Here is a 144,179-nt window from a genome sequence, read left to right as displayed (position 1 = left end):
TAATGGACAGCTCTTGCCTGTGGCTGGCGATGTATATCATTCAGCTGGACAAGCTCATCAACTCCCAACAGTTCCTTGCAGGGTTTCATAGACAGACCAGTGAGTCTGACTTTTTATTGAAGACTTTTGAAAGACAAGTTATTCCCATGAAACCTTTTCTCTTTCTTTCTGTACATTAATTTTGTTATTTCCTTTTTTAGTTTAGCTTTTGTCATAATTCATGTACATTTTCTAAATCAACACTTTGTATATGCACACAATAAAATGTGTTTAATTTAAAAATATTAATATTAATATTTAAAAAACATTAATACAAGACAACATTTTATAATGCCACCAAATCAACAAAATATTAAAATCCAACTCATCTCGTAGCCTCTTTTTGTTTTGGTTGTTCAGCATAGTCATTAACTGTAGTTGGAGATCCTGCCAGAATAAAATATCACCAAATACTTTCCTTCAGAGTATAAAAACCTATACAGTGTGGTGCTGATGTTTTAGAGTTTTCTACCATTGTAAATATTTGTCCACTTTCTCTAGACAATGTTCCACAGAAACCACAATTTGATGAGGGATTTCTCCATGGTTTTTCACACAAGTGCGGGAGATTTTATGCTTGTGATGCGTTGTAACTGACGGCAAAGTTTATGTGTCTGGATAGAGCGGAATTAATGCAGGATATTGAGCACTGGACATACGTATCTAACATATTTAACTTACCTGGTTAAACAGGTATCCCCGGCTATGGCACAGATTTGAGTCATGTCCTGTAAACCTTTGCTACACGTCTTCTCCCTCTCGCTGTCTCCATGTCCTGTCCACCTACTGTCAATAAAGACCACTAGTCACAAAATATTAAAAAAATGAAAGGACAAAAAGAACACTGTTTAAACCAATGTTTACAGAAATTCATGGAGTAGTTTTTCAGCAATCATGGAAATATTTGTAGTTTAAAAATGTTTTACAAAAATTAGTCGTGTTCATGAAAACTACTTGACATTTACTGATTATGGTCTGCTATTTTCACAAATGCCTGATACCTTTAATACACATGTTTTAAACATTGTAAATATTTAGAAATACAAATGTTTATCTTAGCTGATGGGAATTTGGTTGGGAATTTAATTCAAGAGCAGCAGGTGAAAGATCACATGCCAGATCAAACAGAATTTGCTTCCATTAGTGGCCCTCCAACTTTGAATAACCTGCAGTTAAGGAAGTGATCATGCCATACATTTTTTTGCTTAAAATGTGTTAAAACCAATACATCCCCTGGAAACCACAATGCACAGCAATATAACACATACAATGACAAGTATAAACTTACCTTAGGAGTATGCTATTTAACCCTGCAGAAGTATATGTGTCACTCCTGATAAATAGGTATTTTTCCCTCCAACTGTTTATACATTTTCACTTTATAGTTTGAATGACGATATGTCACTGACTTCAGAAGTTACCTTTCCAGGTCCATGCCATGCTGATCCCTGTCATATCTGTAACCAATAAGACATGAAATAAAGTAGATTAAATCCTTTTGCATTGCACCAGTTAGCTCTTGGTAACTGGTGCAGTTAGCAAGACTGCACCAGTAAAATGACCTGTATCGCTGCATTTAAATAAATATTTCTCACCATCTCTCTCTTTAACATGCACATCCACAGGTAAACACACAGGTTGGGTAAACTCCTTTACAGCTCCACATTTGGTGGTTTCTTGATGGGGATTTTGCTCATTAACGTGCACCGGGAGTGTGCAGTGGTCTGCGAGTGAGTCACATTCATGAAGACACATACTCTTTTAAGTAAATCTGAATTTTACACAGCGTGAAGTAGATTTTTGTAAGGGGGTGATTTATGTGTAACTCTACTCACAGATATATTACTAAAGATTTCATGAATGACACCAAGTGTTTGATACATATACATATATATATATATATATATATATATATATATATATTTTGCTTACCTGCTTAAGGTTGTCCATTGTGTCTGATGATGACGTTCCGTCTCTATTTCTTGTGAGTCCTCATGTGGCTGTGTAGTCCAATTCGTGATCCACACTGCTTGCCATAGTCAGAACAGGTGAAGACGGTGGGCGTGGGCGTGGCACTGGCTTCGTGTCTCTTTTGACGCTTCCTGGTCCGTCCGTCACCTCGGTCCTCCTCAAGCTTGTGAACTCCTTGTTGGAGGAGCTGCCGCCAGATGGGGCGTTGAGCTGCAGGGTCCTCCAGCTGGGTTGGGTTCAGGTCGCATTTCTTCATGGCAGTCTTTATTTGGTCTTTATAGTGCTTTTTCGGGCCTCCTGCCAAGCGACGGCCAAGGTGGCCATAGAGCACTTTGCGCGGCAGGCGCTCTTCTGGCATCCTGATTACGTGGCCTAGCCAGCGGAGTTGGTGCTGGGTGACTGTGGACTCCACACTGGTGCAGTTGGTTTTGCAGAGTATGTCAGTGTGCAGCACTCTGTCCTTCCAGGATATCCCCAGGATGCATTGTAGGCACTTGATGTGAAAGGCCTCAAGCATCCTGAGGTGGCGGCTATATAGTGTCCACGCCTTGCAACTGTAGAGGAGGGTCGTCATGACGACAGCCAGATAAACCGCGACCTTGGTGTGGAGTTTGAGGTCTTTGTTTTGAAAGACCCTTCTCCTGAGTCTGCCAAATGATGCTGATGCCTGTTTTATCCGGTTTTGGATCTCTCTGTCAATGGTGCAATTGTCAGAGAGAAAGCCGACCAGGTATTTGAAAGTGTCCACTGTTTCAAGTGGCTTGTTGGAGATGGTGAAGGTTGGTGGATGGGATGGGGGAGTAGATGCCCACTGTCATATTACTTCAGTCTTTGCTACGTTGACAGAAAGGCCCATACCAGTCATCCATAGGCACTTGCGACAGGATACGAATAGCGGGGCGTACTTGTACTCGAAGTCTGGTCATGATAAGTCGGTGGTCAGTCCAACACTCAGCTTCTCTCACTGCACAAGTCAGTAAGACGTCTTTTATGTCCTGGCGTCTTATGATATATATATATATATATATATATATATATATATATATATATATATATATATATATATATATATATATATATATATATATATATATATATATATATATATATATATATATATATATTAGTGCTGGCCAACGATTAAAATTTTACATCTTAATTAATCCATGATTTCTGTAATTAACTATGCGATTAATCGCGATTAATTGCATAATAATTGCAAATTTATTCACACATTTTGTGCTGTTCTAAATTACCTCAAGGTATTTTTTATGTTTTTAATACTGTTGACAACATGAGAAATATGCTGCTTTATGCCAAAGTTTATTCTACTTTCCACAAAAAAAGCTTTTGACCTGAATGTAACATTCCTTCATAAATAAAAACACAATGTAGTCCCCAACTTTACACTTGTAAAGACTAACTTAAGATTCCTTGTTTTTTTAAGCAGCTCAATGTAAAACAATGAACCATATGCATAATAAACATATGGAGGAAAATAAAAGGCTGAAAAATATCCCCTTCTCCTAAGCGGGATCAAAACAGGGGGATACAAAAACTAAATTACAAACAAATGTAGTGCACATGTAACAGCAGGGAGTGTAACTCAATCTATAAAGTGCAGTCGTTTCCTCACCTGGATCCTCAGTGCTCAGCCATAAACTTGTGCGGATCGCAGTGTGCGTGCGCCTGTTTGTGCGCGTGTGTGTGTGCGGGGGGGCATTATTGAGTTTTATGTTTTATGTAAAGCGCTTTGCGTTGCATTTTTTATTTTGTAAGAAAAGCGCTTTACAAATAAAGTTTGATTTGACTCGTCCTTTTTTGCAAGCTGCTACAGCATTGTCTGCTTTTGACGAGAGGGGGGGGCGGAGCAGAGCGGAGCAGAGCGGAGCGGCGCGCTGCGCTCTTTGCCGGCAAATGTTATTTGAGACTCGACGTACTTGGATGGTAATTCATTTCAAATGGACATGCAAATAACTTCAGTCTTGTCCAGCGAACCATCTGCATCTTTTTGAAAGTGAACTAACCGTTCAAAAGTCCCTTTTAATTCTCCATCTTTCAATCCACCATACTTTTCCTCCAGCTACGGGTGCCGCCGAGCGGCAGAAATTATATCATGCCTTTTTTTTTTAATCGCGCGTTAAAAAAATTGTCGGCGTTAAGAAGATGTGAAGTTAACGCGTCGTTAACGCGTTAACTTGGACAGCCCTAATATATATATATATATATATATATATATATATATATTTATATATGTGTATACAGTGTTTGTGAAATTGCACCAGTAACTGTTTCACTGTTTATAGACAATTACTGCATATTATAGCTGAATGAACATATAGGAGATGCAAATATCATGGTCTCGGCTCGCTTCCATTCCAGACCTGGAGCGGTGCGTTTTTTTTATTTGGAGTGAGAACATTATCCACACAGCAACTGATACAACTCCATTCATGTGTATGTGCTCCGCGGCGCAAGGAGAAGAGTCGGTGCAGAGGCTCCGCCCCCTTCTCTCCTATTGGACACAAATTTCTCTCTTCTTCCTTCTCTTTCTTCTCCCTTCTCTCCTATTGGACGTGCCGAGGAGTCGTCACAGCGCAGCACGGTGAATTTAAGAAATGTTCAATTCGGGTTGATTGACAGAGGAGGTTCCGGATCCAATCAAATAGGTACCGGATCTTGTACCGGCAGGATCCGGCACAAATTAAGCCCTGCATACATATATATACATACATATATATACACACACGGACAATGGTTTATGAGGCTTTTTGATAAGTGTTTTTGCATCCTATCCTCGCTTCCAATTCGTCACATCTGACCCACCTACTTTGAATAACTCAGGTAATACTCAGGTATTTGAAGCAACAGTTTTAAATGTCTAGTATACCCCACTAGCCTCATTTTTTCCACATGTGGTATTTTACACCCAGTGACACTACTATAAGGGGACACCTGTGTCAAACATTTGGTCAAAGCTTTCTTAGACTGAACACGAGGAACCCAGTGGTTCAAAGGGCTCCTGTGCATGTGTCAATATGTGGCATGCTTGGAGTGAGAAAAGTACTGGTTTTAATGTTGATATCAGTGACATATGTATTCTAAATGGATCCTTTCAAATCAATTTGAATTTAGCTGTGCAAAGAAGAATACAAGTAGGTATAAAGAGTGTGAGGCAAACCTCTTGCCAGTACACATAACTGCTTACACTTAATGGAAAATTCAGCGCTACACTCACTTATTGTATCTTGCAGCATGCCTCAGGAAATATAAGAGATAATTAAAGCTGCAAGCAGCGATGAACGGGCCCTCGCACTCACCACCACGGGCCACCGCTCCCCATAAGCATATCAGAAATGACACCACCCACAACTTCCTATGTCAAACCATTGAAAAGTAATAGCAGAAAAAAGGGACAACCAATCAGAAGAAGGGGCGGGGCTAATTAAGGCCAAAGAAGCTGAAGGACTCATTACAGAGTCCCATGACACCGCCCACGACTCTCTATGTCAAACCATTCAAAAGTTATAGCAGAAAAAAGGGACAACCAATCAGAAGAAGAGGCGGGGCTAATTCTGGCCAATGAAGGTCAAGGACTCCATACAGAATCTGATGACACCACCGACGACTCTTTATGTCAAACCATTCAAAAGTTATGGAAGATAGATAGTATTCTAGGGGGGCGCTGTTGAGCCGTTAGGCCACGCCCATTAATGCAAACCATGAAATATCAAATTTATCGCCAAGCCTGGCTTGCATGCAAAATTTGGTGACTTTTGGAGAAGTATCAAATATGGACCAATCACATGAAGGGGGGGCGCGCCTTTTGGCGTCTAGCGTCGCCACGGTAACACTTTTGAAAGAGAAAAGTAATGCGTGGTGTCGCAGGATGTAGACGCACATTTTGATGTATAACAAACCTGGGGGCACGTTACGGTTCGGGCTGAATTAACTGCCGAAGGAATGGCATAAATTTCGCCAAAATGACACAATTTATTCAAAATGGCCGACTTCCTGTTGGGTTTCGGCCATGGCGCTAAGAGACTTTTCTTTAAGTTGTGCCATGATACAGGTGTGTACCGATTTTCATGCATGTACGTCAAACCGTATTGTGGGGCTTGAGGCACAAAGTTTTCCGGGGGGCGCTGTTGAGCCATTTTGCCACGCCCATTAATACAAACCATGAAATATCAAATTTATCACCAGGCCTGGCTTGCATGCCAAATTTGGTGACTTTTGGGGAACTATCAAATATGGACACTTGTTGGCGTCTAGCGTCGCCACGGTAACACTTTTGAAAGAGAAAAGTAATGCGTGTAGTCGCAGGATGGAGACGCACATTTTGATGTATAACACATCTGGGTTCACGATACGGTTCGGGCTGAATTAATTCTCAAATGAATGGCATATATTGCTCCAAAATTACGCAATTAATTCAGAATGTTCAAAATGGCCGACTTCCTGTTGGGTTTCGGCCATGGTGCCAAGAGACTTTTCTTTTAGTTGCGACATGATACAGGTGTGTACCGATTTTCGTTCATGTACGTCACACCGTATTATAGGGCTTGAGGCACAAAGTTTTTTCTGTCTGAACCAACCAGATGAAGGGTGGCCGCGCTTTTTGGCGTCTAGCGTCGCCACGGTAACGCTTTTGAAAGAGAAAAGTAATGCGTGTAGTCGCAGGATGGAGACGCACATTTTGATGTATAACACACTTGGGGGCACGTTACGGTTCGGGCTGTATTAATTTTCGAAGGAATGGCATAAATTTCGCCAAAATGACACAACTAATTCAAAATGGCCGACTTCCTGTTCGGTTTCGAGCATGACGCCAAGAGACTTTTCTTTCAGGTGCGCCATGATACAGGTGTGTACCGATTTTCGTGCGTGTACGACATACCGCATTCTGGGGCTTGAGGCACAAAGTTTTCTAGGGGGCGCTGTTGAGCCATTTTGCCACGCCCATTAATGCAAACCATTAAATATCACATTTTTCGCCAGGCCTGACTTGCATGCAAAATTTGGTGACTTTTTGGGCACGTTTAGGGGGGCAAAAAGGCCCTCCTTTCGTCAGAAGAAAGAAAGAAAGAAAGAAAGAAAGAAAAATTCCTACAGATACAATAGGGCCTTCGCACTGAAGGTGCTCGGGCCCTAATAATATTGAAATTTGCATTTTCACAGGGTTCATTTTTGGAACATTTTTACAAAATGTGAAGTATGCAGTGCACATGTCAAAATAGCAATAAATCGCTCACCATAGTCACATTAAAGTGAGCAGAGCCGGTTGCCCTCCTACTGGAAGGTCCAGAGATTGATCGTCATCCCTGCCAGGTTCTGAAGAGTCTTTGTCTCAAACCTCAAACCCCACATTGTCCAATTTTGCAAAAACAACCAGTTAGTAATAGTTGAGAATTCAGTGCTGTCATAGTATTGTTTCCCAGATTGGATAAATGGGAGGATTGTGACAGGAATGGTGTTCAGTATGTCAAATCAACATGTGAAACACTTTGATCTGCTGTGGTGACCCCTAATAGGGAAAATCCTAAAGACGTTACTCATCACATTTACTCAAGAGTCAGAGCACAAGTTGCTTTAGTTAAATTACTTCCTGGAATTGTGAAACTAAATTTATCTCAGCACACCTCCCATGAGTGTAGTCAGTACGAGGGACAATGAAAACAAAAAATGTTGACTAAAAGTCTTTGCTTCAAAGCAGATAAGACATTAAATGACAACGAATGATTAAGAGTTCCAAGATGTATAGGTGCAGTAAATATGGCAACAATTATTTTCTTTCTTTCCAGCTTATACTCTTCAGCCTTTTGTTTATTTTTCTGTCTTTTCTCTCTTTTTTTTAACCTCAGGTTTAAAACAGTGTAAAAAAAAGCATAAAATAAAAAAAACATCATTGTCATTATTATCATAACACCACTTGGGGTCTAAGGTCATTTTGCTTTTCTTTTTTACTCCTTTCTTAATCGTTGTATTACATTAAGAATAACGTGTCTTGACAATCAATATAGACAACATATTCTCCTGGCATTTCAAACAAATTACCATGAGACATTCTCTTTTTTCTGTCCTCTGTTATGACCTTTCAAGACCTACCATTTTAGTCAGAAAATAATGGCAGGACCAACAGTAATTTACCAAAATAAATAACATTGTATAACATATTTCAATAAACCCCAGATTTTGTGCCCTGGAAGATTAAAAACATCTTGTACATTTGCAAGATGGGCAACTGTTTCCGAACCTTTCAGCTTTCTAACTTATCACTGTGCCTCTTCTCGGTCTTTTATGGTTTGAAGTAGAATGTAAATATTGGTCCAAAGTCAATAACTGTGGCAGCTGAAAAAAAAAAAGGTTAACAACTGAAGACTGGTCAAGTACCAGAGTTCTGATTAAAGTAAAATATATGTAGATGAAGTACATCTTGAGCTGTCTATCTGAAAATACACACGTAGTTGACTACTTTAACACAAATGTGTTTATTTCTTTCCTATTTTTTATCAGAATGGCTTTTCATATTGTGATTAGTAGAAATTGGTTTGTCGTAGTTGTTGTAGTTTCTTTTCCGTATTCAAAACAGTGAATGTAACAATACACTCATTCAATACAAAGATATTCAGGGGAAATGTTTAATTTCAAATAAATTGCATTGGATTATAAATATTTTAGGATAATTTATTCACACTTTGCGATTGTAAGACTCTACCCAACAAGTCCTGCTCGTAAACATTTTTATTTAATGATGTTCCTGTTTAATAGCTGCATCAGACAGTTCCTGTCTGTCTCCAAAGTAATGTAAAGAACAAGGGATAGCCTAGATGAATTCCATCCACACAGAGGCCAGAGATACAGAAAATGGATAGCAACCTGGATCCCCCAGCAGACTGGAGTAGACACAGACTAATAAGAGCATAACAGGAGAAGGGAAGGGGCCCCTGGGAACCAGAATAAAGGTTCCAGTACATTTTTAAAGAAAGTGGTCTGAAAATACAATGATGCTTGCTTTGAAATCCATCAGTAATCAGGGAAGGAATTTGTCATAAGATAGGAAACAGGATTTAAATTCCCTTGTATTGAATATTACGGGTTGTAGGTGAACATTAAGAATAGTGGGGGCAATAGAGTAGAGTTTGGCATGAAAAATGTGTGTGGAAAAATTGGAAGATATTTTTCTGCTCCTGCCTTTATTGTAGGTGCAGGGGATAAAGGATGAAAGACTCATTATTCTGTTTTTGTTATTCCTACATCTTTTAAAAATGTCTTGCATGCACATCTCAATACCAAGACAACTTTTGCAACGCTCCAAAGCTCTTGGGCCATATTTTATATTTTGAGCACAAATTGCAGTCAAATTCAGACTGATCCAAAGTTGGTGAACAGACCATTTAGGAAGGAATTATATTCTACATGTACAATCAAAAATCGCAGAGCATTTGGTTTAGGTTCTTGTTAATGGAGACTCGGCAAAGGCTTTAGTTGACACAGGCATAGTGCTGGGCGGTATGACCAAAAATTTATATCACGGTATTTTTCAAAATTATATCGGTTTCACGGTATATCACGGTATTTTTTTTTTTCATGCACAACTGGGTGTTAACCACATTTTCTAATGATTTGGAAAGGAATTGCTGCAGTAAATTGACTTAGAATGGCCTATTTTACTGTCCTGAGGACGAAATATTGTAGAAAAACATTAATGTCCACACTAGTATAAATACAGGTTTGCATGCCCTCACAAAATTATGCCGTTTACAATGAGGTGGCAGCACTTATGATTCTAATGTAGGGCTGAACGATTTTTGAAAATAATCTAATTGTGATTTTTTTCCTCAATATTGCGATTTAATATGTGATTATTTTTTTCAAGGTCCTGTTCTCATGTATTTTACAACTACACAAGCAATAAATCAGTCTGTTTCAAGTAGATTTTCACTTGAAATAAGTAGAAAAATCTGCCAGTGGAACAAGATTTTTTAGTAATAAGAATAAGAAGGTAAATCTTGTCTCACTGGCAGATTTTACTACTTATTTCAAGTGAAAATTTACTTGAAACAGGTGAAAATGGTCAAATAAGTTATTTTTCTGGTGATGACTCTAAATGTTGAAATAGCAGTAAAACCACATTCATTGATGAAATGACAAGGAAAGGGGGGGTGGCAGTTTTACAGGGGGGAGGATTTGGACCGTTTTTACTTCAGGGGGGGTGATTTGGACCGTTTTTATTTCAGGGGGGAGGGTGCCATCACATCACCCTTCATCCCCCCTCAACTCGAGTACTGCTCACAGGGAAATCAGCTCCGCATCGATTTAGCGCGGAACCATAAATCAGGCTTCACAGCGCCACTCACTGTGCGCCCGGCTCGTGCTCCTCGCCGCGCGAAGCTCCTCGCCAACTCCGCGCTCATATATTTAATACATTTATAAAGCCCATATATTTATAAAGCCTCACTTGGCCGAGCCCTAACGCTGAGGCCATGGTAGATTTAGGTTACACGCGGACACGCGGCACTGTTGACTTTTCCCTGCCAGCTCTGCTCACTGCTCACTCGCTAAACAGTCCCCTCACAAACAGTGTCCAGCGGCGCTGCGTTCCGCCGCGCGGCGCTCCCAACGTTGTGTGCGCTACTCACCGGTATTACGGTATATGAAAAATTCATATCATCACTCACTCACTCATCACTCATCTTCTCCCGCTTTATCCGTTCCCGGGTCGCGGGGGCAGCAGCCTCAGCAGGGGTGCCCAGACTCCCCTCACCCCAGACACTTCCTCCAGCTCTTCCGGGGGGAGTCCGAGGCGTTCCCAGGCCAGCCGAGAGACATAGTCTCACCAGCGTGTCCTGGGTCTTCCCCGGGGATTTTTCTCATATCATAAGAAAAATAAACACCGGTATTCGGTATGAACCGGTATACCACCCAGCACTACACAGGCAGTTCCCAAACACTGATTCAGAGAGTTCACTGTAAAAGTATGCTGTGTTTATGGTGATGTTAGGAGTTACCCCACTGCTGAAATGTTTCTCACTGTTAGTGGTCAAAATCTTTTCATCTCCATTGCTGTGGCTCCTCAGTTGCCTTATAAGGTGGAGTTAGGTCATGACCTCCCAATTTTGTGTGACCTGGTCCCGGTTAAGCATTGTAACATTGTCACATGAGAGAATGGCACTCCCTTTTGCTGTTGCAGAGTTAAGAGACTGATGTGGAGAACAGATCAGAGAAGAGGCACTTGTCAAAGCAGGAGAAACGCAGGCAGAAAGTAAGAGTGGGAGTTGGTGACATGCAGGCAGAAGAGTGGCCACAGCCAGAGAGGACAATGGAGCTAGACATACCCACAAACATTGTGGAGCTTCATAGAGTCACAGGGCATAAGGAGTTTCAAGGAGGAGGAGAGATATATGGTGAAGGAGGACATTCTGTATCAGGTAAAAGGAGAGAGTGAGAGGTTAGGCGTACCAACATCCCTGAGACAGAAAGTGATGATGTTGGCTCATTCTATTCCATGGTCAGGGCACCTAGGGAAGGAAAAAAGGCAAGGCAAGGCAAGTTTATTTATATAGCACAATTCAACACAAGGTAATTCAAAGTGCTTTATATTGACATTAAAAGCAGCAAGACATAATTAGACAGTAAATAACAAATAAGATTGAATAACATTATGAATAAGATGATAAGAAAAGAAGTAAAATAATAAAAAGCACAAGCTGTTAAAAATAAGGGCAGTAGAGTCCAGCAGGTAAGTATTTAATTTAGGAGTACGCTTGAGTAAACAGTAATGTTTTTAGTCCTGATTTGAAGGAGCTAACAGTTGGAGCAGACCTCAGGTCTACAGGAAATTTGTTCCACCGGTGAGGAGCAAAATAACTGAACGCTGCCTCACCTTGCTTGGTTCTGGTTCTTGGGACACAGAACCATTTAGTGCTTTGTAGACCATCAGTAAGATTTTAAACTCTATCCTTTGACTCACTGGAAGCCAGTGTAGTGATTTCATGACCGGTGTGATATGGTCCAGTTTCCTGGTGTTTGTAAGGACTCTGGCTAAAACTCCGGCTAGGATTGATAGCCGCTTTAGTTGGCCCAACATGTATGTTGACGTTACAAAATATGTCCGCACATGCCCGGAATGCCAGCTTACTTCAAGAAAAGCGGTCCCCCGGGCACATTTACATACTCTACCTATCAACACACCATTTTCACGCATTGGGATGGATATAGTGGGTACATTGGAGAGGAGTAAGAGGGGATATCATTATATTTTGGTCCTCTGTGACTATGCCACTAGATATCCTGAGGCTTTTCCACTCAAGAACATTAGAGCAAGACAGGTGTCCAACTCTTTGGTACAGTTTTTTTCACGCGTGGGAGTACCAAATGAGATAGTGACCAGGGCACTCATTTTCTATCCTTGCTGTTAAAGCAAGTGTATAGTCTCCTAGGCATTAAAGGCTTAAAGACCATGCCTTATCACCTTCAGACAGATGGTCTGATGGAGCGGTTTAACCAGACACTGAAGACCATGCTCTGCCGCTTCATCTCAGTCTGGGAAAGATTGGGATGAATGGTTGCCATATCTCCTGTTTGCATACTGGGAAGTGCCACAACCTTCGATGGGCTTCTACCCATTTGAACTTTGCCAAGTGAGAGGGCCACTGGACTTATTGAAGGAATTGTGGGAGGGGCCCAAAGACAACAAGCAGTGCATGGCATTGTATGTCATTCAGATGCGAGAGAGGCTGGAGCAAATGTCGGCACTGGCACACCAGAATATGGAGTCTACCCAGAAAAACAGAAAACGTGTTATGACAAGAAAGCTAGGGAAAGGACATTCCTGCCAGGCCAAAAGGTGTTACTTCTCCTTCCTACTGATGATGGCAAGCTCTTGACCAAGTGGCATGGTCCTTATGAGATCATCGGGAAAGTTGGAGATGTAACCTATGAGGTCTGCATGCTGGACACAGGGAAGAAAAAGCAAACTTTTCATGTCAACCTCCTGAAGGATTATCATTCCAGGGAGCAAATGGCGACGCAGTTTTTCATCCGGGATGTGAGGGAGGAATAGGAACCGGAGGAGCAGTTTTTCCCTGTCCAGTCCACCTAGAAGAAGACCAGCATGACCAAGTGAGGGAACTACTGGACCCCAACCTGTTCACAGAGGCCAGGGCGAGCGACAGCTGTGGAGCATAACATCATCCTGCCGACTGATGTAGCTCCCCTGCGCAAGAAATACCGAGTTCCGGAGAGGTTGGTCTCTGCCTTGAGAGATGAGTTGGATGTTATGCTGTTGATAGGAGTCATAGAGCCTTCGTCCAGTGATTGGTGTAGTCTGATCCTGTTAGTGCAGAAACGTGATCACACCATCAGGTTCTGTATTGACTTTCGGCAAGTTAATGCCCTCAGCAAGGTGGACCTATACCCAACGCCCCTGACTGACGATCTAGTGCAGGGATATTCAATTGGCGGCCCGCGGGCCACATGCTGCCCGCCAGGAGCTTTTATGTGGCCCCTGGTCATATTTCAAAAAAGGGGTTGTTTGTTGATTTTTTTTTTTTTTTTTTTTTTAATAATAGTGATGCATCGAATGTTCAGCCGAAAATAGCAAAAAAACAAAAAAAAATACTGTGGCGACGATAGACGCCAAAAAGCGCGCCCCCCCTTCATCTGATTGGTCCATATTTGATAGTTCCTACTTTCTGCCATAACTTTTGAATGGTTTCACATAGAGAGTCGTGGGTTGTGTCATCTGACTTGGTTTTGAGTCCTTGAACATAATTGGTGCAAATTAGCCCCGCCCCTTCATCTGATTGGTCAATATCTGATAGTTCCTATTTTCTGCCATAACTTTTGAATGATTTGACAGAGTCGTGGGTGATTAGAATCAGGTGTGTTGAAGACAGGGAAACATCTAAAACATGCAGTAGACTAGCCCTCGAGTACCGGCTTGTGTGCACCCCTGACTATTCAGAATATGCACGATCTCTAGTAAAGAGGGTTTAATGTTGGATATGTAAATCAATGCATCATAAGCATACAGGGATATATAATGTTCGGTGCCTATTGATATTGGAGTTAGAATATTATTTTGACATACACACTGGGCCGAAGGTTCTATAGAGAGATTGCAAAGAAGGGGGGAAAGTGGACAACCCTGCCTTGTCCCACAGAATATCCCAAATGCGTCAGAGGAATTTGCACCATTCTGATAAAATTTGGGCCAAATATGAATTCCTTTAAAACTCTCCATACCAATCTCCACTCTAATCGATCAAAATACGGAAGCAGCAGAGAGAACGCGGAAGCAGCAGAACGCGGAAGCAGCAGCGTTTGACAGCAGCGTTTGACAGCGTGGGAAAACGCTGAGAAATTCTCACCTCTACCGCCGAGCTTACCGGATTGCTTACCGGATACCTTCTCATCTCACCGGGCCCTTTACTGGGCCCGCGCCGGTAAGTGCCTGTACCTCAGGCTATCCTTAAAGGATACAATCTACCTCTCCTGAATCTCAACCGCTGTGGACCACACACCTTGCTGCCGGAGCTCTTTTTCTGTTCTCCCCAGCTACACAATGCCAGCCCTGCCGTGTGAGGAAAACAAACTCCTCACACGAGCAAACAAAAGAATCACCGACCTGGAGGATGATGTCAGACGACTCCACGAGGATCTGAAGAAGAAGGATTCCCTGCTCTCCAGCGTCATGGAGGTGGCGGCCGGGCAGTCCAGGAAGATCTCAGAACTGAGCGCGGCTCTCCTGGATACAGCCGTGTGGGATCCTTCCACCTGTCCACGGCCCTCCTCCTGCTCCACACCGAACCGCGAACCACCCTGGTCTGAAGTGGTGGTTCGCGGCCGCAAGAAGCACTCAGGCGGGGCCGCCTCTCCTCCTCCGCCGCTGAGCCTCTCCAACCGCTACACGGCTTTGTCACCGGATGAAAATCCGGTCCATCCGGCTGATGTCCCGTCACCTGCGGTTCCAGCTCTGCACCCGACAACAGCGCCGGCCGACACCACAGCCCCTCCACCGTCAGCTGGCGACACCCAGGAGCCTCAGCGACGCTCAACCTCATCCCGGCCGACGACCTCCTCTGCCCGGCGGGAAATCCTTAGGGAGGCCGTGCTCCGACGCTCCGGGGGCCCTCCTCGTCCGGAGCCGGCAGGAAATCCCCGTTCCTCGTCTGATGCCGCGGCCACAGCCTCACCACCTCACCCGTCTACCCGGGCACCCAGCGGGGACCCTGCATCCTCCAACCGTGAGTCCCCACAACCTTCTTCTCCTCGCCCCCTCTTCTCCCCAACCACACTGGTCGTGGGAGACTCAATATCCCGGAACATTAGGTTCTTCAACGCAGCCACGCATTGCTTCCCTGGAGCCACAGTCCCGGTGATTCTGGAGAAACTCCCCGCTCTACTACAGTCTGCTCCATCCACCATTGCTCGCGTCATTGTCCACGTGGGATCCAATGATTGCTCCAAACCGCGCTCTGAGCTTTTAAAAAAGGATTTTAATGAGCTGTTCACCTTCCTTAAAAACTGTGGGAAGTCCATTTTTATCAGCGGCCCCCTTCCAACGCTGTCTCGGGGAGCAATGCGCTTCAGCAGGCTGCTCTATCTGAGCTCTTGGCTACAGAACACCTGCAGAGCCCTTAACATTGGTTTTATCGACAATTTTAATCTTTTCTGGAATCGTCCCTCGTTTTATAGGCCCGACGGACTTCACCCAAACAGACTAGGGGGCCGCGTGTTGGCTGCAAACATTCAGCATGCGGTTCTGTCGGCTCCACGGGAGTGACTATTTTCTGGCCACACCCACACTCCCAGCTCGGGCCCGGAGTCTTCTTCTCCACCTGTGGAGCCAGCCGCTCACAGCACTGCCCCCCTCTCCAGCTTCCCCCACAGGTCACAGTCACCACTGCCACCCCCACCAGATAATTCCTCCATAAAACCAGCTACATCTGGCGCCACCAACACACCCGATCCTCAACCAATTCATCCCCTGGTCACCACCCGTTTTCCCCGTCAGATCCACAGACCCACTGGTTTTAACAGAGACAATCTTGTTTTTATCAACCCGGTACGTTGTGGTCGTGAGCGCACGTTCAACACAGACATTAACTTGGCTGTGTTGAACGTGCGCTCTCTTTTAAACAAAACCTTTATTTTAAATGATCTTATTGTACATCATAAACTTGATGGTATTCTTTTAACAGAGACATGGCTTAGCACGGACGCTGCATTTTCCCTCATCCAGGCTTCTCCACCAAATTTTAATTTTTTATTTACTACACGGGGTGTTAGAAAGGGAGGCGGCACAGCTTCAATTTTTAAAAACATATTAGCTACAAAGGAGGTCTCTTTTAACAACCACTCCTCATTTGAACACCTTGCCTTTGTTTTTAGCAGTCCTCCTATTCTTTGTTTAACTGTTTATAGACCACCCCATCACTCCACTGTTTTTATCAGTGAATTTTCAGAGCTTTTATCAGTCATACATACCACTTACAACAGAATTTTAATAACTGGTGATTTTAATCTACACATTGACAATACCTCCGACCCACTGTCGAGAGAATTTTTAAACCTTTTAAACTGCATGTATTTTACCCAACATGTCACACAGCCGACTCACAACAGAGGACACACCCTGGACCTGGTCATAACCTATGGCCTGTCCACCGGTGTGTCCTCTGTTGTCGACCTGGCTGTGTCTGACCATTACTGCGTGTTTTTTAACATCACCAGTCTTAATCATCAGGAAGCCTCGATGAGAACGGTGAGGAAACGCTACCTAACTTCTGAAGTGGCTGCAAATTTTATTGAGATTTTAGAGAGCACTCCTGCTGATGTTTTACCTGCATCATGTGATTTTATTGTTGATAATTTTAACAGGAAACTGGAATCTACGCTGAACTCAGTTGCTCCACTTTTAACAAAAACCATAAAAACTAAGGCTACACCCCCATGGAGAACTGAGGAAGTCAAAAAATCAAAAAGAAAATGCAGGAGTGCTGAGAGAAGGTGGAGAAAAAGTAAACTTACAATACATTATCAAATATTTCGTGAACAACTCAAATCCTACAATAAAACCGTCAGACAGGCAAGGATAGCTCATTTCTCAAAACTCATTACAGACAATAAAAACAATCCTCGATTTCTTTTCTCCACCTTCGATCTTTTAACAAATGTACATTTTAAGAATTCCTCACAACCACCAACAGACAATCTTTGTGAGGATTTTGCAGACCACTTTGGAAGTAAAATTGACAACATTAGGTCCAGTCTTTTACCACATCAAAATGTCATTTTTAACACATCTGGACAGTTGCTTTTATCCGAGGAAACACTGGAGAGTTTTGCCCTGGTTGATGCGAGGACCCTTGGTCGAGTTTTCTCCCAGGTAAACCCAACAACCTGCCTTTTAGATCCTATTCCCACATCACTTTTAAAGACATTTTATGAATTCTTTGAGGAACATATTTTAAATATAGTAAATTACTCTCTTCAGACGGGTGTCTTCCCTGCCGCCTTTAAAATGGCGGTGGTGAAGCCCCTTCTGAAGAAGAGCAATTTAGATCACAGCATTTTTAATAACTACAGACCTGTATCCAACTTACCCTTTTTAAGTAAGATTTTAGAAAAGCTGGTTTTTAACCAAGTAAATTATTTTTTAATAAGAAACAATATTTCAGAGAAATTTCAGTCTGGCTTTAGGATGAACCACAGCACCGAGACAGCCCTTTTAAAGATTTTAAATGACATCAGGTGCAATTTAGATAACCGCAAACTGACAGTCTTGGTTCTACTGGATCTTAGTGCCGCCTTCGATACAGTAGACCATCACATTTTATTAAACAGACTGAAGCACCTGGTGGGCCTCTCTGGTACTGTTTTTAACTGGTTCCGCTCCTATCTCACAGATCGATCTTTCTTTGTAAGTTTGGATACATGTTCCTCCAGAATGCATGAAATTAAGTGTGGGGTCCCCCAAGGGTCAATTTTAGGTCCGCTTCTTTTTAACCTTTACATGCTTCCCTTGGGGGACGTCATCAGGAGACACGGCATCAGCTTCCACAGCTACGCTGACGACACACAGCTGTACATCGCTGTGTCTCCTGATGACACAGGGCCACTTGATGCCATTTTTAACTGTATTTTAGATATTAAGTCATGGATGGCAGATAATTTCCTACAGCTCAACCAGGACAAAACAGAAGTTTTAGTTATTGGTCCTGAAGGCCAGAGAGAGAAACTTTTACCAAAACTACAAGATTTTAAACCTTCGAAATGTGTAAAGAACCTGGGTGTTATTTTTGACTCTGAGCTCACTTTTATTCCACACATAAAGAATATTACGAAGATAGGTTTTTACCATCTTAAGAATATAGCCAGAGTCCGCCCGTTTCTCTCTCAGGCCAGCACGGAGGTGCTGATGCATGCTTTTATCTCATGTCGTTTAGATTATTGTAATGCCCTGCTCTCTGGTCTTCCTAAAAAGAGTATTAAGAACCTACAACTATTACAGAATTCAGCCGCTCGCGTGCTGACGAGGACCAGAGGGCGGGAGCACATTACACCTGTTTTAAAATCGCTGCATTGGCTCCCCGTCCGCTTCAGGATTGATTTTAAGGTTCTTTTACTGGTTTTTAAATGTCTTAACGGTCTTGGGCCATCTTATTTATCTGATCTGCTTTTACCGTATCAACCCTCACGGACCCTGAGGTCCTCTGGCACCGGCCTTTTAACCATTCCCCGAACCGCGACCAAAACCCACGGTGAGGCTGCATTCAGCCATTATGGCCCTTATTTATGGAACAGCCTGCCAGAGAACCTCAGGACCGCAGAGAACGTTGATACTTTTAAAAGGAGGCTCAAGACACACCTTTTTAGCTTGGCTTTTATCTGATCACCTTTAATCCATTTGAGTGACTTTGTATTTTATGTTATTTATTATTCATCTTAAGTTTTGTATAGATTTTTCTAAAATTTTACACTTTTTAGGCATTTTTTACTTTCTTTTAATCTTTTAGTTTTTAGCTCCAGTGTTTCCTCAGGGGGGTCGTCCACACTGGGAGGTGTGCCTGCTCTGCCCATGGGGGTGTCGTCATGGGGATCCCTCAGGCCTGGGTAGCTGGGGGAGGGACTCCACCTTCTGTGTGGGGTCTGTCCTGGTCTGTCCAGGTTGGGGGGGTCTCTGTGGCGATGCTCCTTGTGGTCGTGGCCGGTGGAGCCTCTCGGTGTGGACGGCCACCCATAGGTAGTGTTTTCCTCACCTGGATCGTTAGTGCTAAGCCATGTCACCAGTCCACTTATTGTGTGTGTGTGTGTGGGCGTGTGAGTGTATGCACATGTGTATGAGTGTGAGTGAGGGTGTGTGTATGCGTGGGGGGTGGGGTCGTATGGGATGTTTTAAATTGTACTTTTGATTGTTATTTTATCTCTGTATGTAAAGCACCATGAGTTGCACTTACACTGCATGAGTTGGTGCTATATAAATAAATAAAGTTTAAGTTTAAGTTTAAAAGCATTTTGTGCATCTAGGAAAAAAAGTCCATTAGGCGTGTCTTTTCTATATGCACGATACGAAGAAGCCACCTATATTGTCAGATGCTAGGCATCCTTTCATAAACCATGTTTGATCCAAGTGGATCAATTTATTAATCACTTTCTCAAAATGCAAGGCTAGCATATATTTTTAGATCTGCGTTAATTAATTAGATGGGACTGTAATTAGCACAATCCAAGTGGTCTTTGCCTGATTTTGGCAACACAGTTATGAGTGCAGTATTAAGGTCCTTAAGGAGGCTACCAGTGCCTAGTGCAAAGGTAAGGTAAGTGCACCATGTCATAATGGACCCAACAATTTCCAAAAAATCAAATATAGCTCTACTGGGAGCCCATCAATACCTGGAGAATGGCCTTTATTAGTAAGTTTTAAGGTAATTAGGAACTCCTCCAATTGGAGAGTCTAACTTTTCAATGTCATCAGGGGAAATATTTTGGAAGAAAGAGTCCAGTTGGGGGCAACACAGTGGCTAAGTGGTTAGCACTGTCGCCTCAAGGCAAGGACGTTCCTGGTAGAACTACCCGGCAGGAGTCTTTCTGTGTAAAGTATGCATGTTCTCCTTGTGCTTGCGTGGGTCCCCTTCAGGTAATCCGGCTTCCTCCCACAGTCCAAAAACATTCATACTAGATTAATTAATGATTCTAAATCGCACGTAGGTGTGAGTGTGCATGTCTGTCTGTATATGTGGCCCTGCGATAGACTGGTGACCTGTCCAGGGTGTACCCCTGCTTCTTGCCTATAATGAGCTGGGATAGGCTCCAGCAAACCCCAGGGACCCTGCACAGGATAAAGCGGGTATAGAAAATGGGTGGATGGATGGAGTCATGTTGGTTTGGAGTAGGAAAACATTCAGAGGTGTATAAGTTAGTGAAAAAGTTTTAAAGGTCTGGTGTAGTTGTCACTATTCCTGCATGAGGGTCACGAACAGTAGAAATGGTCATGTTTGACTTCAAGAGCCTGCTTGGCTTGCTACTGAATAGTATTTGCACTTAGTTATATGCATTAAGTATTCAACTCTCTGCTTAACCAGGGGCCTCATTTATAAAGCTTGCGTGCGCACAAAACAGGGCTTGAAAGATGTGCACGTCACCTTCTACGCAAAGGTTGGAATTCAAAAAAAAAAAAACTAAAGGGAAAATGTGCGTATCTTTACCCACACTTTGATCCTAGTGCACAAACATTTTGAAGATATGGGGAACTGGCGACGCAGGCAGTGAGGTGGTGAAAGTAAGCCAGATTCATGTCATACTTTTAATGTCATCACATATCAGACTTATAGATCCATGTACACTCAAGCCGGCAGCGTTATAGATCTATGTGTTCCGTAAGTGAGCCATTACGCAGGTATTTGTAGTAGGTACTACGTTCATATATCATACTTCCATCTTAAAATGGTATGTAGTAGTGAATAGCACCAGAATGATTATTTATCGTGACAAGGTGTGTAACAATCAGTCCAATTGCTGAGTAAGAATATAAATTGCGTGGTGACAGCCGTGCGTAATGCTGCACAATGGATGCGCTGCACTGCTTGAAGATCACGTAAATGGCAGGATCAGGATGGGGAGAGTATTTAGGGACCATGAAGATTTCCTGGCCCATGATGATGACTGGCTAATAAGCCAATTTCGATTCCCTAGAGCAGTGCTCTTGGATCTATGTGCTGAACTGGGTCCAGTGTTAGACAGACTGACCCGCCGGAATCGCGCCATCCCGGTGCACATACAGCTGCTGACCACTCTTGGTTTTTTGTTCATCCTACGGGTAGGACGATTCGCGGAGGTAGGACAACTCGGCAGAACACCGGCATCGGAAAGTGACTCGGCTGCTCAGCATGGCCAGAGAGCTGCGGGCTCGTGCCCGTCGCAGCGCTAATCAGTTCTCCCGGTCTCAGCGCGATCAGGCTCGGATGAAGCCCGACACACTGAGTCCTGACAACTGATTAATGTAATAACTTAAATAAAGTACAATCAAACTAAGTTTTGCCCCCGCTATATTTTTAAATACGCACACTTGTATGCTTGTGTGTGTGTGTGTTGTGCAGGGTGTTGGCCTTATCTCAGCCACAGATCTGTCCTTGGCACTCACAGTGTTTACAGCAGCAACAACGTGCTGCCACTCACTTGCTTTCTTTTTATTAGTGATGCCACTACTGTGACCACCAAATAATGTTGTTTTCCTGGCCTCCATCTCATCCACGAGCACCTCGATCTCAGTCTCCGCGAAATTTCGCTTTCTGGTCCTCCCTGCCATGATTTTTGAGTGTAAAACACCATTGATCGGCAGGCTCATTTATATGCAAATACAGTTATCAAGTACTTTGCATTGCCCATTCATGGTATGAAGTGGGCGTGTAGAGGGCGGGATATGAGGCGAATTCACGTGCGCAACCTTCCAGGTGAACTGTGATTTATAAAGCGAACATTGTGTGCAGATGTGCGTGCACACGATTTTATAAATCTGGATTTTTTTGTGCTCACGCCATTTTCGGCTTTTGAGCGCACGTACACTTTTAGTATGAATCCTACGCACTCTTTTATAAATGAGGCCCCAGATCATTTAGTTCTGACTGTTTAAGTTTATGATTGACATTTTGTTGTTTCAGATTAGTTAGAATTAAGGTCCTGTTCAAGGACATGGCAGATGATTCCAATCGCTTAATCTGTTTTTCTTTCAATTTTTTAAGATAAGTACAAAAACAGATGGCATTAAACCTTTGACTCCAGCCAATACAAACATAGGATTAGTAAAACTGTTAATATTATCCATCCATCCATCCATTTTCCGTGCTTATCCAGAACCGGGTCGCGGGGGCAGCAGTCTCAACAGAGATGCCCAGACGTCCTTCACCCCAGACACTTCCTCCAGCTCTTCCGGGGGAGTCCGAGACGTTCCCAGGCCAGCCAAGAGACATAGTCTCTCCAGCGTGTCTTGGGGTCTCCCCTCCGGAGGGACATGCCTGGAACACCTCCCTAGGGAGGCGTCCAGGAGGCATCCGAGACAGATGGCCAAGCCACCTCAGCTGACTCCTCTCAATGTAAAGGAGCAGTGGCTCGACTCCGAGCTCCTCCCGGGTGACCGAACTCCTCACCCTATCTCTAAGGGAGCGTCCAGCCACCCTGCGGAGGAAACTCCTCTCGGCCGCTTGTATCCGCAATCTTATCCTTTCGGTCACTACCCAAAGTTAATGACCATAGGTGAGGGTAGGTGCGTAGATTGACCGGTAAATCGAGAGCTTCGCCTTTCGACTCAGTTCCTTCTTCACCACGACGGTCCGATACACCGACCGCATAACTGCGGACGCTGCACCGATCCGTCTGTCAATCTCAAGCTCCATTGTTCCCTCACTCGTGAACAAGACCCCAAGATACTTAAACTCCTCCACCTGAAGCAGGACTTCTCCACCCACCCGGAGAAGGCACGCCACACTTTCCTGGTGGAGAATCCGGTTTTGGAGGTGCTGATTCTCATCCCTGCCGCGTCACACTCGGCCTCAAACCGCCCCAGCACATGCTGAAGGTCCCGGTCCGATGAAGCCAACAGGACAACATCATCCGCAAAAAGCAGAGATGAAATCCTGTGGTTCCCAAACCGGATCCCCTCCGGCCCCTGACTACGCCTAGAAATCCTCTCCATAAAAATTATGAACAGGACCGGTGACAAAAGGCATCCCTGCCAGAGTCCAACATGCACTGGGAACAAGTCTGACCTACTGCCGGTAATGCGAACCAGACTCCTGCTCTGATCATACAGAGACCGGACAGCCCTTAATAGAGGGCCCCGGACTCCATACTCACTGAGCGCCCCCCACAGAATGGCACGAGGGACACGGTCAAATGCCTTCTCCAGATCCACAAAGCACATGTAGACTGGTTGGGCAAGTTTCCATGAACCCTCGAGCACCCTGCGGAGGGTATAAAGCTGGTCCAGTGTTCCACGGCCGGGCAAAAACCGCATTGTTCCTCCTGAATCCGAGGCTCAACTATCGGCCGTATTCTCCTCTCCTCGTATTCTCCTCTCCAGTACCCTGGCGTCCCCCTATAGTTGGAACACACTCTACCACCCTTTTTAAAAAGAGGGACCACCACCCCGGTTTGCCACTCCAGCGACACTGTCCCCTTCCTCCATGCAATGTCGCAGAGGCGTGTCAACCAAGACAGCCTTACGACATCCAGAGACTTGAGGTACTCGGGGTGAATCTCATCCACCCCCGGTGCCCTGCCACCGAGGAGCTTACGAACCACCTCAGTGACCTTGGCTTGGGTGATGGATGAGCACGTCCCCGTCCACACTCTCTGCATTCTCAATGGAAGGCATGTCAGTCGGATTGAGGAGATCCTTGAAGTATTCCTTCCACCGTCCGACGATGTCCCCAGTCGAGGTCAACAGCTCCCCACCCGCACCGTAAACGGTGCCGGCAGAGTACTGCTTCCCCCTTCTGAGGCGCCGAACGGTCCGGCAGAATTTCCTTGAGGCCGACCGAAAGTCTTCTTCCATTGCCTCACCGAACTCCTCCCAGACCCGAGTTTTTGCCTCCAGGACTGCCCGAGCCGCGGCTTGCTTGGCCTACCAGTACTCATCTACTGCGTCAGGAGTCCCACAGGCTAACATAGCCCGGTAGGACTCCTTCTTCAGTCTGACAGCATCCTTTACTTCCGGTGTCCACCACCGGGTTCTAGGATTGCCGCCACGACAGGCACCGGAGACCTTGCGTCCACAACTTCGAGCCGCTATGTCGACAATGGAGGCAGAGAACATGGTTCACTCGGACTCTATGTCCCCCGCCTCCCCCGGGATCTGAGAGAAGTTCTCTCGGAGTTGAGAGTTGAAGACGTCCCTGACAGAGGGCTCAGCCAGACGTTCCCAACAGACCCTCACAATCCGTTTGGGTCTGCCCGGTCTGTCCAACTTCCTCCTCCGCCAGCGCATCCAACTCACCACCAGGTGGTGATCAGTTGACAGCTCAGCCCCTCTCTTCACCCGAGTGTCCAAGACATGCGGCCAAAGGTCAGATGAAACAACAACAAAGTCGATCATTGACCTCCGGCCTAGGGTGTCCTGGTGCCACGTGCACTGATGGACACCCTTATGTTTAAACATGGTGTTCGTTATGGACAAACTGTGACTAGCACAGAAGTCCAACAACAAAACACCGCTCGGGTTCAGATCGGGGAGGCCGTTCCTCCCAATCACGCCTCTCCAGGTATCACTGTCATTGCCCACGTGAGCGTTGAAGTCCCCCAGTAGAACAATGGAGTCCCCAGCTGGAGCACTATCCAGTACTCCTCCCAGGGACCCCAAGAAGGCCGGGTACTCCGCACTGCTGCTCGGCCCGTAGGCACAAACAACAGTGAGAGACCGTTTCCCGACCCGAAGGCGCAGGGAAGCGACCCTCTCGTTCACCGGGGTGAACTCCAACACATGGCGACTGAGCTGAGGGGCTATAAACAAGCCCACACCAGCCCGCCGCCTCTCACCCTGGGCAACTCCAGAGTAGTGGAGGGTCCAACCCCTTTCAACGAGCTGGGTTCCAGAGCCCAAGCTATGTGTGGAGGTGATCCCGACTATCTCTAGCCGGTATCTCTCAACCTCACGCACAAGCTCCGGCTCCTTCCCCCCCAGCGAGGTGACATTCCATGTCCCCACTGCGAGGGTTTTGGTCCAGGGATTGGGTCGTCGAGGCACCCAGCCACGACTGCTACCCAGTCCACATTGCCCCGGCCTCCCACGGTCCTTCCTGCGGGTGGTGGGCCTACAGGAAGGCGGGCCCGCGTCGCCGTTTCGGGCTGAGCCCGGCCGGGTCCCACGGGCAAAGACCCGGCCACCAGGCGCTCGCCTATGAGCCCCAACCTCAGGCCAGGCTCAAGGCCCCGGTAACGCCGATCCGGGTGACGTAACTGTCCTTGATCTTCTGTTCACCATGATTAGCCTATGAACCGCTCTTAGTCTGGCCCGTCACCTAGGACCTGTTTGCCATGGGAGACCCTACCAGAGGCGTGATGCCCCCGACAACATAGCTCTTAGGATCACTCGGGCCACACAAACCCCTCCACCACAGTAAGGTGGCGGTTCAAGGAGGGCAGATAGTCTTTCTTTTAATTGGCTAGTTTTAATTTAAATTAGATTATAATGCATATCTTATGTCTCTGTTACCCGTAAGCCTACAGTAAAATCTAACAGTCATTTGTGGATAAAATATCATTTGTGCAAATGAAATATAACCATATGACCCCATAATTTCAAAATGCAGGGTTCTTTGTAATAAAAGCAGAGAGATAGAGCCATGTCTTGGCCAAGTGCAGTCTTAAGCAAATGTTCTGCTTTTGTGGATTTAAGAAAATCCGAAGTCAGCAATCCTGCTGCCTAAGTGTTTGGTTTACAGACTGAGATATACAGAAATGGTTCTGTACTTATTTTAAAGTTTGAATCAACATTCTTTTAAGATGCTTGGAAAAAAGCCGATTGGCCAAGGAATCTAATTAAAACTACTTTCTTTCTTAAGTCTCTAGCTGTGTGAGTTGTTTTTAGGTCCTGTTAATTGACTGAGTTCAACTTCAGGGTAGATGCAACTTGAAATCTATCTTGCCCTATAATGGGTTTGTCATACACTCTATAAAACTCCGGTAGACATCAACCAGTGCGCTATTACAATGCCATGTAGGGAAAAATCATTGGTTGGAAACTAAAACTGGAGGCCAAAAGATAGATGGCTATTATCTAACAGCCTTCCATTAAAAGGTTGATTGTGCTAGTGCCAGAATAGAAATGCCCCATAGCGAGCCCAATTTCACGTAATTGACGTTGTCCGATTGTTTACTAAAGTGCACATTTCCAGTGTATGTTCATCATGGCTCCAATAGGTGTTATATTTTATTTTTTGTGTGACTATCATTGATGATCTACCTATATCCACAAGCATTCCCTGAACTGGACTGTCAGCCCCCCACAAAAAGTGCTTTTTCCTTTTGGTAATGGATATCAATAATACATTTCATTTCCAGAGCAGGGAATTATCCCAATTGCGAAATTTCTGTCTCCCTGTATTTATTTTTGCTGCACATGTTACAGTCCTGGGTCCCCGGTGGATGTCCTCACTGAGCCTCTGCTTTGATGTGAATTATCACTAAGCCCCATCATATCCCCCAGTTACCCTGTCAAGACCTTTTGATGTGTCCTGTGTGCATTTCCAGATAGAATTTCTAATAAGGCATCATTATCATTTTGATTTCTTGCTGAATGAGATTAGTGACCTCTAGCAATTAGTCTTGGGTGTCTGGTTGGAAGAGGGACAATTTGCAGCAGTGATGGCTGAAGGTTCGGTGAGTTTGGAGGCGAATTTGGCTAGCATGAAGTCCAAAAGATTTTTGTAGACTGTTGTGCTTCATTTATCAACACAGAATGTAGCCTTTGTATGTGTCCCAGCCAGTTCTGGCTTTAGACCTGACTTGGCAGTGAAATGTTTTGCAAAAACATGCAATAATTGCAACTGGAAAATTAATATACAGTATTGACTGTATACACGTGCAATTGGGAAAATGGCTTCTTGACTTTTTTTTGCACAATAAGGACTTTTCCTGTAAAATAACATTGCATGATGAATGTTTCACAGACAATTCTCTAGTTTTCATTCCTAAACTAAGAAATTTGTGTCGCTGAACCAAGCCAAGTAGTTATGTAAGTTAAACATAAGCAGCAAGTGGAACGACATGTGAAAAAGAAAATAGTAGATAATTTTGTCTGCCCACTCTCCAGTCAAAGTTACCTTGATTAATATTCTAATTATGATTCAGTAAACAAAACACAGTTAAGTTTTTAAATTAATAACCCTAAAATACTATTCTCTCTATTTGTTTTATGTTTAATTATCATATACCTCAGCTGCTTTAAGTAAAGATAATTCCAAATGGATTATAAGGGTCTGTGAAGCTTTTCAGAAGCCTTAAATACAAGAAAGGAAAGACAGCTGCATGTCTGTAATTGAAGTGCTTATAACCAGGTGTGTGTAATGAGATATGGTTTCATGCTTTTGGGCTTAAATCTGCTTTTTCATCTAACTAATCCAAAGTGTGATGTACATATGATGTAATCTATTTCAAAAGGCTTTCTGTGCCAATGTGGATTTATTTCAATACCCTGAGATGACATATAGTCTTGCGCTTGTTCTTTTAATATAGGTGTTGAAAATCATTTATGATAAGCATGCTAATGATTGGCCCTGAAACCTGTAATCATAAAGATAATGGCGGCATTCTGGGTGTGTGAAGATAATAAAAGTCTATCCACAAAAGAAATGTGCTACTCTGTTAAGTAAACTTCTAATTTTAAGAGCAATTTGTAAAAGATACAGGCAGTAAGCTATTTCTTATGCTTCAGAATCAGACATCTGCCTCCAGCTCATTATAGTTAATTACACTCAGAATCCTGTGTTCTCATCTTTTCCTTTCTTTGGTGTGTTCTTGTATTATCTGCATAATTTCTACTCAGCTGTACTTAAAGTTGTGCCATGCTGTTTGAGTTCTGTGTGGCTCGTTTAGGAGGCCTGGTGCTGTGGTTTTGTCACTGTGGAGAGAGATCAAAGAGGTTACTTAATGCCGAGGTTTAGGGAAAACTAGAACACCCACTACAAACTGAGTAGTGGGCCTACTGCGGCTATCATCAGGTCAGAAATAATGAGCGTTACACACCAGCCCTTTAGAAACATAAAACTCCTCCAATGTGGACATTATGCAATGGAAATGCAAAACTATCCTCTGGGAGAGGGATATTAGGACAACTGCAGATATACGTAAGGGTAGAGTAAACTGCTGTACAACTTAGTGTGGGTGGGAGAGGACAATGGATAGTTACAGGACAACAGTCTTGATGGTACGGTGAGGGCTGCATTTCACAGAGGACATACTTTAAAGTTAACACTTGAATGGAGAAACACTTTCATTCAGACGATGTGCAAATTATTTTTCCGATCTAAACTAAATGTTTATTTTATTTCCGCTGTTAGGCGTCCCTTTGTGTGTTCTTACTATCTTTGATTTTCCGCTACTTTTGTAAACGCGTCATTGGTATACAGAGATAAACAGTTTGTGACCCACTGTGTTTAAAATCTACCCTTAGTAGTTGTAGTAGTACCCTGCAGAGTGCACACCCGCTCATCCCTCTCCATGAAATGCCCAAGGCCACAGGCTCCAGACAACCCCTGCCTTACACTCACCTTCTCCACCTCGCTTTTGAATTCTCTTTCTACTTCTTATTGTCTCTATATCCATCTTCTTTCTCTCTACATTCATTAACATCATTTGTACCTATTATGTGTCTATGTGTATAGATCTGATACTAAACAGACTGCAATATGTAATTCATATTTTCATGGTTGTTTAAAGGAGCATGAGGCAGGATTGAGGCAGGATTTATGAAAAAAATTAGTATACGCTTTAAGTTTTCTAGTAATAATGTCAGATAAAGCGTTCCAAACCAAAACCAATGAGCCCTCTAGTGCAGTGGTCCCTCACTCACTCACTCATCTTCTCCCGCTTATCCGTTACCGGGTCGCGGGGGCAGCAGCCTCAGCAGGGATGCCCAGACTTCCCTCACCCCAGACACCTCCTCCAGCTCTTCCGGGGGGAGTCCGAGGCGTTCCCAGGCCAGCCGAGAGACATAGTCTCTCCAGCGTGTCCTGGGTCTTCCCCGGGGTCTCCTCCCGGTGGGACATGCCTGGAACACCTCCCTAGGGAGGCGTCCAGGAGGCATCCGGTACAGATGCCCAAGCCACCTCAGCTGACTCCTCTCAATGTGGAGGAGTAGCGGCTCGACTCCGAGCTCCTCCCGGGTGACCGAACTCCTCACCCTATCTCTAAGGGAGCGTCCAGCCACCCTGCGGAGGAAACTCATCTCGGCCGCTTGTATCCGCGATCTTGTCCTTTCGGTCACTACCCAAAGTTCATGACCATAGGTGAGGGTAGGGGCGTAGATTGACCGGTAAATCGAGAGCTTCGCCTTTCGACTCAGCTCCCTCTTTACCACGACGGTCCAGTACATCGACCGCATTACTGCGGACGCTGCACCGATCCGCCTGTCAATCTCACGCTCCATTGTTCCCTCACTCGTGAACAAGATCCCGAGATACTTGAACTCCTCCACCTGAGGCAGGACTTCTCCACCCACCCGGAGAAGGCATGCCACCCTTTTCCGGTCGAGAACCATGGCCTCGGTCTTGGAGGTGCTGATTTTCATCCCTGCCGCGTCGCACTCGGCCGCAAACCGCCCCAGCACATGCTGGAGGTCCCGGTCTGATGAAGCCAACAGGACAACATCATCTGCAAAAAGCAGAGATGAAATCCTGAGGTTCCCAAACCGGATCCCTTCCGGCCCCTGGCTGCGCCTAGAAATCCTGTCCATAAAAATTATGAACAGGACCGGTGACAAAGGGCAGCCCTGCCGGAGTCCAACATGCACCGGGAACAAGTCTGACTTACTGCCGGCAATGCGAACCAGACTCCTGCTTCGATCATACAGAGACCGGACAGCCCTTAGTAGAGGGCCCCGGACTCCATACTCACTCAGCACCCCCCACAGAATGGCACGAGGGACACGGTCAAATGCCTTCTCCAGATCCACAAAACACATGTAGACTGGTTGGGCAAATTCCCATGAACCCTCGAGCACCCTGCGGAGGGTATAGAGCTGGTCCAGTGTTCCACGACCGGGACGAAAACCGCATTGTTCCTCCTGAATCCGAGGTTCGACTATCGGCCGTAATCTCCTCTCCAGTACCCTGGCGTAGACTTTCCCCGGGAGGCTGAGAAGTGTGATCCCCCTGTAGTTGGAACACACTCTCCGGTCCCCCTTTTTAAACAGAGGGACCACCACCCCGGTTTGCCACCCCAGCGGTACTGTCCCCTTCCTCCATGCAATGTCGCACAGGCGTGTCAGCCAAGACAGCCCTACGACATCCAGAGACTTGAGGTACTCAGGGCGAATCTCATCCACCCCCGGTGCCCGGCCACCGAGGAGCTTACGAACCACCTCGGTGACCTCGGCTTGGGTGATGGATGAGCACGCCTCCGAGCCCCAACCCTCTGCTTCCTCAGTGGAAGGCATGTCAGTCGGGTTAAGGAGATCCTCAAAGTATTCCTTCCACCGTCCGACAATGTCCCCAGTCGAGGTCAACAGCTCCCCACCAGCACCATAAATGGTGCCGGCAGAGTACTGCTTCCCCCTTCTGAGGCGCCGAACGGTCCTCCAGAATTTCCTCGAGGCCGACCGAAAGTCCTCCTCCATGGCCTCCCCGAACTCCTCCCAGACCCGAGTTTTTGCCTCCAAGACTGCCCGAGCCGCGGCCCGCTTGGCCTGCCGGTACCTATCTACTGCGTCAGGAGTCCCACCGGCCAACATAGCCCGGTAGGACTCCTTCTTCAGTCTGACGGCATCCTGTACTTCCGGTGTCCACCACCGGGTTCTAGGATTGCCGCCACGACAGGCACCGGAGACCTTGCGTCCGCAGCTTCGAGCCGCCGCGTTGACAATGGAGGCAGAGAACATGGTCCACTCGGACTCGATGTCCCCCGCCTCCCCCGGGATCCGAGAGAAGCTCTCCCGGAGGTGGGAGTTGAAGATGTCCCTGACAGAGGGCTCAGCCAGACGTTCCCAACAGACCCTCACAATCCGTTTGGGTCTGCCCGGTCTGTCCAACCTCCTCCTCCGCCAGCGCATCCAACTCACCACCAGGTGGTGATCAGTTGACAGCTCAGCCCCTCTCTTCACCCGAGTGTCCAAGACATGCGGCCGAAGGTCAGATGAAACGACAACAAAGTCGATCATTGACCTCCGGCCTAGGGTGTCCTGGTGCCACGTGCACTGATGGACACCCTTATGCCTGAACATGGTGTTCGTGATGGACAAACTGTGACTCGCACAGAAGTCCAACAACAAAACACCACTCGGGTTCAGATCGGGGAGGCCGTTCCTCCCAATCACGCCTCTCCAGGTATCACTGTCATTGCCCACGTGAGCGTTGAAGTCCCCCAGTAGAACAATGGAGTCCCCAGTTGGAGCACTATCAAGTACTCCTCCCAGGGACTCCAAGAAGGCCGGGTACTCCCCACTGCTGTTTGGCCCGTAGGCACAAACAACAGTGAGAGACCTATCCCCGACCCGAAGGCGCAGGGAAGCGACCCTCTCGTTCACCGGGGTGAACTCCAACACATGGCGGCTGAGCTGGGGGGCTATAACCAAGCCCACACCAGCCCGCCGCCTCTCACCCTGGGCAACTCCAGAGTAGTGGAGGGTCCAGCCCCCTTCAAGGAGCTGGGTTCCAGAGCCCAAGCTATGTGTGGAGGTGAGCCCGACTATCTCTAGCCGGTATCTCTCAACCTCACGCACAAGCTCCGGCTCCTTCCCCCCCAGCGAGGTGACATTCCATGTCCCCACTGTGAGGGTTGATGTCCAGGGATTGGGTCGTCGAGGCACCCCGCCACGACTGCTACCCAGCCCACAATGCACCGGCCTGCCATGGTCCTTCCTGCGGGTGGTGGGCCTACTGGAAGGCGGACCCGCGTCGCCGTTTCGGGCTGAGCCCGGCCGGGTCCCACGGGCAAAGACCCGGCCACCAGGCGCTCGCCTACGAGCCCCGACCCCAGGCCTGGCTCCAGGGCGGGGCCCCGGTGACGCCGATCCGGGCGACGTAACGGTCCTTGTTTTTCTTCTTCTCATGATAGGCTTGTGAACCGCTCTTAGTCTGGCCCGTCACCCAGGACCTGTTTGCCATGGGAGTCCCTACCAGGGGCGAAAGTGCCCCCGACAACATAGCTCCTAGGATCACTCGGGCACACAAAGTGGAGTGGTCCCCAACCCCCTAATTTCTGTAGAATCCCCTGATGATGGTTGACTCTCAAACTGATGGTTCACGATGTTTTTATTCCTTGGATGTACAATAAATACACTGCAAACACACCGTAAGAGCTATAAAGGAATAAAATAAAATAGAGTTAGTCTTTCTACATTCATATAAGTTTCATTTAACTTAAATACAGACCGACGCAGCTGCTGCTCGCTCGGTAATAACAGCTACAGGCTGATTTATGGTTCCGCGTTACACCTACGCAGGGCCTACGGCGTAGGGTGCGCAGCGACGCCGTAGGCTACGTCGTTGATTTAACGCGGAACCTTAAATCAGGCCTACCGCTGACAGCAAAACTCAATATGTACATAAATAAAGCATAACATTTGCAAAGAAAACAAATCCTTATCAGAAGGTGCTTTTTGTGTCAGTTGGGCACCACTTTAGCTTTCAAGTCACTAGTTTAGTCTTTCAGACATACTTTCTACTGCCGTTAAACTTTTACCATCAAAGTCCGAAGCTCAGGATGTTTACAATTTCTCGGCGAGACGCCTTCAAAATAAAAGCACTAAATATCGGTCTCCTTAATAAATAAAATAAAAGTCTGGCTTTAAATAACGTTAATGAGACTTAAAAACATAAAAACACATTTATAGGAATACTCATTTTAAAGGTAATTTACAATTTCCATTATTTTATTTTATTTTTTCGAAAATTATGTTTTATTATTATTCATTATTATTATTACTATAGAGAAAATATCACAGTTTTTAATTCCGATCTTGTCATTTTATTTAGTTTTTATCAACTACACCTTTAGATTGGGCCGTGAAAATATTGTCAGACATTAAACCGGTCCGCGGTACAGAAAAGGTTGGGGACCACTGCTCTAATGTATCTCTCCGTTGCCTTGAACAGGCTGTGTGCTGCAAAATGTGCTGCAATTCGGACTCCGAATTTCTCGCGCTGGGCGGCGAATGTCACGTCACATGACGCTGCATGTACGTTCTCCCCGTTCTCCTGTGCCGGCTTCGCTGTTGGCTGCAGTACCCCCGACGGCCGTCGTGGCGAAGGGTGGCGCTAGAGAGTCTCATTTCTTAAAAGGAGCCTCATGCTCCTTTAATATTGAGACTTCACTGTGAGGTAATGTATAAGTTACAAAATTCATATGTGGGCATCATAAATATATCATCCATGATCGTTAAATTTACAATACATAGCTTAGAAAAATGTTTTAATATTTTTAGCATCTATGTCTCTGCAGTACAGTTTCATCCTGATGCGAGTAAATAAATATTCTTTTGGCATGTTGTTCTATGCAGACAGAATACTGTACATTTAGAGTGTCATGGCATCTTAATGCATGCGATGCACTGACAATGAGTTTAGATAGACTTTTTTAATAAATTACCTTTGTAATTGATTAACACTAAAACAAGAAGGAAGAGCTAATCTTAATTAATTATTTTTATTGAAGGAAAAGTATGATTTTATGCTGTCACCTGAACTTCCAAGATGGGTAAAATAGCAGCATTAACAAGTGCATCCTCTGTATTAGTTGGAGTATAAGAGCCAAGCAGCTGGCAACCTTGAAGGTGGGTCTATGATCCATTTTTAGGTCACATTATTGTTTTTGTTTATTTCATTTTGTCTTTATACTTAGTGTGGGCACTTATGCTCGTGCATATCATATAATCGACAACATTTTTACAGTAACAAGATTAAAATTTTTTGATTTGCATCAAGAAACTCTTAACATTTATATGTACACAGATACACTTTGTGGGAGACACTGTCAAGTGATGTGCGAATTCCTGCAGATCTAGGTTAATCTCGTGGATCCATGGGCAGAATCCAATGTCTTGAATCCCAAACTTCCTATCCCTCCGGGATAGGAATCACAAATTGTTAACATAAGTTATAAATCAATTAGCAACTTTATATTGTTCTTGTGCTTTCAAACATACTCAAAAGCAACTGCCCTTCTGTTCACTTTTGATTTGGAAGTCATATCATAAATATATATAAAATATATATGCATCATAAATATTGCCTTGGGACAATTACCACTGTGTCGGACAAAAACCCCATTACCAAAGAAATACAGGGTCCAAGCTATTTAATCTGGTACTTCCATACTTCCCTATGTCATTCTTATAGTCATCGTGTTACTGGGATAGCAGTGTAACTGTTTTTGGCCAGCTCTGAAAGGCTACTTGTTAAATTAGTTCATAATAGTGGTTCATGTTAGAGCCAAGGCCAAGCTGAATAGTGGTCTGTCTCTGTAAAACCCCTCGCCCTTAGGCCTTACAGAACACCCTCTATGTGTGGACACCACCACACATCTGGCAGCTAGCCGAAAGACCATGGCATTAAATTATCTCTAATGAATCGTAATGTTTTAATAATTTCCTCATTCTGCATAATTACATAATTATTAAAATAGAACTAAAAAGGGGAGATATTCAACCAAATGTAAGCATTTAGAGGCTATAAAACAGCTTTCTTTGTTTATTTTCTGTTTTAATTCAGAAATTGTGCAAAGAAGATGACTTTTTAAAATTCTCTGCTTATTAAATTTGCAAGGTCAGGCACAATGAGCAAGTCTCAGAAGTGCTGAGACAGTAGATAGTCCAATTAGATGAGGTCCTTCCAGTAATAAGCTGCTCTCTCTGAGTACTAAATCACCATGCCCTTGGACTCACTGTAAAAATTAGTTAGAGCTGTCCTGACTAAACTGTTTTTTCTTCATTGTAGGAAAACAGTTTAACTAGCATTTTGTTGGGTTGGTAAGAGTTAAGCAAATTCAAATACATTGCGAATGCAGAAACATCCCTGTGTTTGTTTGTTTACGAGTTTCGGAAATTGAATGTTATCTGTGAAGATTTTTTTTGTCTTTCTTTATCTTGACATAATGTTTCTCCCATGTTCCTCACAGTTTTGCTGTCATCTTCCCTTCCCCTTTTCCCTCACTATGGTGGTAATACATTGGAAAGGAGAACCAAAGTCACACTACATTAGTTTGGTAGTGGCTGTTGCTGCAGAGAGCCATTACTCTTCCCTGACAGTATCGAAGAGAGCAGCAGAGCCGGGCTGCGGCTGGCCCTCTGCTTTCTTTCTCACCATGCGCCACTCACAGGAAATTGCCTCATACTTCAGCAGACAGGAGGTGAAACGGCAGCGAAACCCATGTATGTGTTGCTCCCTGAGCTCAGGGCTTGGGTGGGAGTGTGCCTAGGTGTCACACACAAATACCCCCTGGGGAGCAATAGAGGAACACAGGCTAGGGAAGGAGAAGCAAGACAGACGCTGCAGACACTGAATCTGCTTCAAGACAGTGATGACAACTGTTCAGCACTTGATTCCCTGTAGACAGGACCGAACATAAAGCAACTTACGGTTAACAATAGTGATCAGTCTTGGCATGGGTAAAAAAAAAAAACTTTTCCATTCGGTGCTAATACTGTCCATGGAACAGTTGGAGAGTTTTAACCAGTGTAATACCTCAGTAGTGACAGTTAGAAGCAGGTGTAATGCCATTTTAAACTGCTGAACAAAGACATTTTAGCCAAGGCATTCATGAAGTGTAGACTCAGAGTATGGAAAAAAGTCACCCCTTTTAAAATTCTAAGAGTATAAGTATAAATGAAGAAGTGAAAAATGGAAAAATTGTCCAGTTGTTGTGGCCTTGTCTTTTGGGATGGTATTGGACACTATGCTGAGTAGCTGGTTTGAAGAAATAATGACAGCCGATATTGTGCTTTAGTTCCCATCTTTGAAACAAAGTCTATGACAAAATTAACTGGGGCCTCATTTATAAAGCTTGCGTGCGCACAAAACAGGGCTTGAAAGATGTGCACGGCATCTTCTACGCAAAGGTTGGGATTTAAAAAAAAAAACCTAACGGGAAAATGTGCGTATCTTTACGCAAACTTTGATCCTAGCGCACGAACATTTTGAAGATATGGGGAACTGGCGACGCAGACGGTGAGGTGGTGAAATGAAGCCAGATTCATGTCATACTTTTAATGTCATCACATATCAGACTTATAATATAATAGCGCTGATCGTGTCCCTCTGTGTTTGAAGCACAGCGTCAGTCAGGACTCCGCCACTTCCAGGTGCGCCATGCGCTTGGATCGCTCTGGTGCTGCTGGTGCTGCAGCTGCGGTGCAGGACACGCCGGGCCGGGAACCTCCTCGTCATCCACCGCTTCCAACTGTAGAGTGACTGAGGACATAACAAATAAGTGCCGGGCCACTCTCCTCTTAGCCTCCACCTTCGGTTTCGCACCACTTCTTTTTTATTTCTGCCACAGATCTGTCCGTGGCACTCACAGCGTTTAGCGCAGCAACAACGTGCTGCCACTCACTCGGTTTCTTTTTGTTAGTGATGCCACTACTGTGACCACCAAATAATGTGGTTTTCCTGGCCTCCACCTCATCCACAACATCTCGATCTCGGTCTCCGTGAAATTTAGTGGCACGGTTGCCTGGCTCGACATATGACTCATCCATCCTGACGCACAGCAGAAACAGACTGCAGGCAGGCGCTGCGCATGCTCAGCAGGCTCATTTATATGCAAATACAGTCATCAAGTACTTTGCATTGACCATTCATGGTAGAAAGTGGGCGTGTAGAGGGCGGGATATGAGGCGAATTCACGTGCGCAACCTTCCAGGTGGACTGTGATTTATAAAGAGAACATTGCGGGCAGATGTGCGTGCACACGGTTTTATAAATCAGGAGTTTTTTGTGCGTACGCCATTTTCGGCTTTTTAGTGCACGTACACTTTTAGTATGAATCCTACGCACTCTTTTATAAATGAGGCCCATGATTAGTATTTTCAACATTGATGGAAAAAGGTGTGATAAATTCAGCAGGAGCATTTCAGCTTTTCTGCAGTTAAGGTCAATTACATTTACTCTCATAGGCGAATGATTCACTGCCTCGTGGACTATTGGACTGCTTCTTGTCCGTCACCACACTTTTAGACAGGAAAATAACCTTTTCCAATCTTTAGTGGGGGTAAAAATGTGTTGACGCCATTCCAGCTTCTCTTACATTTTACCACACTGCACCCATCATTCTGTGCAGATCTCTCATGAGGACAAGTGTTTATTGCTATTATAAAGCAGCCTTTGTTGTGATTGTGTGTGCTCGCTGTCCCTTTCTCCTTGTTTCTTCTCTGCTTTCATTTTGTGCTGGGCTGGAGGGGATTGGTGCAGCCAGCCGCCTCTGCGGCTGTGTGATTAGAATGGGAGGGAGGGAGAGTGCTTCTCAGCAGGACTCTCTGTTTTATATTCATCAAAAGAGCTGCCTTTGATTTTCTCCCTCTTTGACGTGTGACAGCATGGACTGCAGCACCACACTGCTGCTAAGGAAATTGTGCACTTACCAACCCCTCTTCCACACCACCCTAACAACCCCACCCTTTCTCCCCTTCCCTCCTTTCCTGCCAGTCGCGCCCCCTGCCTGACCATTAAAGCCTACCATTGCCCCAGCACCACCACCTCCTTTTGGTCTATCCCTCAGGCCAAAGCACCAGCTTATTAATTTCTTCATTATTATTGATATTGCTTCTCTCTGCAAATCATCAGACTTGCCAAGGTCATCTTTGCTCAGTGTGCCCTTGCTTATTTCTTGCTTCCCATTTTGACAAACAGGCTGACAAAGGGGTAAGCTTACTAGCAGACATTCTGTCATTTTGTAACAAAAAAACAAAGAGACACAATAAAGGAAAACTAAAGCCTTTACTAGGGCAGGATGGTGATTATATGATTTTGATGATGATGATGATGATGATGATGATGATGATGATGATGATGATGATGATGATAATGATGAGGGATTCATTAACTACTTTGTCGTCAGTTGTGTAATTGTTGAGAGCTTTTTTTCTTCCAAATTGCTGTTCACTGCATTGGCTGTATATATTTTCATTAATGATCCAACTACTAAGTGCCTCACGAGGTGGGTCGAGTGTGTGACCTTCAGCTCTTTCATTGTTGAAAGGAATCTAAGATTTTCCCCTGTGTTGACACAGGAGCCCTCCCTATAAGCACCCTCGACTATCACATCAGTCAATTCTTCCGGGTCTGTGATAACTCATACAGCAATCACATACACATTCACATGTACACATCCACCTCACTATTCAAACACTGTTCCATTTTCACTTTGCTGTACAGATACAAGTGCACACACGGACATGCATGCATTGTTATATTTGAACAGGACTGTTCTGTGCTTGGGAGACCAAGCTGGTTATTAAGGGTATAAATTATTTAAGAAATTTCCAACTCTGCAAATACTGGTAGGAGGAGACAAGATGCATGAGAGAGAGAGTCTGCATGTGTTTCTGTGAAGATGTGGGTCTTCGATTCTTGATGCATAAACTGAGGGCATTTGCCGCCCGATGGTGGAACTTCCCTGCATTGGGGTTACTAACAAGGTTTAGCATTTCCAGTGTTAGCCTCCAGAGAAGAGATCATGCTTGTTCAATATTTCATATCTTTCAATTGGATTGCAAAGATTGCAAACAACTACTTATAGCAGTACTGATATTAAAGTTAAAAACAGAAGAGATTGCAGAGTTAAGTAAAGTAAACCAGGTTTTTCACAATTGCTTCCTTATGTTTTAACAACCCATGCAATGCTTACCACATATGTTTTAGTATCTCATTATACAGTGAATAATAATTTTTTATTTTTTTATTTGTAAAAGTCTATGATCCACTGCATTTGTGAAGGTATGACTGCATTGCCTAATCTTGATAGACAACCCTTGAACACCCATGTCACACCTTACGTACATCTTAAAGTGTCTCTTTCTGACAAGCAGTCCTCCGTTCTTCAGTGTTAAAGTAGCACTTAAAAGCTTTTTGCTTAATAGCTGAACTCCAGAATGCCACCTAAAGTAAGAACATGTCATAGTATTAGTTAGTCACTGTGCATGAATAATAACAGGGTGTTGGGGTCACATCACCTTTCGGCATGTGTGTACATCAGCTTGATTTGGCTGTCAGCTTTGATGGAGTTTGATTGGAGTTTGATGCCGCACTCTCACCATGTGATAGCTCTCCAGAGCAGAGGACACCTAACTGTTCAAGGTGAACATTTTGTGGCCCTGTCTACATGCATGCATCTTATCACTGTCTCCCTAATGGTTCTTCACTTAGCTCTGAGGCATCTTCTCCAGCACTCAAGCCAGCGTCACCCTCTGTCACTTCAAATGTTCACTTGCCCCAGTAAACAGACATAGGCGGATCTCTCTCTCTTCTGTGCCACTTGACAGAAAGAGACTGCAAAAGCAGACGAGTAGATGAGAAGAAAAGAAATGAAGAGAAAGAGGAGTCTTAAAGTATGCAGCTCTGCACTTTGTGTCAAAAATGGCACATCTATCCTCCATGTAATCTCTGAAGCCATGGTGTGGTCTGTCAGTGTTAAGTTGATACCAAGCTTTGGGGCTCTGTCTGCAGACTCGTATATCTGAAGCCTCACTGTAGCACCTAAACCCCATAATCCTTCTCAAAAGGACAGCTAAGTATCTATGCACTCAAAATTCACTGCTCTTTTTTTCCCGAACAAAGTATTCTATCTTCTTTTCTTGTTCCTTCCATTGCCTTGTGTTGCCAGTCGACTCTTTGACCCTATAGGACCACGTGAAGGCCCCTGGGTGATTCCAGCATTTATCCCTTCTTTTACTGTGACTCGCACCATTAAGATAAAAAAGCTCTGTCTCATGATTGGCAGTCTGCCTGCTCTGGATTCCTTATGTCATGCTAAAGACCAATTAGAAGTACATATATTATAAGTTCATATATTTTAATGGTTCTTTTTAGTTGACCTTGATCATTGACCTAAATATTATTGCTATTATAGTAGTTATAACCCTGTTGTTGGATGATATTTTTGGCTAGTGAAAAATGTCCAATATTATCTCATGTCTTATTGATATATAGCCTATCTACAGCAGTGCCAAATGTCTAACACACTACATAAACCTTCCACAAAATGTTTATGTTTTTGAAACTGGGTTGACTTTTCTTCACTATCTGACATATCCACTTATCAGTATAACTATAGCAAAGGAAATCATGTCAAGAGGAAGAGGCAGAGGGTGCATCTGTTTGCTTTCATTTTAAGGGTGTATTCTGTTTTATTTATGGTGTTTGTATAATATAAAGTCTTTCTTTCTGTGTGTGCATCGCTCTCATGTCATTGGTTTATCTACGGTGAACTTCTCCATTGTCTGCACTTCCGCTGCTGAAGTCAAGAGTATTTGATAGGGCTTTTGACACAGCTGAGCCTTGGCAACTCACCTCCTTTGTTCTCCCAGGAAAGGATGCCAAATCAATGGAAGGTGGTAAATGGGAAAACGCTTTAAAGTCAATGCTTTATACCCGTTTGAGCGACAGACATATTTGTGCACTTGGCACAGTAAGACTGTTTTGCACCCACAGAGGAAAGAAGAAAAAATCTGTCTTTTAAATGTGGCGCATTATCACAAATAAGAGCAGATCTAATCTTATCTGTTACATCTACGCAGGGGAATCTGGTCTAGTTTAGCAGAACTGAGAGAATCACAAAGCATAGAAAAAAGACACTTTCAGACACTTGTTCTCACATTGCAGTGGCTTTGACAGAGCCAGCTCCAAGTAATTACTTACTAGTGGTCAGCATTTGGCCTATCTGTGTGGATTAACAGTGAGAATGCTGCCCGGGAAGGTGGTTGGCCGTGATGCTGTCACACCTGAGTGAATGGACTCTGGGCTTGACTGCAACAGCACATGGACTGTCTCTGGGGACAGGAATTAGGGGGGGAGACTAAATTCAGTTGGAGAAAAATTTCCGCTGATCCCTTTATGCGACTACAGTTCTTGACTGTGCCTTCCATACCAATACCCTCCAACAGAGATGACGCTTTTGAAATGATCCCCTGCATAATGGAGATAAACTAAAGTCACAGGTCACAGTGAGCGATAAGAGTCTGTCTCAAAATGGGTTCATACATCATCTCTCCACCTTGAAGCAGTGGATAGTTTGAAATAAGTCAAAATATGATTGCATGGAACAGAATGTGCTCGTGTGTGACTATGAGTTAATGTTTTTCTGTGAGTGCGTGCATGATTATGTGTACATTTGTTTAAATGTGTTTGTGCGAAGAGAGAGAAAGAGACAGAGCCAAGGAGTTGCTTGGGTGTGAATGTGAGTGGAGAAAATGGCTGCAGGCCTGTGTGCATCTGTTCTGGCACTGAACATGATAGTGTTTTGATTAGGACTCAGTAGTGTGCAAAGTCCAGGTCTTGTTGAGAATCTTGGCTGTCCAGCACTGCCCTCGCTTTCTCAATTTGGCAGCTGATGGGAACTCAGATGGAAGATGCATTTATGCATGGCTAGCAATACACATGACAACCTAATTTCTCTTCTCCATCTCTTACCCATTTTCCTACCTTCTCGCTTTCACAACACCTCTTCTTTATTTCTCTGCAGTCACTGCTGCCTCTTTCCTTCTGCTTTTTCATATACCTCTCACACAATTCACATAGTTCAGGATCAATGGCAACCTCTGACTTTCAGCTATATATTTTTTTCTTTGTCCATGTGATTCCATGCTGCCTTTGTGCAATGAAAGGGTTTTCATCACAGAAACTGTAGTCCAAAATACATGCATGCAAGATTATGCTTTCCCTACTCGTTTATCAGGTATATTCTCTTGTATAAAATACAATGTTCTTAATAAGTCCAAACTGTCACTGATACTATGATATTTATCAAAAGAAAAGTAAGATGTATAAGCTTAAACAATCATTATTAGACCACAATAAATTAACTGAATTATTAGCACAATTATTTAACTGTTAAATAATATTTTCACTCGTCTTTTTCAACTTCTAAGTACATTTCTGACAAATAAGTAAAAGAAAATAGATGGTAAACAGCGCAGATGACAGCAACTGAGCAATAGCAGTCATTTAAATAGCCTTTGACATTAACAATCAAAGATTCCGATTTTTTCTTCAAAAACTGAACTGATTCTCAATGAAACTTTTCAGGCTTTTCTTCCTCCATCTTACAATAATCACTATCAACCATGTTTTATGTACAGACACCTTTATGTGAATGACAAGTACCCTGGACCCTGTATAAATCATGGACACTTGGAATGTACAGACATGGAGAAGTTTGTTGGTACTCTTCTATCAAAGAAAGTATAATGGTATAATGGTCACTGAAATAACATTAAAAAAGGGAGGAAAAAAACAACTAAAGAGACTGGCCCAGGTAAATGAGTTGGTACCCCAAGAAAAGATTGAAAAGACTTTCACTATAGTGACATGGTAAACCAAAATGTGTCTCGTAATTAGCATCACAAATGTCTGCAGACTGTCAGTCTCCCAATTTAAATGTGAATTAGTATACCCTGTCCACAATTTATTACAATTCCAAGTTTTATAAATGAGGTGTCTGTGACATGTATTGGTCAAAACATTCTTTACAGCTTCTGTTTCACTGTGTATAAACTGGCCTTTTCAGATCAGCAGTATTTCTATGCCTTCAGCTTTAAATGCAAATAAGCCACTTCTCTGCTCCTCCAGGGACAAAGGAACAACACTCCCTTCCCAGTTTCCATTGAAAACTTTTGCGGAGGGGAAACATGGCTACCGGGTCGCAGCCTCTTCATTACACGGGTTAGGAGAGACTACTGAGTGTGTGTATATGTGTGTGTGTGTGTGGCACATACACACTGAGTGGGGGTGACATGCTAAGTAACGGAAAGTGGTGCAGACTGTAAAGCCAAAATAATAACCAAAACTATTATTTAGGAACCCTGAGGGCTTGTGACTATGAACAAAACATCAGTAGCTCTCACATTCACTGTTTACGACTTGGTTTAGTCTCTTCTCGTTAAGGTGTGCTGATAAAATATTCACCTAACACCATTAATGCCGACTTGAGGCAAACAACACTACTTTACAAGCACAACACATCTGCTCTTAGTCTGCTAATCGACCAAAGACATACACCTCATTAAGTTAAATATTACAAAAAACGTTTTCATCACCTGTGGATTCATCATGAACAGTTGGTACTGATCCTTCTTTTAATATGTGTTTAGTTGCCCATCCAGCGGTGAATTGCCTCGGGCTTGTGAAGCAGCTTTTAAAAGGGGAATTCTACATAATGTGTCCCCGTTATAGGGTGAAAAGTAGTTTCTCTGCCATTTTCTGTCATGGTTTACATCACACTGAACATGGACCTGAGAGTTGTCTGAGGAGACAGAAAATAAAAAAAAGATCAAACTAACAAGCATGTTAAAAGAGAAGGCTATAGGACCATCTCCAAGCAGCTTGATGTTTGTATACATTTTATTCAGGAGTTCAGGGTCTATGGGATTGTACCCAACCTGCTGTGGCCGCAAGAGAAAAATTGATGACAAATTGAAGAGACGGATAATGTGAATGGCAACAAAAGAGCACAGACCAACTTCCAAAGATAACCAAGGACAACTCCAAGGTCAAGGTACGTTGGTTTCAGATCGCACCATCTGTCACTATTTGAGCCAAAGTAGACGATTGAAGAGGACTGTACCACTAAAAGCAAACAAAAAGGGCTAGACTGGAATCTGTCAAAATGCATATTGCCAAGTCACAATGCTTGTGGGAGAAAATCCTTTGGATGGATGAGACAGACGAGACTAAACTGTAGCTTTTTGGCAAGTCTCATCTCTATGTTCACAGACTGAAGCCGAATCTAAATTCTCAGAGTTACAGAAATTGCTTGATTGCTGTGAAAAGGTTTTGCAACAAAATCCTTTTTTTCTGGGCCAATATGCTGATGATGATGATGACGACGATTACGAGTATTATTATGATTATTATTATTATTATTATTTTGTTGTTGTTGTTGAACAACCACAATCCGAAAGCAGTACTTGATTTTCATTTATCAATTAGTAAATTCCATCCATCCATCCATCCCTCTCTCCCTCCCTCCACAGAGGGGATCTGCTGAACCTATTCCAGCCCCCACAAGGTAAAAGGCAGGGGTACACCCTGGACAGGTCACCAGTTCATCGCAGGGCCACATACACCCAGACACACACACTCACATTCACTTTTAGTCCTATAAGTGTGAGTGCTTGTTAAGATTTGTAGCTGTTGAGTAAAACTTTAGCACCTCAACCACAAAGCCATTGAATGTCCTCTTCACTGTGTGCATGTGTGTGTTTGTATGTGCATACAAACAGTTCTTGGCAATAGTTGAATTAGAGCTGAAAGAATCAATAATTCACTTATGAGACAGTTCAATACTAGTCCAGTGATATGCAGTTACCCTTCAAATATATGGGCAGCACTGTATATTTCTGTCTTTGTGTGTTCATTTGCCTTGTGTACGTTTGTTCATAGTATGGCATGAGATGATGAGAAGGATCTGACTTGTGAACTCATCGTTGGTTGTTTAGACATGATGTTACAGGACAGGGCCATGTTAATGATTCCTGGCAGCAACTTACTTTAGTACTAAATGCAGATCTACCTCCCTTTGAAGGTAATAAAACTGGTTGGGATCCAAAGAAATGTTTACTGCCCTGTGATTGGCTCCTCTGCCATCCCTGGCCGTGGAGGACATTATTCCAGCTTATAGCTCTTATCACTTATTCTGGGCACTCGATCAGTGCCCCCAGCCTTCCTTTTCCTACATCCTCACAGAACTTGCAATGACTGCATTACAAGACTTTACTATGGAGGATCAATACTGACATAGTTATAAAGAAAGCAAAAATATATATTTTTTGTTTTTACATTTCCTTGTCTCTTCTTTTTACTTGACCTTATGCATTTCTGCCCCATTATGCAAATGAGGACGACTGCCCGGTCCAGGTCCTCTACTATTGGTCAATAAACCTGAAGGAGCAGGATCGGGCCAAAATTAAGACTATTGCGCAACCTGTTGCTTCTTTCATTTTTATGTGGCCTGTGACCTGAAGGTTGAGAAGAAGAATGTAAGGAGATAACCTTTAACTTGGGCTTTTCTTGAGTGAAGTTCTTGCTGTGACATTATCAGATTTTAGCAAAGAAAAGTATATATCTGGAAATGCATAACTTTTTTTTTTTCCATTTAGATCTTGTATTGAAATTCACAAATGTCAATTTCACCTGTATTTCTCCACAGTTTACATTTTGCCCCATTTTATCATGTCAAATAACACAAGATGGAGGAGATGAAACTTGGTATAGCAAAAGTGGTTTTTTATTAGTGAGTCAGAATTTGGCTGCCACGGTTTTGACTCAGGGAGACTAATTATAATCCCTGTAGAACAAGGACTTGTCTAGCTTCAACTAAACTTCGCCGTGCTTTAGAATTGCTTTTCTATTTTTAGGTGATCCAATTTGTGTCGTCTGTGGCAAACTGAGCATGTGTGCAACAGCATCTATGCAGACATGTGCATTACCAGTGCAGAAGATTTTCAGAGCTACAATTTTGTAAAGTAAAAGAAAAAGGCTTTACAACACTGCTTTAAAAGAAATATTTATTGAAATTACTTGATCACTATGGGGGATAGTAATTCTTCAAAATCATTTGAATTTGAAACTTATATTAGTAGAGGATATTGTTATTTACTGCAGTTAGTTTTATCTTTACCTGTATAGTTTATTCAGGTATATCACAAAAGTATGTTTAAGAGATTAAAATATGAGGAAGAACACTATCTACATGCATACATACAGTATAAAACTTGCTTAGAGGTGAAAAGACAAAAACAGTGTGTGGTAATGCACAACACAAGTGTGCGTATATTCCTTTTGCTGATTATAAGAGTTAATTCTAAGAAAGGGGCATTTTTTTTCTGGTGTCAATAATTGGAATATACATAGTGTATTGATTATAGTATTCAATACACTAAACTCTTATTTCTTATTATTGGAATTTGAACAAAAAGCCTGAATCGTGTGTGCATTTCTATTCATCTGCTGTTACACAATAATTTCCCAATTTGAAACAATTAATAAGGTAGATTTTTTTCTTTCCTTTCCTTATTTTTTCTTTAATTTCAACTTGATAGCCCAAAATGTGCTATCAAAGTGTTTTAATGTCCTTAAAAAAAGGGCATTAAAGACTCAATTTTGAAAAAAATCTCTTGCAAAAAACACAATTCCCAATTCAATTTGAAATGCCAAATTTGAAAATAAAAATGTATTAGCAGAAATGCTTTTTCATTTTCAAAATAAAAGCTGCATTATTGACTCTTAACTTAATAATAAATCATCCAAATTGCATTTTAATGTTCTTATTTACCACTGCTTTAACATTGCTTCTTCGTATTCATACCCGCCCTGCAAAAAGTGTAACCTATTTCAAATTGATGACAATCCCAAGTGACACTGGACCCGCCACCCTGCGTCGGTCAACGTAAAAAGGACAGGCAACGCGCTAGAACCATGCGTTAACGGTTAAACACTGGGTATCCGTCAATGTACTTGTTATCTCCACTTGAGGTAACACCTCACTCTCAACACAAAGGGGACATTCCAACCTCTTTCACAATCGTGAACATCGATTTTTGTTCAAAGGAGTCCATAGAGTCTTTCTATTAAGCTGAGTTCCAAGTGCTCCGTCACAATTTTGTTCAATGTTGGCTTTTTAGCGTTACAAAAAGGTAACATGGACATTTTGAAAAAGCTGCAAAAATTTTATCATAAGTGTTGCAGAGTGAATGTTAGATCACTGCTTGGTTAGAGGGCTTCGACACGGAACCTTTGTTGGGTGTTTTGCATACCCCGCACCGGATTAGAGGGAACAGGAGCGCCGGAGCACCGGAGCGCCGGAGCACCGGAGCGCCGGTGGCTGCGGTGCTGTGCAGGCTCTGGAGGCACGGCTACGCCGCATGGTACGGCGTAGCCTACGGCGTAGGGTACAGCGTAGGGTACGCGGCGACGCGCACCATTCTGCGTTGGTGTAACGCGGAACCATAAATCAGCCTCACGGCGATCCCTATGCCGTAGGCTCTGCGTTGGTGTAACGCAGAACCATAATTCAGCCTTCAGTGTGTGCTCTGTCTGCTGTTCTGAACTTCTCTGTTGTGCTCATTTTGCTGGGACGTCGGGGCCCTCCGCCGAGACACAACTTTTGCGGTATGCGTTCATTGTTGTGTCTAAAAATTATGCGCAGTGCCCACCCAATCAGAAACGGTACAGATATTATGTGATATTTTTTTTATATTTATAAAAAAATAAAATTATAAAAAAATAAAGGGTCCCCATAACTTTGATTGGGTGGGCACACCCCTGCCGCCCCCCCTAAAACCGGCCTCGCTTACAGGTGAATGAGACATGGGGTAGTTTTGTTGAAAATGTGCTGTCCAAAATGTCCTGGAAAACTCGACTCCTGCAAATGCATGTTCCCCAAAGTTTGTGGGGACGTGGCTTTGGACAAGCGCTGACGGGAGGGGGAGGAGGGGCTTAGAGGAGGTGCCACTTTCAAATCTTGCTAGCTCTCAAAAAATCAGGGACCCTACCTTTAACCATAAATCTTAACCAGATTTCTGGTTAAGATGTAATCATCCAACTTCTACAACAAACTAAAATCTAAATATTACCCTGGGTCAAATTGGTTCACATCATTATATTAACTATTCAGTCAACTGCATTAGTAACTTACATGTTTGATTTGATACCGTTCATGTGGTTGCTAATAGAAATACTATGAAGAACCTGTCTGAAAGATCTAGCTCTTAATCTGGTATTTCGACTGGCCCTATTATTATTCAGTCCCTTACAGTACAGTTCCAAGTTGGCAGAGCTGGCCAGTGGCCACCACAAATCATAATGCTTTCATCAAACTTTCATCCTGTTAGCAGAAGATTTATAAAATACCCACATTAGGAATGCTCCTGTCTTGATGATGGTTTTGAATGTGGGAATCAGGTGTGACACCGGTGCTAATGATAAATCTCATTAGAGGTAACTCCTGTGTGAAACTTAAAGAAAACACTATGTTTGGCAGCTATTGGCTGATTCAAACTAAAGGCTTACATGCAGTTCAACTTTAATTACCTGGAAGAACCTAGTAATAAATGAGGCGGCAGTGGAGAAGATGAAAAAAGAAGGAGGGGGAAGTTGGAATGATGAGGTGGAGGGAAAAACTGAGAGGAGCAGCAGTGCCGCAGTAAGGGGTGCATTAAGCAATTAAAGTTGGGGCGCAGCAAAATGAAGTGATGCAGTGTTTTTGCCTGTATTTGTCATAGCTATTGCAAATGATAACACAGGAACAGGAGAACAGGAGTCAACAGCTACAGTATGCCATATATCAGCATGCTGCTTTGACAGCTTTTCATGCATCACAGTCAAGTGACTATGCACAAATAAGTTCTATATAAAAAGCATCATGAATTCACTGCTGTAATATGACAAGATAATTATGTTTATCCCTAAGGTAATTAGGTCAATTTGCAGAATAAACTAGGATCAAATTTTCTTTCATGAAACCAATACTAAAAATTTCCCCCATGACTGGCATACCTACATATTTGCACAATCTGCACAGTTATGCTTAAACAATTATGCATGCATAACAGACAGTGCTCTCAATCCTCGTCTATGATTTAGTTATTGCAAGAATCCAAGGCACGTGTATTCTAAAAAAACATATTTTTTTCTCCCTCATAGCTTTGTTCAGACTGTCTGAGGGGTTAACCAGTGGGGAAATGGAAGCTAATGTTACAGAATGAAAAAACCCTTATATAAGGCAAAGATGGGAAGATGACATAGATGTAACCTTTTGTGAGGGTTCAGTTTAAAGCTACATTTCCCTCTTCCCCATTCTGTTTTTGCTTCCATCAGTCCTTCTCTCCCACCCACCCTTTACTGCAGGTCTTTCGAGTCCCCATTAATGCTAATTTATGCAGCTTGGCTGGCACAAAACTAGCACGGAGGGTCTTCTCCCTTGATTACCGGCAGTGAGAGTGGGGAGGGCTGGGAGGCTGGGGGTAAGGGTGACCTGGACAGACACCTCATTTAATTTAATACATTGGAGCATGCAGCAGCAGGGGAGTTGAGGCGAAGGAGGGAGATAATCAAGAGGCTGGCCCCTTATAAATGTGCTCTGAGATGACATGGAAGAGATTGGATTTGGAAACGAAGAGCAAAGAAGAGCAAAGCCAAGCGGAACACAGTTGATTGATTCCATTCAAGTGATCGTACCCACTGATGAGGAATGAGTTAGGTTTTTTTGTTGCTGTTTTTTTCTCGGGGAGTAGGATCTGACAAGCGTTAAAAAATAAATTAAATTCAACATTAATGTTTTTTGCATCTCTTAGTTGCCAAATCATCCTGCGATGGAGTCAAACACTCCCCAAACAACAAACAAACATGGATTAGAAATATATTTCCTTCTAGTCGTCCTAAATACATAAAGTCAAAATAAAACCACTGTACATCAAAGTACTACACATCTTTAACATTACAAGGGTCTGTGCCTTTGGTACGGTCAACCAACACATCCTCATCTCCACACTCTCAAAGCTTGGCATTTCAGGATATGTCTTTTTGTGGTTTATGTCTTACCTCACAGGAAGATCATGGCAAAGTCGAGTGTCCAGATCGCATGAGCTGGCAACAGGGGTGCCACAGTGATCGGTGCTTGGTCCTCTTCTCTTTTCACTGTACACCATCTCACTATGCGAAATCATCAGCTCTAATGGTTTCTTCCACCGCTGCTATGCTGAGGACACCCTGCTTTTCCTTTCCTTCCCACCTGGTGACACTGCCATCTCAATGCGAATATCAGTGTGTTTTTCTGATATCTCTGCATGGATGAAGTAAATCTGTCCAAAATTCAGCTTGTCGTTTGTTCACCCAGTCATTCCTTAACTCCTCAGATAAACATGCGGTTGGATTCCAACATACTTTAGCCTCCGTCTTCTGCTAGGAATCTTGGTGTCATGTTAGACAGCCAGCGGACCTTTAAGGACCATGTTGCCTCGTTTTCCCAGTCTTGCCGGGATTGCTCTTTACAACATCACAAAGATCAGACCCCAACTGACAGAACATATGGCACAGCCCTAGGTCCAGGGTCTGGTCATGTCACACATTGACTACTGTAATTCTTTATTGGTGGGCTTTCCTGCATGCTCGGTTAAAACTCTGCAGATGACCCACAATGCTGTAGCACATCTGGTCTTCAACCAGCCCAAGACAGCTCATGTCACCCTGCTGATAATCTCTCTGCACTGGCTTCCAGTTGCAGCACGCATCAAATTGTAAACTCTGCTTCTAGCTTACCAAACAATAACCCAAACAGCTCCTGCCTACTTTCAGTGCTTAATCCAGAGCTACACTCCCTACGTTCATCCAGTGAAAGACCCTGGTGCTTCCATCGCAATGTGCTGTGAAATCAGTAGCCAGACTCCTCTTTTGTTCCCCTTATGGTGGAATGACCTGCTAAACTATCTGATCCACCTTCTCTGTTCATCAGATTGACTTATAAGATCTATCATGCTCTTTGCATGACTCAGCACTGAGAAAGCTGCATGCACTTATGCCAAGATGATATAATGATGTTGAATTAAAGACCTAGTTTTGCTGAATAAAGGGACTGTTATGTTGGGTAGAAAGGGAACAAACAAAATCATCCAGCACTAGCATGGTAGCACCTGTGTCCAACTGGAGTCACAGCAGTCTGACCAGCACTTATCCAGCTGGACCCTCCTATGGGACTTGCTTGTGTTGTTAAGTCGCTTTGGATAAAAGTGAACTGCTAAATGACAGTAGTATTAGTAGTAGTAGTAGTAGTAGTAGTAGTAGTAGTAGTACTAATCGTAGCAGCAGTAGCAACAACAAAGATAAAGAACAAAATACAATTTTGAATTCTTCCTCACTAAAAATGATATAATTTATCCCAAAAAATATGTATCTACGAGTATTTAAATCTGCCTTAGCCAAAAATAAAGCAATTCAAGAAGAGTATCAATCATTTTATATGACCTATTGTTTTTATGAATTTGCAGGGCATGATATTTTAAGGTTTGACTCAATTGCAATGAATTGCTATGAATAAGATTATGTGAGGATTGCAATGAATTGGACTTAATTTGAATATAATTTGGATCAAATTGGATTATATTCAACTTTGTACATTTTGAATGCCTTTGCAAATTGCCTTAAGATGACTTTTTATGAATTGGTCCTATGCAAGAAAGGGAATTGAATTAAACATCAAAGCACTAACAAAGCTGTTATCTTGTGCTAAATTAGAAAAAAATTACAACTGAAATACATAAACAGACAATCTTGCAATGTATACTTGTACTCTTACAGTACAACCCCATTGTTAAGATTGCAACAAAACCTGAAATATTTTTGTTCTTAGTAGGCATGTTCTATTGGAGAGAACTACTGCGTATTGTAATTATCATAATTTTTGTCTCCGTCTTTTATATTCCACCACCAGCCAAAGATGGGAAACTGCCATTCAGAATATTGTATCGTACAGATGTCCCCTCGTCTGTGGCTGTGCCTGAAAGTCTAAGATTACTGGAACATCTCAGGTCCAGAATTCAGCACAAACAGCCATGTCAGTGAGTGCTTCAGGCTCAACACTGCAACTCCTTAAAGTGATACCTGAACCCCCTCCTCTAAAGATGAGCAGTCCCATCCTGAGGCTAGTGCAACTCTCAGAAGTCAGCTGACTGTTGAAACACCATTCACTCATGCGTACTGTGACGAATGCTAGGAAATCAGGTGGTTGCTATGACAGGGAGATTAGGATATCCCTCCGTCTACATGACTTAGCCCTGTCTCTGTTTCTTAATCGTTAAATGTGATTAAAGCAAACAAACGAAGCATTATTAGATTAGTCAGAAGGACACGGAGTCTTTGTTTCTGATTATCTTTTCCTCTTTAATGAAATGCTGCTTGAAATTAACATGACTTTCCATAATTTGATTAAGGATTGCTCTAAGAAACACCAGGCAGCATCATTTGCCTGCAGACAGTTTGTGATCCTTGTCAAGGCCATGAGATCAAATGTTAGAGCAAGGCAACCATTTTGGTTCTACAGCCAAGGTCATGTTACATGACTGTTGTGGGGCTTCATAAACACAACTCTCTAAGGTCTCGCCTGCAATCATCTGAGACAACAGAGACTCACAGGTTGACCATACAATATCTGGATTATAATCAATAAAGAAGTATGTAAACACAAAATCAAAACAGTGTCATAATGAAAATAATATTGCAGTAGTCACTTTCAGAGATACTCATCTAGAGCAGGGCATGTAAGGTCATTAGAAAGCTGTTGTGTGCTTGGATTAAAAGGAGTTAGTATTTGCATGAATAGCTTGTTTGTGGGTCTGTAACTGGCAACGGGTGCTGCATTGTTGTTGAAAATAATCCTGTCAGCATAATCCTCCTCTGTGAGGTTCATTAATTGCATTTAAGATAGGATGCAATCTAGCTGATTCAAGTCCTGAGTTTGAGCCCTTCTCAGCTTTTGCTGCACAAATCCCCTGTCACTTCAGATGCTAAAAGGGTTGGGTAAAGAGTGCTTTCAAATTCTTTATTTAAATATATCCTGCTTTTTCATAGCTTAACTGATGGTGTGGTTGCTTTGTGTGCTGAGTGCCACTAAATTTAACAGCTTGCCATCTTCGCGGTGCAGCTGGTGCTTGCGTTGCAGATCTGGAGGCAATTATAATTAGTTCTCATTAATAATACATGTGCCTTTCGTATCAGGAGATTATATCATTTTTACATTACAAATACAAAAAATGTAAATTTAAAAATTTCTGAAAACATCGTTTGATTATACTAGGAAAGATAACATAGTTTTGTTCATACTGGAGTGTGCTATAGCACACTCATTAAATGTACATGGAGGACCATTTGTATACTACAAAGTATAGAATCCAAAAGAAAAGTAATCAGCAATGTTTTTTCTGCATAAAAAGTTGAATTACGTTTTGTTTAGTTCATTGAATTGAACTTTTTTACCAGATGTTTTTGTCCAGATGAGAGGTTTTGTTAATCATAGAAACGTTGTCTCTGCAAAAGTCATTGAAGCATTTTGCAGTTTACCTGGCATGTCATATAAGCTGTAAAAGCTGTTTGCAACGTATCTCCTAATTTATTATTAATTGTGTTAAAACATGGTTACCTATCAGGTTGTCTTATGGCACAAAAAACACAAATTCGAAAGCATTCGAGTAGCCTAGTGTGCAACCATACTTGTTCTCACAAAGGTTTATTACCCTCTCTTTTATTTTTCCTGAATGAAACTTTAGGAGATCCATTTAGGATGCCCTCTGTGGCTTTGGCTGTCAGAGATATGGGCCCTTAAAGCCAGAAGTCACTTCCACACTTGTTTAATAGCTACTCAGAGCACCTTGGTGAGTGTGATTTTGCCCCGACTGGCTGTAAATACTAAAGAACGTGGCCGGGTTTACCTTGTGTAAGTGTTTTAAAGGGATAGCTCTTTTTTGAAGGCGAAAAGTATAACATTCATGCTTTGATGGCATGTAACTGTAAAAATGACAATTACCGTACAGAAAATGTCATAAGTGATGGAAACATCTAAAACACTCCTGCAGAGCATCTGTCTACTTTAGTCAGTATGTTTCTTATATTTTCTGACAAAATAGGCTTCAACATGATAATGGTACTCTACAAAAATACTTTGTCTATCAGTGTGTGTGCACATATACACACAGACTAAAGCTCTTTTGCAGTAGACTTCACTTTTTTGGATTTAAAAAGAAAAACGTAAGCAATTTACCAAATATGTTTGGACAGCCTGCCCAGACATTAACACTGTGGGGTAAAAAATATCTACTGCAACAATACTATGTCCCATTTTATTCAAAATATTTAATTTTACACAAGGACAGATCTTGCTAGCATACATGATGCTACATGCATCAGAAATTTAAAAGATAAAGTGTTCATGGAAACACAGAGTAAGTCCTCCATTGCTGTTTGGACCATTTCTTCTGAAGTTAGGTAAAGGTAATGGTAATGTGTTAATGTCACCTGTTTGTCTATTCCGATTGTTTCATGTCAGAAAAAATGTTCTTGGTGGAGACATCATATTTTACTTATTCTGTGAATTCAAGCCTGTGATAGCAATAGCATTATGTTTTTCAAGTAGTTTTTTTTTTTTTTTTAACAAGTCATGACTTTGTATTCTTGTAAACATATAAACTGCTTACTATGCAACAATATTATCTTGCAGGAAAAGAATAATGCAGGTCAAACCAAAATATACACTCAAGGGCTATAAAAAATTATGAGAACGGAATATAATAAAATATCTGTATTGTTTATACAAAACTGTCTAAAAAGTGTACTTGAAATGTTGTTTTTATGTGGATGGTTTAGGCCAGCTAAAGATGGTTTGGTCCTTCCAGTTTGCATTAATGTGCTCAAAAATGGTCCGCTACAGAAAATATTAAGAATGAATAGAATCATTCCTGTAAAAGGTTTTTTGAATACATTACAAACACACAGATTTAAATCTTACATTGTGTGGCATGTTTTCCAGCTCTATCTAATTTTTCTCATTCACATATCTCGCTCTTTCTTCTGATTACTTCCCTCCCCCTTTTTTCTCTGGCTGGTGGCAAGAGGGAACTTGCCATGCAGTTCACGTTGAACTCTGAGTATGTTGCTATGGTGGTTGCTAGGGATTTAGCCTAGAGTGACGTGGAAAGTCCAAATATTAAAGGTGTCCTTCTGATGCAGAGGCCATGGAAGCTGTGAGGAATGAGCAATCACCTCAGACAGACTTTTTTTTATGTGCCCTTTCATTATCATGCCTTTCTCCTTTGGAAATAGCAAAATTGATTTTCAAAATACAAGAAAGGACTACTCATAAAAGGCTGAACTTACTACAAAATGGGGAAGCACAGCCTGCACATATAATACTTGTGTATTGTTTTCTTCATTTTGGCATTTATGTGAAGACCATTGTCATTATCTTATTCATATTAAACTGCTAAGATATTCTTTACCTGGGATAGAAAAGACAAATGAGGACAAAACATAACATTTGATGTGGCTATATTATGTATCAGCAACTCTCTTCTCCTTCCTCCTTTGTTTCTTTAAAGCATGTTTGAGTTTTTATCATTATTATTATTTTAATAATGTAATTTGCAATGGTATAGGGACAGAGCCAAAAAATACAATACATATTGGAGTTAAATCAAGAGGTGGCCCTTCCGTACTTATGAACAGGTAATCACACAAGAGAGACTATGGCACATCTGGTTAAAATTTATGTTACTATGTATAACTTTAAAAAAGACAAAACATGCCATTTCTTTCAATAATTTAAGCTAAAAAATTTCTGTAGGTTCATTATTAACAGTTTCAGAACTATTACTAATTCAGTTCAGTTTATTTTTACAGCACAGAATTACGAAAAAAAAGTATTTTGGACAGAAAGTAAAAAGATTCAGTGCAGTCCAATTATATTGCATTTATATTAAATTGCTTACAATCCATTTAGAATATAATTTAAGAAAATCAAAATTCTAATAGTGTCAATTAATTAAAAGATTCATACAAATCCCTGCATTGAGTCTGTATTGAACAGAATCTGTTGAATCCAAGTAAACTTGACATTTCAAAGTGAATTGCTCTATTGGGATAATATCAAACTATAAGATGTTTCAGATAAAAAGAAGCTAAGCCCTTAAGGGCTTTATAAAAGCAAGTTTTCATTGGCTTGATCTGGGGTAGTGTAACGGGGATTTAGCTATTGGTGTCTGTCTTCATAACTCGGAATTGGCCGACAATTAAAATTTTCCAAGACTTCTATGGGTCCAAGAAAAGTCTCTGGGTAGGTACTCAGAGCTGATTGGGTATTGTGTAGACAGGAGATGACATATAGCCCTCTCACTGCTCCTTTTAGCCTTTTACACGAAAGCGCTTCCACTGTTAGTTTGAAGCTTGTGGCAAACTTAGATGATTTTTTTTGTCAACAAAGAAATCACCAGTTCAAAGCCAGGAAAACTAGTGCTACACTGGCACTAAAACATTGCAGGGGCCCATGCAAGAATGGGTTGGATCAATAGACAACAGTATACATTAGACTTTGCAATAGGAAATTATAAATGATCCAAACCTTAAGTTGTTTGAGACATTCTTGTGGTCCAAGTAACTGCCTGGTCTCATTTGGATTCACTGATAGGTATAGCTGAGCATCATCTACATAGCAACAAAATCATAAAGCATTTGAAGCATGCAGAGTAAAATGTATTGGTCCAAGCACAGAATTTTAAATAACACCAAGAATAATTCTAGTATATAAGGAAGACTTCTTGTCTACATGAAGAATTTGTAATCTGACCAATAAATATATTACTTAATTTACAGGACTGTCTCAGGAAATTAGAATATTGTGATAAAGTTCTTTATTTTCTGTAATGCAATTAAAAAAACAAAAATGTCATACATTCTGGATTCATTACAAATCAACTGAAATATTGCAAGCCATTTAGTATTTTAATATTGCTGATTATGGCTTACAGTTTAAGATTAAGATTCCCTGATTTATTCTAATTTTTTGAGATAGGATATTTTAGTTTTCTTAAACTGTAAACCATGATCAGCAATATTAAAATAATAAAAGGCTTGCAATATTTCAGCTGATTTGTAATGAATCCAGAATGTATGACATTTTAGTTTTTGTAATTGCATTACAGAAAATCACAATATTCTAATTTTCTGAGACAGTCCTGTAGGTTTAAATGGTTCATTTTTTTCTTTCTCACCTAGTTCTTGGCATGTTTTCCTCATGGTCTTGCCATCTCCTGTTGATGCAATAATTGTCACCAGAACATTGAGGTTTCCTTTTGGAGAAAAATAAAGAAAGATGATATAGAAGTGGGGTAAAACTTACAAAGGCAAAAAAAAAAAGAAAAAAAGTTTGTGAACCCCTTGCAAATATTTGGTTTTCTGTATTAATTTGCCATGATATATGATATAACGTTCATCTAAGTCTTAATGGTAAACAAAGACAGTGTGCTTAGGATAATACACAAAAATTAATGGCTTCATTTGTGTTTTATGAACACACCCATTATATTTTCCTATTGCTGGTGAAAAAAGTAAGTCAATCCACAGACTATTTTTTTATAATGTAATCTAAATGAAGACAGTCATTTTCTAACCTGGAGTTCAGTTAAGGTTATGCATTTGAAGGTGTAGTTTGGAGCTCCTTTGATTGATAAGAGACAGTCAAATGTTTTAAGTCTCCTGTCAATAAAAGTATATACTGATGTGAACTGTACCTTGCAAAAAGGAAAACTCTAATAAAAAACAGTCAAAAGTTATTGATCTGTGTAAGGGTGAAAAGGGGACAGTAGCAAATCTATCGGTGTATGGCTATTGCCCGTAAATGGAGACAATTTAGTTTGGCAGCTACTCTTTCTAGAAGTGGGCACCCAGCAAAGATGGGTCCAAAGGCACAATCCTCAATGAGGTAATGAAAAAGAATGTAGAGGCGTTTTTAGATTGGATCTTGTTAATATCACTGGATGAAGAACGCGTGTTTAACGTGTGTTGGATAATATAAAACACAATGCATGTTATTTGCCACCCTGTGCCTGAAGGCGAGTCTGGAAGCATTATCTGCGAAACATACCATAACCTGTGTGGGTGGGTAGAATGTAGTCTTGTTTTTAGCAGCCTGTTTCAATTTTTAATTTTAGTCTAGTCTTTGGGTCAGGCCATCATTTTAGTTTTTACAAGTTTTAGTCACGTTCATACTCGTTTTAGTCATGTCAAGTTTCAGTGGACTAAAAGTCTGAGCATTTTAGTCTTATTTTAGTCAGAATTGTCCATGACCATTTTAGTCTAGTTTGAGTCGAAAAAAACTGATGACGTTTTAGTCTAGTTTTAGTCAAAGATTGTATTTAGCCAAACCCATTTTACAATTTAAACAAGGTTATCTTATTATTATATTATTGTATTACCTTATAGACTCAAGAATACGTTCATTCCAGACACAGAAGACACTCTAATTTGAGTTTACAACATATTTATTTTTTCCTGTGATTTGTTGGTCGCATTTCTCCCCATCTTTTTCTTTTTCGACAACACATTTGGTTTTCTTTCCCACGTCTATGTAGCGAAAGTGTATCCAAAGATTGTCTCTTCTTTTTCTCCCAGCCCCAGAGAAGATCCCCGTGTGGCTGGCCATCGGCCCCTTTCTCTATTTACCGGTAACTTTGTTTTTAATTGATGTGAACTTAGAGCTCTGCGTTAATGGCATCAGCCTCTAAACTGCAGCTGCATTTTCTGGATCTGATTCCCTGCGGGCAGCGACTGGGATTGAGGACGTGACGTCACCCAGCAGCAGCTACTATACGAGAGGAAACAACTTAAAGGAGACCTATTATGAAAAACACGTTTTTTCTTGCTTTAACATATATAAAGTGGTCTCCCCTCAGCCTGCCAACTCAGAGAAGGAGGAAAGCAACCAAATTCTGCAGTGTCTGTACAGCCGCCCGGATGAGCCATCCAGTGTGATGTGGCTTCTATGAGCCGTTCAGATTCTGTCGTTACGTAACGACGGGAGCGATTTACATAGGTCGGCCTCTGATGCGTGAAACCACACCCACAACTAACTCTGGCCGGAATAACAACAACTCCGCCGGCCGGAGCTTCTGCCATTTTCTACGCGTCATTCAGGCAGCCAATCAGCACAGAGCCTCATTATCATAGCCTCCCCGCCCACTCAGAAGCCCACATAGATAATGAGGTTAGAGAATGGGATGATAAAAACATGGCTCAGAGGCTGAATTTCTAATTTATTTAGCAAAAAAAAAAATCAAAAGCTTGTTTTTAAGAAATTCAAGGCCTGTTTAAAATAGGTATTAGATGCCATAATAGATCTCCTTTAAAAAATGTATATTAAGGATCTTTGTTATAACATTTCGTCTGGTGTTCATTTTGATCAGCGAAAATGAAGACACATTTTAGCATAGTTTTTATTTGGTAATCTACATTTTAGTCTCGTTTTTAATCGTCTATGATATTGCATTATATATTTAATTATCGTTATCGTCACATGACCAGCATTTTCGTTGCGTCTCGTCTCGTTTTTCTCAGGTGATAGAGGTTCGTTGACGACGATATTTAGTCGTAATTTTCGTTTAGTAGAATGAGGTATTGTCCTTACATCAGCATGATTTATTCGCCCTCAGAATTGAATGACTGTAATTCTTTTTTTGTTTCCTGGCATCATGACATCACTATTATAATGGCGATTGGAAACAGAACACTTGTAGTCTTAGTCAAGTATCAATGATAGTGGTTGTTTACTTTCACTTTTTTACTTTAATTGAATGTTTGAGTTCTTCTAAGTGACTTTATGTTTGTTTGTTAGTGACTCATCAATGGAAAGCTTTATAAAATCTGCCGCAATCAATAGCTGCCTAAGCAGCAATGACCATTGCATAACTGCAGGGATCAAGGCCTGAGGAAAGAAAGACCTGTTCTGCCCTTCCTCCCACTATCTCCCACAGCTGTACCAGTCATCACACAACCTCCGGCAGGCTAGTTGGCCCACAGAAAAGAGCCTGAACCCCTGATCAATAATTTTATTCTTGTCTGCCTAATTGCTTATTGGTCAACACTGGCGCCAGACTATATGTAAGTGACGTCCCCCCCCCCCCCCCCCCCCCATTGATCGACTCTGGCTCCGCTTCCACCACTTACAGCAGAGTGCTGGGATCAAGGAGTAATTCCTCTCTTTTGCTTGTGTTCCTTCATCTGTTCAACCACATTTGCACAGGACAGATCCTGACCTGATCGGCTTCTCTTTGGTCACCTCAGAGGGATGAGACCATCCAGGGACTAAGGATGGTCTCACCAGGCCCGTCACTCTGAGACTGCTCAGGTAAATATTCAGGTTTATTGATGAACAGGTAGATTAGCTAGCTATTCCAACTGGCCCTTTGAATAAGCTCCAGGAAATTATCTATAGTTGTGTTTTGGGTTTCCTGAACAGCTTATTTTATGATCTAATGCAGAGACACTTTGAGTGTGTTAGGCAATAATTTGCAGAGTTGCCTAAGTAAATATTCTGCTGAATAAATATGAAATATGCTTCTATCAGCATCCAGATTATGGCCATACCACTAGTCATTTGAGATGGTAATTTGAATAGTATGTTTGCTTTCTTTTTCTGACAAGATATTGTGATAGTGCTGTTCAGCCTCAATTTAAATGTGTATTGATCACCGCGAGGCTCAGGATCTCAAATCAAAACAGCTGTGCAGCCCTGCATACTCGCATATGCTTTTTGTTTTTTTCGCACTATAATTTTAAGACATGTAGAAATCCTTAGACATAAATCATCCAATACATTTGTCACTTTACTCATTTGTATTTCTTCTCAGATTTCTTTTCTCTTCAGACGTGGGTTAATGTCATGATTTAAATGAAGTATTGATCAGTTTAGGAGGGGAGAACAGAGAGAGAGGGAGCGATTGTGAGGGAAAGAAAGCTAGACCAGGGTTATCGTTGTGGATCGCACACAGAAAGAGAGTGCTAACGGATGGGAGACGTTTTAAGCGATTCCGTGAAATGGATTTATGCGTAATCTTGGTTTTTAATCCAGGAATAACAGCCAGGCTCTTTTGTTTGACTCATTCCAAGAAATGGACACTAAGATGACAGCAGTGCTTTGAGCTGAACAGAAATGGAAAAACAGGTCTTCTTGTCTTGTTTTTTGTTGATTTCATGGAGACTCTGGCAGACCACATGCAGATGGTTAGACTGTTTGTCCTGGTTCCTGTCTGCGGCTCCATCTTGTCCCGTTGTGATTCCATCTACATCAATGATACTGCAGCAGCATCAGGCACACTGGACTCAATCCTACGTTCAACTGAACCAGGAGCTAAGTCTGTTTGTCTTCCGCTTTCTATTCTCCCTTCCTTTTACCCAACCTCCTTCCTCTTCCTCTCTCTCCCCCACTGTCTTTTTTGAGCTCTCTCCACCTTCACTCCTTCCTCTCTTGTGATTTGCCTCCAGAGATCTGTATTAATTAATGGTCTGTTTAATATTGTTGGCGAGCAGCCCACTTTTACATAACTTATCCCAACATTTGCTAGAAATGATCAATACATAAAGGCAAAATTTCATTCAAAATAGTCAGAGATTTTTCAGCAAAGCATCAACTTTTATATTTTGTGGTTTAGCTATCACACAAATTAGAATCCAATTGAATGCCTTTTATTGTAATTATAAAATGTACAAAGAAATTGTAGCAGGGATAACCTGTAATTTTATAATTTAAATCTAAAATTATCATCAAGTTTAAATTTGATTTTATGCTATATTGTTCTGATGTTAGTAATGAGACATTTTATTTTTTATTTACTTTCATTAACATAACCAATGGCATTTCCCTTTAAAATGTACTTTCATATTCCTTTTTAAATGTTTTACTTGACATAGAGTTACTGTTGAGCAATAATTTTGCAACAATTATTTTTAGTAGTTTGTAAGAAAATCCAAAGAATTCTTCTGAGGCATCAGATCATTTTATTTTCTTCTTTCACTGGGTAAATATTAACAATTCGTTTTAGAAAAAGTTCGGCTGCGCCCCTTTGCTAAGTTCATGACACTAAATTAGCAGATGAAGGCATTAGGCCTGCCTGTGAAGGACAGGACTCTGGGTGGATGTTGCCGGGCTGCTCAGGTGTATGGATAACCATGGTGCATTTCAGCCTCAGCTAGAGAGCAAGCGGGTTTGCTGTGCAGAGAGTGTAGTCTCTGAGTACTGGATTGATTTTTCTCCTCTCCCCGGCGCCCTGCCTCCTTTGTGGTTCAGTAGTTGGACATCCTGAAGCGAAGATCTCTCAGTCACTCCCTGACCTGGAGGAGAGCTGACTGGATACCGAGAGGACCGAGCGTGCACAGCAAAATCTGAAGCAGCTTCACACCCGCACTCAGCAGGCCCAGGAGCTCCAGAGTAAGTTATATATATGTTTACTGCTAAACCCAGGTTTTTCCAGCAGGCCTCAGACTCAGTCCTGTTGTGCTTTATGAAAAGTATTTTTAGCAGAGCAATAGTTTTCAGGAGCACATTTAAGATATTTATTTCCAAGTGTTGCTTCATATTCTGTGAATGCATTTGGATGTATGTGCTGTTAGCTTGGAAAGTGAAAGTGAAAATGGATTTTTGAAAATTAAGTCAGAGCAAAATTTGCAGAATAATGCTTGGCTTGAATATGCAATGACTTTAAATAAACTGACATGTAAAGGGACAAAAGTTGAAAAGGCAGTTAGACATTAATGCAAAGCAAGTCCACTATGAAACCAGCAGAATCAAAGCAAATGCAGTCAATGAGGAAGAGATGGGGGAAAAAAAAGGCGCAACCAATCTGAGTCCTTGACTGTGTGGATTGCTAATGATTGTCTCACCTGTTGCTAAGCCTCTGGGCAGACTGTGGCTGTGAGGCTTGCTCAGTATCAACAGTGCTGCCAAAATATTTTCATTGTGAAACTGAAGTATGTTGTAATGTTTGTGACCACTTTGGAACTATACGTTGATTAGGTTTGCCTTGTTTTATATTTTGTCTCTCATAGAGATGTATTTGCAACAAAAGATATGGATTTAATATAAGATACACATTCTGCAGTTCAGCAATAGTTTTTTTGTGCACATATTTCAAGCAAAAAAAGTAATTTATGAAACAGAGGTGAGCATTTGCAGAAAATTCTGTAACCATCAACATTTAGCTCATCTTTAAGGCACTGTACCTTATCAATAAACCCCATAGAAATATATTAGCAAAATCAGTAACAAAAATCCTTAGGACATGCCGAAACATTTGTAATCAAGCTTTATATTTGTTTTCTCTTACTTTGTAATTTCTTTCATTGTTTGAATAGTGATAGTATTGTCTGTAAAATATGCCAGCAGTCTCTTTCTGATTCTGTGCTTTTACGAACACCATGACTGTATAAGTCTTATACGACAACAACACATACAATAAAGGTTGGTACAATAAAACACAGACAACACGTTTGTTGGCACCAACACGTTATAGATTTAAAAAACTGTGTGACAGGGCAATTTTAGCCAATCTGTCGCATCCCCTCTTCTTTTAACATTAGTTAATGTATGCCCCATCTAGAAATTGAGGAGAACAGTTGCTGGATTTTAGTGGAGAAATGAAAAATACATTGTCTGGATTCTAGCTTATGTTGCTCTAAACCCTGTGTATACCCAGAGGCGATTCTAAAGTGTCTTGGGCCCTAGGCAAACATTCACAGGGGGCCCCTCCAACTAACTAATCAACCTTATATAATAAATAATCTGACACTTGTGAAAAATCTGAAAGAAAAACATTTTAAATAGTGCACATTTGTATTGTTTAAAAATAAAAATAAACATTAAAAGTGTGCAGTCTAAAAATACAATTCATAGGAAGTAGAACCACAACAATAAAAATAAACATAATTAAATGATTGAGATAACAAAATAACTTTGAAAAATATACACAGTCATACAATATACATAAAACATTTCTCAACAAAGTATAGACACTCTGAAGTCACTGCCCACTGACCTGTTGAGCACTGTCTTTACAAATGCTGCTGTCAAGCCTTCGCTTGTGCCAATTCTGTTATGAAGTCCTCAAGATCCAAAGATCTTTGCACATAGTGCTCTATTGAAATAAGTGCTAGTCCTGAAAGTTTCCCTTGGAACATAGTACCGTGATTCCCAACCCCCGGTCCCCGGACCGGTACCGGTCCGTACAGCCGTTACTACCGGGCCGTGGAATGGCTTGTGTTCCGATCATAATTAGGGCTGCAACGATTCGTCGACGTTGTCGACAAAAAAGCGATAATCAAAATTGTCACCAGACGTTTTTTTTCCCAATGGAGTGAGGCATCTCACTTCACTTCACCTCATACAATCTCTGCCCAGAGCCGCGCTGCAGGACGTCTCAGCGGAGCCTTTTTTTTTTTTCTTTTGCGCCCTCCCAGCGCAGCTGCGGGTAACAAAACTTCAAATGTTCGGGAGCATTTTAGCCTGGATACGGCGAATAAAAGAACACTTGCAAGTAGGGTTGCCACCCGTACCGTAAAATACGGAATTGTCCTTTATTTGAGAAGAAAATGTTGCGATTTGTCCCGTATTTTCATTAACGCCCCATACACACGTCTGTCACACACACACATCAACACTAAATTGATCAATAATAACACAAATTAAAGCTGCAAGCAGCGATGAACGGGCCCTCGCACTCACGGCCACCGCCCCCCATAAGCATATCAGAAATGACACCACCCACGACTTCCTATGTAAAACCATTCAAAAGTTATAGCAGAAAAAAGGGACAACCAATCAGAAGAAGGGGCGGGGCTAATTAAGGCCAAAGAAGCTCAACGACTCATTACAGAGTCCCATGACACCACCCACGACTCTCTATGTCAAAACATTCAAATGTTATAGCAGGAAATAGGGACAACCAATCAGAAGAAGGGGCGGGGCTAATTCAGGCCAATGAAGGTCAAGGACTCCATACAGAATCTGATGACACCACCCACGACTCTCTATGTCAAACCATTCCAATGTTATAGCAGAAAATCGGGACAACCAATCAGAAGAAGGGGCGGGGCTAATTAAGGCCAAAGAAGCTCAACGACTCATTACAGAGTCCCATGACACCACCCACAACTCTCTATGTCAAAACATTCAAATGTTATAGCAGGAAATAGGGACAACCAATCAGAAGAAGGGGCGGGGCTAATTTTCACCAATTATGGTCAAGGACTCTATACCGAGTCCCATGACACCACCCACGACTCTTTATGTCAAACCATTCAAAAGTTATGGCAGAGAAAAGTATTCTAGTGGGCGCTGTTGAGCCGTTAGGCCACGCCCATTAATGCAAACCATGAAATATCAAATGTATTGACAGGCCTGGCTTTTCTTTAAGTTGCAACATGATACAGGTGTGTACCGATTTTTGTTCATGTACGTCAAACCGTATTATGGGGCTTGAGGCGCAAAGTTTTTTCTGTCGAACCAATCAGATGAAGGGTGGGCGCGCTTTTTGCCATCTAGCTTCGCCACGGTAACGCTTTTGAAAGAGAAAAGTAATGCGTGGTGTCGGAAAATGGAGACGCACATTTTGATGTATAACACACCTGGGTGCACGTTACGGTTCGGGCCGTATTAACTGCCGAAGGAATGGCATAAATTAGGCCAAAATGACACGATTAATTGAAAATGGCCGACATCCTGTTCGGTTTCGGGCATGACCCCAAGAGACTTTTGTTAAAGTTGCGCCATGATACAGGTGTGTACCGATTTTCGTGCATGTACGTCAAACCGTATTGTGGGGCTTGAGGCACAAAGTTTTCAAGGGGGCGCTGTTGAGCCATTTTACCACACCCATCAATGCAAACCATTAAATATCACATTTTCCGCCATGCCTGGCTTGTGTGCAAGATTTGGTGACTTTTTGGGCCGTTTAGGGGGGCAAAAAGGACCTCCTTTCGTTAGAAGAAGCAAGCAAGCAAGCAAGCAAGCAAGCAAGCAAGCAAGAGACACACATACAGAGAAAATCATGGCGGTACAGATGAGAGGATAGTAGTTAAAATCAGATCACTCAAATGAACGACGATCATACAGTACAGCTGTATCTCATGGTCCAGAATGTATGATATTATATTAATCTATTATACCATATTATATTACATGTTGTTATATCATATTAGCGTACCCAGTAATATAGCATATTGTATTATTATATTGTATGTTGCTTTATTTCATATATTTTTGACTGTATTATATATCATAGCGATTGCATTATTATATAATTTCATTTATAACACTAATATACAATTCCTCACACACACACACTCCTTCCAAATTTTTCTTTTTTTTCCGTTATGTTTTTTGTTTTAAAGTTTGTTATGTCTGTTATTCAAATATATTAATACATTCATTAATATGCTATACTGTATTTTGTATTGTGTATATTGTGTGTGTGTGTGTGTGTGTGTGTGTGTGTGTGTGTGTGTGTGTGTGTGTGCGCATGTATATATATATATATATATATATATACATATACATATATGTGTGTGTGTATACCTGAAGTGTGACTACCTGCAGAACGTATTTTAGCATGAAAGCTTGCATATTTAACGTACATCAAGCATCCTGTATCATAGCTACATGTCTGACGTTTGTAACAAAGCAAACCGCGTGAAAATCGGTTGAAAATTAAGCAAGTTATAGTTATTTTACTTATGCAGACACCTCCTTCCACAATAGAAGTGAACGCACTAGAGTGAAAGTGATACCGATCCAAGATGGCGGCCACGCCCGACGTTCTCAGGCAGTCAATGTGGCGCCTCGACCAAGATGGCGGCCGCGCTGAACATCAGCCCCTCCCCCCGCGGGAGCTGCGCGCGCAAACCAACCATAACATTTGTAAATACATATAATATAAACTCCTAAGTATGTGTTCATGTGAGTGTGTATATATAAATATATTGAAGTGTCAGTGTGTTGTTTTTTTTCTTGGTCTACTTATCATTGAATATAAACTCCTAAGTATATATTTACAAATATTATGGAAGACAACACAGTAAGCAGGCTATTAATTAATGACATCAATAACCATTTACCCGATTTTTGTTATCTGTGACTGTGATTGTGGGAAAGTATGACGAGGGGGGACTTTTCACGGCAGGGGGGCTGAATCCGGCACAACACCGGCCCCCCGGAGCCCCCGGGTTCGGACCCCCGGGTTCGGACCTCCGGGTTCGGACCCCCGGGTTCGGACCCCCGGGTTCGGACCTCTGAGCCCGGAGTTCCTCGACGGTCCGGTCCGTATGCGGCTCCGGAGCTAAGCTAAATACTTAGCCCATGCAAAGATCATATAAATGACATAAAAAAAACCTGAACTTACCGCTGACTCCTGTCAGTTACCGGGTCCGTGCTGTGGGATCTGATCCTTTTATAACGGTTAATGTCCATGCAAAACCTCATCTTAACTCTCCCTCACTGTTCAGCAGCCACGGCTGCTAAACACTGGCTGCAGCTGGAGCGGACTGAGCTGGTGGTGGGCGTGGTTTCAGCAGCGGAGGAGATGGGGGTGGTGTGCATTTTGGTGACGTAAAGAAAATGCACAAATCTAAACGGCCTCACAGAAACCACATGACACGGGGGGACTCTGTAAGGGTGGGGGCGAGCAGACCCTGCAGATTTTCATGGGATTTCATCTTTCCTGTGTTGGCAGGGTGAACGTCAGAGATGTAGTTATAACACTGCATACTTGTGAATAATTATAAACATTTAATTAAACGTACTTTTATATGAAAATAACCAGAAACAGATAGCTATAACATGGTATTTATATACTGCTTTAATGAACATTATTTTTATAGCCTATAAGCTATAAATATTATTTTTCTATTTTAATAAAATTTCTCTCATTTCAATTAAAACAAATAGGAATATTATCGGTTTTAATGACAATTATTGTACATCACAGCTAATTGTAAAATACATTGATTCAATTCGATTATATACAGGAATTACAGGCTATGATAATAATAGAAAAGAAAGAAAAATGACTCAAACAAAAAAAAAAACAGTGAGTGAGACAAGCAAGACAGCGACAACCAATGCAAGTGGGATGTCAACAGTGTATACATATTTCAAAACACAGACAACAACTTCTGAGCAAGTGGTTTGTTGAGCAGATATTGGAATTAATCTCAGATATTTGCATGAGGTCACTCTCACTCTCAACTAAATAAATAAATATATATAAATACAACAACACACCCCTCTCCTCTTAAAATAAATTCAAATAAACAATCAAACTTATTTCCTTATACAATTTATACAAAAACCATATGTCTTTGTAAAAGAGCATAATACAAAGTCTTTCAGAATAAATGTACGTATTTTTAACGTGTGACAGCATCCTGTATCATAACTACATCTCTGCCGTTTGTAACAAACCAAACTGTGTGGAAATCGGGTAAAGAGTCTGAGAGTTATGAATGATTGTAGTCCGGGAGAAACCTTGCTCAGTAGAAATGATGCACTAAGACGCAAATAATGCCCTGTCCAAGATGGCGGCCGCATCGATCGGCGCCCGGTCCAAGATGGCGACCGCGCCCCACCCATGGATGTATTATAGAAACGGCCCCACCCTCCCCTCCCCCGAAGAGCTGCGCGCGCATTCCAAACTGCACTCATCCCCCCACCTTCCCCCCGCGGGAGCTCAACCCCTCCCCTCCCCTCCCAGTGCTGCTGCAGTCTTCTCAGCTGCAGTCCTGCTGCATCTGACTGAGACACAGTCTGATCACACATAAATATTCATTTAAAATCACGTCTAATGATTAGGTTTATCAAAATCACAGGACATTTTCAAAATACAGTAAACAATATACTTATGAAGTCCCATATGTCTACGACATTTATTGACAAAGACATAGCTTTTTACGTTATTAGTTCATTTTTTGAATTTTTAGAGTGACCAAGTTTTTCAAAAACAATATGTTACAGTGTATGATTTTTTACTCCTGTTGTAAGCTATCTGAAACTGTCATTTGATTTTCCATACACAAAATCTTTGATTTTTAATTAATATTTTTCCAGAAATACAGAGTGACATAAAAATGCCAATTCCTTTCAAGAAATAACCACGATACGCGACACAGTCAACAAGGAACCTACTGCCAATCAAATGTGTCAATTTCATTAAGATTGGATAAACCAAACAGCAACTAAAGCACATAATTTGATGAAAAATGTATACCTGACCAAAAGGTGGCGCTATGGAGTTCATCCAACATTGTCATATCCACTTGTTCAGAATGCAAGCCCGATTAAATGTATTGAATTTGGGTTCATTCTGACCAATTATGTTTAAGTTACAACAACTTTTATGTTCATGGCGAGACCTCGAAATTTGACAACCTCTGACAGCGACGCCCTTTGACACAAACTTACAGTTTTCTCTGTCAGTCATCATCAATGCCTTACCTATTATCTCACCAACTTTGAGATCAAGAAACTGATCTCGTTTGGAGCACAGATGCAAACTAGAAGACATGACAATTCCTGGTGCCAACAGGTGGCGCTACAACCGATCCTGAATATTCCACCATAGATGTCTTCAGGCTCAACCTACAATCATGCACATACGTTTTCGACCACATCAAATCATGTATTGCTGAATTACAGCCAATTGATGTTTGATGGCGAAGCTTAAAAATGACCTCAAACTTCGCCGGATCACTACGGTCACGCCCTCTGGCAGAAACTTAAAAGCTTCGCAATTTAGCGTCGGCCATGTGTCTAGATTGTACAAACCAAGTTGTGAGCCAATTCGATAAAATCTCTAGGAGGAGTTCGTTAAAGTACGAGGCCTAGAAATGATCAGAATTCATGAAAAATGACATTTTCTGTTCAAAATGCCGGACTTCCTGTGTAACTTAGAGCATGGGTCCAAAAGACTTTTTTGTAGCTCTTTGTCTAATATAATACACACATAAAGGTCATTGCTGTAAGTCAAACCATATTGTGGGGCTCGTCAAAAAACATAAAATAGGTGGCGCTATAGAGCCCATTCTTGTGGACCCATGCCTGTCGCCCATAAAATACGTAATTTTACGCGACTCTGGAAGCGTGTGCAAAATTTGGTGAGTTTTGGAGCATTTTAAGGCCTCCAAAAAGGCAATTTATTTACGGCGAGAATAATAATAATAATAATAATAATAATAATAATAAACATCACAGATACAATAGGGTCCTCGCACTTTCAGTGCTCGGGCCCTAATAAAACACAGGAAACATTAAGGCCAGCAAAATCTTTGTGGCGGACCTGCTGCGTCTGTGCCCAGATCTTTCTATGTGCCAGACAGCGCTGCGGGGAGGAATCGGGCTTCACTTCCAGGTAGGGGTTGGGAATTGGAATTAAAAGTTCCGTATTGAACCAATACGGACATATATTATGCCAGGCCCGGTTCTACGAGGGTGCATAAGCAAGCATTGCACCCTCAGTTTGTGTTTGCGTGCTCAGTTGAAAAGACGAAAAGAAAAAGAAAAGAAAAAATCGTGCGACGCGCACTGTACGTTCAGGTCTCCGCGTATCCTACCCCGTAAACTCTGCGTCGGTGCAACGCGGAACCATAAATCAGCCAGCGTCCGTCACTCATCTCCGTGCAGCAGTTACCTGCAGCAGCAAGACGCTGCTCTGATTATGGCTCACAGTTTATGAAAGCCCCAAATAAAAAAATAATTAGAGAATATTTTATGAAATCAATAAACAATTCCATCATCAAAATTATAACATAGGTTCAAAATATCATGCTTTGCATGTAATAAGACTAGGTAATATATTAGTTTCACCTTTTAAGTTGAATTATTGAAATAAATTTAACTTTTACACCAAATTCTAGTTGAATTATTGAAATAGATTAACTTTTACACCATATTCTAGTTGAATTATTGAAATAAGTTAACTTTTACACCATATTCTAGTTGAATTATTGAAATAAGTTAACTTTTACACCATATTCTAGTTGAATTATTGAAATAAGTTAACTTTTACACCATATTCTTCACCTGAAGCATTTTTTTGTCATATAATTTCCTCCAAAACTTGTATAAATCGAAATGTGTTTCTTTGAGTGGCAGCCCTGTCATGGCTTGGCGGACAATAAGTTCTGGTACCCGACTGGACTGAACAGCGCCATGCACAGGTGCTGTATGCAGGTTAGGTTCAGTCAGCTGCAGAGATGAGCGGACCTCAGCAAACCTCCATGAGCCGTTTCTTTACTGGTTGTTCGAGTAAAAGAAATGGTGATGAACAAGTGGAAAATCCTACCAAAAAGAAAAGCAAAAGCTTTAATCGCAAGTACGACATTATGTATATAAAATATGGATTTGTTGCAATTGGCGATTTGGAGGCGCCAAACCCACTATGTATTTTATGTGGAGAAACGCTCGCCAACGAAGCAATGAAGCCATCCAAGCTTCAAAGACACTTAAATACAAAACATCCTTCTCTCAAAGACAAACCAGTGGATTTTTTCGAAAGGAAAAAACGTGAGTTAGATTTGCAGAAGCAAGTTTTAAAGGCCACAACATCAGCTAACGTCGCTGCAACGAGGGCTTCATATCTCGTTGCTCACCGGATTGCAAAAGCTAAAAAGCCCTTTACAATTGGAGAGGAGCTAATACTGCCCGCTGCAAAAGACATCTGCCTCGAACTTTTGGGGGAAAAAGCAGCTGGCAAAGTGTCGCAGCGGTCTGGCAATTGAAATAGGCTGTTATTTTCGTAAAATGAGTCGCCACCTGTTGGTGGATAAATATATGCACCTGAAACCATTGTAAAGTTAGTAAAACAATGATAGCCTGCATTTTAAAATGCATAGTTTTTTTCTAAAATGTTTATTAAAATTTACATAAATTGTCAACCGGTCCCTGAGCTTTTTGTTTATACTTCTGCTGGTCCTCGGCACAAAAAAGGTTGGGAACCCCTGACATAGTAGACCTGAGGTTGGTTTTGATGAGTTTAAAAGCTGAGAGGCTTCTCTCCCGAGAGGTAGCAGTGACTGGGAGAGTTACCAGCAGAGGAAGGGCAATGCTGTGGTTATAACTTAGCATTCTTAGCTTGACAGTTAAGTTTAACTGGACACAGCTTTGATTAGATTGCAGAGGAACGAGTTTTGTCCAAGATAGCTGTTTCATTTTAAGCCTGCTAGCTGAGTAAACAAGTTGATTGCAGGTGTCTTTACTGTGACACTCAACATTAGCAGGACACACTGAGCTGCTCTGAGCTAAATTAGCTTATGTATTATCTGCACTACTTACCACTTTCTTGATGCCTTTTTTGCACCAGTTTTTTTTCTCTTTCGTTTCCCATTACCAGATGGATGGCTTCTCTTCATTTTGATAGACCCTCTCACCAGGTTTGTTTACATAAGACAGGATTGCTGAGAGAGGGAGAGGTAGAGGCGGGGCCAATTTAGGGAGTTCCCCGTCGACCGACCACTGTCATTGCAAATTCTTCTTACTGTCACAGTTCTGTTGTGATTCAAATTTGGTCGGCCCTTGGGTGCATTACTGCCCATCCCATAGGCCGTAATGCACTGATAACAAGCCATATGGTCCCCTCTAGCCTTTATCCTGAAGGATTTCCCGTCCATGGTTTAAAAAAAAATAAATTAATCTTAAATTTTTATTTGACTGACCACAGCAAAGTTTTACACCTTTGCATCTCTCAATTTTAAGTTTTTTTTTTAGAGTATTTAGGGATCATCTTCACACGTGGCTTATTCTTTGCATGAAAGACTTTTAACCTGAATTTGTGGATGGACTGGTGAACTGTCATCTTACGTATTCTTAAATTGTTGAACAAGTTTTTTGGATGTTTTAAAACTTTTATTGTATTTTATCACCTTTTTGTTTTCATTTTTATTGTGTTCTAAAGGCATATGGTCAACTTTTGTTGTTTTTAAACATGTGTAAATAAACCTTGACCTTCAGTAAATCACACAACTATTGCTTTTAAATGTGGGTAAACTTTAGTTACAAAGGCTGGAGTGGAGGTGCACTGTTCAGCAGTAGAGGCCAGTGTCTTTAAATGAGACTGAAGTTAAATGTATGCTTCAGCAAGAGACTGATGTAAATCTTATGGCATCAGTTGTCTCAGTTGGTACGATAATTTCACTGTGGAACACAAATGTAAAGCATAAAAGGCTACATTTTAAAAGCTCTGCCAGTCCGTGTGAATATTTGGTTTGAAAGTTGTACTCAACCTTCATTACCATTTTATATGTACATATTTTTCTGTGCTGAAGTAATTTTTTTTAAAGAGATTATTGTAAATATGAATAATATTTTATTTATAGGTGCCATTCAAGGGTACTCAAGGTCACCATACAAGGAGACACAGCAACAATCACACAGGGCAATGCAACATAAAACAGTAAAACAATAAGAGAATAACAAAAAGAAAACTACAAAGAATAAGCTATTTTAAAAAGATGCATCTTAAGTAGGGATTTGTAAGTCAGTATTGCATATTTGACATGATACAGAAATCCAGAGACGAGGGGCAGAGGAGCAAAAGGGTTTGAAGCCCATGGTGACCATACGATATCATATATTCAATACATGATTTGATCGGATGTCAGTGAAGCTGCTACAAGACAGGAGTGACGTGATCTATTGAGGGTGTTCTTGTAATAATGTGGGCAGCTGAGTATTGGATTAGTTGAAGTTTGTTGATGGATTTAAGAGGACTAGATAGAAGGGAGTTACAGTAGTCAAGATGAGAAGTAACTACAGCACGAACCAAAGTAGCAACAGGTGAAAATGGTTGATATTTCAAAGGTGAAAATAAGCAGAGCATTGTTATTATTGTTCAACAGCTGTTTCCTCTTCACATATTATTTCAACTGTTCGGAAATATGATTTACCAGTTGGATAAGCAGAGACACAGGAGCAGATCCAATTGTGGAGCCATTACTGCCCAGTGTTATCCCCTTAGTAATCCACCTGCTGCTGCTGCTTGATTTGAGTTTTTGTGTTTTGGGCACAAAAGGCCAAGCTTGGAGCTTTGCTAGATGGATCCTCTCATGATTTTTATGCCACAAATCTCAGAAGAATCCATCTGTTTTGCAATATTATGTTGTTTTTTTGCAGCTGCAGAAAGTCCATCAGGAACTGGAGCTTTAAGGTCTGAATTTCAGACATGAAGACATGTTGCACAGGCATGCATGCTAGCATCAATCATTTCAGACATATCTAGCCTACACTGTAGGCTCCGAGTCAGTCTGACATAACATAAGATGACCCTGTGGGAGCTAGTTCAGGCATGCATCTCAAGCAGCATTTTTGGAGGGAGATTAAGTTCAGCTCTGCCAATATCTCTACGTATGAATAATAAATGGGGATTAACGAGATCGGAGCCTAGATGCCAAAAATCAAGTGTTTTGTCATTAACAAATCATTTGCATTCCTCAATATTAGAGCTGACAGACTGAACTCGTTCTTAGTTTTACATTTCATCCAAATCATTGTCCTCCAGGAGACTGTTGTGGATAGAAAGTTTCTTGGCTTTGTCTGTTTATAATAAATTTCTATCGTAGTGTTTTGACAGGATCGCAGCTGTCTGAATTTTACTGCCAAGTTAAAATATTTAATTTTTAATAATGAAAAAAAATAAAAAAGTTGTACAGATTTACAATATTGCAGAGCAAAAATGGTATATTTGAAATGAGATTTTATCATGACCAAACAAGTGATTTCAAACGCTTGTGCTCATTCGTTACTTGGATCACACAGTGCTGCAGTACATTATCATTTCCATATTTCTCTGTGTCAGGTTTTCAGGAAGTTCGCTTAATAGGAGTATGGCTCACATGGAAACAGAGATTGAAGCGCTTATGGGATACAAGCAGGAGTGAAGAGCTCAGGTCAGTCTATCTCAAATATTCACCACTGTATATGATGACCATCACACCTCTGCACGTGTGACCAACAGCATCATAAAAGAGCAATCACAAAATAGAAAGGGACTGTAAATCTATATATTACATCCATAATACGTAATTATACATCCACCAGTCACAATAATCCTTGAATCTATCAATTTTGTAAATCTGTAGTTGTCAGTGTTTAAACCTAATTACAAGTGAATGTTTTTAAAGGTACAATGATAATGCTTTGTTGTTTGTTTCTTCATTTGCTTTATGTACCTTGATGTGAATGCTGTTTCCTTGAAATGTAGATGTATCACAAGCAAATATTAATTTGCTTTGCGGATATGTCAAGCTACCTTCTGTTGGAGTTCATTACATAGGCCAAAAAAGTAATGGGGGGCCAATCAGATCAGTCTATCCTTGTTGAGAGAATCTCTGGGCAGGTTTAACACAATGACGACTGAATGTTGACGTAATCTGGGTGGTAAATTGTGCAGACGGGTGCAGCTGAGGAATAGCAGGTGGTTTTTTGGGGGGTTTTTTTTACAGCTCTAGTGATCTTTATTCAAGGTGTATATAGAAGGAGGGTAGATAGAGAATGGGGACGACATGCAGCAAAGGGTGGCAGGCCAGGACTCAAACCTGTGACCGCTGCAGGAGTGTAGCCTCAGTACATGGCCGGTTGCTTAAACCACTGTGCCACCCAGCAGCCCAGAATAGCAGGTGTTTCAATCAGCTTTTGCATCGACAGTTAAAGGTTCAGACTTCATCTTTGAAAATTGAACAGAATACTCAAATAATTTCTTTGTGAGATAGAAGTATTTGCAGAGAGGCTACAGCAAACATTTAATCAATTTTTCTACACAATGCACTCTCTCATTGAGTCGTTTCGAATATGTCGCTCTGAATATGTCACCTTGTTCGTTGTCCTGTCTGGTTGAAGCGGTAAGCAACTGCGATCAAAGGCAGTTTGGTAAGCAACTGTTGGCGCCTGGTTTGGATCGTTTTCAGACCCTAAATCTTTCTAGATGTGTATCTGATCTATCAGGCTAGTATTATGTTGAATGGCTAGGAATTCTATCAATATACTAGTGCACATAATTAATTTACACGTTCTTCTCTCATACATGTAGGATGTTTTAAAACCCTAAAGGCCTTAAAAAAAGGTGCAAGTCCTAAAATATTTTTGGGATTCTGAAAGATGAATATTAATTTGGCCAAATTATTAAAAAAGTAGGCAATCACACACACACAACCCGACTTTAATCCTGTCATAGTAAATTTATTACAACATGTGAATTTATAACCAGATTCCTGACACACAGTCCATTTTAGCCAATGCTGGAGATGCACCACAGCATTGTATCCCAACTGCCAATAAATCATAAACAAGAAATAGTTTCACACTCTTTGAATCCATGACTTCAGTTTTCACCTGCTTACGTCCAGCTGAGAATCAGCAAACCAAGCACACATCAAACACCAGCAGCTTTAATCCTGGCAATAACTGGCAGTCAATTACTTTGAAAATAAAACAAAAAAGAAAAAGTAGCAACACTTCAACCTTCAAAAAACTGAAAAGCACTGCTTGAGAGTTACCTGATAGTGTTAAGCACATAATTCTTCTATAAACTGTGGCTCCTAACTATGTTGCCTGGCTCATAACTTTTAACTAGCTTTTTACTGTTTGGAACAACTCTGCTGTCGCAAGGTGGAGGAACAGATTCAAGTGGGGCAGCTGTGAACCGGAGGATAGAGTCGGTCATCCTCCAGTCGGAAGGTCAAGGCTTTCATCCCCAGCCACATGTCAAAGTGGAAAGTGCATTTGGAATTTATATATAGATAGTAAGAAGCACTGCATGTTTATGTGAAAGGGTGAATGAGAAACACATTGTAAAGTGCTTTGTAGACCCCAGACAAGGTTAAAAAGGTGCTATTTAAGTGCAGACCATTTACCATTACAACACTATAACTTTACATTAACCCGGTCTTTAATTTCACCTCCGTGACTCTGAACGCTATGTGGGACATGGAGATAACAGTTATTCTAGAAGCCATTTAAAAACGTAATGGCTGATTATGACTGATCCACTGGCATTCATTTCTCACTTACAGAACCACTGTGCTCTGCTGTGTCCCACTTCCCCCAGTTACGGTCACAAAAGGATAACAAATAACTGTGCACAGTCACATGATTAATTTATAATTTACAGAAATAGCTTGACAGCCCTATGAAAAAGAGATGAAAAAACAGTCAACAATGTTTGTTAATCAAACTTTATAGTAGAGTATAGAGTAGAGTATATTCACAACACTGACAGTAAGTTCTCTGGAAAAGAAACCTGGGAACAAGTTACACACAAAAAAAATACATATTTAAGCAAAACAACCATCACACATGTACACACAGATCATAAGTCATACTGCTAGAAATAGTGAAGCCTTACGGTTTGAGGTACAGACAGGAGAACAAATATCTCCAGCTCCAGTCGTGTTGCAGCTCATTACACACATGAAGAACTTTCAAAAGCAACTTAATCGGTGATGTGATGTCATGTTTGTTTGCACTGAACTCAAGTGAAGATGTAATGAAATGTAGCAGCTTGGATAGTAAGGCCTTGGTAATGAACTCGCAGGAATGCTGATGTCTTCTATATGCAACCTTTTCCCCCCGGCGTCAAGTGTAAAAGCTGCTTTATGTTGGATGAAGGTTCAGTGAGCAGCACATTAATGCATAAAATAATCATTAAATGTATAATGGAATGTATAACTGGTTTGCTTTGTGTTTGTTTTTTTTATGGTAAAACAACCTTAAATCTTTTGGGGTATTAGAATATTATTTATTCTCTTTTTTAATTAAGTGAGGCTTAAAATGACGACCACAGAGGAGCACGTTTTCACCAACATCCAAACCTCATAAAAGTCATGGTGGTTCAAACAAACTGAGTTATATACATTTACACATTGTCGCTTTTACACAGGAAGGTTATTTGTTTTGTCGCTACAAGCACTTTTGTGGAAATTGTCCACGTTGCATAGTACACAGTTTGCGCAATATGATCTGTGTTGCATCATTGCATCGCAAAATGGACCGCGTTAAGTGAACCCAGTCTGTGTAACTATCTGATGTAAAATTGACATAACAATTCCTAAGAAACGTTGAGCTTGAGTTGCTTTTGGCAAAAAATCTGCTCTTCCGTGGTCATACAAGCAATATGGCTTTCTTTTAAAATACAATCTGTGTGCAGTGGAAGGATTTGATACTTAAACAAGCTGAAACTATCAATCTGGCCTTGTAAATGATTGTGTATATATTACTCCATCCGAATCACATGATTTGTTTTTTACTCACCGAGTTTTTATTTGGCTGTGTCATATATAGATGCACGTACTGTATATCAGCTTGTCTGACTGAAATATTTACTCACAGTGGACATTTATGTCAAACTCTACTCCTCAGGATTGTTACAATTGAATAATCATGATGCTCGAAGGGGATAAAAAGTTAACGAACGTACAGTAAATACTCATTAAAGGTTAAATATGTTTTGTTTCTCTTGGAAGAAATTTAAATGACTACAGTTTTTGGACAAATATCAGTGTGCACAACTATTAGGCAACTACATTGAAAATTAAAGCTGCAAGCAGCGATGAACGGGCCCTCGCACTCATGGCCACCGCCCCCCATAAGCATATCAGAAATGACACCACCCCACGACTTTCTATGTCAAACCATTCAAATGTTATGGCAGAAAATAGGGACTATGAAATATCGACCAATCAGAAGAAGGGGCGGGGCTACTTTGTATCAATTATGGCCAAGGAATCAAAACCATGTCCGATGACACCACTCACGAGTCTTTGTCAAACCATTCAAAAGTTACTGCAGAAAATAGGAACTCTGAAATATCGACCAATCAGAAGAAGGGGCAGGGCTAATTTGCACCAATGAAGGTCAAGTACTAAAGTACTAAAACTACCGACTTTGATGACACCACCCACGACTCTCTATGTCAAACCATTCAAAAGTTACAACAGAAAATAGGGAAAGCCAATCAGAAGAAGGGCTAATTCAGGCCATGAAGGTCAAGGACTCAATACCGAGTCCGATGACACCACCCATGACTCTTTATATCACACCATTCAAAAGTTATGGCAGAAAATAGGGACAACCAATCAGGAGAAGGGGCGGGGCTAATTCAGGCCAATGAAGGTCAAGGACTCAATACAGAGTCCGATGACACCACCCACAAGTCTTTATCCCAACCCGTTCAAAAGTTATGGCAGAGAAACATTTTCAAGGGGGCGCTGTTGAGCCCTTAGGCCACGCCCACTAATGCAAACCATGAAATATCAAATTTATCACCAGGCCTGGCTTGCGTGCCAAATTTGGTGACTTTGGGGGAACTATCAAATATGGACCAATCAGATGAAGGGGGGGGGGCGTGCTTTTTGACGTCTAGCGTCGCCACGGTAACGCTTTTGAAAGAGAAAAGTAATGCCTGTTGTTGCAGGATGGATATAACACACCTGGGTGCCCCGTTATGGTTCGGGCCGTATTAACTGCCGAAGGAATGGCATAAATTGCGCCAAAATTACGCGATTAATTAAAAATGTTCAAAATGGCCGACTTCCTGTTCGGTTTCGGCCATGGCGCCAAGAGACTTTTCTTTAAGTTGCGACATGATACAGGTGTGTACCGATTTTCGTGCATGTACGTCAAACCGTATTGTGGGGCTTGAGGCACAAAGTTTTCTAGGGGGCGCTGTTGAGCCATTTTGACACGCTCATTAATGCAAACCATTAAATATAAAATTTTTCGCCAGGCAAAATTTGGTGACTTTTTGGGCACGTTTAGGGGGGCAAAAAGGCCCTCCTTTCGTCAGAAGAAAGAATAATAAAGAAAAATTCCTACAGATACAATAGGGCCTTCGCACTGTCAGTGCTCGGGCCCTAATTAATGAGTTATATGCTTATTCTAAATTTTTATACATTGTACAATGTAAGGAAAGCCGAATGGTAAACAAAATGTTTGACCAACCAAAAATATTCTGCGACAACTACAGATATCTTTTTTCTCATATCGGCCATCAGCGTTTCATCCACGAAGTTAGTCTTGGACTTAGAGGTGTTTGATGAAGCAGTATTTGGGATGGATTTCATGGCCTCTGTGAATGCTGCAGACCACTGCTTTAAGAAAGTATCTTCCACAAACTGAAAACACATTTAGGAGTAGAATTCAATTGATCTTCAACTCAGCAAAAATCCAGTAGCTTATCATTAATAACAACAGATCACAGCAGCACTCCTCCTCCACCCTGCTGGCGACGGATTGCAGGTGTTGCCCATGTCTCCCTTGTTTCCACCAAGACTCAGTGTCATTTCATTTATCCGTTAAAGCTCGGGTCTTGCTTTAGCTTGTAAATCTTATTCGGTTATGATCATGTTCTTGCCTTCTCTCTTGATTTTCTCTCAGAGCAGTTGACACCTTGTATTACTGGAGAGTTTAGTTGCAGCACTGAAAATCGGTGGCACTGGAGGACAATCCATATTTTACAGTCTTTTACAGTTAATTTTCACCTATCCTCAGTTTTTTACCACCCTGCTAATTTTTTCACACCAAATAGTTGTGCTTTAAGAATAGTTATGCAGTTTCCTATTTTGTTCCCCTTAGGGAATAAAGGTGTTAATAATCCTCACTTCACGGTGGGATGTTAAACACTTAAAGACACACCCTTCCTCATTATTGAAATCATATAACTTAAAACTTATTGAATCCAATAAACACTTAAATCTTTTGAAAATGTGCTGGGAAAAAAATACTAAAGTGGTATTAATCGCTTACCTCAAAATAGTACACACAATATATAGGATAAGAATGGGTTCCTGGAAATGCACACCAGCAGTTTGTAGGCTGCTAAAGGGAAGCTCTGCTTATCATAGTTGATGTTTAAAAATAATGTTGAAAATGCTAAACTACATAAGGAAAGAGGGATGCATCTGAGGCACTGCGAACCAGCAATAGCACCGACTCAATGTCACAAAATATTCAGTCATAGTTGGGGCTTCTATCTAGTCACAGTGTGTACACTTTTTTTCTGCATTTGTGCATTTGCTTTAATGCATCTCCCCTCTCTGAGACATCCATTAAAGCAACACCACATTATTTTTATTCACTGGAGGTTCGGGAAATTGTATGTGAGAGAAAAGAGGATTATCTTTGTGTATGCTGACACAGGCATACGTGTGTATTGCGCAAGTTTACAGTAGAGGTTTTGTTTTTATTTTATTGATGCACACGTGTACTTCTGTGTGCTTGCAGATGTGTGGGGAGGGGCACATTTGGGTTTCTGATATCCGTCTCTGTCTCACCTTTGTTGACTTTGTCTCTCCTCCTGCAATACTGTGCACTCCGCTTTAATGACGCATGTATCCTATCTTCACTCACCGCCTAATCCCAGCAGCACCAGCTCAGGAACAGATTACTGCTTGCAGACACCAGAGGAGAGAGCAGCAGCTAAGGGTGGGGGCTGCAGAGCAGAAATAGATGCCTCACTGATACAATATACAGAGAAATTGAGATGGTGTGCATTGAAGGCATATACATAGTATGCATGTATGTTTGCATGTTTAGAGCAGAAACACTGATTAAGATGCTTTTCAGAAATACATCACAGGTTCTGTCTTGTTTCATTTACCCAGTTAATGTAAAACGTTTTTTTTTCCACATTTAAGTGGATTCCTCCCATAAATATCCATGGCAGAATTTGTTATAAACGGAATGCATCTGTTTTCCTTTCCTCACCTTAGGTGGAAGAAAAGACCATCTCCCTACATGTGAAGTTGTCCAACATGTTTCCTTCACACAGCAGGTACACTTGCAACTCAACCAATAAAATCAAAAGAGTGATTTTAATGTGCTTGATGCATCTATTAGGTCTAATTTTGTTATTGGATTTTACTGATATCATTATTATCACCGAAGAGTGATTTTCTTCTCTCTTCTAATTGTTTTCTGGGATTTTTTTCTGGCTGCATTATGAGCCATTTTTATGTGCTCTCTAACCAGCTGAGGTTTTGTACAAACTGCTTGTTTAGTGTTAAGCTGCCTTTTTTTTAACCCAGATTCTACAGTGTTTCAAAATGCAGTACGTATTGTATGAAAGGATGGACAGGACAGAGACAGAAGGTGTGAATAACCGTTCTACCCTTGGTTAATTAGAACTTCTTGCCGTCTCCTTGTGCAGGTGTAAGTAATTGGCAGTGGTTTGTGGTGAAGAGGGGCTGTCTGTCCACCAGCTGCTGTCATCATGCCAGCTGCCTCTCAAGAACATGACTTTTAGGACCAAATGATTGCCAATAAAACATTTGATTGAGAGACGGAGAGAGTGGAACCATAAACAAGCAAGATTCTGCCCTTTAATTTCACCATCCCCAGTGAATTGGTTTTGCTGTGCTGTGGAGTAGCTCCAATACACAAGCAGTTTAGTAGTCTGCCCAGGGACTGAAATTAAATTTAGCCTGTGTGTAGCCAGTCTGGTTGTGTCCATGAATGTGCATGTGCATACGGCCGTCTTTGTCTGTGCTTGTGTCTGTTTGTTTGAGATGGGAGTTTGGAGTGCTTTTGTGTCTACAAAAAAAAAGCACTGAATGAACTGCATATATAAATGTTTGTGCATGTTTGCTGGATTTATGTGCTTTTTTTCTTTCTCATCTTTAGGGATTTAATCATTTTACACCACCAGGTTGCTGCACAATCATATATATATATATATATATATATATATATATATATATATATATATATATATATGATTGTGCTTTGGTTGTTTTGTTTTTTTAACATGGAAATCTGAAAAATGGCTTCAGTCACTGTTAGCATCATCAGTTTGATGAATTCTGATGAGGGCATGCTACATTCAGAAAATACAAGAGCCGAATTGTTGCATCGTTGTTGCACTGGCCACTCTCTGCGGCTAGTTCGTAACAGCGCTTTGTGTGTATGTGCGTGTCTGTTTAGGTGTTTAGGTGCAGGTTCTTGATGAAAGCCTTGAGCTGAGGCATATATCAGAGCTCCAGCACTAATAAAAGGCCAGCAAGCTGTGTTCCTCTCCTTCTGGGAGCAGCACTGGTTTTTACTGCCTCTCTGACAGCAAGATAAAGTGCCCTTCCAATTAGAAAAATATTTGGCCACATACCTACCAACAGTGATCCTAGGTTTTTTATTTTTCATGCCATTTGATCAGGAATCCTTTCTATTTTTGCAGTGTGCTTTTTTTTTTTTAATATCGTGTCCTGGCTTTGCACATGTTAATATGCACCCTTTCACCTCGCCTCCACCCCCCTCCAAAGGCACCACCATGCTGTATAATGAAATAATGTTTTTTGTTGGTGTCTGTCTTTATTTTTGCTCTTTGTTTCATGGGGTCAAGACGGCGTACAGTTATGTTTTGGTATGGATTCCAGACTAAGACGGTCTGTTTTTTAGCATATGGCATGAAAGGAGTCATGCTGTTGCGTGTGTTTGGGTTGATGTCATTCTTGTTGGCCCTGTCATCCATCTCTGCCTCATATAGAAATGCGTGCATATACACTTAACTTCTGATGTTAGTCCCCATCTCATACTGTAGATGTTTTTTTCCCCCTTTCTTTCAAGAGAGTGCATTAAAATTAAATTCTCTCTTGTTGTTGTGAAAAGAGGCACACGTAAAAATAATTGGCTGTAGGAGAGAACAAAGGGCTGGCTCCTCTCTCCTCCCTGCACACCACAACCAGGCATTAATACCAAGCCTGCTGCATTGTTCTGCTGTCTGCAGCCATCCCCCTAGCCAGACACTCAGCTCTGAAGAAGTCACTTTTAATGTCTGATAATCAAGGTGAATTTTCAAAAAGCTGCCATTTTCAAATGATGGTGTATATATTATGTGTAGATGGGAGTTCAGGAGTGGAGGATCCCCATTCGGTGAGAGAGATGGCTGCAGCAATGGGAAGTGAAAGAGAGACATCTAAAGGCCAAAGAGGAAACTGCTAGCTAATTTTTCGGTCTAATCAGAAGTCGATGGAGGATAGAAACCAGCTGGAATATCACTGTCGATGAGAAATTATGAGCTTAACTTGGTTTGAGATCAGAAAGGTTTTTCTGTGGTTGTTCTTTTTTGTAACTAGCACATCCGATTCTACTATAAACAATACAAGTCTTATATTGAAGCATCCGTGTGTCCTCTGTGCCTATGAAATTTCAGGGTAAAATATGTAAAGAGTGCATATTTTGCTCATTTCTGAATGGGGATCTTGTGCAGTGTTATAGGGGAATCAGGCGTCATGCGGGAGAGCAGAGGAGTTCCATTTCCCTGCTACAGGGCACAGACTCATCTTCCTATTGCTCCTCCCATCCCCCATTTTTCCCCCACCACTAGGTATGATTATTTCTCCTCCGATCCACCGCACCATTATATTCCAGGTCTGCAGTTACCCCTCCCTGCTGTCATTTTTCATAGCATGTTTTTTTCCCCCTTATGCAGGGCTGCACATTTGCACTGTGCCTGTGCAATATGTTAAGGAGGTGAATGTATGCGGTGTGCAGAGTATAATAAGTATATTTATTTTCTTTGCTGGTTATTTTTTATTTTTTTAGGGGGGTGTTTGAGAAGAAAGGCCAGCACCAGCCATGTATCTTAACAAACATGACTGCTGTGTATGCACTCCCCTTCAAGGCTTCTTATTCACCAGGGAAACCAAATTATACATCTGAGGCAGACTGGTTGTTTTTTCGTGCTATGACTTTTAAAAAGCATCTTAGTATTTTGTTGGAATAGACTTTGCTAGCACAACCTGGGTAAAGTTTTGGTTGTATGTGCAAAATTTGCGGAAATGTTGACAGCCAGCCAGGTGATCTTACGTGGATCATAAAATATTGGTCCTTGAATATCTCTCAAATAACTGACAACAAGCCAGCCACCATCAGCAGTTTAATCACAACCTCCTATTTTGCAGTTTTGCAAAAGAAAAACAAAACAGACAAGTCTCCAAAATCAAAACACATATACACACCACACATGCCCACACGCACACACATGGCTGAAATGACATTATGTTTCAGAAGGAAAGCAGATCTAACCCTGAGAAACAGTGGGATTTAAATGGAGTCTGTGTTGGGAGCAGCACGGTGCACAAGTCTCCCTCTGTGAGGCTGTCACAGTGGGACACTTGCAGATTTGCAGAACAGACAAAAAAGTAGAGGGGGGGAAAAAAGCTCTTAAAGATACACAACCTAATTTAGTTATTGTGCCATTTTCCTCCTATAAATCCCAGAATTTCCTCTCAGTTCACTTATGATGACTTTAAAAACAGCAGTGAACTGGAACAAGGAAACAGGGATCTGAAAGTGAAATGGGAAACTGCAACAGCTATAACAAAATCAGAGGGTCTGCCTAAGATATTACACAAAGGTATGCAAACCGTGAATTGCTTGCAAAGCTCTTTGTAGAAGGGTGGGCTGTAAACCAGTTGTTCCATTATTTGCTAAATAAAAACATAGAACTTTGGTGAAGTTCCTTCTTTTAGATGAGAATTTGTATGTGTTTGCCCATCTCCCCTGTCAGTAGTGTAAAATGTCTTCTAAATGGACTGGTAATCATTGTGACATTTTTATTCAAAATGATTGTGTATGTTGATTAGGTTTTACATTGTAACTTCTTCAATTTTAGCACCAATGCACACAGTAGAGTTCCTCTATCGAAAAGAACACAGAGAGGAATTCCCTTATTTTGTTCTATTATCATCTGGGTCATAGGCAAGCCAAACAAGAAGGATAATTTTTTGGAGCCGATCCATAAAATGTTGTAAAATTTAATACATTTCAGGGGTTTAAACGCCTGTTACTGTACCATGCAGACATACCTGATACCTGACTCAGTGTATTGATGTAACATTGTGGAATGATAACTTGGTTTTGCCTGGGATTGCATAATAACCAAGTATTAAAATGTGCAAGTGCTTTATTTGTTCCCTGGCTGCACTCGTGGTAGCGTGATTTATTTATTTATTTATTTATTTGTTTAGCTTTTTTTCTTGTTGGTTGGAGGGCATACTTTCAAAGTGTTGATCTCAGCTGTGGTGTAGAATAAAGACTGAGGAGAGGGCCGTAGGCATTCTGATGAAAGGATGTGCAGGGAATTTGGAGTGTGGAGAGAGGGAGGGAGCGCTGTGCTTGTCCAGCGTGGCAGAGCGGGGCCTGGCCCCGTGCCAGTCTGGGCACTGTGCCCACGAGGAGGCAGTGTGTGGCTAACTTTGACTGTTGCACAGAGAGGTGCACAGATAGGAACAGAGATGGTGAGAGAAACAAGTGTGTCTGTACGGGTGGGGTGGGGCGTGGGGGGTGCATGTCTGAAGCTGACTTGCAGACCAGGTTCAGCTGCATTTGCATATGAAGTGGCTCGGTTGTGATGCAGCAGGGGAGAAGAGTGGGAAACGGCAGGGAAGAATGAGGAGAGATATCCAGGGCCATGTTATGTCAACAGCCTTATTACTGATCACAGTCCGAGTTTTCCCAGCCAGCGCCGGTTGAAATTTCAGCTGAATTTGAATCCTGCTTTAAGAGACAAAGAGTCAGTGGAACAGTTCATTTAATCAGCTTTGTGTTGTTTCATTTAATCATGCACTGGATTGCTGCTCTTAATTTCGTTGTCTGCTGTTTCTTTGTGCAGTGCCAGAGTAAATACTTTCTCTATGGGACGTAAATGTTATCGTTCCTCTTTGTATGCATTTACATATTGTTTGCCTTTCTACATATTATCTCACTTTCTCTCCCTTCCCTTCTCTCTGTTCTCCTCTTTGTATCCTTAAAATATTCTGCACACCCCTCAGCAGTTCCGCATGGCAGGCAGCCCTAATATAATCTGTGCGCCTGAATTCTAATTTATACCGTCAGGATAAAATAAATAGTCTGCAGTTAATTATGGGGAGCCGGCTCCTGGCTTTGCCCGGGTGATTTATGAAGTGCACGTCGGCATTCTGCAACGCATTTTTCTTAATTTATTTTTAATCTTTTTTTCAATTAATTTCACTGCAAATGTCTTAATGATGGCAGAGGGGCTGTGTTAATGAGGCCTGTGAGGTGAAATGAACAGGCACTTGGTCCTGTGGGCTGGAAGTCGAGGCTCTGGGGATGGGGGTCATGCAGTGGGTTCTTGTCCAACCACTTATGTTCAGTTTGTCTGTCAATCAGGTAGTTCCTTACTAAAATGTTACACTAACTCCAGATCTTATAACTTTTCAGATGAGATGGCAATACTTTGGAATTTCTTCTTTAACCTGTTTTTTGTGCCTCATTTCACTTCCTCAACAGAATACAATGCAGCATCTGTTGTTCTCATTGACTGGCATCTTCACGCCCACCGTCACAGCTGTTTAAGCTGTTTCATTCAGCTGTTGTACAGAGAGTGCATTTCTATTCTTGGACGACTCCTATTTCCTGGTAATTTTGACAAAGTGTGATTGTTCAGTTCACACGTCTTGCACACCCCAACCTACCAAATTCAGTCCACAAATGAAAGTGGGGTTCATGATGAAACAGTGTTACTTTCTTGTGACTAATGAACGTACTCTAAAGCAGTGATGTACAGCAGTATCCAGTGTGGCTGTTTACTCCCTGAGCACTATTGAATAAGTGGATTTTAAATGTTTCTGCATGGTCATGGCAAGTTTGTGGAGACTCAATCCTCTTGTTCAACTTTAGACATTATGGCACTTATACACCAGCAAAAAAGCTTCAGCCTCTCCCTCAAAACCAAGAACAGTGCTTTAGATCAGTGGTTCTCAAATGGGGGTACGCGTACCCCTGGGGGTACGTGAAGGCACTACAGGGGGTACGTGAGATTTTAAAATATACATATATTTAAAAAGTAGCATCCATGCAAAAATCCTTTAAAAATAAATATTTCATAAATAATTGAGGAAAATATAAGTCTAAATTCATAAAATGAATTTTATCTTCAGGAGTAGGCTATTCAACTTATTATCCTAAAACCGCAGAGTATCCCCCACACCAGGATGGTTCCACCTAACCTGTCAAATGCCACCTGGCTTCACCTGTCAATCACTTGGACCAACGATGGAGTCGTGGTTGAAGCATAGCAGCAATATTTTTATGTTTAATAAATCAGTTACTGATGGCACAGTGCTCTGTTTTAGGTCTTTTTTTTACAACCAAAAGTGCTTTGTGCTGGTTAGGGGGTACTTGGCTGAAAAAATATTTCACAGGGGGTACATCACTGAAAAAAGGTTGAGGACCACTGCTTTAGATGATTTAGAGCATGTTATCCATAGTTTTAACCCCTCTCCAATCAGACTCCTAACTCTTTTGTACTTGTTATTCACCATCGTTTTTTGCCAATTAGCATGGAGTGTGGTTGTCTCTGTGCAGGGAGGGCCTGGTGTGTTGTAGACAGAAGGGCGGGGCAACCCTGGTGGTCAGCTACCAGACAGCTCACATCAGCCTACCCCATTAGGGACATTCACCCTCAGCTCTCTGCATCAGGATGCTCTCATTTACTGCCTCCATATCCAGCCATTTATCTCTCTTTCCTCTGCTCTCCATTTCAGTCTCTTCTCTCTCATTTTTTAATTTTCCTCTCAAAAACAGATCCCACATTAAGCAGCCAAGCATGGCTCGCTGCGGTGCTTCTCCTGAAAGACCAAAGGATTTATTTAATTTCTCTTCCTCTCCATCCTTGTGGCCTCCTCTCCCTGCTCATGCACAGATCATTACACACAAAGGCCTCATTTTCATCTCCCGGTGAGGGAACATACAGGGCTTTAACTAGTCAGCCACGCCATGGTCATTGCTGTCGATCAATACCTTTGGTCAAGACGGAGCACGCAGTGCACCCTAAATGGACCTAGCAGGTCCAACCATAAAACACCTTTGTGGCCATACATGCCACACTATAAATCTATTTTTACTTGTTATTCCTGTGGAGGAGTGAACAGAGTCGAGTCTACATTGTGTGAATTACCCACCGAGCTTTAGTAATGACAATTAAAAGGTCAGGACATGGTGCTAAAGTAAAAGTTAGGGAAAGCAGTTTGAGTTGAATTTCAGTGATTCTGGAAGGCATATAAATGGTATAAGTTTGATGGAGAAGAAAATAAATAATTCTATTTATGAAAATAATGCAAATTATAGTCAGTGTTTCAGAAGCTGATGTGGAGGCTATATTGCTTGACAAATAAGCTGTCATGCACTTTTAAATTTGGTTGTGTATCTTTCCCCATTTTGATGTGGATACAATACAGTTCAGGGATGAATTAGGTTTCAACAAAGTGATTCACTTTGATGTGATTTAACTGAATGCAATGTGATGCAAGTCTTGTGACTTCATGAACTCTTCTATGAAAAGGCATCTCATGAGCGGCGGAGGGTTTCTGGTGAATCTGCAGAACACCAACTAAAGGTGAAATCAGACAGCTGAGACCCCCCGCATAGAGGGTTCAAGGAACCAGTGGTGACTAATTGTGTGCTGGAGCTTTGCAGACAATTTACATTAACCCTGTGGAACCATTAACATAAGAAGCTACTGAAAGCTAGAAAGATATGTCTGCACAAGCTGAACACAGCAAAAGGTGGAGAAACTAATTGGTCTGTTTTGTTCTTGATGGCAAAGATGGCAAAGATGGCAGACCCGGTATGTTCTGATTATGACTGGGGAAGAAAAAAAATCAGATTCTGTGAGGCTTTATGTCTTAACCACAGATATTAAATCATGACAAAAGATGATTTGGTTCGTTCAAAAGCACAGACTGATGATGTTTTAATAATTTATCCAAGAGAAATAGTTGTATACTATAACCAAACACCTCCATCAACCCATCTATCCATTATTGCTACACACTTATTCCAATTCATAATCACGGGAGGCCTGCTGGATTCTATTCCAGCTCACCGTGGACAGGTCTCCATGCTCACATTAGCCAGATGAGCCAGATTATCATATCCATAGATCCCAGAGAAAGGTCAATGGTCAATGTGGAACTGGTAATTTACATTAAAACAGCTTTATTTAAAGACAAAAAAGGAATAATGACAATTTTGGTTCCTTCTTGTACAGGAAAAGAGGATTTTATACATTTTGTCGCACCCAATTTTTTACTTAGTTTTTTACACAATTCAGTTGTCAAGATCTTTTAGAAAGCTTTCACTCTCAAACATACTGTAAGACTGTAAATCTATAGCATTTAATCAATACATGCAACAGTTGCCTTTGATCTCGCACAGTTGTGGCTAACTTGTAATTGTAAATAGGTTTCAGTCTTTTCCTCGTGTACTGTTATCATTCATGCTGTTTCTGGCAGTATGAGCATCCGGAGGTTCATCAGCTGTTGTTGCTGTACTTGAGTAATGCTGTTCACACATTTGTTCAATTTCTCTTCATTCTGGCAAACTGATGTTAGATTTGATGATGCGTTGTAAAGCACGCCTACATTGGTTGTCTTTCAAGCAGCGATGCTGGGCATATGCATGAGCGGGCAAGCTATTACACTTCTTATATTGTGTGAAGATTCCACCCATTTGTGGTAACATGTTGTATTTCTGGTGCAGACCTATTCTTATGTTTTTTTCTCAGACGTTGATGTAGAAATCTTGCATTGACACTGTCAGATCAGTAGCAAAACTGTAGTCGACCTAGTTTAAACTATGAATTTGAGCTACCAACAGTTGTTCAAGAGATCTGCAAAAAAAACATAACTTCATCCTAAGATGGTAGTGCTTTGGAAAAAAAGGGGTGTTGAGTCGAGACACAACAGTAGTTTTCAAAAGCAACTAATGGCATTGTTTTATCAAAGGGGCTGCACTGGCCAAACAGTGATTACTGAGTCCTAAAATGTCCAAGCTTTTGTACTTATCTGCTCCTGTTGTTAAATATTCTAGTTTATGTATCGCTGCAAAGGTCGCATTTGACTTCTTTTCAAAATAAAATGAAATGGTTGGTTAAGCACTCACACTTGTATGTGAAAGGAATAGGATAAAATACATGCCCACTATTTTGTTCTCAGGTTCTATTTAACCTATGCCTGTTTTTCTTAACTAGAAAACAAAGAAATTGCATCTTGCTTGCAAGACACATTCTGGAAAATGTGTATAGTGTGTTCTGCCGAAAAAAGAAAAAAAAAACCTGGCTGGTGAAGTCAGTTTGATTTGAACAGTAAACCTCCCATACCTGAGATCTTCTAATGAGATTTTACTCAGTTGGAACCTAAATGAAATGAGATGATGCTCAGAGGAACAGCCAGTTCAAGTTTTTCTGTATGGATACTTCCCTGTTTAGTTGGTGACTTGCTTGACTAGAATCAATAATATATGGACCAGGTGAGAGCAGCCAGGAGGTTGGAAGACTGAGCAGAAAAATAGATGTGTTTTTTCATCTTGTTTTTGCCTCCAAGGCTCTCAACTAGCTTGATTCCAGCATCAACCAAAGAGATAGACAACAACTTTAATTACTTTTGCATCCTGTCGCTCTCCCCATCCACTTCTCCCATTTTTCTTGCACAAATAAAAAGAGAGAGAGAGAGAGAGAGAGATAGGAAGAAGAAAATGTATAATTACTTATTTCGCTGGAGTACCACAGAACATCTTTTACCAAATGACTCTGATTTTAAATGGTTAACAGGATTTTTCTTTTTAATGGAGCTGACTCCACGTGTCAGAAAATTGGTTTCCTGTTTGGGCCCTTAATGGCTTTTACAGTTTGCACTTCCAATAAGCAGTTAACTCAGAAATTAACATAGCAGAATGTGTTATGATGCAAATAGAGATGGAAAAGCTGTACCTTCATCCAGAAACCTCCAGTTAGATGCATAATTGCTCTGGTGGCATGATTTTTCCTATTTGTCCAAGCTAATTCATTTATCTCAAACAAACAAAGAAAAAAAGTTGAACCTATCTCTCCAGCATCATTGCCTACTAGAAGCACATTTACAGTTTGGCATGTTGCATTTTCCCATTGGCCAATTTGTAATCAGCAATAATCACAGAGAAACGTAATCACACGAACAAAAATTTGTAATACTAATCTCTGAAACCCTGCAATGTTGCCACTAAGCTTTAAATTTTGATTGAGACAACGGTAAAAACCAAAAGACAACCTCTTCCGCAGTTACAGAGAACATTTGTATTACTCTGCTGTTTATAGGCTGTCACAGTTGGATCAGTTTGAGCCCCATGTGAGCAGGTACAACCTGAAAAGATATATTTGTGCAAGGTGTTTCTCAATTAACTTTTGATCCACTACTTTTCCTTTCCAATTACATTTTACACATGCTCAAATATTAATCTGTCTGTGCGTTAAATATTGTATTCTTAATCACAAGATGACACAGTGGGACAGTTTTTGCTTCACGTACATGCAGAGGCTCTGTTGTTACCTGCACACCGATCAGAACATACCCACACTTTGTCTTTTCGTTTTCTTTCAGCAACATCTTTCTTCAATTTACATTTGTGTTTTTAGCTTTTTACACTTTTTCACACTTACTCAAGTCTCATTTAACTCTGAACGCCTTCCTCTAAGGGCCTTAATGAGGAGAGCAGGGCCTGAAAACATCCAGGGCGTTCCTGCAGTTGCACCACCAAACTACAGGCAGTGTAATCACCAGGAAAAACATGCCAGTAAATTCAGCTGGATCGAGCTGTGATCGCCACCAGCGTTTGAGGTTAAGCGCACTTTGGTGTACTGGACATGAGCATAGCAGCAATTCAGCCAGATATTGGTCGCATGACCATAGTTATTCTGTACAGTCTTTGCCACATCACCATGGCAACCTTTCATTTCTCCACAGGATGTTAACATTTCACCTGCCATTCTGGTAATTGGCTCCATTTTCTTTATTTCATTTTTTATTCATTTTTGCATATGTAGAGGAAAAAAGTCATGATTATTATAATAAGACAATGTTTACGAAGTGAGCGCTGACAGGCATGGGTAGGGGAAGGGAAAAAAAAGCTTTCATTAGTCTAGAATATTAATGTAGCAACAGGGCTTTTTAGGGGCTAATAAAGCTTGTTCTCATTGTTTTCACAGGTTCCTTTCACTCTGTGCATGAGCCACACTGCAGAGTGAATCTGAGTTTCCATTTAATTGGGTCACCCTCTCTTTCCATTCTCCTGTCGTGCCGCCTTTCTGTTGAAATCAGCTTAATTAGACCTACAAGATTGTGACACTAGCAGAACCATGTTGTATCTGCTCTGCTTCTATTTGCATTGATGTTCTGTTTTTAGAAGTATTGATGATACAAGCTATGTAATGACATTTACTATAATGCTGTAGTCATTAATGGCCCTAGGCTGGCTTTAGACTGTATACCAGCACAGACAGAAATGGATAAAAGGTTTTATGGAAATAAAAGATAGCTCCTGAAGGCAGAGAAAGCAAGGCCTAATGACTGTTATATCAGCTGCTCCTCATTACCAAGGTCGCTGGCATCAGGACCAGCTGAGATCTGCTAAGTGGTCTATTGCCTTTAAAATGGCCATGAGGCGCTTCCATCAGTATTGCACTCACTGGCACCATAAAGTCTTTGAAATGTATTGCAAACCCATATTTTCTTTAATTATACTCATTTTAACTGGTTTTCAGCAAAGGCGCTGTCTGTATTTACACGATAGGTTCATGTTAATATTACAGTTTGCTCCAGAATGCTTTTTTTTTAGCTTGGCTACAGTTGCCTGAGTGATAATTATAGGGAGCGACATGTCAAACTCCCTGCTATTAATTTTATGAAAGATATTTCTCTTCTTATGCAGCAACAGCAGCACTGAGCCATACACAATGTTATTTTTCTAATTTATGTGCTCTCCCCAGACCTCATTACATTGTCAAACATCAAAATCTAACTCATGTAATGTTCTGTAGCAACAACCAATTTTCTCTGCACTGCATAGTTTTGGTTTAGAGCACGAACTAAAAACTACGCCATTCAGTCTTGCTTTATAAAGTGTTTATCTCTTTTTATAAACATAATGTCGGATTTATACACATCCTTTGGAAGGTGGAGGGGGGGGCAGACATCAGTAGAATTAGCGAAGAGAATAAACACCTAATCCCACCTTGCATTATTAAAGATGGTAGCATGGTGGTTCCTGCAAGACCACCTTACTAAATCTAAGTCTGACATGGATTGATGATGTATAGATATATTATTCAGAGCATCACATGTGCCTCAGAACAGTGCAGCTCTTTTATCTGCCCTCCCAGCTCACTGCCTCCTCATACGCAGACACATGCACACAACAAGCACTCATCAACCCCTGGAGGGCACCTGTGTTTTCAAAGTAAAGACCACTTAGAGAATAGCCCCAGGCATCTGAATGCTGAAGTGCCCTGTGTTACACATTAGAAACTGCTGTACATGCCAGGAACATAAACACTCACTAGCCCTTGTCTCCTCCCAAGAATACCCTAAATACCTCAAAACATGGGCTAAACCGCTCACACTAGCCAGAATAAGGAACAGATCGTCCATTGGGACCATTACCATATTAAGAATCACTCGCTTACAGGTGCAGCACTTTGTTCAGTAAGGTGGCCAAGTATATCAGGAAAGGCTTTATCTCTTATTGGGCTTTTTGTTTCCTTGCAGCTGATAACTAAAACTCTCTTCTTTATAGTGTTTACCCACATTGCATGAGGCTTGTAACAATCTGAAAGGGTCATATGTGTCATTTGGCCTTAATGAGCCTGCATGTTATTTGTTTTTAATGGCTACATCTGACTGCAATGATGTTCATGACATGAAAACCAGCAGCTTAAACTGAGGTGCACTGAAAGATAAAATGCGTAGGAGGTAAAGATCCACACCCCCTACCCCTTCAGAGGCAGACACGGGGTTAATGATCAGACATTTCATTCAGTCCCCCAGTTGACTAAATGAGGTTTGATCAGATGCCAGCAGCAGAACAACAAGCAGCACTCCGAGTCAGCCGCTCTTTCTGTCATAATGAACAGCAGTTTAATATCAAAACAATTACATGAACAAGCAGATGAAAACAAGAGGTTTTTGAAAAAGCAGTGAAAATGTATTCTAAATTTTTAATTATATATATATATATATATATATATATATATATATATATATATAGTTCTATTTATATGCATGAACATTTTGCATGTTTGTAAAGGGAAGCATGTCAAAGCTGAGCTGTCACGGTTAATTTGGGCTACCCTTTTCTACTAGAGCAGTGTGTAAATAGCTGGGAGAGACATTTGAAGGTCTTAATAGATGTTGTGACTGCTCTATCTCTAAATGTGTTGAAATGGAGGCGTGAGGGATGGCATCATTGAGGTAATGTGTTCAGGAAACCGATGAGTTGTGCTCTAACCTCTGCTGCTCAGCTTGAGATTCAGTAAGTGCACAATCTAAGGTCACCTCTTAATCAGTCAGAGGCAGCACTTAATAACACACACACACACACACACACACACACACACACACACACACACACACACACACACACACACGGCTTCAATTTCAAGCCATATACCATTTCTACCTGTCAGTGATGTGACAGCACATATGTGGTGAGTCTGAGGTTTGTTTGTGCAGTTTTTGCAGAAGTCTAATACTATCAAACTATTTCACTTGTAAAATGGAGGCAATGGTGAGTGTCTAATCAACCCAAAGGGCTTCAGAGTTCCTACATAAGTTTTGCTCTCAAGACAATGTTTTCATGGACCACATAGCAAAGCCTCTGATTTCCCTCCCACTCCTCTAACTTTTCCTGGTCAAGCCTGGACAGAATTATGGCTTTGTTCCGCAGGTCGACAGCTATCTTTTTTTTCAACACAAAAATGTCCTATAAAGATCCTTGTCCCCTGTTTGGAGGCAATCGGCGCTGTAATGACCAGGCGATCCCATGTCATTTTGCTCTCCAGCGTTTGTTTTGTTTGGACTGAAGAGTTTTCTGTGATGAATTTCACCTATCACTCCCTCCACTGTGGTTGACCAATGAGCTTCTTGACTGCATGGCCTGTGGTGTTTTTCTTTAATAAGTCCAGAGGTGAAACAAAGCAAGCAGACCATCAGTCATCCTGTCAGGATCTCACCCTTTGATTGCCATAGTTGCCACCATCACACAAACTAGTCTTCTCCTTTATGCTTTGACTTGCACTGGAAACTTGAAAACATGTTGGGGTTTTTTGTAGTTTTTTTGCAGACAGAATTAATGTCTATTAGTTGATAGTTTAGATGTTCTATTCAGAAATATTAATTCATAAAACTGTTTTGTTTCAAGAGTGTCTAAAATTGCTGCCAGTAGATTTTTTGAACATTGATGAGAAATCCAGTTGGATTGATCATGCCCTCTAAAAAACTGAATGCTGAATAAATGATTACATGAAAGGAAGAAATAACCAATTCATTACATAAAATTAATATATTTACAGCATTTAATTATAAGAGGGTGAGGCCTGTTTCAAGTAAAGTGGATTCAAATGAACAGATTATAAACATGACATTGCAGTGTTAACGCTGATGAATGGAGATTATAGTTTTAAGACAAACACTCCGGTCCACCACTTCCGCTGTCAGGCCTCACCTGTCCTCTGATCTCTTTCACTCCGCGCCACCTCATCAGGACACTTGTGTGGTCCAGTACAACACATGCACGTCCAACCTGAACAGCGGCACTTTTCGCCTTTGGGCCTCAGTTACACACCTCAGAACGGATCTTTATTTACAACACAGAACTCGGAAACAGCTGGTCAATCCATTTAGCCCAAGGCCACTGATTTGTTCGTATTTACTACAGCAGCCGGAGAAAAGCCGGGGTATTTTTTTCCTCTCTCTTTCTTATTGATCCGGTGCTTAGAAAATCTGCCCTGCTGTCTAAACACTATTGATCCCTCCCTCTCAACGACAAGCTCCCGCACCAGTGTATAAAGGGACTGGATGAATTGAAATTTCATTTCCGACAACTTGTTCCTGTTATTTTTACCCTTATTTTCAATAGTTGGGAACATGCGCTGGCGGGCCGCTACTCAAAGAGTCAATAAGTGTTTGGCTTAGAAGGGAGACAAGGGATAAAGGTGAGACTGTTTGGATTACGGAGGGCAGATCTTTGACCAATATGCCATCAAAAGGTGTCACTCTATTATCGGGATCCCAGCGTGTTTGTTGAACTTCGAGGTGATCACAGGCTGCATTCCATTACATCAGCCATTTTGGTCATTATTGGGAGTATTAAACATGTTTATTTGTATTTACTGTATTCCTTTGAATACTGCTTTTCTTTTAACTTTAGTGCCTTGAAAAGGTGTCATCCAACCAATCTGCATGAACATACAACATATGTCAATAAGGGGGATGACCTGGGGATGGGATACAGATCCATATCAATATGTAAAACATGTGGGAGGCAGACTAAGCTATCTATTTGAAGACCGAGAGTGACCTGTCATGCTTGAAGAAGCTTTGGTTGCATGCAGGTAACCGGTTTTACAAGCAATTCCATCTCAGTATCAAAAATGTCCCACAGTTGTTCAGCAACTAACAGTTTTTCCAGATTTCAAAATGCCAACAAGGAATCTACTAAGCATTTCCAGTCAGACGTCCAATCATGATCTATTGATTCATAGAACAGTAATTTTCACTGTAAAAGACTCAAAACAGCTCAAGTTGATTCTCCTAACCATAGCTGCATGAACTAGACCCTCTGCTTAGATGAGCACAGAAAAGGAAATGAGTCGATGCACAGTCTGTTTTATTGTGTAGTGTTTCTGCTGCCAGTTACTGTCACTGACATTTGGATTGTCCAACAACACTGCCACCTCAGTTTCACTACGATAAATCTGTCCAGCAAAACTTCAAACACATATGCGAGGACTTTCGGAGCGCCCTTGCAAGTAGAAATATCTTTTGCTCATTCTGGCCTACGGCCATGTACAATTCTTATCGTTCCAACAAGATAGAATGGTACATAAAATGAGGGGTTCTGTTTTAATTACCATCAATATTAATGTAATGGTCTTAAAACCAGCCTGCGTTCCATTTCAAGCTCTTAACGTCAATGCATATTTTAATACATTATCACTGCCACCATCATAATTCTTATTATGATAATGGTAATTATTAGATTTATGACAGAATTATGGCTTTGTTCCCTAAAGGCACACAATTTGCAGCAAACCCAATTCTTCCCTGGTGTAAAACGCTCCCAGTGTTTCCCCTCCAAAATACTGAGCAGACACTCATAAAGATAAACACACAAACACCCTAGTGTCTCTGCTGCTGTGCCTGTAAAACACTCAATCTGAATTGCATATCCGCCTCGCCACCAAGCTTGTCATAAGCTGTATTAAGAAAAATGGTCACACGGTTTGACATAAATTGGAAAATGACATTTGGAAAATGGGCACTGCTGTGGAAATTAGAGATATTAAAATTATAAATCAGTGTCTGGAAGTACAGAAGGGTGTGGTGGTTTGCCTTAGTCTTTCTCCGTGTGCCTTTCTCTCTGTCACTGTCTCGATCTCTCGCTTCATTTCTCTCCTCATCTTGTTCTCACGCACTTTGTCTTTTGCCTCACTGGAGGCAGCAGCGGGTCAGAGCCCAGACATCAGTCCAGTAAAAGTGGTTTTAAATGCAGCCAAGTACAAGGCTGGCTCACAGGGGCAATCCCATCCTCTCATCTGGCAATTTCGCATGTACAGTATCTGTATTTGTTTGTGATGCATTTGTGTGTTTCTTCTGGAGCTGTATCTCTTCAGCTTATTGCTCAGCTTTCTTGCTGTGCCCTGCTAATGGATCATCTCTGAGGCGTGATATGTCTTATGCAAAAGTTAGGTGTACCGGCACCTTGAAAAACAGAAAGCTTCAATCCTCTGTTTGCCTCACCTCTGCTCCATATTTCCTGTCTGTGTGTTTAGCAAGAAGCGTTGAAGAGGCAGAACAAAGCACAGCTTTCTGAGGTACGGTTGGAAACAGACGAGCCAGTGACAGCTGCAGACAGAGGTTAGTGGATGCTTTATAGACCAAAAGCACACACTCACACACACAAGCACAGAGTATGAAATCCCATACAAATGGGACCATTTCTCAAATCAAAGAGTTTACACAAAAGATCTTGGGTTTCTTGTTACTTTAGTCCGTTGTGTCTTTTGATTTGGAATACAAACTACCTTCATCCTGAGACCCGCTGACCTCATAGAATTGGAAAAAAGAATTTGCTCTACTTAGTGTTATATACTAATTTAACCACTCATTTCCACAAGCACACAAACAGAACTTCTTATTTTATAAATACACTATATATCTATCTATACACAGGGATTTTGTCTCCACAGCTACACCCTGAGCAATCTCATGTGGAGATTGAGTGTCTCCTCCAACCACACTTCAACACATGTTGGGGATTAGGTCAGAAACTCTTTTCATTGGTTGTATGGAAACGAAACATTTAAGCTTTGTGCCCTTGGAGGCTGATTTTGCATTCATACATCCTTTCATAGTGTTTAGACAGTAGTACAAAGCATTGTCCTCTTGAAGGAAATGAAAGACGAGAGGCCACCCTTTCAAGAGCAATCACAGCCTTTGACTTGATTTACTTTGCCTTCACAACACATCCTTACACATGCTTCACTCTTTCCATTTTAAGTTTGTATTTGTCTAAAAATGTTAGTTGAGAATTTACCACAGCTCACTCATAACTGAGCTTCATTTTCTTAACACAGTAGACCCTTAAAAGTTTAAGAAAAAAAAGAAGGCTTTTGTAATATTTGTCAGGCTCAAGTCTCCTCTGTTCCTCAAGATGGACAAATCTATGTGAGCTTCACCTCAGCACTCCATCCTGCACTTTACCTTGACTCCACTCTGCCAATGCCCACCCAAACACCACCCTCACCTTCAATATTTCAGATCTTTATTTACCTCCACTTTAAATTTCACTCTGCACTCTATCATATTACTGAAATATTAAAGAAGGAATTCTTGAGGAGGTCAAGAGGCACTTTGTTTTGTTGAAGTTTAAGGTGCCTTTTACTGTAGTTGAGGAAGCAGCTTCTTGGAGGTCGGTGTCTCTGCCTTTGACTCTCAGAGACTGATGAAAACAAGGAGAACCTTGTCAGTCTGATTTAGAGTGCAGAGGCAACACACAAGTTGCTCAAAAGTCACAGAGTGCATCACACCCATAAACCACATAATTCTACTTCAAACTTAGCAATATTAAAAAGGGCCAATGGGAAGTTTGAATGTGTGTCCAGACTGGCTTTTCACGCACAAAAAGAAGAAACGATTTGAGGCAGTGGTTCCCAAACTTTTCCCAGTGGGCCCTCTTTGGTATATAAGAAATGTTTTCACCCTCAAACCAGGCACACACATATTTTGTTTTCAAATTCCACTGCAGTTTATTTCACACCTCACCAACCTTTTCAGAACAACTGAAAAAATACAAGTAAACTGCAATAATTTATAGGTTGCAAAAAAAAACCGACAACCTCTTTTAAACAACAAACCACATTTACATTGTAATTATTTACTGTTTTTATTTGTTTTGTAACAGTTTTCTTAGCTGTCAGTGTAATTATGTCCAGTGTAAGGAGTTTATTTTATTAAATTGTATTTTTACTGTGTAACAATATTCAACATTGCTATCAATACATTTTAAAAAAAATGCCTCTCTGTGGAAAATGTGTTTAAAACCATGAACAACCCGCCACTCCAACAAGCCCCTTCAAAAACTGTCTATTATGCTTAGAAGTGATTCCAGAGCCTCTTGAGGCTCTTGGAAAAGATTCACATGGGGCCCCTCCAACTAATGAATCAACTTTATATGGTAAATAATCTGAAACTAATGAAAAACGTGAAAGAAAAGCCTTTTTTTAAATATTGCACGTTTGTATCATTTCAAAATAAAATATAAACACAATGCACAATTATTTACATCTATGTAAATGTACTGTACTGTACTGTACTGTAATGTACTTCATCTTAGTAGCACTTTTTCCTAAATGTCTTCACAATGAATCCTATAACTTAGCATTCTTAGCTTGATGCTTAATTTCAACTGGACACAGCTTTGATTTGATAGCTGAAGAACAAGTTTTGTCCAACGAAGCTATTTCATTTTCTGCCTGGTATCTGAGTAAACAAGTTGATTGCAGGTGTCTTTACTGTGAAACTTAACGTTAGCAGGACACACTGAGTTGCTCTGAGCTAAATTAACTTGTGTATTATCTGCACTACTTTCCACTTCCCTGATGCTTTTTTCTTTCCTGCTCCTGTCTATTTTTTGCCTTTCATTTCTTACTGCCAGATGGATAGCTTTTCTACATTTAGAAGACCTGCTCTCATCGGGTTTGCTTATGTAAGACACAGCGAGAGTGAGAGGTAGAGAAGAAGCACACAAGTGTTCACAAGCAGACATTGAGTCTTTTTAAAAGAAATCTATTTCATAAACCATCATCTCTCTTTAACATGATGCATGACAGACCTTACCACAGAAGATTATTTTAGAAACTTAAGACTTCATCTCAGTTGAATTGTACACTCCTAAAACGAGTTTTTGGCACTATCTTACTTTTAATTCTAAAAAGGTTTGTTGCCATTTGTAAATTACACTTGTATGGATGAAGGCAATACATGGAATGGTAGTGAGCTCTGTCATGAAGAAGTGAGCTAACGGGCATATTGAATGATCCCACGTGTTAATTAATTCTGGCAATTGTTTGGAAGTTCCAAAGCAGGAAAGTATTCTGCCACTTGCGTCATCATTTGTCCTTAAACCCAGTGTATGTTTACTATTTCCACCTGATGGAATGTATCTGAGTGGTACGTGTGCGAAAGGGAAACTCCAGAAGATGTCTAGACCTGAGTATGCCCGAGTTCACAAGTGAAAATACTTTAACTGTGGTGGCAAAAACTTGAGCCAAGGATGGTTAAGGAGGCCTCCAGGCCTGTGCTCGGCCCCTGTGTGTGAGGTGTATGTAACCAGAGGCGAGTGCTGAGTGCTAAGATGATGTGTTTTTACTGCACAGTCTTGCTGTGCTTTGGGATGGCAATAAACCACGGCCTTCAAAGCACAGCCAAGCGCCACTTACTCCTGAGTGCTTCTCTGGTGGTTGGACGAGATTACTCTCAAAACAAAGTGCGGACAGGTTGATTAATAGAAGGGCCTGCAGAGGTGCGTGCCGCAGTATATTTTCACACCCAGCAAACACTCGTTCATTTCTTTTGCGTGGACTTTTATGAGCTGATCCTGTCACTGTTTGAGTTTGTCACTTCATAAAAATGCCTCCCTCCCTTTGAGAGTCTTTCAGTGGAAACTTATCAGAACTCTTAAAGACTTGTTGTTTTAACATCACAGGAGCGCAGCATGACTTGGCACCGGAATTCTATTAAGATCTTTAAAGTGTGGCACCACATACTCTAAATCGGGTATGGGATCTAGACACGCTCCTTGTTCTGTTTTAACCACTAATTGACTGGGATTATATCTTTGCTGTACTCTTAAATGTTATAACCGTGTCTTTTCTGCATGCCTTGTGTTCTCTTAGGGACTTCCTGTGCGATTCCAAGACACATGGGGATGACTTACAGATAGCTATGATCTGTGTACAGGAAAGGGAACTGTACTAGTTAAAAGTAATTTAATTAATTAAAACTCACAATCATTTGTTTACAGGACCCTCAGACTGGTGGCTCACGTCGCCAGGACATCTTAAAAGAAGCAGATGAGGTGAAAAAGGAGACGGCAGTAGGGCGTAATCTTCGGTCTGGATGAGACGGTAATACAGTGATTATGAGACGGCTCAGGGTGATTGCAGTCGTGTAGTGGGGGTGGATGAGGGTATGCCATGCATTCATCCCCTCTTCATAACAGATCAGAGGGTTCTAATTAACTTCAGCACCCCTTCAGACTGCAATCAGTAGAACCACAGAGAAAATTACTTTTTTTTTTCATGACATTCAAAAGAGCGGGATTAAAATGCATATTAGCTTTGTGTTTTTAATTAACAATTTGTGCTTAGGATGCATGTTAACAGTAGCTCTTAATAAGCTTTGTAGAGTTGAACCACACAAGCAGACAAAGGGCAACTTACCACCGTGTTTGCTGATGTGCTGTTCTTTATTCTGATACAATGAATGTAGTAATCAATGTTTAAAGCCTTGTGTTGTATTGCTTCCTCGTAATCTGTATGTTTGCCATTATTTCTGTGGAGTGGGACAGCAGGACATTAGTTTGAGAAAATCAGGTAGGAGCAGAGATATGGAGGTTTAAATATTAGTGTTTATTACATGCTTCATTGCAGTTCATCAACTGACCACTGGGGACTGGCTCCAAAAGCAAGTTACTCTCCACTGACCCTCATGTCAAAATGTCCAACTTTGCAGCAGAAATAACCATAGAGTTTTGGTCTCAATAGCGAGATTTAACATCCATGCCAACTGGAGGGAAGTTGTTTGTATCTCATACACTAAAATTATATAAAACAACAAAAAGTCTGGTCTTTACTACTTGTTATCACGAAACTACTTAGAGCTTAGTACTGTATTGTCTTCTATAGCTTCTGAACTCCTAACAGAAAAGACCCAAACAGAACATAATCAATCATATTTAATGAGAATCCATTTTGTTGTGTTGTTAATTGACCATCATGACTGGCTGTGAGTTGAGTTGGAAGGAACGTAGCTTAGCTAAGCACCAGGCAGCTTGTGTTAACTGAGTGTCAGCCCAACACAGCGGTCGTTTCTGATGTCGCCGCAGAAAGAAACTGTGGAGCTCTTCTTTCCTGGACTGGCTGAGGGAGCCAAGACCCATAACATATTATTTCAGGACCCCTCCAGTGGAAGTCTGCTGGGATCTGCAATCCTTCGTCCCATGATGCCGTATGGCTTACCATTCTGCAATGGGCGTCATCCCGTGGCAGATTTGATTAGAAATGTAAAGCAATAATAAATAGTATCACAGGCTAGCATAAGCTAAGCCAGCCAAGCTTTAATAACTAACTATAACTGAAATAAGATGGGCGTGTTGCAGCCAACCCCCCATGGCTGATCTTTTTATTAATTTGCAACATGACATGTCACACTTAAAAGAAAAAAAAAAGCTTCAAAGGCAGCCATTAGAAAACCTGTAGATGACACCACAGATGATTTGTCTAGTTCTTACTATACAGTCTATGGCTATGTCCCAAACCACACCCTATTCACTAAATAGTGATTATAAGAACTGTGTAGTGAGTTCATCGGCAAAATGAACTTTTGGACTGTACTACAGTAATATTGTCTGCTGTTTGCTGGTCATGTGTCATTGCTATTGCACAGAAAAAACCCATAATATTGTTATGGAATAACCGATTTTAATATCTTCTTAATATCTTTTATAATATATAAAAAACACACAGATGTGGTAGAAATGTACAAGTGTGTCATGTACCACTATAGTTCATCAAAAACATCAGATATGTTTTACTTGTCACAGTCATTTTCCAACTTTGAAGAATTGTTATTGAATGTAAACTTTTTAATTTCTTCTGTGGCAATCATTCAAATTATTTTTATTCAAAGAAGAAGAAAAATTATGAGACAGAGATGACTGACATGCTGCTGCTGTACAAGCAAGACTAGATTTAACATGTAATTGTTTTGTCATATAGCTATCACATATATATTTTATTTGATGACACCAGTGTTATTAACAAGCTTCAACCAACTGCAGCATCCCATCAAAAGTTAAACAGCTACATACTTGCATACATCCCTTATTTATCACTGATCTCAGTCCCTGTCAGTCTGAATTCTTAATTTTTTTTATTTTATTTCCCGCTTCAACACAGTGAATGATTTTACAGCTGCTGAGTAGTGAATGTCAGTCACACACTTTTCTAAATGCATTTTGGGATGTATTGAGTACATTATATAGGAATATTCATATTTTTACAACTTGTTTGGAGACCACTTCAATGGCAATGGCATGTACGGAACTATACAGGTATAGTGAGCCATTAGTTTTCTGAAGAGGGCTTTTGAGGCTTGATTTTCCTCATCCTGCTTGGCGCTATCAAATAAAAACTCACCCATAAAGTTGACTGGAATATGGTCAATTTATGGTAATCAAAGTTAGCCGTAGCGACCAGCTCCTTGAGCCGAGTGAATGTTTGCAGTGGAATATCCTTTTCTGCCTGTCATTTCAGTGGTAAACTAAGAAATTGAATTGAATTTAGCCAGCACGGGGTTGGTACAAACTGCCAGCTGCGTCCCTGAGCCTCTTAACATGATGAAGACAGATGAGGAAATGATGAAGCTTGCTAATGACTTAGCCAACTGTCAATCAAAAGTCTATGCCCCATATTGTAAAATAATTTATTGATTAATAGAAGTTCACCTGACATGGTTAAAAAATAAAAATAAAAAAATGACCATCCTCACAGTTGTGACGGGTGTGAAATTTAACAATGAAGACCAAACCAGCAGTGAATATGTTTTTTTTATTTACTTTTTTTAGATGCACAGTTGGATATTTTAACATGGGGATCCATGGTCAGTGGTCAGTCGATGAACTGTGGTTTTTGTTGGCCTCGGTGTGGAAGTTGGGCACTTGTTTTAGACCAGCCGATCTCCTTCTTTCAAAACATCCAACCAAATCAAATAGGTGTCATTTCCTTTAGTTTTTTTTTTATTGTAATTACCAATGGCACAAACTTTGCAGAGCCATTGAAATAATGTGTGTACGCATTACTACAGAAACTCACATTGGCTGCTTAGCAAAAGAATGTCATCAGTAGGTCTGTTAACATTTCATGGCGGAATAAAAGTCACAAGATTTCCCAAAATGTACCCAAGAAAGAGCTTCTCTATGGCGAGATATTTCTGTCAAACAAATGTGTCCGAGTTAATTATATAGTACGAGTATTGCATGACCACTATAAGCTATTGTAATATTTGCCTCTATAATTGCATTCAGTGTCAGCTATTAGTCGCCTTTATGAAGAATAGGAAGTGCTGGTTTAAAATCCAAGTATTTTCACTGGAGACATAACCACTTCCTATTAGTCTTTTCTGCATTTTGTGTCAGACCACTGCCGTTTTCTGTCCATGCCTTTGACCTTCGCTTCAGTCTTTTCCAATTATCCTATTTGACTGTGACACCTGTGTGTTACGCTCTTCCCATAACTCAGCTCTGAATAGCACACAGATTCAATATTCCGAGCATATCAAAACCATTAATGTAAACCATCATCCACAATCCTCTAACCTCGGTACTGCAGAGAATATTTACAATAATGCTGAACCAAACAAGAAAATATATATGTTTGCTTCTTTTCTATGTCTTTTTTTATTCCTCATTCTTTCTTTCTTTCTTTCTTTGTTCATTTAAATGCTTGGTAGGTCTGTCAGTCAGTTCGTCTGTAGGTCAATTATTGTTATAGTATATTATCATCCACCCTTTCCAGAAATTGTTGAGGATGAGGATGTATCTTGTCACCAGTCCTCCTAAAATTACTTTTAACTTGTTTCTTTCTTACTTGTTGAGTGGTTTACATCTTAATGAGTAATAAAAGTTTTGGGGATTGTGCCCATGGCTGTCATCTGTGTGCTTTTTATTTATTTACATGCTCCCCTTCACATCTGACTGGTCAGTCATTTGTATTTTTGTGGGATCCTTGTATGTTATAAATGGGACAGGACTGTCACTTCAGTGCTGGGAAGATGTTTTGAGTTCCTTGAGAGATTTTTATTTATTTCATTTTGTTTAAAGCAGAGTGGTAAATAATACATCTCAACCTGCTTCATGTTCTGTTTTTATCATTAGCATGCAGCCCAAGTTATCTGCAGAATACTTATGAGTACTGGCGAAATGTTTGTGATGTTATTTATTTATGTTGCTCCTTTCAATTATTCATTTGTTTATTTATTCATGGAAGAACTAACTGAAATTGGAAAATTCATTTTTGCTGAAGGGCACTTGGCCTCCCTCTATCCCCACCCTACACAAAAGGAAGAGGAGGGGGATGCACATCAGGCTTGTTAGTGATTGCTCTCGGTGGTGTTCCCTCAGACTCACCGGTGCAAGTCATTTTTACAGAAGACAGAGACAGAAGAAAGACGAATTGAAGCTGAAAGTAGGTAAAAGTCTCACGAAAACAACAGCATTAGACTTTTAACATAGCTATGGTAACATACAGGAAAAGGTAAGGAAGTTACATTTTATGCCCACCCAGACAGGACTATTCAGTCCAGAACTCAGCCTGAGGTTTAGAAGAAGAAGAAAGAAGCATAATAATTTGTAGTTGCCATCAGTTGTCTGAATGCCTTCATGCTCATCTGGCCTGTCTGTATTATTTTGTGCTCTATCTGCTTTCTTTCATTATATGGTCTTGGATTTTGTCCAATTTCACACTTGCACAAAGATGCAGTAATTATTCCTGATCAGTGATAACGTATCAGCGAACACTTACTTAAGTGTTCGCTGATACGTTCCAAAAGTATCGGGGTGGCTGCTGTTCAGTGGGTGGAGTAGTCATCCTCGGATAGGAAGATTGGTGATCCTAAACCCCTCCATGGGACAAAGTGTTGTTGGTGAAGACGCTGTACCCCAAATTCCCCTCAATGTGGAAATTGTTGTGTGATTGCAGATAAAACAGTTTTATGTACACATTTAGCTGATGAACACGTAATCTGTGTGTGTATGTACATAAGGGAAAGATACATACATTTTGATGTGCTTTGGAGAACCTAAAGAAGTCATAAGTTGCTGTAAACTGTTTTGCACACAACTTTTTTCTGAGCAGGAAAACACACAGAATCCCTCTTGTTTCAAAGACTGCTCAAAGACAAGAATTTAATACGTTTCTGCATGTAGTGTATGTCAGCATGGATCTGTGTTGTTATTCACATATCTTTCCTTCATTTCTACAATTGTTTGTTCACCTCTCCTTTTCTGCATAGTCTGGTCATCTGTTTAGAAAGTCCAGCAGTCTGGCTCTAACTAGAAGTGCAAATCTTGCAGAAGAAGGTGAAAGATCTCCAAACAAGTTTGAAACTGGTCTGGGAGCAAATTTGAGTGTGACTCCAACAGGAATACTAAGGAAATGTTTCACACATGCTGCACCTAAATCCTGTATTTAAACATGTGCCAAAGCTTTCTCTTCAGAATTAGAATCAGCTTTAATGACAGCGTTTGAGCATATCAAACAGGGAATTTGACTTCGGTTAACACCGTTGGCACCATAGTTGTTATAAGGTGCCATTTTTCCAAAAGAGGATGACACTGTCTGGGATGGAGGAGGGAAAAAATGCATCTTCACACTGTGTATAAATATACAGTGTCAAGTTGCAAAAAACACCTCAGCACATTTTTCATTTTTCTCTGGATTCCCAGTGGGATATAAATCCTTAAAATAAATTATCCACCAAATTAGAATGTCTGATATGTACTTTTATTAATCATGAATACAAGTTAGATATTTTATTACTTTGTGACCAATACAGTAGTAAGAAAATATTAATATTTTAATGTTGAGATTGAAAAAATCACCTCAACTTATTTTGTTACATGTGCACAAGGTTGAAACAATGAAATCAATGGGTAGCCTGAATTGTGGACAGATGATAATACTAATTCTTGATTTCACTGTGAGACTTTTCAGAGTTTGACTTTTACCAGTGACCTTGTGGTATTTTCATGTAAACAAAGTTAAATTTGCAGTTGGTATTTCTCTAAAAGAATAATAATAATAAAAGAAATATGTGTATCCTTACGATCAAATATTTTGAATTTGCACTTCCACAAAAATCATTTTTGCAGTACTTATTGTTTAGGAATGTTTTAAATCATGCATTGTTCACATCCATATTTATAACACCTATTATGTTTTGACTCAATATTTCAAACCTCTTGGCAAACACCTCCCTTTTTCACACATCAAGCAACAGCATTTGTTTCGAGCCACCTGGAGAATTCAGCTGTTTGTTTTTCTGTTTTGCTCTGCACACATTTCTCCAGGAAATATCTGGCTTCTTAGCTTCTTAATGCTCCATGGTGTTGAAAAGGTTAATATATAGTGCAATGCAATTGTAAAAATTGTGTTATTAATGTAGTATTTTCTCCTCAACAGAACAAAAGCAGTAAGTCAAAAGACTATGAAATGCTGGATTGAACTGACAGCTATGGAGCTTTTTCGTGATTATTTCTATCGTGAACTGAGACCCTTTTCACATACACAGTTCTGTGAATCATTTTTATGTAATTAATCACATAATGGGCACGTAAGCATTTACTGCTTAACAGGGTCTTTTTAATCACCACGTTTCCATCTTTAATATGCCACACTCAGGCAGCAACCTGCATGGCTAAAAGATGAAAATGATCTGAAACGTGCATTTTCTTCACTGACCACGATACTTCACCAAATTCCCACATTTCTGGCAGAGTTAAACATGTTTTCCAGGACTGAATTGAAGCCTATTAGATCAAGACATGACATTATGCATCATGAGGGGAAAGACAGCTTTGAATGACGGTTGAGTGGTGTCACTGCTGCCCAATAAGCTTGTTCTGACATTCTTAGATGTGACGCCTTTCACATCAGTTCTGACCTCAAAAACCTTCAAGATTGCAATGCAACTAATGGCAGAATGGCTTAAAAGCAGAAGTCTAGAGAGCAATATTGGTTACATCGATCTTTATTCATACAGTCTGGTCACACCACTGCTTATAGTGACACATGTACAGCCAATCTAAGCGAATTTTTCCTATGATATGCAGTTTCAAGCTAGTGTAGATAGGGATTGTTTCTGAAATGGTGTCAGCATGCCTGTCTGAATGAGGAATGTTCTTCATTAAATAAAGGCAAAATTTAAAAAAATGTGCATGTGTGAACTAGAACTAATGAATAGTGCTGTTGTAGCAGCCGTTGTAGTATGAATAGGTTTCATGCAACTGGTCAGGCGTGCCATGCTCTTTTCTTGAAGGTGTCAGCAAACACGGCACAGGCATAGAATGACAATTTGTATCATTTAATTAGAGCATGCTCCTATTTGCACAGTTCATTTATTTTAATCTTGTTTGTGCACCTTGATTTTTTCCACAATATGTATTTTCTAATTAGCTCAGATTGATTAAATTGCATTGATTTTTTTGTATCCTTATTAAATAACCCCCCTCACCGCTCTCCTTCCTTATTTTTCATAATTAATGTTACAGTATGGGGCCGTTTGGAGAGGCACCACTGCCAATGTTTTACATATTTGTAATCAGCAATTATTGTGGCTGCTTCTGAAGAGTCACATGTTGACGAGTATTTATTTGACCGTGGAAGTGCTTTGTGTGGGGAAAGAAAAGAAAATGCACAATAGTGACAGGAAGAAGCAGAGGATGACGGATTAAGCCAAACTCCTGTCTCCTCCCCCTCCCCAAGTTCAGGTCAAGCCATCCCACCCGTGCACCTATTGGCAAGTGACCTTGGCTGTTAGGCCCCCTGAATGCTGACACCTCTGCTGACAGGTCTGGTCATGGGTGGTCATATGTTCGCCTGCTCATATAGAATCTCATTTCAAACCCGGCCCCCTTTTTAATTTTGATTAATGACACAGTTTATCTTTGGAAAAACAGTCCTCTGATACTCCCCGCCACCTCTGCGGTAGCCTCGCTCTATGCTCATGGTAGATCCTGAGCCCTCTCCCCATCACACCCCCAGCACAGAAACGCTATTAGAAACAAAATGAGATCTGAAATTGTGTGTTTGACAAGCAGCTTGATGAAAGGGATTTATAGGTAGGTTTAATCCATGGAAATTTTATGCTAATAGTTCTGCTGGCCAAGCAATCTAGTAGAAAATTAATCAGGGGCCTGGATGGAGGAGAAGAGAGGAGAGAGGAGGCAAGGTTGCTCCATAAACACCCTTCCCCCTCCTCACCTCCATTCCCTCTCTTCAGCTCTGAATCTCATCAGAAATAGCCGTGGGGTGTTGTCTTTGTGATGGGGTAAGGAGAGAAATAGGGAGTCAGAAAATTACACTGCAGCTTAGCACTGATCGATGCAGCAATGTATGCAGTAACGTATGCAGCCGTGCAGCAAGCTGCCATTTTATGGGTTAGACCTTATCCCTTTTCATTCAGCCCCCTCCTGCATGGAAGAGACACATACACTTTCAGCAGCAGTTTCGCACACACACACACACACACACACAAACACCCCCACATATCTCTTTAGCCTCTTCTGTTTAACTTATTTTATTATTTTACTATATACTGGTCCAGTGATGGTGCTTCATTTTTTGTGCCGCTTGCTTTATATTTAAATGGTGATTCAGCCTTGATACATTTACTCTTTCCTCTATCTCATCCCGCTTTCTCACATGTGCGGACACTCTATGCATCTCTGTGTTTGTCTTCTTTCTCACTAAACCCTGGAAGTCATCATTACGGAGAGTCACTAATGAAGTCATTATCAGATTTTGCCCATTTTAAAAGGAAACAATTAGTACTGATGCCTTAATGATGTTTGCAAGTTAAATGCAAACCAATCGCCTTTAGCTCATTTCTGTCTCATTTCCTCCTCTGCCAGCTTCCTGCTCAGCGGGATTGAAGAGAGCAAATGAATCACTCAAGTGTTTCATGGATGCGGCTGTCTGTGGGAGAATCTTTCTCAACCGTGTTGCAAGACTGTGTGATTTATTATTTTTACCCTAAGATACATCTGTTACACCATTCCTTGTTTTTGTAATGCATCATCAGCCAGAGGAAAAACAATATTATCCAGTCTTGGATATTGTACTCTGGAGTCTAATAATCTAATGTAGACCAGCGCTTGTGTCATTAAACCACCAGTGAAGCTGCAGGAAGATGATAGGTACACATCTGTGTCTCTCTCTGAATCCCCACCGGTGCTTGCATTCTATTGAAACACCTGTCCCCACATAAAAAACACACACGCTACAGTGCGCTGCATCTTTATACATGCAGCCCATAACTGGTTCTGACCTGCTCCATGGTGATCTGCTGTGGTGATCTTGCCAAAAAGCGACCAGCCACTGAGCTCCAGTCACCAAAGAAGGCTGCAACATAAAGAGACTTATAACACAGTGTTGTTTGTTGTGGACGATGTGCACCAACACCATCTGAATACTATGGCTGATCAGCAAAGACAAGTGTAGCTCTTGTTTACTCCTAGATTACAGTTCTTTTACAGTGTACTCTCGTACTACAAACTTGTAATTAAATCTATTTATACTTATTTGGGTCACAGGACAGTATATTTGGAAGTAACTCTTAATAGTCAAATGTGAAAACTGGACACTTAACTAACACCAGGGGCCTCATGTTCGAAACGTGCGTGGATTTCAACGTGAATCCGTGCGTGGAATTCTTGCGTACGCAAAAAAAAATTCAGATGTTCAAAACTGTGCGTACGCCCAAATTCACGCAGGTTCCTTTGAACATCACAATCAGCGTGGAATTGCTGGAATAAATTGTGGAATAAACCAGCTGATGGTCCAGTCTTATTCCTGGACCAGCAGATCGGTGTGATCTGATGCATCAGCAGGTTCCTCTAACGGAGCCAAGGCTGCCATCGGGATTTGCGGGTTCCATCGTTGAGCTCCTGCCTTTAGTTGTATGTTCAGATCAAGTGGTTGATTGTGAGATTGATGCAGCTCCACTCTTGTGTAACTTATCTGTTGATGTGGGGACTGTCGTGTCCTTCATGTGGTCGTGAACTTATTGCTGACGTCACGTTTTCTCATTTTCTGCACTTCACTGCATCACCAGCGAGTGTCGCCAACGTACAAAACCTCAGAAAAGTGCGTACGCCAGCCTTGGTGTATGCGTGAAAGACCGCAACTTTCTACGTTCAAATCAATTTTCGAACATTCGACCGTGAGCGTAGAAAGTGGCGTACGCACGTTTTTTGTGCGCCGCACGTTTCAAATATGAGGCCCCAGGTAAAGTAAGGACAAAACCCAAATTTTAACAAAGAAAAATGAAATAAGATAACAAAACAAAGTGCAAGTGGTTTTTCTCTCAGATTTCAACCACACAACACATCAGCCACAAATCAATTCTCACAGTGTACCATAAATTAATTCAGTGCTTAATAACTAGTTTTAAAGCCTAAAGCCGGTGTTCTGCCAATCCTTGCTACCTGCCGAGAAATGCTACTTTGTGGTTCTGCGCATGCGCACAGTCAAAGTTTGATTGCCACGCCAATCATTTCTTGCACGATGTAAAATTGATAATATGGGATGTTGAGTATTTGATCCTTCAAAATACACTACCCATGACATGAATTGCATTACACTTTGTGAACATTATACGATAAAGAGGGAAAAAAAACAATTCTATCGCTTTATTTGATATTCATTCAGTCATTCGCCTTTATTTAACCAGGCAGGTCATTAAGAACAAATTCTTATTTACAATGACGGCCTGGCAAGAGACAAGGACCACTTGGGAGAAAAGGAAGTGGACTAGGGAGTAAAACACAGGACACCGGTGTCGTGCCAAAAAATGATTTCCTGCCAGAATCTGATTTCTCCCCTGAAAATGGGTCTTTTCACCTGCCAAAAATTGATTGAAGGCCAAATACAATTAATCAAAGGTTGTTTCTACCTAAATGTGATTTGATCTCATTCTTGAGCTTCATAATATAAACACTAGAGCTCACATGATTGCTTTTAACTCTTTTAAAGGACCATTACAACACAAAATAGGCATTTTCACCTGCAAAAAATTGATTGAAGGCCAAATACAGTTAATGAAAAGTTGTTTCTGTCTAAATATGACTTGATCTCATTCTTGAGCTTCATAATCTGAAAATCTGACGTTTTAGCGCTATCGCTCAACGGGCTGCTGTGCGCGCTCCCACGGCCAGAAATCAGAAGAAATCAGATTCTGGCAGGCAATCACTTTTTGGCACAACACCGGCATCTAAATACACCCCATGTGAGGCCTGAAACGATGCTTGTGTGACCAAAAATCTCCAGTGAGCAGAAAATAAAATAAAACAAGGTAGGCCTACCTTGTGCAAACTTGTTCACCCCGCCAGTGTGGTCAGCGTCAGGGGCGTCAATTGGGTATGGCAAGGTATGGCAGCCGCCACACCTTTGCTTCAAGGGTTAAATGTAAATGTTTGTTTTTTTAAATACATTTATGGAATAACTACAAAGGCAAATCAGAACAACATGATTGATTTCACTAGTTATTATACACTGCAAAAATTCAAAATCTTAACAAGAATATTTGTCTTATTTCTAGTTAAAATGTCTAATTTTAGTCTCTTTTAAAAAAAAATCTCATTACATTTAAGACAAGACTCAAAAACAACCATTTTCACCTGTTTCAAGTAGATTTTCACTTAAAATAAGTAGAAAAATCTGCCAATGGAACAAGATTGTTTTGCTTGTAATGAGAAGATAAATCTTGTTCCACTGGCAGATTTTTCTACTTATTTCAAGTGAAAATTTACTTGAAACAGGTGAAAATGGTCAAATAACAATTTATTTTTCTGGTAATGACTCTTGTTTTAAGTGTAATGAGATTTTTTGACTAAAAATGAGACATTTTAACTAGAAAAAAACTAGACAAATATTCCTGGTAAGACTTTGAGTTTTTGCAGTGAGCGAGACTGCATTTGAAAAAGTTCTAATTTTCTTGACCACACAGATAAGCTCCATAACAGACTTCTGTGATGAGTATTTGCTGGACGTGTTGATTGATTCTCTAGTTAAGTTCTGGGACTCGTAACCTTGCCATACCTTAGCTTCCACTGAATTGACGCCACTGAAAACAATGTAGCCTACCTTGTTCAAACTTGTTAACCCCGCCAGTGTGGTCAGCGTTACAGGTGTGTGGCCTGCAGCCGCTGCAGAGCGGCTCGGCTCTCGTTTCCAGCTTTGCCAGAGGTGAAGAGTCTATCTGCGGTCCATCCCTCTCGTTACCCTCCTGTCCGGTAACGATTCACTGCAAACTAGTGGTAAGACGTGGTTGGCCCGCAGCCTGCAGGTTATCTCTTCCTTCCAAAAGCACAGTCCACAACTTTGCGTTGAAACTCGACCATTACTTTATACAAATCACTCGTGTAATCAGGTGGACCCTTTCATCAACCTAACACGGCGTGAAGTCTTAAAAAATTATACAGAGACTGAGACAGAGGCTTCTCTTACTCGACTGTTTCCCAGGCATCCCAAAACTAGATTTTTTTCCCCAATCGAGTTTCTCACGTGTTCACCGAGAACTGACGTTACCTTCACAGACAGTCGGACAGGGAGACATCACTCACCAAATGTAAATATTGTAAATAAAATACATATTACTAATTTTTAACTTTCGTAAATATGTTTTTAAACTTTTAGATAAACTATTTATTTAAATGAATGAGAACATAAAATAAAATGAATTATTTTTATAACCTTTTGTACGGAAGAGTATTAGGGCCACTTAAAAAAAATAAAAAGAATTCTGAGAAAAAAGTCAGAATTCTGAGAAAAAAGTCAGAATTCTGACTTTAATCTCAGAATTCTGAGAAAAAAGTCAGAATTCTGACTTTAATCTCAGAATTCTGAGATTAAAGTCAGAAGTCAGAATTCTGACTTTTTTCTCAGAATTCTGAGATTAAAGTCAGAATTCTGACTTTTTTCTCAGAATTCTGACATTTTTCTCAGAATTCTTTTTATTTTTTGGCCCAGTAGTTTGACAGTAGTGGCCCAGAATTCTGACTTTTTTCTCAGAATTCTGAGATTAAAGTCAGAATTCAGATTTTTTTTCTCAGAATTCTTTTTATTTTTTTTTAAGTGGCCCTAATACTCTTCCGTACTTTTGTATAACCAACATAGTTGTACTAAGTGTAGCTTTTATACTATGGATTTATTTATATACCCAGGTTATACAAGTATAAAAGATCCTCCTGTTTCTGTTTTAAATAATATTTTAAAAATAATGATAATAAAGTGTCTTTTCTTTAGGAAGTCAACTATTTCAAAGTAGAAAAACATTGTGGATGAATGCTAACCAGTGAAAGGAGCATAGACCATCGTGCCTGGAAGAGAGAGGAATCCAGAGGATGAAAACTAGATTCAGGAGGGAGGTTTTGTGTTATAAAACGTCCTTGGACTGGATAGTTCACTACGGAAAGGATGAATTGGTGCGTTAAGTGTCAATTTGAAATGAATTGAATGAATTGATGTATGTGCTTGTGTATGAGATACTTTTTACAGTTTGTGTATGCGTAAAAATACACCCGCAGTGCTTTCTGCTGCATCACCAGATTCATGCACACTGTGTGCATAGACACAAGCCTGTGGCAAGATAGGAGTGAGCAGGTCATCTCACAGCACTTGTGGACTGAAGTGGAAAGTTGTTGGTGTCCAATGGAGGCCAGTAGTAGCAGAGCAGAGGTGGCTGAAGGTCTGACAGAGCTCACCTTCTTCAGTGACTCCTGTAAATGTGTGGGGATGCTGCGCCTCACACATTTGCTGTACTTTAACACTCATTTTCTCAGTCAAAATTCCCCAAACCATGATCTGCCAGCTGCGATCCTTTTCGCACGAATGCAGCGAAAGAGAAAATCTTAATGTCACCCTTTTGTTCAAGGCTTTGATTAACATTTCCAAACGTTTTAATCATACACACCATGTCCTCCAGTTAGATCCACTCTGTCTCAGGTGAGTTACAACCTACTCGGCCTGAACCTTTCTCCTGTCTCATTGAATTTTTTAAGACACTCGCTTAAAGTAATACACCAATTATTATTATCACAAGAGGGGAGCAGAAGGTTCTGTCTTTGGTCAACTGAGTCCTTAGTTAGGTCTACTCTGTATGAACAAACCTGTGTGCTGTTAGGGTGAGGGAAGAATTTTTGTACCTTTTCTATCTCCTCTTCTGTTTTTGATGTCTAAAAACAAGTGTTACACACAAGCTCACGAATATCAATAAACTCACTTAAAGTATTGATTTAGTGGTTCCAAAATTTCTTTTAACCTGTCACGGCCTGTTAACTTTCTGTTAGGAAGCATGACTTATGGTAGTTGGTAACTTTCATGAGCCAACACAAAAAGGGTTGCCTGCAGTCAAGGGCTGACCAATACATTGAAAAATGGCAAGGGCCAAGGAGCTCAGTCTACTGTAAGTCTGAGAAAGAGGGTTGCACATATTTTGGAGAAATTCCTTGGAGCCGTTTTTATTCCAAGATCATAAAGTCAAACAGCTGCATGCAAGTACAAGTTACTGGGAGCTGAGTTTACACAGGTCTGGTGGTCTCACACGTGCATTTACAGTGCATTTACAGATTTTTTCATTGCCATGGAATGAGATGCTTGATGTTGATGGTTCTCCACAATTTGTGATCAACCAAGTAATAAATGTTGGGAGGATGTATGAAAAATACTGGTCCCATACTAGTCTAGCACCAAATTAGTGAAAGCTTTTTTCAAAAACAGTTCAAAGAGCCCTCACTGATAATCCATAATATCAACATAACAATCACATATGTATGTAACGACTCAGCAAAAACTGTGGGGAAAGTTTAAAAGCAGATGTGGTGAGTAAACTTGGAACCTGCCCTTTAAAGCCTCGCTCTAGAGTAGGCAAAATCTTCCCAGTATACATTTAAAGTAGCATTATTTCATGTGACTTGAATCAGTATTTCTCATTTATCAGTTTGACATTAATAAGACCAGTGTTCCATGTTATATTATTCAATTTCTTGGACAAAAATGACACAGAGGTTTGCCGTTGTTAATGATCACAACCCCTATAGAACCGCCTGTGTAATCAACTGTAGATCATAAATATGAAACAGTAGCTGCTGAAATACTAGGCCGCCTTTTTTAAAACATAAAATAGGTTCCCTAATGTTCCTCATTGCCCAGTAAAGGGTGCCCATCACTGAGCAAGGCCCTCTGCAAGTAACGTCCATACCCCCAGCAGTGACTAATTGTTTGTTATGCCAGCGCTCGTCGTGCCCGTTTGCCTTTAATAGAGTGTTGTGCGGTGATCCATCAGCCTGTCGAGCAAGCCCACTGTCAGTTGAAGTAGCGGTGTGTCAGGGAGGCGAGCGTGCCATAGAGATGTGATTTAGTGCCCTCCTTGTTGCAGAGCCTTGTGCCTTTCCCTCTGAGCCTCGCAACGCAGCCCACTCTGCTCCTCTTCCTCCATTCTCATCTCCTCTCACCCCAGATTGATTACCTGAGCAACCGGCTCATGACACTCACCATCTTCTGGCAACCTTTTAGTGCCGTTTTATAGATGGTTAGTGCACCTCATTTGGCTATTTATACATTTGCAAGTGGCCATGAAATATAGATTTGTCTTGATGGGTGTCAACAGTGGAGCTATGGCCGCCGAACGCAGTGACACCTCATTATTTTAATGGTGCAAGATGAAGAGGGTGCACAGCTGGCGTAATTTTCAAACATTACTAAATGATCTTGTTTTTACTTTCATTTAATGTTTCTGCTCATATTTTACTCAAAGCAATCAGACTTTGTTTTTGCTGCATTTGGCTGGGACTGAGAGAGGGATTGACGATAAGGCAGCGATGCAGCTGAGGATGGAAGGAAACATGATACGCCTCTTTACGGCTCTTTCTCACAGCCAGAAAGCCACACACTGTGAATGTCAGCATGGTTCATATTGAGAAGAACAGTAACATGATATGTGACCCATCCTCCACTCACACATATGCACGTACTTTACTCTATTCACAGCCAAGGTCTCCTAGGTAATTAGGTGCTGGCACCCAGTCAGTGCAGCGTGCTGGTTAATTCAATAGTTAACACAACTGAGGCAGGCCTGTGGAGATTGGGGGTGACACCTGTCAGAAGCCGTTCCTTCCTGACCCAGGACATTTCCTACTCTGCCTTATACATATGTCATCTTTGTGGAAATACCAAATTAAGGGCATGCTGCTGAGTGAGTGCCGTGCAGCAGGTGTGCAGATAGCTTGGGGGGGTGTAAGAAGGCAGAGGCTTCTGTGCCCTGTCCTTCATAGAATATGTAAAGCTCAGGGCACCTATACTTCACCTTGGGGCATTTCCTAGGTTATGTGACAGGGAAGTGACAATGCCTTGAGTGTGTATGGATGTGCATGTGCATGTCCACGCTTCAGCAGGCTCTCCCCCATCAGTGTGCCCAAGGCATCCAGAAGGGTAATATGTATCATGCAGAGGAGTCTGTCTGGCAAACGGACTGCTGTTTGCAACAACAACAAAACTATGAAAATTAATTGTATCCAGTCATACTTTTTATGCATAAACGTAATAAAATGTTGCTGTTGCATGTTTCCTGGCTGAGTCACTAAAGGTGTTAAACCTGCAGGCACAGGTCCTGTTAGGGGCCAGTGTAGTCAGCTGGAGATAACAGCTCTGGAGCAAAGGGTTACAGTGAAGTGAGACCCAGAGGCTGCCCACAGTCAAACTACTGGAAAAGAGCATGCTGCAGCTGGGGAAGGTATCAGCTCAGGCCTTCTCTACAAATTACCTGAGCAATTAACTCACACACATACACCCTGATACATGGAACTCCACAGTGGGGTTGTGACTGGACTGCTGCATCAAGCAGAGATGGATCTATTGAGAGCACCAGAGCCTCTTTAATGAGGGGATGTGAGGGCAAAGCTGCTGTTAACAAACATCCTGGTAGCATTATTCCACCAGTGCAACATGTAGCGACCCAGCATGGCATGCCCTCCACCCATCCCACTCTGTCCCTCCACCCGATCAACAGATTGTAATAAACAGTTTAAACTTATTTGTTAAGAAATTGCAGCAGTTAAAGATGTTGTCATGGAGTTTATCCTGTGTGTTACAAGACATGCTTTACAATTACTGTCATTTTTATCTGTGAGCTTGATTGTCACCTTCCTATCAGTCTCTCAGTGTGCGATACTCTTTAGAAGCTATCACAAAAAACAAAACCTGAGAATGACGGAAATCATATGAGTTAGGGAGAAAAGAATAAAAAAAGTAGGTGACATTGATGAGCTTTTGTTTTAGGTCAGTTGCCCAGCTGTCTTTAACTTTAACAATTGTTTTTCTGCATGCCTCGTGAGGCAGCTTCTTCATCACTGCAAGGAACGACCCCATCAATTTCAGCATGCTTCTTCTTGTGTAATATTTGTGTAATACACCTCATCCAGACACCTCAAAGATCAGGCTACTGACAAGTGTTTTGATGCAATTTAATGGTGAAAAAGTCTGTAATGGTCTGTTCACACTTGAGAGCTTTGGTTCGATAAAAGATTGTTGCTCTGTTGCTCTGTTAGTGTGGATCATTCAGACAAATGGACTAGGGATCTGAGTCTGCTTATTTAAGACCCTCTGCTGAGGTTTAATTAATATGAGAATGGCACACGGACTCACAGCTCACTAATTTTCTCATTTACATGTAACTGTAAACCTGCATATCATATGGGCAGAGAAATATAGTTTCCAGCCGCCCTGCAGCTTAAAGCTACACTTGGAGTTTAATTATGAATGCAGGTCGGTGATTAAAAGCAATCATTAGCCATCTGATGGTTTACTGGCTGGTGCATTCATAAGTTTAGTCTAGAATAATAAGCCTTATGTGGGTTGTGATACTTTGTACTTTTTTTTACTCTTTCATTACCTCTGTGTTGTGTTGGGAAAGGTCGATGCTAAGCATGAGTGAAGATTTTACCAAAGAAAATATCCTGCATTTATTTCTAAATTAATTAACACTTTTATATCTGTTCGCTAATTAAGAAAGTAAATGAATGCATATGAATCTAAAATCCCTGTTGCAAAATCATCAAATCAAATCAAACTTTATTTATAAAACACCTTTCATACATAAAATGCAACAAAGTGCTTTACATAAAACAAATAAACATAAAACGTATTAATGCCCTGCCCCCCTCCCCCTCCCCGCACACACACAGACAGACACAAGCACACCACAATTCACCCAAGTTACACACACAGACACGCACACAGACACGCACACAGACACACGGTGTAGACATGGCTGAGCACTGAGGATCCAGGTGAGGAAACGGTAACAGGGAGCCGTCTACGCCAGGAGGTCTCATAGCCCGCAGCTAAAAGGGGGGGTTCCACAGAGACCATCCCGGCCCGGGCGGATAGAGGAGTCCACACCACAGCGGTGAAGCCGTGGTGCAGAGCTCCACAACCATCCAGGCCAGAACCACCCCCAGGACGACCCCCTGCAGGCCAGAGTCACTCCCAGCATGGAGGCTCCCCATGAGGAAACAGTGGAGCTAAAAGCTGCAAGAAAGCAGGATAAAATACACTAAAAGAGTTTAAAAAGTATAACATAATATAAAATCCTAAAAGTATGTCTAGAAAGCAAGACATTAAAAACTAAAAGAATAAGACAATAGAATGTATAAAATAGACCATAAATAACGACTAAAACATTTATATATAACATTGAGATAAAACAATGAAAATAAAATATGACAAAACAGGATAAACTAAAGATTAATATAAAACAGAGTAGTAAGATCCAATAAAAATAGGGGTGAGCATAAAAAATGTAAAAGAGTTAAATGAGTCAGTTAAAAGCCTGATTAAAGAGATGGCTCTTGAGCCTCTTTTTAAAAACATCAACAGTCTCTGCGGCCCTGAGGTTCTCCGGGAGGCTGTTCCACAATCGGGGACCATAAAAACTAAATGGCGCCTCCCCGTGTGTCCTAGTTCTAACTTTTGGAATGGTTAAAAGGCACCGGGGGACCTCAGGGTCCGCGAGGGTCAATAGGGTAAAAGTAGTGCAGACAAATAAGAAGGCCCAAGACCATTAAGACACTTAAAAACTAGTAAAAGAACCTTAAAATCGAAAATCAAAAGAGTAAAAGTTTCATGTTTCATCCAGTCATCATGTATTTTCTTTGTGATGTATTTTTAGAAAAAAAATGTTAATGATGTTTATTCTATATAATGCTAAAGGCTGAGTTATGGTTCTGCGTCAAAACGTCGCCGTGCCTACGGCGTAGGGTACGCGTCGCCAGAGACCAAACGCCGTCACTGACGCCGTCACTGACGCCGTCACTGACGTGCACCTCCCAAAAATTGTAACTACGCGTCGAGCGACGCAGACCAAACGCAGACGAGAGGGCTGTGATTGGTTCACTTGGTAGCAACGCATTTCCGGTTTCCGGTTTGAAGCAGTAGTGAACTGTCAGCGCTCTTTTCTTCATGTATATGTGATTTTTTTTTGTTTTGTTCTTTTGCACAATAGTTGTCCTTATCTCTTTGATTCACTGTGACCTTAAAAAGTCGGATAAACCATTCAGGAAAAGATTGCGAATTAGCGGTCACGGGGGGTACTGCACCGCAGTGAAATGGAGTGACGGAGGAGTCCAAAGGGTTCATGACGGCGTCACGGTGACGGCGTAGGCACAGCGTCGATTTGACGCAGAACCATAATTCAGGCTTTAGTCAAGATGAAAAACACTAGAAATGATTTTAAATTACAATTAATTTTTCCTCTGGAAGGCACAACTGTCTTTAGCTCTGAAGTTCTCTGTGTCCTGCCATTGTTCGTCCCCTCTCACTTTCCTATTCCACAGCATTCATGTAGGTGTGTGGGCCAGTCGCTCGATAGGCGGATCATTTCAGGTCAGAGCCCTCTTGCACAATCAGATGTTTAACTGACCAGCTGAAACAAGAGCGAAGCATCTTAAACAACACCTTGCCAAAGGTTTCATGTTCACTCAGCCTCTGGGAGCGCTCTGAGTATGCCCGCCACCTGCCAATAGGCATTAGGGAGGATTTAGTAATTAAGTGATAGGCTGAGGACTAAATTGGGTGTTTGTGGGCTGGCAAGCCACCCCAAGGTCCCTACAGCTATGCAGATAGGGGATTCTAATTGCCAGGAATATTGATCAGACCAGCAAGGAGGGTGTACAGGGAATTCACTTGCCATTGATTACCTGTTACTCCACCTCGCTTGTCAATGGAGGAGGGAGGTGAGCATTGGAAAAGCTTTGGTTTTCCCACACTATCCGAGACCACCAGCCGCTCCTGACACGTGTTTACACAGCCAGTCAGTGACACAGCATGTTGTGTTGCTCTTTTAACTACTCCAAATCACCGGGCCAACTTTACTGTCTCATCGCCAATCCAGGAGAGAAGCTAGGGACAGAAAAGAGGCCTCTCTCTAAGGCCCGCTAGCCTTTGCTTGCGCTTCTGTCCATAGAAGGCATTTTTCCCTCCCCTCCCTGCTTATACTTGCTCCTTAAAACCTGAATCCTTGATTTTAAAAGATTTGGCCCATGGAGGCAGTCCCAGTTAATCTTGAGGTGTGGGAGGCCAACGGGTTTGCATATCCTCTCAAATTTTGTTTGTCGCTTCAACTGACAGCAAACCCCTGATTAGAGCACTCACACATGTGCCCACAAATGTATTTGACTCTGTGTTTGTCTCTTATGCTCCAGTGACACATCACCATCAGAATACAACATGCACGCCATACAAAACAATACTACAAACAGAATTATTAAACAGCCTCTCATTAAATGTTAAAGCTTGCCTGATCAGACTGTATCTTGCACTCATGCACCCATTGTAGTGTATTGATTTAGTTTCATGCATGACATACTTGCAGGACGTTAATTTGCTATGACTGGCTGTGCAGACAAAAAATTGAAGGAAGAGATATGTGAAAGGAATTTTATTTGGGGGTCTTGCTTTTAAGGTGCTATGAGGTACAGTGAACTTGATGTAATTGTTCAGAATTTTAAGAATAGAAAGGTAAAGTGTAGTTGACAAGAAACTGGAGACGACAGATGTAGAAAAAGCTGCCGCCTTAATCCAAACTGAGAACTTTCAGGTGACATTCGGCACATTAACCCAAAAATTGTAGTCACAAATAGCATGAATTAATGGCCACCTCCCTTTCGCTTCTTCTAAAGCCCACAAAAAATACACAAGCATGACTTTCATGTCATGCACATTAGCAGGTTTGATTCATTTGTATTTGCAAATGAAGAGATTTTACTCTACTATTTGACTGTAGTATTTTTATGTTTCAAAACTATGTTCATTCGCTCATATTATCACACAATAAAACTGAAGCAATTCCATTCTGAAATTAGTTTTGTTTATATCATAAGAATCAATAGGCCTTATCATCTGGAGCTGCAACCTTGAATGAGATTCCTGATTTACTCTGAGATCTCAAGATAGAAGAAATACAACAACACACAACATAGTCTGTTCCGATCATGTCGTAAAACTTCAGAAAAAATGGCTCAAGAATTAGTGCAGGATATGTTTTGATTTTTCTGTATTTTATGCAAACAGCACTGTATATTCTTGGCTCGTGTGTATTTGGCAGATTGCGGTATAGGGAACAGAGAGCTCACATACCAAGCTGCCCATCGTTGGCACTGAGTGGTAGCTGGATTTTGTTACAGATATTAAATGGTTTTCTGAAGGCAAGAATGTGCAAGTAAGGCCTGAAGGGTCAAAGATGTTTGCGGCTGCTGTTGCAACGGAGTGCTGCTACTTCATCTACAAGCTCAGCTTGGTGAAGACGATGGATCTTTATTTAATTAGACCTGCTCAGTGGTTCTGAAATGGTTTCATTATAGGCACACGATTTATGAAAACAAGCTTTGCCACAGCACACCTTTACAAATGATTGTGTTGGGTTTAACTGCCCATTGACAATAATTAGGTAATCATGACAGCAACTCAGTGTACACGGGCAGGCATCAGAGTGACGACAAAAGGTGAATTTAGTCATTTTGACCATGACATGCTTGTTGGTGCTGAGTAATTCATGTGAGATTAACAAATCCACAAGTGATGCCTTTGGGCCTAAACATCAGATCAATTACTTATCAGATTAATTTGATTCTGGTTAATATTCCGTTTTCTAGCAGTATTGGAGAGACAGATAGAGATAGAAGGAGAACGAGAGATGAAGAGTGCACCTGAGAAAAGGTATGCCTGAGGATCTGGAAAGCAAAAGAATAATACAAAAAAAATTAAGTCCCAAATTAAAAAATAAATCTAGTCTAGTCTGCAAAATACTGGTACAACATACCCTATACTAATAACTTGAAAATGATGCAACGTAAGAATGAAAGTGTTTCAGATTTTTGAGGAAAGAGCTAAGCTTCCTGTATATGAAGATCTTAGGGTTAGGGTTGCAAAAAAAACATGCAGCCAAAAATACATTTCAATCTTAGCCTGAACAAACATTAAATGCAATAAAGAATAATCTGAGTTTAATGCCTCACCCCTTCATAACACAGAATATTTGTTATGGGACAGTTTCTGACAAAGTCACTGGCTGACACAGTTTTGTTTTTCAAAGCAGTCTTAATACACATTCGTGCTGAAATGAGCTGCAGAAACAGTTGCAGGGACAAGGTTTGCTGCGCAGGAGTCTCAAGCGTAAATCGTTTAGAGCCTATTACAAAACATCAATATATTGATTGAAGTAAGTGTCTCAGTGTGTTGCTCTGTAAACACACTCTTGGTTTGGTTGTGCATGTTTGAATCTTATCAGGATTTAAAACATTTCATCTTCAGCTTCATTACTCTGGGTCTGAGTACTCAGATATATTTGCAGTTTTTGCTCAGTAATAATTTCATGTTCAAAATGCTTTTTTATTTTTTATTTTACATGAATTCCAGTAAAAAAATGTCGTCACATCGATAAAGTTCCTTGTATTTAAATGTCAACACGCCGTACAAGATTGATGCTGCAGCCACTCTTCCCAGCAATGCAAATGCTGTGGTTACAGTAAAGTATGGTTCATGCACCAGAAGGCAACAGTTCAACATGATGAGAAGGAACCTTTAACTTTGGTCTTGAAACTCCAATAACTTAGCTGTTTTAAGATCAATTAGAAAATACACACAGAATTAAATAAAATGGGTTTATCTAGTCTGCATTTCCATTTCTTTCCTTTATTATTACAGTAACACTCAAAATTAAAAAAAAAAAAACAAATATGGTATATATTTACGAAACATTGTATTTAGATTTAAATGTCCTGTGTCCCACAGTAACTCAGAAATACCTGCCCTAACCTGCCTCAAAAAAGAAAAACCCTGATAGACAATGAGAAAAAACATTGATATCATATGGAAATATAAGTTCTAGTATAATGATTATTGAATTATGTAAGACAAACATAAAAACCTAAACACAGTAACACAAAAGGGCTATTACCATGTTGATTATAACACTCTAGTAAGAAAACAAACCTGTTTAGGTTTATCTATTAACAGTATCACATCCAGCAGCATTAAACAGTATGGTTAACTCTTTTACCTTATCAGTTTTTCAACTGTGTAATTTCCAAAACCTGTCGTCTGAATGTGGCTTAAACCTCCATGCTCGTCTTCTGATTGAAGCCAGGCTGCAGCCATTTGTACACCACTCAGAATCACCCTCCAGCCATGCTCACAATTGAATTAGTTTCAGTCTGAATTTGTGTTTCCAAACTAGTAATTATTTTTTTAACCCCAGAGGAAGCCAAGAGAAATGAGTCAGATCTTCACAAGTCATGAAACTCGCCAATATATGATTTAACACCAACCAAAGGGACACAAGCCCGAAGCATTGCAATTTACCAAGCATTCATCTGTTAGCAAATTAAATCACACCGCATTTGACATCTTTCAGAAAGTTTGAAAAATCTGATGAAAAAGTTTTTCTCTCAATTACCATCTCAAATTAATCTCCTTAATTCCAATTTGATCTCTTTCATGCATATAGGGGATATCTTTCATCTGCGCACCTGTGTTCCTCAAATCTGCCACGGAGTTGCGGTGGAACATGACTGTAAAACTTAACCCCAGTGCTCCAACACCCGTGCAGCCCCATCAGATGAGAGCTGATTAGGGGAGATAAGTGCAGAAGTGTGAAACTGAAAGCTATCCACACTTTTTAATTATTTTTATGTTTATTTCATAGCAAAATAACCATGAGAAGTGTTCAAAAGTGTATGTCACAGTTGCAGAACAACCATATGTGGTTCAGCTACAGCCATTCAAAATAAAGCTACAAATACCATTAATGTTTTAGTTTTCTACAGAGCCCCTCTGGTGACATTTGAAAAAAATAAAATAATGCGTGGCCACGCATTAATAACTCGTGGCCACGAGATAATCAATGCGTGGCCACGAGATAATCAAAGCGTGGCCACGCATTATGTATCTCGTGCCCACAGATTATTTTACTCGTGGATGGCATTATAACCTACTGTCTGGAATTCGTGGATGCAACTTCCTTGATGGGATGGTTATTTATCATTAATAACGGTAATTATAGTCTATTTATATTAAAGAGCAAGAGTATTGTCATGGCGAGTGTTAATTAATTATCTCGTGGCCACGAGATATTAACTCGTGGCCACGAGATATTAACTCGTGGCCACGAGTTATTAATGCGTGGCCACGCGTTATTTTATTTTTTTCAAATGTCACCAGAGGGGCTCAATACTTTTCCCTTTATATTTTTAAGTCTTTTTTATTTCAATTTAGACGATCCAAAAAGGACTTTAGAAGGACTTTCGAAATGGCCAATGATCCACTTGGTGTGACTGGAAAGATGATAATGTGGAGGCAGAGTTTGGGTGGCTCTTTCTAGTATTGCACATGCTAAAAGGGTTCAGAGCTGTTTCAGGTGAAATTTATTAGATGTAGTGTTTTATCTACCCTTTCATCCCATCTGCAAACTGACTGCTCAACTGTGATTTTAATTGGTAATTCTCGAGCTTCTATTTATTGATTTGTTTTTTTGGTGTTGACTGTCTTGACTTTTTACCTTACTTGTATATTTTTATACTTGAATGTTCCATATACATTTTTTTCCCTTTTTGCTAGTTTTGCACTCGCATAACATGACTTTGGCATTTGCACTGTGGATGTGTGTTAACTAAGGTGTTACACCTCAGTATATCTGTTGGATCTTGTGTTCTGTCATGTTTGTACCCGACCAAGTTGCTTTAAAGAAATTGCTCTTCAAGGTGCCAATAAAATATTCTGATTCTGATTCAGTTTGCAGCTACCTAGTTAGCTAGAGCTTAGTGCTTGTGTTGCCCGATACAGGTGGGGATTATCTTCACAGCACCCAGCTTCCTGTCTTACAGTTGGTAAATGGTCAGCCCAGAGAAAGCCTTCAACTTGGACAGGAAATCGGAGGTTATTGCTACAGTGGTCAGCCAGCAACCTTACACAACCACGAAACATAGCTAGCCTTGGTTAACATGCACATAAACAGTTGTAAAAACACCAAAAGTCAAAACATATGGTTGGGAGCTACTAGGACTCTGAAGTCTTTGTATCCTTGTTTCGGTGTTTTGGATATGTGCTAGCTATGCCGGAAACCAGGAAGTTTTTTTCCCTAAAGAGCAAAACCCTTTAATAAAACTGAGGCATTCCCACATGTGGTTGTTGAAATCACCTGATTTCACTTGTAGCCTCCACCTGTGAGGAATACCAAAGATCAGGTAATGGGGACATCTTTAGATAGTATATGGAATAAGAAAATTAGCTTATAGTGGGCGGACATACTTTTTTATAACTGGGGTTCCCAACAAGGTCTTTGATTGAAGACAAAATGATCCATATAACTAATAGGTAGATGTGAGCATTTTTCTATGTCACCGTGCATGTTTGATCATCTGCAATCGTGCCAACTCCTCTATGTGTTATACTGTATCTCATCTGCTGCTGCAGCGTCTGCAGCTGACAGGCGGAGGCCAGCAGGAAAGGTCTGAGCTGGAAACTACAGTGATGATAAAGCGACACACCACCGGCAAACACTAACGTGATGATTCAGAGCACTTGCACACATCCAGTACTACTCCCAGCAGCAAAGACCGCAACTGATACTGGTCAGACCTAGTTACATACCAGCTCTCCCCTCTTTAAGCAGCTCTTTGAAATGTGACAGCATACCAAGCCTCAAGCACATCTATGGTAAGAGCGTTATAAAGGCAAAGAAAAGGAGTTTCATCTCCTTTTGCGGTTGTGGTATTAGTTGGGAGAGCCATTGCTGATGGAAGGCCACACAGTCATTAGTACAGGACACATAGCCACTCTCAAGTAGAGTAGTAACCTGAAGAGGTCACTATGTTCACTAATTGTACACTACAGGCAAGATCAGATTGTTTTCTCAGGAATAGGCAAGACTAGAAGCTTTAACCTTTCCATGTATTCCTAAGTCTGATCAGATAAAGAGCTCTTTTTCTAAAGGTCTGACTGAAACACCTTATGTAAACCACAAGCATGTCTCATGTCCTTACATTTTGTTGCCAGGATATAAGTATTAGCATTGAGCATGTGTTGTGCACATTGCTATAGAGCCCCATTCTTTCTAGTTTTCTTTGTGGCATTGCATTGCTTACACGTGCATTTCCTAAGATGGGTGTGCGCACACCAGATCCTGGGTCAAGAGCACATCTCAGGCTGAACTGCAAGGACTGGCACCAGTCTCCTTAAATGCTGTTAATGTCGCCGGGTAACAACAGCTCTGCAGCCTCTTCATTGGTTTACGAAAGGCATCCTTGTCATTTTGCGGTCAGTAAACTCAGCCGGAAAAATGATGTCCAAGCTTTTTCCCACCTACTCAACACACACACACACACACACACACACACACACACACACACACACACACACACACACACACACACACACACACACACACACACACACACACACACACACATGCATACAGGCAATCTAACAAAAAAGATAATGATTATGCGCCGTGTATGTTTGTGGGTTTTCCGATTTCACTTTTTGCTTTTAGAAATAATTGCTGTTGGTTGTGCAGCAGCATCAGAGGAAGGGCAATAATGATTCTCGCTGGCTCCAAGGAAACAGTGTGCTGCGCTGGCCAAGGGAAAGCAACTCATTTACTGCTATAGAGCTAAAAATGTCTTTGAGAGTGTGTGTGTGTGTGTGTGTGTGTGTGTGTGTGTGTGTGTGTGTGTGTGTGTGTGTGTGTGTGTGTGTGTGTGTGTGTGTGTGTGTGTGTGTGTGTGTGTGTGTGTGTGTGTGTGTGTGTGTGTGTGTGTATGCCTGAATGTACTTGGTCAAATAATTTAAGCAGTTTGCTCACTTTGTGGTGCAGAACCTGTTATATGCCACCCAGAATAATCATTCATATTAAAGTCATAATAATGACTTTCATATGTGCTCCGGTGTTTGTGTGCGTGCATGGCTGTCCTTTTTCACAGATTAGCTGCTGAATCCTGCAAGAAGATGATCAGACTGGGAGCACACCAGGGTTGCTCTGCGATCACACAGGGATTATGGGGGATATGGAGCTGTACTGCATTCCAGGGCTGCCTCCAGTTAGGCTCATCTCCGCCACGCTCCCCTCACACACACCACTTTAATTGCCTTTGCTTCTTTCATTACTTTTATTGCCTATCCTCTGCATTGTGTGCTCCCTGAGCTTGTGGAAAGGTCATTGTGATGGTGGTGGTGTGCTTGCAGCCACCGTCTCTCTGAGCAGCAGGCGAAGAGTGTGTCATAACTAAAATGCTGTGCATAGATTTTTTTATCAGAAATTGTGTAATTAATCATTTCAGAAACAAATCTGTGAAGTGAAATATATTCTCAAATGCCACGCATCTGTGAAAGCAAGGTGGATTTTATTCGGTGGCAACCTCAGTGACAGGGATCGTTACTCTGATGACATGCAAGGAAACCATATTATTGACTAAAATGACTACAAAGCCCAATGCATAATCATTATTTGAAATGTTAGGCTCCAACGCCTGAGAAAGGATTGTGACGTGCATGAGTAATAATGGCACTGCCAATTATTGTGGTACAGAAACAATGAAGTGGTTGTGGCCTCTAGGTGATACTGTTTGGTCACAATGCTAAAAACAAAGGTACAATTTCAAATTGACTTCCAATTTTTAATGTGTTGCAATAAAATTTGTTTTCCCTGGACAACGAAAATGATCTCACTGAACAAATGTGTCACCTGTATTGTGTTCTCATCTTTAGGTGTGTTTCACACAAAGAATTTACAGTAGAATTGATTTTAATTTGTGGATTAGTTAATTAAAATAAATGTTGCATCAACATTATCGTTTCACCACTTAGATGGATGTTATTGTTCAAATGTAAGCAGGTTTTTTTCATTTGTGTTATGCACATAATTTGTCATTATGATTTACTCTCTATAGGCTAGTCTGAATTGTTAGTGATGCAGTGATGCCAGGGCTAGTGGACGTATTGCTGGCAGTGTGGGAGGGGCGTGTCATTTGAAGAAAGGCAACAATGGCATCTCTCAGGGACAACTATGTCTTTAAGATTGCAGAAATTGCATAGTATACCTCAGTCCACATCATAACCTGTCCATGACACATGTCTTTTCCTCTCAGTGCTAAGCTCCATGTGGGGTTGTGGAGCTTCAACCTGCTCGCTCTGCCTTTTTGTCCCAGTCAGATTGTTCTCTAATGTCATGCAGTTGGATGTTGAATTTAAGTAGGGCTTTAATACACCTCACACTGCTAGTATGATCTCTGCTCAGTTGCAAAATAATTGGTTTTCATCCCAACAATAGCTAATGCACATCTCATCATATCCCAGTATAGCTGCAGTCTGGCAAATGAAAAAACAAATATCGAAAATAAAAAAAGCATGAAGATGATCCATGCAAGCTAGATAAAGTGGACCGTGGAAGGTTATATTTATGTGCTTTACTCTGAGGTGAAGTGGAAAGACCGTGTGCTTATTGGTGTGTATTTGTGTTCATCTTTTCATATACTTCCAGGTGAATCCAACTGCGGTGCCATGTGGAAGTTCGGAAAATTGAGGTCAGGCGACTCGAAGCTGAGCTTGATGACAAGAGGAGCACAAGATCCAGGTGTGTGCCAAGAAAGGATGCAATGTTGTTCTGGTTAGATTTTGACATATTTTAAATTCAATTTTATAACATTTGCTTGGCTTCCCCACAAACAGAGGCCAGTGCTATTTATTGCTTAATTCAAATGTTGGTGCATTAGCCACAACTTTGAACTTATAAACACCAGACTGATAAACTTCATGATTCTCATTCATTCAATATTTAGCAACATTTTGATGTAAATAATATTCATTTATTGTGTTAGATATAAAATCTTTCCAGCACATTACCTGGTCCTCACTTTTACTCATGCAGAATTATTTCTATTTCAGTCTTATTTATATAGCGTCTATTACAACACAAGTTGCCGCTAGGCGCTTTCCAGAGACCCAGAACATGACCCCTGAGCAATTATTACATAGACAATGGCAGGTAAAAACTCCCCAAGACAAGATATACTGTATGAGTATGAATTATCTGTTAGCTAGAGAACTAAGAGTTCTATGTGCATATGACTGATACATAGTTAATTGGTGCACTACAGGGATGGCTATATAAACAGGTTTAGACAGCAGACACTGAGGTGGACAGAGGGCAGGACCGCAGGTCAGGATGTCAGTAGGAATCCAACAGACATCTATACAGTCAGGTGGAAGCATCAGCGGGACGGTCAGAGGGTGGGACTGCAGGTCAGCATGCAGCTCTGGAAGCTCTGGCCTGCAAACGTGCACAGAAGAGAAAAAGAGGGGGCAGACCAGCATAACAAACTACAAGAACAATGAAGCGCATTTATGCTCATGAGATACTTCTAATTAGCTTAACATTTGAATTAAGCAATAAAATTTGAATTAAGCAATAAAAATGTATCTTAAGGTGTATTTTACTTTTTTTTAATTGAAAATTAGAGGAAGGTTGTTAAAAGAAAGGACTTCACTGCTCCACACAATGCAACTTATATTTAAGCAACATATTGGGTGATAGATCATTGTTATAAGGGTATTGTTTTGGCAGATTTAAGACATGGGTCAAAAATAACCCCCAGACAAGAGACTGTAAAAGAAAGCTAACACAAGAGGAAGGTGAACGATGTTCTTCAGGATGCCAGTCAGCTGGTTAAAATATCTGCACTCTCCAGCTGTCTCCAGATCTTACCAGTCGTCCCAGTGGACATCATGTCACATCCCTCTGCCAAATGTACAGCTCTGATCCCACAAAAGTTGTAACGCATATTGTAAAAACCTGAATCATCTAAAGCAAAGAGCAGTTGATCTCCAGGACCTGTAGCCTATATCTCAGTTTGCTGCAAGACCATAAAAGTGGAAATCCTTGTTGATAAGTTATAGTAGAGTCATTGGTGTCACAGACCTCAGACTTTGAATCAGAACCTGCTTGGCCTTAAGCTACGTTTAAGCACAGATCATGTAAAGCAGGGAATGGTGTGCGGTGTATGTATAGTGGCAGCATGACATAAGCTTTTGCATAAATTGCTTCATTCAAATTTAGAAATGTATCATTAGCATCAAATAACCTTTTTCAGAACATCACTGATGCTACTGTATTTATACAAAAGTGGCATCTTTTCATCATCATCCTACATCATATAGTTCATCTCCTCTGCATCCTCTCACCAAGATGACACATGAGGCCTCGCAGGACTCTGATTTGACACAGTCCATACGCACTCCATGATTTGGTGACTGTTAAAACCCTGGCAAAGATCTCACTTATCCCCCAAACGAGGAGCGATACAAGGCCTTGTGTGACTACAAGTTCTCTGCTTTTGCTTGGCTCTACTCCAGAGACTGTCTGTGACAAAGAAGTGTTCTCAGACAGAGCATTAGTGTTTCTAGAGTGGTTCCTCTGAAACATGGGTCAATAGAAACACTCAGCAGCACATCACAGACACCAGCAAACAAAGATGCTTCTCAACTCGGAGGACTTCATCTGCTGTAGTTTTTTTTTTTTTTCTTGTTCTGGGATTAGCATAGGTCTCTCTGCGTTTGTGTGACTAATGGCCTGAGTTTTCCGGCTGTGAAATCATCAGCCTGAAAGCCCTGAGCAGCCTGCACATCAGTGTTTTAAGTCTGCTGGCCCCCTACCCCTGGGTGCTGCCGCTGGCTCCTACTGCTAATGTAGCCCCAGCTCATTGCCCTTCCTACCTCAGAGCAGACGCTCTCCTTCACATACAACCATGTTTAGCACTTCTCTCCCTCTTCACCCACATTGACCCCTTCTGGATTCCACTCAGCTGCAGCAAGCCTGTGTCATCCTCACCTGTGCGGCCGAGCCTTGACTGATGGCTAAAACTTGTTAACACTGTTTGCATGGTTAGCTTTGAAAATGGTGAGGGTGGCTAAGAGAGTCATTGATTAAAGGACATGGAAAAACAATGAAAGAAAAGTTTGTCCCCCTTTGGTATAGTTTGAGCCTTCAAAGTTGGCGATCTTTTCACCCAGATGACCCGAACAGCCAAGGGCACGCCATCCTCTGACCAGATAAGTAACGGTCGTGGGTAGGGTTGCCACCTTTCAGAAATAGAAATAAGGGACGCCATGATTTCAGCAGCGCAGGAGCCAAAAAAAAAGCCCCAAAACTTCTAAACTGAATAAAAATGTGTTTATTTTATATGAAAAAACTAAATGCTTTGATTTAAAGTTTAAAGTGCTTTAATAGCATTGAACTTGCATGACTGTACAGACAGACAACCATACCAGTAACTGAAATATCCTCCTATGCTACGTATGTCCACATCAGCCCAGATGTAGAATATAGATACAGGTGAAGAATATGGTGTAAAAGTTAATTTATTTCAATAATTCAACTAGAATATGGTGTAAAAGTTAATTTATTTCAATGATTCAACTAGAATATGGTGTAAAAGTTAATTTATTTCAATAATTCAACTAGAATATGGTGTAAAAGTTAATTTATTTCAATAATTCAACTAGAATATGGTGTAAAAGTTCATTTATTTCAATAATTCAACTAGAATATGGTGTAAAAGTTAATTTATTTCAATAATTCAACTAGAATATGGTGTAAAAGTTAATTTATTTCAATGATTCAACTAGAATATGGTGTAAAAGTTCATTTATTTCAATAATTCAACTAGAATATGGTGTAAACGTTAATTTATTTCAATAATTCAACTAGAATATGGTGTAAAAGTTAATTTATTTCAATAATTCAACTAGAATATGGTGTAAAAGTTAACTTATTTCAATAATTCAACTAGAATATGGTGTAAAAGTTAATTTATTTCAATAATTCAACTAGAATATGGTGTAAAAGTTAATTTATTTCAATAATTCAACTAGAATATGGTGTAAAGGTTCATTTATTTCAATAATTCAACTAGAATATGGTGTAAAAGTTAATGAAAATACGGTACAAATCGTGTCCCGTATTAGTTCAATACGGGACGCAACATTTTTTTCTCAAATAAAGGACAATTCCGTATTTTATGGGACGGGTGGCAACCCTAGTCGTGGGTCACCTTGAGTCACTCAACCATCACTGTCAAAACTTTAAACATTTTCTAAATAAAATATGAATTCTGAGTGTCGGTTGAAAAAAGGATATTTAGTGATGAAATGACATTCCATGGCTGAAGCCATCTAATTTTTCTCAGCCAACACCCACAGGCCTTAAAGTAAGCCCGGTTCGTGTTACCCGGCTTTTGCTTGCAACACATTTTCATCCAACGTCCTCTCAAAGTGAAAGCAGAGAAACCGGAGCTGATTGAAGGGATCAGTTATTGGTGATGGAAGGACACAAGCAATGGAAGAGCAAGCGGAGAGAAATGTGAACCCAATCTGCCACATGTTGACTGTCCTGATTAGCGGCTTGCGCCTAAGAAGAGCCCCTCTATCCCCTCATTCCCTGTGTTTACTTTGAACCTCACCACCCTTCTCAACGCAGGCTTCCTTCTCATCTCATCTTCGGATGTATCACCTGCATCACAGGAGGCACACGCCCTGCTTTGTATGCTATTCAGTCCAATTAAGAACATGACAGCTTAGGAAAGGCCAGGAGGGGTTCAGTAAAGTCCGTTTATCCATTAGGAAAAGTGTGGTAAGCCTTGTGTTTAGTGATGTGAGGAGATTTGTGAATTGTGAGAATAGTTTCTTACTCTGCACCTTATACGTGTATCTTTATGGGCATCAGAAGAGAGCAGTTGAAACCCTGGCCCATTAGTGCTGCAGGGTTAGAGGAGCAAAGTCCAGCTAATGTTTTCAGAGAGCCTGCAGAGAGGTCATGATCGCAGAACCAGCCCCAGAGCAAACCAGTAATTTGAGGAATAATAGTATGTTGATAAGTGAGGTTTGGAATGCCACAGGAGAAGAAGAGAAAATAGCAAATCGGTTCTCATGCAGGACATTTGTTTATTTATGGCATGTGAAGGCCTGGTCTGAATGTAGGGCAGGGGCGGGGGAAATACACACACAGGGTTTTCCCTTCAGATTCGGTCTTCCTAGCTTTCATTAAGTGTCATTACCAGTATTTGCAGAAAACTGGCCAGGGTGAGACCTGACATCCACTCTACAGATACTTGTCCATGCATATGGATGTATTTCTGATCCCTCTTATCCACCTCTGAGAAAGGGGGTATTAGGCCAGTGAGAAAGTAAGGACGGGGCTTAAAGGCTGCTTCCATATCTGACTATAATGGCAAAGATAGAGTTATCAATCCATAGACAGAGTTGATGCCAGAGTTGATGGCGTTCCTTTTTTTTTTCTTTTGTAGTAGTTTTTTGTGAAGAAAATGGGTCATGCACACCCCTTTCTGAGGCCTAAATACATTTTATCCCATGATCAAGAGCCATATTTTCATTTTGCCCACTAAAATATATTCACAGTATAGCCTACAGTTCAAATGGTGCTTTTCTTGCAGCACGGTATTTATTAGCAATTTTTTATTCCAGTTCACTTACACTGAGAATGTCCCCTGATTGATGCCAGAGCTTGTTGTGTTTATTTGTATAACATAGGAATGAAAAATTCCTAATGTAAGCCTTTTCGAGTAGAAGGTTTCAAGATTCTGTGTAAATGGTACTTGGGATTAGATTTTCACAGTAGATTGCTGTTATTAAAAAGAAAAAGCCAACTCCTTTGAGCAGTCATCTTCCTGGGAGGCAATCTATTTGTCTTTCACGCAGCTCGAGCGCTGGACCAGGCTCTTAATGCACTGAAGCAAAAGTGCTTCGGTCCACAACCTTTCACGCCTTCAGCTCTCCTTTATGTGATTGAATAGGTAATAACAACGAGTCGACTTTGAAAGCTTTGTGCCTTGGTCTTTCTGAGGCATTGCTCTTCTTTTTGTCTGTTTTGTTGCTGTAGCTGCTCGGTCCCCTTACTGCCTGCATGTCTTTCCCTCCATGCCAACTCGACTGATAGTTCATCCTTTCGGCGGCAACTCCTCATTTTTTTGTTTTTGTCTCTCGCCTGACCTGATGCTTGGTCTGTACAGCAGGATTTTGAGGTCTACGAATCAGCTTTTTCATCACCTACCTCCTATTTTTCTTCCAGTACACACAGACACACACACAAACACACACACACACACACACACACACATACTCCTTCTCGCAGCTCATTAGCTCATCCCATGCTCGCTGCTCTGCCAGAATGTGACCCTGCCTAATTGTGTACCATGCTCATTTGTTCACCCTGCATGATGTGACGATTGCTTATTTATTCTCCTCAGGGCTCCCATTTCAAATTAAAATGATTGACTCATTTCATTCACTGAACATTTTCAGGCTTTCCATGATAAGCTCATTTCCCTTGGCATTCAAATCCCTAATTTTACCATGCTTAAAAGTTATAATGTTACTCAGGCACATTGTAATTCATAGTTGGGAATGTCTCTTCAGATAATTATCTGTTTAGAGAATAATTTTGCACATGCAATATTGTTTATTCCGGAAGAATGGAGCTGCACAAAAGGGCACACATAACTATGCAGTTGGAATAGCTTAAGAGCCAATTGTATACACAGAGCTCACAGTACGTGGTCAACAAGAAGCTTAAAACGGATTGGGACACTGTCAAAGCTCAGCAAAAACAAGCAGATCAAATTTGCATTCCGTTATTTACATGTGGTTAGAGGCCTGTTTTACAAAGAACAAAACCATCAACCAATCACCTAATAACTGAGAGTTCTGACACAAAAACAACCATAACAAACCACTGCAGACAGGGGATTTTTTTGCAGCATTGTTAGGCTTCTGCTCTTGTTTTGCCAGCCGACAGTCAATGTTTTCTCCCTCCAGCTGCTGTGTATCGACCAGGCCTCAGTGACACAACACCTGCTGGAAATACACTCCATGCACTAGCAGGTCATTTGAGAGTAAGATTTCTGACAGCGACAAGCATAAAAAGGTGTGACTGGCACAGGTTAAGAGAAGCAGAATTAGGACAGACTGAGCGCTTGACTATTTCTGCACAAATCAAAAACTGATACGTACATTGTTTTTCTGAGCACTTTATTCAACCGGAGGTTTGTTTATACATTGAAAGTCAGTGCTTCTTGTAGAGAAATGGTTTATTCCAATCCAGGGGTATCCTACTCCAAAAATATACAACCCCATTTCCAAAAAAGTGAGAGCATGGTATCAAATGCAAATACATCTGATGATTGCAATGATTTGTAAATGATTTGTAAATAATGTGAACCCACATTTGATTGTGCTTTGACACAGAGCTACCTAAATTCCAATATTTTGACAACATTTTAACATTTTAATTGAAGTGTGCATGGTTGGAGCATGGTTTTGGCTGATTTGCAGTTAAACTGCTGCCAATTGGAAGTACACATGAAGTTGATGTTGGCTTCCAGTTCGGCAGAAGCAGTTATGCTAAGTTGAGAGTAGAAACTAACTTCAGAGTCTTGACTCAGAAGCTTTGAAGAGACACCTGGTGAAACATCTCCCAAATAATTAGTTTAACTGGAAAAGGTCAGTTTCATCAGTATCCAAGAGAGACTGATCCATGATCATCTTATAAGTGAATTTGTACTTCCTCAGTTCCTCTCCTCACATATTCCCGTACTAGAGATGTGAGCAGAACAAGGAGAGAGGAGGGGAGGTGATAGGCATTTAACGAAATCTGATTACTTCCTTTGGGAACTTAATTTTAAAGTGATGTTAATGAAATACTGTGTGAGACAGCTGCATCCCTTAACCTTTTTCGTTCCTTACAGCCTAAGTTAGTCCACCGCTGAATGGCAACAAAAATATGTAATGCACTGAATGCGTTTGCAGTTTTATATCTAAACAGCAGTGACTTCCTGACTTATGTTTAAAGTTTGTGCCCTCTTTAGAGGGGAAGAAAAATGAAAACATTTATAATGAACTATTCGTGGCAAGGTATTTTAAAAAGTTTCCTTTTACTAGCAGAATGAAAACTGAGACATTAAGGCTAATATCGACAAGCATAACAAGACGTCAAACAAAATCCAGCCCCAGGCACCGTACAGTTATTCTGAAACAAAGATCAAGCCCATTGTAACATTCCGTGTTTCTAACAAGTATTTGTGGTCTTTGATCCTCCAGTTATTGGAATGATGTGTTGTTCTTTTGTAGTGATTTGACTGCAAGAGGAGCGCTGATGAGGAGACCAGAGAACCAGAGGATTCAGCCTCTGCCAGCTTTTGTGTTCGAGCAGCCCAGATGGTTGCAGAGCTGGGGAAGTCTGCTGAGGATTTTTGCTCTGAGGGGACCTCGTCTTTCAGCAAGCACCTCTCTGATTTGGACACTACTTTGATTTGACAGATGTTATGTTTTAACAACACTAGAACTTTAATTATCAACAATAAGCAGTTAAACAGATGATTCTGGTAAACCGAGAGGTGCAGAGACAGATTTTTTTGTTTTTGATTTTAGTTTTCTGTCTTTTTCAGATGCAACTTTATGACCGAATGCAACTGCTGTGATTTTGTAATATATAAAACCCATTCAATTGAAAAATGAAATGATAAGCATCCAGATGCTTTGTTAATGTAGGTCAGATCATTTTTTTTTATTATTTGTTTTGTTTTTTTGTGAAAATGTTCTGAAGCCCACTATGTTTTACTTTCCATTATTCTATTTATTTATTTTTTAATAATGACCTCGGATGAGTATTAACGTCTGTTTTATCGCAAAGTTTCTACATGCCGATTTCTAAAAAAGAAAACTAGAGCACTTGAGTCACAACTACTCCTAAAGCAACAAACCCACAAGCCAATCTAGCCAAAATCTTAATGAATGTGGCCAGATAGACAAGAAATTGCAGCCAAATAAAAGAATAATAAAGGCATCCAAACCCTAACAAGTCTGCCTTTGTTCTTCCACTCCACCCACCACAGGCAGGCATTGCTGCAGCTTTGAGGGCAGCTCTGAGAGTTCCATGCCCACCGGCCTTCAATCACATGGGATGTCTGAGTTTGACAGTATAAAGTCTTTCTTCTAGAACAAAATAAGACCCCTAAGCAATAGTGGATGAGCTGTTAGTAAGCATGCAGCCTTTAGGGAGGTAGGCCAAGCTTCGTAGTACAGTGTACACAAAGTGCTGGTTAGGGATAAGACAATGGACCAGGGAAAAGATGACTGGATGCCACAACACTACACCATTTCTCGGTGTTTGTGCACAAGCAGGAAAATATAATTTTATACATAGTAAAAATAAAGCACTGTATTTAATTGCTTCTTAAAGATGCCAAAAGTTGCATCTGTTGTCTTCACGTGCAGAAGCTTATCATAAAATACAATTGGTTATGAAAGCATCATTCAGGATTTGTTCAAGCTCACAGAACATTGGTGGTAGTTATTCACCCACCTGCAACATGGGGGTATTAACTCAAACTTTATACCAAGAGAACATCATCACTTTAGCCTTTGCCAAATTGACAGGCAAAATTCATACAACCCTGAAGTCAATACTTGCAACACTCAAGGCTAAAGGAGAGCAATAATTGTCAGAAATACCATGAATATTCCCAAACACTGTGTTTAGAAGTAGTCCCCATTTATAAATACTGTATTTATCCAAAACTTACGGAGCATATCCCTACAAAAGACAATGTTTCTGCCAAACTTAGACTGATTACGGTAAGATGGGGCCCTGGAATTTTTGAATTCAAATTCAGTTAAACAAAAAAGTCTGTTAATGTGGTGGAGCAGGAAAATGGGAGAAAAATTTATTATGCAGGAAAATGGGCCCCGAAGACCAGGGCTGAAGACCACTGGAATAAAAGACTAACAATTGAATCAAATGAATTTGGTGCAATATGTGCAACTGTGTATAATATATAAATATACAACTTTACAAACCAAACATAAATAAACTGAGGTCAAACTGTATGGGCACATAAAGAATCAGGAGGGAGAGTCAACCCTGCCTTGACACCACATGGTACAAGTTGGTTGGATGGTTATGCAGTTCCTCGACTGACCACTATTGGCTGGCTGCAAAAGCGAGTCAATCTATTGACTCCTATGTTAAAATTTTCAACATTAGAGCAGAAATAAACATATTTACATTCTGGTTCAAAAACTGTTATGGTTTCAATCGTTTGGATCACATCCATGTAAACTCTGAGGGGACTGGGTTTTCTTGTACTGTGTCAGGAGAGTTTATATCAAGCAGTACATTTCTTTCTAATATAATTGATTGACAGTAGGCTCAGCCAATGGCTATATTATCCCTTTCTCATCCATAATCGTCACGCTATCGTGTTTATCGAAGCAACCACCTGTTTGTATGAACCCGGTGTCAGCTAAACGCAACAATAGTTTACTTGCTGCAGGAAGGCGACAGTTCTCAGATCGTAGAGTCAGGGAGGATTTCTGATGTGGAGCCAGACTAACAGCTAATAGTAGTTAATAATAGATAATCAGAATAAGGGTCAAGAAGGAGTTAATTTTCTCCATTAAAAAACTTTTTACAGTTTCAGTGAACACTGCAGTAGAGACATTTGTATCATATAATACTCATAAGTACTCAACTTAAGCCCACTTCAAGAAATCGAAACGATGGCTTTAAAATTGAATGAAATTTGAAAATGTGAATGTAGACAAATGTTTGCTTTTGAACCCCACGGGAGTTGCTGCCACGAGTCTTTGGAAAGAGAGGTGTCAAAACAACTGCTATCTTTTTTTTTAACCGCGTTTTTCACTTTTAATATGGCTTTCAAGTAAAGTAAAGGCAACACTGCAATGATTCAGTTTGTTACTAATTAACAGCTGGTGAGGCAAATACTTCAACAAGAATGACCCTTTTTATTCATATTAATATCTTTGATCTGTGTTTATTTAGGTAATAAAAGTGAATTAATTCTCTTTCCCTTTCTTATTGCACACTGTATTGAAAGCCACTCTATCACAGAAAGCACTGATAAAGTGAAGGAGAGCTAACAAGCATGCACCGCCTCCCGTTTCCATCATAAACCACATGTGGGTTTAGAGCTGTTGAAGGTAAAGGACAACAGAGAATGGAGGGTGAGGTTTGGCCTGTGTAACATTCAAAATTCAATCAAGTGAAGGACATCTCCAGCAGGGTAACAGCATGTGGAAGCAGGGGAGGGATGAGGGAAAACTCAGCTGAAGTTTCCACTGGGCCTGCTGTGCTCCTAATGCAGCCTTGGATGTAATTGGGTCCCAGAAGGCTGTTCATTATTGCTGGTGAGTGAGGCAACAAAACAGAAAAGGGCTGAGGGAGAAAGAAAATGTCTCATTCTTTGCTCAGTGCCTTTGTCCTGGCACCGAGATGGGACACAAGTTAATTAAAAGAGAAGTTGATGCCTCTGTTTTTGTCATCAATCTCACTTCTGCTCTTATTAAGTTGGTAATGACAGCAGAGCTTGTCCCTGTCAGCCATCAGACCCTCAACCCGGGGAAAGATGAGGAGAAGGAAAGGGCGGGGCAGTTAATGTGAGGGACGGCTCATTTCAACAAATCTTGCAGTGGTCAACCTCTAACATCAACATAATCCCTCCATCAAATCTCGGGTTCATGATACGTAGTCTGCAGAGGATAGTCCTTCTCTTATGAAAAGGCAGCTTCTTTATTTGGGGTGTGGCAGAAGAGCCCATTTAAGAGGCGTGTCTTTGCACCCTAATCCTGTAGCTCCTATCTCACGCCGCCTTGGAGGCCATTTTAATGCCCTCCGTCATTACAGGGACCCTCCCTGGAAAGCTTTAGTAAAGGTGACTGCTGACACCGTCATTCAAAAGGACTATTTCAAAATGTCAACCCATAGCTGAGATTTGTCTCATTAAAGTTGGTGGGGTCCGTTATATCCATCCCCTCCTCCACCTGCCACACTCAATCAAGGCCACTTGGAGAACTGAGGGGGTCAAGGGCACACTCATAATGTGCTTATTTGCATGAGTTACAACGACATAGATGATCATTGACCAGCAAGAAAGGAGAGCAGAAGTGGGATTCAGCAGAGAGGAAAAACACAGCTCTTGAGCTTCTTCATCTTTTCCTCCAAGAACAGTCTTGACTGAGACGTGTCGGTGCAACAGACGACTAACCTGAGGATTTACATAGAGTTTCAGACAACAAGCAGCCAAATAAAGCCTCCCTTTACATTTAAAACATATACATATCTTCACAGCTGAGGGGATTCAAAAATCCACAACACATGCAGGCGTCTGGTGTCATGTGTTCATGTCAGGGAGGTTAGAACAAATATGAGCATCTCGTTCCTCTGCACCACCTCAGCTTGTAATTGCAAAACTGAAAACAACCACAATCCGAATTTTATTGCAATCGTTAATATTTTGAATCCATAACTGTGTGTTACTTTTTACACGTTGCAGAAACAAGACCTTCCTGCCATCATTGCTGTTGAAGGACAACTTTCATACGTGTTGCAAACTTCTCAGATTATGGACAGCTCACAGATTCATCCAATAACTAGCTCACTAATCAGCTGAAAGTATTGATCATTTTCCTTTGTGCGTTCATCTGTGAATTAAACAAATATAGGAACAAAAGTGCCTTAATCTCGATGGAGCCACAGGGAATCATTTTTTTGGGATTACCGTATTTTCTGGACTATAAACCGCTACTTTTTTCATAGGTTTTGAACCATACGGCTTATACAAAGGTTCTATTCTGTGGATTTTTCTTCCACCGCTCGGGGCGCTCTAACCAGAATTACAATCAAAACTAAGACGAAATAAATGCAAAGAAGAATACGCTACTTCTTCTTTAGCAGATAGAAGTAGAATAAGATTTCAAATAGATAAATAAATACTGGTTATTTTCTTTTGGTTCTGTCCCATTTTAATCAGCAAAGTTGCTGCCGTGTTAAAAGACACTGTTAGGAAAGGATCTATTTAGGTACAAACATGTACATCATTTACAGTTCAAAATCATTCTGTACATGTAGTAAATATCTAATCTTACAACATAAATATCTGCGGCTTGCATATCCTTTTTTTTTTTTAAATAGAGCGGATGCAGCTTGTATATCTTTTTTTCATAATTT

General features: G+C 41.0%; 1 long non-coding RNA gene across 1 annotated transcript; it reads left to right on the top strand.

Annotated features, from left to right (window-relative positions):
- Positions 1 to 62,028: 62,028 nt before the first annotated feature.
- LOC133420759 (uncharacterized) lies at positions 62,029 to 140,012 on the top strand. Its single transcript, XR_009770622.1, has 6 exons — positions 62,029 to 62,391; positions 74,798 to 74,888; positions 98,813 to 98,897; positions 102,565 to 102,667; positions 131,625 to 131,717; positions 139,283 to 140,012. It is a non-coding gene; the product is annotated as an uncharacterized LOC133420759 (long non-coding RNA).
- Positions 140,013 to 144,179: the final 4,167 nt, after the last annotated feature.

Source organism: Cololabis saira, chromosome 2 (assembly GCF_033807715.1).
Source record: "Cololabis saira isolate AMF1-May2022 chromosome 2, fColSai1.1, whole genome shotgun sequence".
Classification (NCBI taxonomy): Eukaryota; Metazoa; Chordata; class Actinopteri; order Beloniformes; family Belonidae; genus Cololabis; species Cololabis saira.
Note: the sequence above shows the minus strand (reverse complement) of the source record. Positions and strands in the feature narration are given on the sequence as shown.